General features: G+C 40.3%; 7 protein-coding genes and 1 pseudogene across 10 annotated transcripts; 3 read left to right on the top strand and 5 right to left on the bottom strand.

Annotated features, from left to right (window-relative positions):
- The first annotated feature begins 33,480 nt into the window (after positions 1–33,480).
- LOC102217687 (glutamine synthetase-like) lies at positions 33,481–36,204 on the top strand. Its single transcript, XM_005805944.3, has 7 exons — positions 33,481–33,587; positions 34,213–34,396; positions 34,480–34,641; positions 34,727–34,873; positions 34,949–35,076; positions 35,157–35,356; positions 35,440–36,204. Exons 2-7 carry the CDS (start codon positions 34,231–34,233, stop codon positions 35,756–35,758), a joined length of 1,122 nt encoding a protein of 373 aa, XP_005806001.1. The 5' UTR covers positions 33,481–33,587; positions 34,213–34,230; the 3' UTR covers positions 35,759–36,204.
- Positions 36,205–51,298: 15,094 nt separating this feature from the next.
- Positions 51,299–54,539, top strand: LOC102219833 (zinc finger protein 648). Its single transcript, XM_023339275.1, has 2 exons — positions 51,299–51,353; positions 51,576–54,539. Exon 2 carries the CDS (start codon positions 51,576–51,578, stop codon positions 53,025–53,027), a length of 1,452 nt encoding a protein of 483 aa, XP_023195043.1. The 5' UTR covers positions 51,299–51,353; the 3' UTR covers positions 53,028–54,539.
- A 1,214-nt stretch (positions 54,540–55,753) lies between these two features.
- Positions 55,754–72,893, bottom strand: sec16b (SEC16 homolog B, endoplasmic reticulum export factor). Of its 3 annotated transcripts, none has more exons than XM_023340061.1 (26): positions 72,621–72,893; positions 72,192–72,361; positions 71,814–72,092; positions 71,521–71,612; positions 69,189–69,291; positions 68,214–68,428; positions 67,597–67,748; positions 67,440–67,501; positions 67,192–67,330; positions 66,874–67,104; positions 65,570–65,667; positions 64,425–64,506; positions 64,215–64,332; positions 64,023–64,134; positions 63,141–63,246; positions 62,905–63,042; positions 62,648–62,761; positions 60,821–60,905; positions 59,877–60,030; positions 59,621–59,775; positions 59,489–59,517; positions 59,299–59,391; positions 58,413–58,502; positions 58,225–58,333; positions 56,908–56,949; positions 55,754–56,832 (listed from the first exon to the last, which is right to left on the bottom strand). In XM_023340061.1, the coding sequence occupies exons 3-25, from the start codon at positions 72,068–72,070 to the stop codon at positions 56,933–56,935; spliced, it is 2,751 nt and encodes a 916-aa protein (XP_023195829.1). In that variant the 5' UTR covers positions 72,071–72,092; positions 72,192–72,361; positions 72,621–72,893; the 3' UTR covers positions 55,754–56,832; positions 56,908–56,932. The 3 variants fall into 3 exon arrangements, with proteins under 3 accessions (XP_023195829.1, XP_023195830.1, XP_023195831.1); XM_023340062.1 differs by having other exon boundaries at positions 72,192–72,281; XM_023340063.1 differs by having other exon boundaries at positions 55,754–56,827; positions 72,192–72,893.
- Positions 72,894–74,066: 1,173 nt separating this feature from the next.
- LOC102217941 lies at positions 74,067–77,555 on the top strand (annotated as a pseudogene).
- Positions 77,556–82,220: 4,665 nt separating this feature from the next.
- LOC102218202 (guanine nucleotide-binding protein G(I)/G(S)/G(O) subunit gamma-12-like) lies at positions 82,221–119,755 on the bottom strand. 2 transcript variants are annotated; one of them, XM_023339984.1, is made up of 5 exons: positions 119,565–119,755; positions 111,615–111,772; positions 110,684–110,749; positions 84,955–85,078; positions 82,221–84,679 (listed from the first exon to the last, which is right to left on the bottom strand). In XM_023339984.1, the coding sequence occupies exons 4-5, from the start codon at positions 85,045–85,047 to the stop codon at positions 84,554–84,556; spliced, it is 219 nt and encodes a 72-aa protein (XP_023195752.1). In that variant the 5' UTR covers positions 85,048–85,078; positions 110,684–110,749; positions 111,615–111,772; positions 119,565–119,755; the 3' UTR covers positions 82,221–84,553. The 2 variants fall into 2 exon arrangements, with proteins under 2 accessions (XP_023195752.1, XP_005806003.1); XM_005805946.2 differs by lacking the exon at positions 111,615–111,772.
- Positions 119,756–120,886: 1,131 nt separating this feature from the next.
- dr1 (down-regulator of transcription 1) lies at positions 120,887–124,775 on the bottom strand. The gene is made up of 3 exons (XM_005805947.2): positions 123,915–124,775; positions 123,634–123,797; positions 120,887–121,550 (listed from the first exon to the last, which is right to left on the bottom strand). The coding sequence occupies exons 1-3, from the start codon at positions 124,132–124,134 to the stop codon at positions 121,404–121,406; spliced, it is 531 nt and encodes a 176-aa protein (XP_005806004.1). The 5' UTR covers positions 124,135–124,775; the 3' UTR covers positions 120,887–121,403.
- Positions 124,776–126,972: 2,197 nt separating this feature from the next.
- LOC102218710 (retinol dehydrogenase 8-like) lies at positions 126,973–133,805 on the bottom strand. The gene is made up of 6 exons (XM_005805948.2): positions 132,997–133,805; positions 131,272–131,433; positions 129,611–129,790; positions 129,431–129,524; positions 129,003–129,186; positions 126,973–127,377 (listed from the first exon to the last, which is right to left on the bottom strand). The coding sequence occupies exons 1-6, from the start codon at positions 133,091–133,093 to the stop codon at positions 127,141–127,143; spliced, it is 954 nt and encodes a 317-aa protein (XP_005806005.1). The 5' UTR covers positions 133,094–133,805; the 3' UTR covers positions 126,973–127,140.
- A 261-nt stretch (positions 133,806–134,066) lies between these two features.
- Positions 134,067–142,335, bottom strand: LOC102218977 (gelsolin-like). The gene is made up of 17 exons (XM_014471364.2): positions 142,230–142,335; positions 141,256–141,445; positions 141,033–141,187; positions 139,153–139,314; positions 138,896–139,045; positions 138,706–138,792; positions 137,754–137,886; positions 137,494–137,582; positions 137,199–137,405; positions 136,954–137,087; positions 136,578–136,668; positions 135,513–135,683; positions 135,252–135,426; positions 135,047–135,162; positions 134,497–134,574; positions 134,349–134,409; positions 134,067–134,263 (listed from the first exon to the last, which is right to left on the bottom strand). Exons 2-17 carry the CDS (start codon positions 141,431–141,433, stop codon positions 134,136–134,138), a joined length of 2,115 nt encoding a protein of 704 aa, XP_014326850.1. The 5' UTR covers positions 141,434–141,445; positions 142,230–142,335; the 3' UTR covers positions 134,067–134,135.
- Positions 142,336–144,179: the final 1,844 nt, after the last annotated feature.

The raw sequence follows: 144,179 nt of genomic DNA, 5'->3' as shown, positions 1-144,179 counted from the left end.
GAGCCAGCACCATGTTCTATGCTTTGCTTCGTCCAGTGGGGCTGGACTCCTAGCTGGTGAGAAATGACGGCTTCCTGGAGGCGTGGCCTGTGTTGAGGTTTTAAACTTTACCCAATCACTGAAGTATGTAGCACGGTAGTTTGACTCAGTGAAGATTTCCAGAAATTGCCTGCACTGTGAACAAACGTCCTTCACTGCAAAGAGAGAAGTGTTGAGTCGAGACGGCTGCTGGTGTTAATTCAATATTTGGAAGCGTGGCCAACGTGGCCAACGCAGACTGAACGGCTTCATTCATTTCCTCTGCTGCCATTGCTAAAACTACAGGTAGACTACCATTGTAAAACAGTAGTGTAAAGAAAACTTCAAAGAACAATTTATGCTTCAAAATAGCCTTTATAGATTTCGTCACAAATTCAACAAACTGATTTGTGTAATTTATTTTCATCTCCTCAGACCTTCGAACAGTTCTTTCACAATACATAGTTTGCTGTACAACATTTCCGAGTTGCTATTGATAGAATGGGCTGTGATTGTTGTGTAGCTTAACATACCCTTAGATGTCCATCCAGTTGTTGCTATAGCAATGCAATCTGCCTCTCTTTGCATCTAAACAACTTTTTTTTGTGTCTCCTCTCTTGTCATGGCAGAGTGGGTAGCTGAGTGAAGCTGACACCCCACCCACCTCAAAAAATTCAGCAAATAGTCTGAGTGGTTAGTGCTCCGTTAGTGCAGGTTTGTGCCGTTAAAATTTTCGTTTGTGCAGCTTTCGTTTTCGAGATATTAAAAATTATATTTTAGGTCATCCAGAGTTCACCATCCCCCCATGTTGCTCCAAAACAAACCAAACTAGGCTACTTCGTTAGTGCTCCGTTTGTGCAGGTTTGTGCAGTTAAAACGGACGTTTGTGCAGCTTTGGTTTCTGAAATATTAAAGATTATTTTTTAGGTCATCCGAGTTCACCATCCCCCCATGTTGCTCCGAAACACACCAAACTGGGCTACTTCGTTAGTGCTTCGTTTGTGCAGGTTTGTGCCGTTAAAATTTTCGTTTGTGCAGCTTTCGTTTTCGAGATATTAAAAGTTATAATTTTGGCCGATGACGTCACCATCCCCCCATGTTGCGCCAAAACAAACCAAACTGGGCTACTTCGTTAGTGCTCCGTTAGTGCAGGTTTGTGCAGTTAAAACGGACGTTTGTGCAGCTTTGGTTTCTGAAATATTAAAAGTTATAATTTTGGCCGATGACGTCACCATCCCCCCATGTTGCGCCAAAACACACCAAACTGGGCTACTTCGTTAGTGCTCCGTTAGTGCAGGTTTGTGCCGTAAGCTATCCATGCATACATCCTCTCTGCTTTGCATCGAGTCAACATTTTATATGAAACCTGAACATTAATTTACTTACCTTGTTCAAAAATCAAAATCAGGGTTGGAAAAATTCCAAAGATGACTCTTTCAAAACGATTTCTTTCAAACTGCTAGAATAATTTCAACGAGAGGCTGAAATTACACTTGCTCTTCCGCAAAAACAACACTCGCTACAGTGTGGGTGGAGCCAATCACAGTTGACGTTGTGTGAGAACTTTGTCAAAGTTGGCAAAACATTTTACGTGCTTTTAAAAATCCTTGAAGATCACGCATATACATTTAATGTCAGAAATTGGATGAAATGAAACTCGTTGCATTTAAAATATATTTACTAAATATTAAGTACATTACTTGGATGAACTTTGTTGAACCAATGACCCTGCCATGCACTTCCGGTTTAACTCTGCAAAAACTTTATTTGCTCAAGAAACTAGCATGTTAGCTATGGATTTTTTGTTGTTGTCGTTTTTTACCCTTTTGCTGCATAATCAGCAGAAAGTAAGTCAACAATGTGAATATAATTGTTGAAACCACCTCCGAAACCAAAGCACAGTTGAACAGTCGTACAAATACACACATTATGTTACGGTCACGGCCGCATGTCCTGTCTTGACAGGATTCATTTATTGTGGAGAAAGTTATATTGGTGAGAAAACATTACTATCTAAAAACATTTCTTGAAATGAGACAAATTTCTTCTTGTTCGAAATCTTTATTGAAGTTCAAAACAAAAGAAGGTACACATTGTACAACAGCTGAAAATCTGCAGAATTTAACTTACACAATAACATACAAAATTAATAACTGCTTGCTTTGTGGTTATGTCCAGAGCAGGCCACAGTCATCAATTTAGGTGAAGTCAGTTGGCGTATGAAAAAAAATTATGTAATATCTCATGATGAGCAGTAGCCCAGTTTGTTTTGTTTTGGCGCAACATGGGGGGATGGTGAACTCGGATGACCTAAAAAATAATCTTTAATATTTCAGAAACCAAAGCTGCACAAACGTCCGTTTTAACTGCACAAACCTGCACTAACGAAGCACTAACGAAGTAGCCTAGTTTGGTTCGTTTTGGCGCAACATGGGGGGATGGTGACGTCATCGGCCAAAATTATAACTTTTAATATCTCAAAAACGAAAGCTGCACAAACGAAAATTTTAACGGCACAAACCTGCACAAACGAAGCACTAACGAAGTAGCCCAGTTTGGTGTGTTTCGGAGCAACATGGGGGGATGGTGAACTCGGATGACCTAAAAAATAATCTTTAATATTTCAGAAACCAAAGCTGCACAAACGAAAATTTTAACTGCACAAACCTGCACAAACGGAGCACTAACGAAGTAGCCTAGTTTGGTTTGTTTTGGAGCAACATGGGGGGATGGTGAACTCTGGATGACCTAAAATATAATTTTTAATATCTCGAAAACGAAAGCTGCACAAACGAAAATTTTAACGGCACAAACCTGCACTAACGGAGCACTAACCACTCAGACTATTTGCTGAATTTTTTGAGGTGGGTGGGGTGTCAGCTTCACTCAGCTAGAGTGGCTCGCTTTCTGAAGAGCCTGGCGAATGTACAAGGCTTGTATCTTCTCTGCTTATTTCCACAGTTATCATTCTAACAAGGTAAGTGGTTTCTAAAGATCAGGTCAGGTCAGGATGCAAATGAGGATGAGGATTCAGGGTGAGAAGTGTTCACTTTTGCACATAATTTCAGTTGACGTTAAACCTGAAGCAGCAGATGCTTACTCCTGTCGCGTGGTTCGTAGCTATGCACCGTTAACTGATGTAGGCGGTTTAGCTAAATGTTCTTAAAGAGCTGTAGCATGTTGTCAAAGGTCAAGAGAGGCACGGAATAATCAGCAGCACTTTAACTACAGCTCTGGGAATAAGCTGTCCTCTCCAGACTTTACCAATTTCAGATTCAGCAGTCCAGCCAAAGCCAAGTGCAGTATATACATCATGTCTGGGTCTAAAGCAGAAAGCATCTACGGACGACTTCTGCACAGATCACTTCATAAATCTCCTAAAGCGCACTTAATGAAGGTCCACAATCCAGGCTGCAAAGATTTACATACAAGTTATGACACTGAAAAAGGCTGTGAGTCGATGCTGTTATCTACTTTCATTTGGTTTGAGCTGGCACAGAGGGCACTTACTATCCAAGCCTCCACGTCCCAAGTATATCAATTTCATATTACTCCCAGGAAGACCGCGCCATAAAAACCACTGCACAGATATTTACCTTCATTATAAAGAGTTTTATCTTACCTGCACTCTTTTACAGTCTGCCCACTGTACAGTCAGCTTCAAAAAGTATAACTTCTAAAATTAAATTACAGATTTTGTTTTCTAACTGAAAACAAAAGTACATTGTAAACAACCTGAGAGTACCAACACGCTAGAAAAGCCAGTTTTACTAAAACTTTTCAATGTGAAATATTCTGCACTGCTTTGTAAAATAGAAAATATTAAAGAGGAGAGAGAATAGAAAAATCGCAGCATGGAAGCATTAAGCTAATATTCTTACAGAGAAGGAGCTGACATGACCAGAGCAGAGAGCACTGCCCCTCTCCCACTTATTACTGCACACTGCTAGCTAGATGGCTGAACATTTCCCTTACATAACAGGTTCGATTCAGTTCGGTTTATTTTAGTGCCGTCAATCAATTAAAACATTAAATCATATTAATCACACTCTGATGCTGTAATTAATCCCTACGGCTAACCTTTGGAGCTTGAAATGTAAAAATAACCGAAGCCCCGGTCCTTCTGTCCACATCCTGCACCAGCTGCCGTCCTCCAACTCCCCCCTATCTGGCTTTCATAATCAATATTATTTTAGAAGTAATATTAATAATTGTTGCTTTCCTGGTTAAAATAAAGTCATTTAGATCATGTTGTATCTCGGTGTGAAACCATTAGAAGTGTGTGATACTTTATATTTTGCTATCCAAGTAAATACAGAGCCAGTATCGCCAATTCTGATACCAATTCTGAAGCTGATACTTTTTATTATTTATGCTCGATATATCATCAAACTTCTGACCTTCATGGTGTTTTTGTTGTTTCTCTGTTGAATTATTTTCAACAGTACAGGGTTTGGCAAAAGTTCAAATCTACAAAAATACCTTCATAACAAATGAACAGGATAAACAGAAACAACAGAAAAACAGATTTTTCTTAAATAAATAAAGTGCAAAAAATTATCATTTGAGAGCAAATCAAAATTAAATCTTATTTTAGGTGGAATTGAGAAACTGCAAAGCAAAAATAAAGTCAATTTCAAGAGACTAAAGAGAGACTAGAGAAACTGAGACTAAAGTATCGATGCTACTACGCTAGTATTGATCCAATACTGATAAAATTGATACTTGGTATTGATACATTGATATGTTGGATTGATCCGACCACTTCTACAAAGAACAATGTTTTACACAAGGTTTATATACTATTGTCAAAATGGACAGCCTGCTGAAAGGTAGAAAATAAGATTAAATAAATAAAGGATTTTTTTTTTAGTTGACAACCAGAAAGTAGGGGAGAATATTCAAAGGTAAATCCAGATGGTTAAAACATTTTCACTGGAACAGAATGTTCTTCTCAAGAGGGAAAATCAAACTGCACTCTGGACAATAAAATGTTTCTGACAAAGTTACGCTGTAAATTTCACGTATAAATCACCAATCTACGAAGGAAAAGTAAACGTCAAAAGCGACATTCGAAGGACATAAATTACAGATTGTGGGAGATCCAGATGACTTATGGATGTTTGTCTGCTCAAAAATACAACTTCTCTGCAGATTCCTGAAACAAAGTCCACCTGCTAAACGACTGAATGTCGTAAATTTAAAAGTAAAGCGCTGAAATAAAAACAAATAAAACATCACTGGAAATAGGGATGGTTTTAATGTATGACATTTTGTTTTGTCTTTTGAAAGTTGTCTTCCAGTTAAGTTTTCTGTTGTTACTTTGGGTCAGGATTCCTCCAGCGCAGTTTGAGCAACATGTAAAAACAGGAGCATGCAGGATCTGATTCACGTTGTTTCATCAGGAATGCTTTCCTTAAAAAAAAAAAAAAAAATAGACTCAAAGCTCAAAAATATTTAAACATGTTTTGAAAAGTAACTTTTTTGAAACAACCTTTAAGCAGGTTATTAAACATGCACACATTTCTGTTTTAAAATGTTTTTTTTATTGGTCTGATGTAATAAACTAATATTAAATGTTTTTATTAGCTGTAAGTGGGAAATTATTATATTTAATAAAGGCTTCCAAACAGCCTGTTATTAATCTATATTGGGTTTCACTAAGTGATAAAGTTCCTTTAAAAAAAAGGACTTTTCAACAATTTACTAATTTATTGTCTGGGTGTGTAGACTGCTCTCACCGGGACGGCTAGACATAGACTGGGTTATGTCTTCAGCAGAGTGTTTTTCTCTCTGAATAGAGAAAGTGCAGAGCTTGGCGGAGTCTTCTGTGTGTGTTTGCACGCCGGCTGTCTGTTAACCTCCGCCGCTGCAGCCGCTGCAACGGGAGGGAGGAATCCGTGATCTCCCATCAGGCGCTCAGGAGAGCGGAGACACGCAAGATTGATGACACCCTCCGGAAGAAACAAAAGATCCTCCGCCTGCGAGAACCGGCTTATGAGACCTGATAGACTCGTCTCTTAATAAACATCACTGATATGTCAGCCTTGGCGTGTTTCACCCGCAGCTGCATGGCGGAGGGCGCGGTGAGCCCTCTCTGTCACTGCACTCGCAGTAAAAACGGCAATATGGGTTGCATAAAAACGAGCCTCCGACGGAGCTGCAGCTGTTTCCGCTGGGGAATCCTCTGAGGTCGGGTCGCGTCCTGATGCGTCTGTGGGGAAGTGACGCAGTCAGCAGGGTCAACCGCTTCAATGCCACACATTCGATTAAAGCTCCGGACCCTCAGCTGAAGCCCAGATTTAGGACAATAACTGCGTTTTCATTGACCGTAGAATTACACAATCTGGCATTTCACACATGGCTGAATGCCGATTTTGAATTTTTATTTTTATTTTTTAAAACTCCTGTTTTTGATTAAAAATAAATAAATGTTGGTGCTAGGCCTGGATGTTGTTTATTTTGGCCGTATAGAAATTGGTGAATTTCGCAAAAGACTTTTTCTCATTACATTATCAACAACAGGATGTTGCCACTGGCACAAATCACGAAGAAGAGTACGACAGGAAGTAGACGGATGCTGGTGGCGCTGCCTGTTTTTTAATGAACAAACTAATTCACGTGTGATTTTTAGTTGCATTTCTTATTTGATGGAAACACCGCAATTGCAAAATTGCGGGGCTTTTTTTTACATTAGCGGATCATTAGCTGTGTTTCCATTAACTGTAAAATTGTGTGAATTGGAATTACGACAATAATTTTGCTCAATGGAAACAGCAATTTTGAAAAAAAACTTTTTTTGCTTAACAGTTTTTGCTCTAAGATGATGTGGTTTTTCAGGTTGTATATAAAAAAGAAATCAAAATAATGCAACAGAAACACTTTTTTCACCTCATACAAGTCAAATGATTAACAGCCGAATGTTGCTGCTGGTGGAAACGACAAAGAGGACGACGACAGGAAGTAGTAGGAGGATGATGTTTTGTTGTTATGTTTTTTTTGGACAATGTGCATCTGTCTCCACCAGAGCTCTCACAGCATCACACTTTTCATAAAAAGCTGCTTGTCATTCCAATGTGTTGAATCCAAAACTCTTCTGTAAATCAGCGACTACAATTTCTAAAAAAAACGCTGCATATGTATGTTTTATTTTTTTACATCAGCAGATTATTGATCAAATATTTACATTACATTTGTAAAGAAAACAGCCATTGTGACCTAAACATGACATTGTCTATATTCCTGCCCACTAGAATAAACAAGTTTTTCTAGGAACATGTTGTAGCTAAGCGAGGCATAAATAATGCTCAGCGATCATTAATCTCTTAATCATAACGTTCAAATAAATAAAGCCTAAATAATTGCTGTCACCATAACTCACACTCCCTAAATGAAAAGAGTTTTGACAGCAAACATAATTTTCCGTGAGGACGGGGGGATGAGGGCAAGGGGGCTGAATGACAGCCATACACAGGCTTTCCTCTTCAAACTCTGCCCCGCTCATACACCCTTCTGTTTACAACATTCCGGGTTTCCGCCGTGAAAAATGTTGTATCTGTCACAATTCTATCTCCCAGGCCTTCCCTCAGAGCTGTATAATGCCTTGTTAAAGTCAGCCGTGTGTGAAATGGTGTTTTAAAATAAATGAAACCGAGCAGGAAAGTGAGGAGAAGGGGTAATATTGCGATGTCAAGCTGACAGACAGCCGGTGAAAATGTAACAAGAGCTATCATCTTAAAGGAAACCGGATTAAATAAGAACCCCGGACTGTCGCTGCAGCTCCAGCCCTCATATTGACATGTCGCCGGCTTGGACCATTTTTCATTGTCTCATCAAGACAAAGCATTATGGGAGATCAATCTCCCCCCTCTTGCCTCAGATAGGCGCATCCTGTTTAAAGTGCTGGTGTTGCTTTTATTATTCTGCGTAATCCACTGGACATTTTGGACACTTTTGGGCCGAGCGGCGCCGTCACACTCAGGAGTACCAGAGGGGTTGGTGGGATTGTAATCAATAAAACTGCTCCAATCACGTTGCATTTATTTAGTCATCACACTGACCTCTCACTTGTGAAGAACTGAGTCTATTAAGATGATAACAATGAGGATCAAAGCCGCTCATCGATGTCCATCTGCAGTATTTAGCAGTAAATTAAAGATTTGACATTTCTGATCTGTTAGACTTGATGAAGAGAGAAAAAGTGGTGATTGCATAAACTGTAAACTCCAGATGCGGAGCTCATACGTTTCATGCAGTCAACCTGAAGTGAGAAATTTGGACGACCTGCTGGGTCTTTGGTAACAGCAGGTTCACTAAAGTTACACTGAAGTTTCTGGCATCACGTTACCTTTGAAACGGGAACGGCTCAGACAGACATTATGTTTCCGGTTGTCGGGCGAATTTTGAGAAAACTTTAAAAGAAAAAAAGAAAAGGAAAAAGTAAATCAGGTTTGTTTCCATCAACCAGAAAACACAAAGCGTGATTTCACCCGACGTTGATGCCACTCCTGGCTGTAATGACCAAGACGTAGCGGTTTCAAACTATGAAACCGGATCATTGGACTCACTGTGCTTCTTCAGAACTTATTCATCAAACGTCTCCCCTTTAGTGCTTTAGCTCTTTTGAGGAAAAGCTACAAACTACCTCAAGTGAGCGTAAAAACTTTTTCATGAAATGGAGAAAGTTATATAGGATTTTGCAATTTTTGTCAACCATTTCTCAATGTGATGTACTTCAATATGTTCGTGAGAAACGTTGATGGAAACACGGCTACTGAAGAAAAAAGCCAAAGTGTCATTTCATAAGTTTTGCCCTTTCAGCACATCCCTCCATGATTTTACCACAGAACACCAGCTGGCCCCCCTCCACTCCACAGCTTCATGCACACAGACCTGGAGGAGCCGCTGTGTCATCTTTTAAACTGTAAAACAAAATATATAACGTGATTGAATGTCACAGTCAAATTTGCTGGATCTAAAACTCTGTATCAAATTTTAGGCACTTATCATTCAGCATTTATGCACCACAAATCTGGAACAAACTCCCGGAAAACTGCAAAACAGCCGAAACACTGAGCTCCTTTAAATCAAGGCTAGAGACCGACCCGTTTAGAGTTGCGCCATTTGACATTTCGAAAATAAATTTGCTGAATGGAATAATTCAAATTTTTGAAAAACTCTTGTTTTTTGATTCCAAGTTTTGCCACTAGGAAGAGATTTTGTGTTTGTTTGTTTTTTTAGGTTCATCTCATGAAACTGCAATGGGAAACATTTTTTTCACATCATGCGAATCACATGATCAACAACTGAATGTTACTGTTGCTAACCATGAAGAAGAAGAAGACAGGAAGTAGTCAGAAGATCTTTGCGTGGCGTTTTATTGTGATGTTTTTTAATGACTCATCATGGAAATAAAGTTATTCACATGTGATTTTCATTTCTTATTTAATGGAAACACTGCCACTGTGAAATTTTGTTTTCTTTTTCAACATCAGCGGAAAACCAACAAAAATCTGAGCATGTTTGTAGTGGAAACGCAGCTACTGTGACTCTCAGCTCTTAGCTGAAAGAAGACTTGGCGACGGCTGCATTGTTTCATAATTACACCAAAAGTGAGTTCCTATTCCACACAGTCAGCGGTCCGGTGAAGTCACAAGGAAGCAGCACATGTATATATAATCAGAGAGCCCGATATGTCGTATCCTAGCAGCAGACATTTTAATAAAGTCAGATTTGTTGTTTTATGGAGAGAGAGCCGGAAGATTTCTGCAATTGTTTGGTGTTTTTCATGACAAGCCGTGCGGTGGCTGTTAATAACTAAAAACATCTGTTTGCTCATTGTTTGTAGCAACAATTAAATTATTTCCCGCTATGAGCCTCAAGCAATCAAGTGTATGATTACAATATTTGAGCTATGGCTTTTTGGAGGAATAATAAGGAGCACGACTGAAAGGAAAACAAAATCTGGGCTTGTTTTACACCCCAGTGAGGTGTAGCTTTACCTCCAGGGCCTCCAGCGAGGGGGGGGGGACAGGAGAAAACCTGGCTCTGCCTGCTGATTGCACTTTGACCGATCATTTCCTTGAAATGCTCCAGAATGTCACACAGAAAAACCTTTCTTCATCCGTGAACCCGGTGTCGACTGCGATCAAAGAGACAGGACCATCAGTCCTGACTGTTTAGACTCCTCTGTCTGCTGCTATATTTGGCTGCGTCGAAGCAAAACTCACCAGGACTCTTAAAAACCAGGCTTCACTGTGAGGAGAGACGGACTCGGGTATGCTTCATGTTTGAACTGAACGGTGGGCGATGTGAGGAGCTCTGCAGCGGACAGCAGGGAGAGAGAGTCGTGAGTCGGCAGCGATGTTTGTGCCGATGAAGATGTTTGACGACTGCAGCCCTGTGACAGAGGAGAGCATCCTGTCCACAAATAAACATCAGCCTCAGCAGGGGCCTTGGTGGGGCTCTCAGCAGGGCCCTCAGCGGGGCCCCGTGCTCCGGCCCCTGCATGGTCAGCAACAGGAGTGCATCAATCACAGCTGGAGTGGGGGCTCCCCAAGGCGGGCGCGCAGAAAAAAGCCCTCGACCAGCTGCTGCCCCGACCCTTCACTCACACAGTCACACTTATTATACACAAACACCCTGTATAAATATATATATACACACAACACACACACACACGCCAGCGCACACACAGTCTTCACCGCCTACAGAATCCAACTCTGACAGCCCCCCCTCCACCTCCTCTACTGGGATGAAACCCACATGATTCAGGGGATAAACAAAGGAAACACACCAACATGGAGCGGGAAAAACAATATATGTGATGTCAAATATCATAACATCAGCTATAAGCTTGTTCACTTGTTAGTGTTTTAACTGATTTATTTTATTAGCCATTTATTTATTAATGCAAACCTAGCATTCTATTGTATAGATTACATTTGAAACAAAATTGATTTATATTTTGTCATAAAATGGACAGAATAATTTTTTCATGCTGGTAAAAAAGAAAAATCTCATAAATACTACTACTGACATTAATTAACAATAGATAAAACACAACAACAACAATGATATATTATTAATAATAGCAATATTAATAATAATAACAAACATGTTAGTTCTTTAAAAGCTATTTTAATGCTTAAAGAATTTCCACTGGACTGTATCTGCTTAAGGTGGAGCTTTCATTTATTTACATAGTGCAGTCATTTTATTCACACACACACACACACACACACGCACACGCACGCACACACACACACACACACACACACACACACACACACACACATATATATATATATATATATGTATATACAGTGTATATATATATATATATGTGTGTGATTATACTGTATATATATATATATACAGCGTATATATATATATATATATATATATATATATATATATATATATATATATATATATATACGCTGTGTATATATATATATATATATGTATATACAGTGTATATATATATATATATATGTGTGTGAATATACTGTATATATATATTCTATTTGAAATTATATTTAATTTTTTTTAATCTTTTGCATAAAATGCATACATGTGTGATTTTTATATAAAAAACTTAAACAGACGAGCAAAAATGATAGATAGATAGATAGATAGATAGATAGATAGATAGATAGATAGATAGATAGATAGATAGATAGATAGATAGATAGATAGATAGATAGATAGATAGATAGATAGATAGATAGATAGATAGATAGATAGATAGATAGATAGATAGATAGATAGATAGATAGATAGATAGATAGATAGATAGATAGATAGATAGATAGATAGATAGATAGATAGATAGATAGATAGATAGATAGATAGATAGATAGATAGATAGATAGATAGATAGATAGATAGATAGATGCTCTGGACCTGTTTCATCTCCTCCATCTGCAGCTTATTATCTTCTTCACTACTCCTTTGTGAAGTGACACTTTCACAACACTTACTGAGGTGAAGAGACATTATGCAGCGACAACAATCCACTCATCCTGTGTAAGGGGGAGAATTCATGCGGTTTGTGGTGTAAAACAGTGTGATTGTGTCAAACAGCAGGATTTCATGTTAGAGGATGTGCCACCAAACGTGCAACATTGTTCATCTGCTGTGAGAATTGGATGTTTTTACTTAAATGTTGATAACTGACATTCTAGCAGCAGGTGGACATCTTCAGTGGCTGGGAAGTTTGGAAAGTGAACAGGTGGCTGCAGAATTTTGAATCCGGGAAATATGACATGTTCATGGTCATATCGAAAAGAAATAATAGATAACATTGCTCCTCTAGAGGGGTTACAGGCATAAAGAATGTGGTTTTACATCGCTGCTTTATTTTTCTGTGACTTCCTAGGAGTAAAAGCGTCTGCCTGTTCTTGCTGCCTGGGTAATACTGCCCCCTGCTGGACAGGATCCGCTGCTGGCATCTTTCGGCTCTCAAGTTTGTTCCTTTAGTTTCCAGCTGAAAACAAATCAACTACTGACTTTAATCAGTCTAATGTTACACATCAGAGATGTTCATAGTGTTATATTTAACATGTACAAATGAAGAGCTGATTGGTGTCGTAGAGAAAAACATTATAAAGTTACAAGTTCTTATGTAAATATTCATGATTACAATTTGTGTTTTTTTAGTATTTACATTTTTAATGTTTATTTTAGGGCTGTCAGTCAATTAAAATATTTAATTGCAATTATTTGCATGAGTCTAGAAAGTAAATCATGATTGACTGAATTTTTTTATTAATGGATTCTTGTTTTCTGAGTAGTGTTGGGGAAGACAAATATACTTCTTTTATAAAAATATTTGTTTCTCATAACTGCAAAAATATCAAACATGACAAATAATAACAAGACTATTCTACTGAAAACTATAAAGTTCTTGTGCTTAGAAATTGGCTAGAAGTATTTCTGTGCATAAACATGACAACTGTTTTACCTTCACGGTGGAAAATGAACAAATGTGAATCTGGATTACAAGGAAACAAAGAAAATAGAGTAAATGAAATGGAACAGTGTGAAGCGTAAAACAGAACAGGGACTCACTGTATAAAAATCAACTAGATATAATTAGTTACATTACTCTTATATAAGGATAGTTACACTACTGTTACTTATTAAATACTTGTCATGGTAACCAGTGATATTTTCTATCAACTGTTTCTTTTACAATCCTATTCAATAAATTCGAGCGTCCCACTGAGTCCCACTTGTCAGATTTAGAAAATAACCATTAAGCAGGTAATAAACATAGTTTTTATTAAACCCAAATTAATGTTTATAATTTTTTTTTGTCTGATGTAATATAATTTTAAATGTGATGCTTTCATTATCTGTAAGTGAAAAATCATCCAAATTAACCAAAGTAAAGGCTTTCAAACATCCATCTGTATGTAATGAATGTGTTTCACTTTGTGATAAAGTTCCTGAAATAAATAAATATTGTAATAATGTTCTTAATGATTAATGGGTTTGTTTAATTTCTTCAAATGAAGTTTGTATTTTGAGAGGAAAAGAAGTAAAAACTTGTCCTTAAAAATGACAAAAGACTTTCAAATGACAAGAAAAAACAAATGATTTAATTATTATTACTCACCATGGCCTTGAATACTATATATTACTATATAACAAGGCAGAAATTATATAATAGGCATTTCTGGGTGTAACATTTAGACAGATATATAATGGTTAAAGTGTTTTAGTAAAAACAGTTGAAAATAAATATTGAGCATAAAGAAATCATCAAGGCTGAAATATTCAGTCTTGTCAGGAAGTAAATCTGAGCAGTCCTGGTAAAATGACTCCCTAACTTGAGTTTTTATTCAGTTTTATCAGAATATGCTTAATGATCTGGTCTCAACCAGGTTCTAAACTTCATTTAAGTCTAACTTCAAGTGTAGAAACACATAAAGCAGATTCCACACTTCCCCAGGTCAGGTTTCATCAGACCAGAACTGAAAATCCCACAAGGTTTTACTTGGAGCTCCATCCCTGCCTGGATGTTTTCTTTGGAGAAAAAGCTTTTATTATGCAACTGTACTCCTTACTGGAGACATGTGGAGGAACGAGGAGATTTTTGAAGGATATAAAACACAACTAATGAAAGAACTATTTGCAGTTTTTTTGAGTGTATTATACTTGGCCTCCCTCACCAGATTCTTTTTTTTCTTCCTTTTTTTCCTCAATGTTTTAGGAGAAACACGCAGTTTTGATTATTGTCTATAATACATTAATATATAATGTTTAGAATAATGCTAGCAGTGTTAATAGTCTGATGGTTTTCAAAGATGTAAAACGTTTCTCAGACTGGTGTGACCAGTTTTGCCTCTGCTAAGACACACAGGAGCCAAGTCAAAGACTGACTCTAGGATTTCCTCCTTCAGTTTCTGCTCACTGTTACCCTTCTCTCTATTAAAGTACTCAAGCTGAAAACATAAATACAAATATTAGTGACAGACTTCAATAAACGTGCAAAGTAAGCATTTCAGTATTTTTTGTCTATGTTGTAGTGACAAGAAAATAGTCAGAAATAGTTAGAAAACAAATGTTTGTATGCGCTCTATGAAAATACACATTAACGTTTGTCACTTTGTCTGACATTATCAGAGGCTGTTGTAGCTCAATTACCCAAATTATTTCTCTTTGCTAAATATCAGAATACTGAGAGAAATTATTTAATTTAATTCTCTATTCAAAGTCAAATTGACTTATATGAAAATAACGCTCAACGCAACTACAGCTAAACCTTTATAGTTGCACATTTAGAGGGTTGTCTTCAGGGTCCGCTACCCAAGAAAGTAGAGTAGCTGTAATACCCAACCTAACATTGCTCCTCTATTAAGCCTTTAACAGCGTTTTTACCTCAGCTCAGCAGATGAGTAGCTCCAACATGTGTTAGCTAATTGCTGCTGGCTAGTCTGAAGGAGCTGAGTGGGGAATCTTGTGAGGTGGAAGCTCAGAAGCTTGGAAACTGGAGTACCAAGGAGGAGCTGTGCATTGAAGGCGGAGCTAGGTCCAACCTCTCGTTTTGTGCAGCTGCAGTTGCCATGCATGAAAGAATCAAAGCAACACTCCAGATATGATTTTGATGAGGGAATAACATAATGACATGATGTCAATCTCAAAAAGTTGATTTTTCATAATACTGCCCCTGCAAACAGTGGAAAGATTTACATATTAAATGATAACTAATAATTTAAAAGAGAAGGAACCTGTTAAGTAAACATGACTAAAAACCAAACACTATATCTAATCTCTAATTTCTACTTTATTTAGTAAATTTCAGAGAATTATCTGATAAATTTTAGTCTCTTTTTTTAGCACATTTCTGTAATACCAGAATATATCCTAGCTTAATAATGTAAAGTTATACTTTTGATCAGGGAAAATTGTAATGTGTTTTTTTTTGTTGTTTTTTTTTTTTTCCAAATTTACAACTTTTCTACATCAGAGAACATCTCAGTACTTCCTCGTAAACATGTGAACTTACTACATGTTGGTGCAGGAACAAACTGGCTGCCAGTCTTGGTTGTGGAGTGGTTGCCGTTTGCTCTTGACGTATTTTGTACTGAACTTTTTGCTTTAGTGGTGTCAGAGAACAGCCTGGTGCGCGGCGCTGGGAGAGACCCAGAAAGACTTCCCAGGAGTTCTGCACGAGTTCCTATGAAGTATGAAATGCCAAGGCTAGATGGAACTCTGTTCTTCCACGCCGAGTGAGAGAGAACAAATTTCTCTGTCCTTGCAGAGTAGACAGAGTAAACCTTTATCCTCTCTGCTTGCATCACATTAAGTCCTGAAAATAATCAGAGCTGCTGAGAAGCAGCGGTGCACGCTGCCCAAGATGGAAATCCCCTGGAAAAGCAGCTCTGAATGTCTGTGTTCTTGCCCTCAGCACACGTATTGCTCTAATAAATATGCTGAGGAAAATAAAAAAGCAACATTGCCAGCAAATTAATACCTGCGGTGTGCGTAAACGGCAAAGCTCTGTCATCAGAGTGCTGAGTATCCATTTCCCCACGGTGCGCTGTGGCTGAATTAAACAGGCCGACTCGTCTGCTGGGTTGACTGATGCCTGTCACGCCTGCAGAAGCAGCCAGAGGGAGCAGAGATTCACCTGGTTGTGGTTCAACATCAAAAACTACTCACCACAAAAACAAAACATGGTTTTCCCAAATCCATTTGAAAGACACAACCTTTCCCAAATTAAATGTCACACGGAACAAAAGACTGAGATCTCTGACCTACATGTGGTTGGGGTTGTAACAGGAAGCTGCTTAGGGATGCGTTAATTAGTCCAGGGCCGTCATTATGACCGCAGCTTTCACAGAGCTCCCTCTGTAATTAATACTCTGAACAAAGATCATAAAATCTACCTGAATCAAATGGGAAACTTGCTAATTGGCCGACTTCTCCCATTTCACCGTCCGTTATAAGAATCACATTATGTTCCTTTTTCGTGTGAAGGTAATTGAATTTCTAATGGAACGTTTAGTTTTTCAAATGACCTTTTTCAATTAAAGCCCTTTAATTGAATCTATATCTTTTTCAATCACTGAATGTTGTTTAATTAAATTTGATCAACGATATATAGGACACTCTGGTTGAACTCTGGTTTTCAAAAAGCTTTTTTGACTTTTAACTCTCTTTTGACATTTTTACTGTTTAAAGTAACATGCATGTTAAATCCACTGCAGAGAAGGTTTTATAAGTTTTACAGATATCTCAGGATATTATCTACCTTCATGTCATCTGACAGGATGTCAGCAAATCATCTCAGGGTTGTCAACAAACATCACAAGTTCTTCCTGTAATAAACTAATTGCTGATCCCGTCTATTTTAGCCAGCTGCTTAGGAATACTAACCCTGGTGGCTTTCACTCATCTACTTTATACTTTAAAATGATAAAAGAGATGAGACTCTAGAAGGCTCCACATCTAGTGGACCCGTCTTTTTAATAAAAGAATGAGAGACTTTTATACTTCTTTAAAATCAAGAAGTATTTTAATGAATGTTTCTCGATTCTTCCTGCTACCAGGAAGATACTGCTATCAGTTTTCATGTAGCGAACAAAACGGTTGACTGGCAGCATTAAGGCCCTCCTCCTGGCTCTGATTGGTTGTTGCTAGTTAGCACTGGGAGAAGGCAGAGGATCTCAGGTCTTTCACAAATTATCTGTCTCATACTACGCTGTAACTGCATAGTGACAGTTTAAACAAATATGTAAAACATATTTTTTTAAAAAGTTAAATGCTTTAACTTTAAGTGGGATTTCTCAGGCCGTATGGTTTTATTCTGGTTCTGCTTATATCTACATTTGATTTTTTTGTGGACAAGATTCGAACGTGTGGTTCTACTTTTTCCAAATCTTTTTCAGAACTATTTATTGACCCAGACATGAAAACACATGGCTCATATGATGTCATGTGATATGTGCCCCCCTCCCCTTGTGCCTGTTCTCCATCTCACTGGAGAACAGCGCAGTCAGTATGTGTGACATTGAGCAAAGACACAAAACTCTGGTAACTGCAGCTCAGTTCATGTTATTCATACTAAAGAGCCAACTGAATAAAGTTGGTTTATTGGTAATAGTCACTGTTTCTGCATCAGCCATTTCTACCAAAAAGTCAGCAATTAAATGAAAAACCCGTTGAAGTCAAAACTGTGTCTGGGAAAGTTCAACATGCCTCCCTGATAATAATCATTTCAAATCTTTTTTATCTTTGCTATAATAAGCTGTACTTCTTACAGTTTGTATGTCAGTAGATCAGTTTCACACTTTGCACTTTAGAAGCAGAGCTGGAATGTACAAATACGGCAAAATAACTATCTGCTTTAGTTAAGTATTGGTTTGGCGTATCCGTCGGTTACAGTAGGTCCAACTATGAGACGAACGGCTCAATGCTGCCTTTAAGCTGGAAGGGGACCTGTGTTTGTCTTTTCACCCTGCAGCATGGCGGCATCTTGGGGACCCTGAATTGCCATAATGACCAAACGACACATTTAAACTGTTCTGTATGTCAATTTGAATATGTGGATGTGAAAAAGCTTTTCCCCGTCTTACCATGGCAAGCAGATAGTGTGAGGTTTGTTAAACTCTGCCGATTCGCACTTCAGCATTCACAGATTTTTTCCATGGAACGTAGCCAAAAATTCACCAATTTGAAGATTTTTTTCTAAAATACTCTAATAAAATGCATCTTGGGAAGCTAAAATACTGAGGCCCAATTCTACTTGACACTATTGGCTAGCATTTGCAACACAGTCCACTCATTATTCTTGGTGCTGATTGGCTGAACACCCAAGAGATAAGGAAGTTTGTAGATTTGAGCTTCTGTGGCAGCATCAGTGCATGTAAATGAAGGTATACTTGGAGTTTGAACTATTAAAATAGACACGTTTTTTGAGGCGGTCTCAATTATTGCATGTGGTAAGGTAAGGTAATGTTGTTTCTACAGCACATTTTCAACAACAAGGCAATTCAAAGTGCTTTACATGAGAGAAACAAAAGAAAAGCAAAAGAAAAAATTACAGTTTACTAAAGGTAAAAGTATAGAACTGCATATTGGTCCCCCATGTTTAGTAAGAATACATTTCTAAACTAGTGGGGGTTTCTCTGGATTCTTGATCTGATTAAACTAGATGTTTGTTCTCCATGTATAATGACACCAGTGAGGAACAGAACTAAATGTTGTTCTCCATGTTTGATTCTGTAAAGTAGATGGTAAATGATGATCTGAGGTAGTGAGAAGATGAGTTTCTCTGGATCCCAGAGAAACTCATCTCTCTGGAGATTCTTGTTTGCTCTAATTCCTTTTCTGGGTTGAGTGAAGTATATAAACTAAATGTTCCTGTTCTGACCTAAGATTAGGTCTGTAACAGCTGTGAATACTGGGGGCTCACTGTATTGAGTTGTGATTATATTTTTGTACACAACTAATAATAAAGATCATTATTCCTTGACACCAGACTTAAAATATTAATTTTGGGAGAAATCTGATTTAAAAAGACGAAAAAGAGAGAAGCGTGTTGTATGACACAGTGAACACCTTGCCCTGTGCTGTTTTTGCCCTACAACTGTGTGTGTGTGTTTGCGTGCTTGTGTGTGTGTTTCTGTCACCTTTTGGCATTACTGTCGACTCTTTTTTTGTGTGCAGCAGCTGCTGTTGCAGTTCAAACTTGTTTTCCTCTCTCTCTCTCTCCCTCTCTCTCTCTCCCTTCTTTCCCAACCCAGCCCCCTCAACATCACCTTTTCTCTCCAAATCAAATCCAACATCTGGAGGAGGAAGAGCTGCTTGGATCGCCTTTTGTTCTGCGCGTCAGAACAAATCTCAGACACAGGCCCTGTTGCGATGATTACAACCAAATATCAGAATGTTAGCAACAGGAGCTCCTGACAGTTTTACGGCATTAGGATGCCGTCAGACGTAGACCTGAACACAGCCCAGTGTTGCTCCTGACCTCCTGTACTTCCCGTCCCGCTGATCTCGTTAAAACATTTTCCTCCCTCCTCCTCTGACATGCAGAGAAGAAAAGAAAAAAAAAGAAGAAGATCCGACTGCAGAGAATCTTGTGATTGTGGAGTAAATCTGATGGTAGCCCACATTCTCCATCTGTGAGGGGAGCGATAATAGGCTCCACGCTGGTTTATGTCAACTCCGGGCCAAAACTCAGCTACAGGCGGTGCAGATCTGTGACAGAATCTGACCAAAAGGGACTAATAAGTAGGAGAGAGAAGCAAACATCGGGGCCGACTGTTTGTTCTCAGCGTGTATCAGCCCTCAGAACGCTGGATGTTCCTACATGCAATGTGACAAGACCTCCTCTATTCTTAACCTCTGCTGCTGTGGCTGCTGTGGGGAGCAGAGCGGAGGGGTGGGGGTGATGGGGGTGATAGGGGTGATGGGGGTGTGGGCTCCTGGCTGTGGAACGTCTGACACAGCCTCAGCCTCTCGGCTCCACGCCGCCATCTGCTGCCCCCCCTCCACCACCACCACCACCTCCTCACTCCAAAGCCAGCACTCACACCCGGATGCTGCCATCACCGCTGACAACACAACAAGCTAATTAGGAGACTTACTGCGCTAATTACACATGCTGCAGAAGTGTTGCCGGAGATTTCTATTCGGGGGGCCTCAGCTCCACACACCGTTTCCCCTCCATTAAAGGCAAATGTAGCATGTAAAACCGAGCGAGATCCTGCTTTACACCCCTCCCCTCTGTCACCCCCAACACCCCCCGCTTGACGCTGATGCGCGGCGACACCCGACAGACAGCTGGGATGGCTGAGGGCCACCTGACTTTCTGAGAGGCCGAAACAAAGAGATGAGATCCCCGGGCCCCGCAACCAAAGGGAGGAAGTGAGCCGAGGGGACGCTAGACTGAAGATAACACCCACAATCTAGAACATCGTGCTCTACTTTCTCCTAACAATTAAGAAGCGAGCAGGAGGAGGACGGGGCAGGACAAGCCCAGAGAGAACCAGTCCAACACAAAACAGCTGCTTCCTTTGATGCAAAAGTCAGCCTGACTGGAGCTCTTTGAAAGTTACTCAAAGGCCCAAAGGAGAAGAAAAAAACATGCCAGCATATAAACTGACAAGCAACCGAGACAGTAGCAGTGTTGATTTAGGAGCTTACATGTCTGGATTAAAGTAAATGCAGTCAAATACAGTCATAGTCAAAGGACAGGGCGCCATATTTCTTTTCAGCAAAATGTAAAATGAACGTTTTGGAGTTTTTCATCATGTTCTGCTGTTATTCTCTCATTGCTTTGATTCTTTCAAGCATGCTTGAGGAGACCTTCAATCTCCATGGCAACCACTGAGCTGTGCAAAACGCCTGGATGGATCTAGCACCGTCCTGGAGGACGAAGCTCCTCCTTTGAGCTGCAGTTTTAAAGTCTCCCACTGCTCCCGACAGACAGCTGTGATGGCTGAGGGCCACCTGACTGACAGAGGAGCCCTGCTGAGCTCATTGTACGAGCTTGTCAGTGAAACGCTGGTAAAAATGTTGTTAATTATAAGGTTAATAGAGGAGCCATGTTGTGGTGACTTCCTGAAGGCGGAGTTTTAGAAAGAGCAGGAGTTTTTAAAGAGACAGAGGCCCAATTTCAATTTACAAAGTCAGTTTTCTTTCAAGTCCTTTTTGACATATAAAGCATTTTCATAACAAGTGAATATGACATAGTTAATGGTGCTCCAAAATTGTACTATAAGAAAAATACAATGATAAAAATGACTGAATTGAGCCCTGAGTTCATCTTTACAATAATGTAATTGTAAGCATTTCAACCTCTAACCAGTTATAATGGTTTACACTCTTCCTACAAAAAATGCTTTAATCAAAACAGCACTCGTATAATTGTTTATTTTTAATGAAAAAAGAATTGGCTCACGTGTAATTTTGAGATGACAATTTTGGTTCATTTGACAAAACATGTGGACAACACTGATATAGTAGAGACTCAAAACTACTGTTGACTAATAATGTTTTTATAATGGCAAAAAGAAGAAAAAAAAGACTCAGGAGACAATCAGCTTTTGGCTCAACAGCAACTTGCTTATTAGCAGATCTTACAAATCATTGAACAAACTGTTGAGCATATCAGTATTTAATCTCATGCTCAGTACAGTCCCTCAGTAATTTCTAGGAATCTGCAGGAATCTTTGTGCAAATCCAGGTTCAACAGCCCAGGAATGAATCTGAGGTCTCTCTCTATTTTTTGTTTTTTCTTTTCATCAAAATGTAGCCAGTAACTTCCATGTCCATGATTGTGAGAAGGGAGTGTGAAGTCACACACACATACATTAAAGCAAACTTGCAAAATGGAGGGAGAGTTGAGGAGGGAAGAGCAACAGAGAACAAGAGAAATATGATGCTGCATAGTTTTTTATGACGACATGCAGCACAGACCCTCAGACGTTTCTAAGAGACGATGTTGGGAAACATTTCATTCTCTCATAACTAGAACGGGTCACGTGCTTCATTTTTCAAGAATCAAATTCAGAAGTGGTCCATGTGGACGTAGGGCTTCTTTTAATGTACACAGAAACATTCAGCAGGTGTTTTGAAAGGTTCCCACTCTGGACTAGAAATAAATGATCATTTCTAGCTCCGCCTCACCTCCTCTGGCAGAATAATGAGCTCAGTCAGGAGAATCCAGAGAACATCTCCTTTTGGTGTACCGTTGTTTTATTTATTTATTTATTTATTTTTGACTCAAACCAAAGCTAAGTGAAGAGCTATCTAAACTCTGCACTGCCAGCACTGTTGCCTGCACCGTTCCACCTTATTACTGGCAAAAACAAAAACTGTCGAGGCACCAGCAGAGTCTTTAAATATTAATGAAGCTCTTCCTAGCATGGGAATAATAGAGGCATCTCCTATTCCCTTTCTCTCCTTTATTGTGCTCGTTTGTTTAATTAAAAGAGGATGTTTTAGGGAAATTGGTTTTAGTCATAGGCCTCCGGCAGGCGGGCCGCTGCCTGCTGGAGAAGGTTTGAAAACAATTTATCAAGCTTTGAACATTGTTATAGAGTGACGACCAATCCATCGCTCTGAAAATAGTTAACTGTTTTCAGCCTAAAATAAGAGGGCGGCCAAGTAGAGCATTAGCTAGAGACGTAGCCATGGTTACTCTGGAGGAGCAGCAGAGATCCACAACTCAAATGGCTCAACATTTGATAGGACAACCTCTAGTCATGCACTCAACAGATCTGGCCTTTATTAGAACAATGACATGAAGAAAGTCTTTGGTCAGAGCCTCTTACAGTTTACCAAAGGTCCAGCCTGGACATCGCTTTCCTGCGCAATTCTGCTCGATTCTCATCTCCCAGCACTGCTCCGCCTGGGATTTCTCCCACTGAGCTAGATTTCACTGAGCCAGAAAAATCTATGCAGTCACCCAACAAGACCTGTAGACAATAAATGACCTCTTAATCTGATGAAATCTGGAGTTCCCGCAGGTGGACTAGTCAAGTCGATAAGGGGAATGCTGATAGTCATGCAAGACAAGACAGCATTTTCAGTTGACTATGTAATTTGTTGCAATAAAGACGAGAAAAGTTTGACATGACTGATTAGGGCAAGAGGAGGGTGAACACTTTAAATAAAATCAACTATTATCAGAAACAAACCTGGAGTGTTGCTTTGATTCTTTCATTCATGTTTGAGGAATTATTTAATCTCCCATGGCAACCATTCAGCTGTGCAAAACGCCTGGGTTGACCTAGCTCCGCCTTCGAGGACAAAGCTCCTCCTCGGGGTTGCAGCTGACATGCTTCCACCGCACAGAGCAGCCCTCCCACAGAACCACACTCAGTCAGTTCCTTCAGACTAGCCAGCAGGAATTAGCAAAAACCTGATGAGTATTTTCTGAGCTCATTATCGGAGCTACTTCTCACAGCAACGAAAGACATTAAAGAGTTAACAGAGGAGCCATGTTGTGATGACTTCCTGAAGGTGGAGATTCAGAAAGAGCAGGAGTTTTTAAAGAGACAGAGGCCCAATTTCAAAGTGTTAAATTACAAAGTCAAATTTCTTTTAAGTCATAGTTTTATAACAAACTGAAGTCAACATAGTTACTCGGTTATGCTGCATGCCTGGAAAATACATAATACTGCCCCTTTAAGGATCCACTGTGATTAGTCTGTAAATGTACCATATCTAGTTTATGTGTAATGAAATGTGTTGGATTAATTACATGTCCAGACGATGTGATGCCTAATAAAAATACTTCCTATAGAATGTTTCACGTTTTGGGAAGAAACCTAAAGATGAGCTGCATTGGAAAAGTCATGTTGTTTCTGAAACATGGCAGCGTTTGGTTTCAAGCTGCACAGTCCAGGGTCATCAACCAGTGTGAGGTATCAGAGAGGCTCATCTCTTCCATAGCAACAACTGGAGTAAACAGAACCTCCATGACAGGAACGACCCGCTGCTCCCGCTACAGCTTCAGCTCTGTCCTTTCAGAGGCCTGGTCGCTCCAACACACCACCACATTAATGAGTTTGAGCTGCAGCTTGAACAGACAGCACACACACAGAGGCTTTTTTTATTTCCCTAATTTCCAGAATATAACAGTGACAAGTTGGAGAACACCACCACACTCCAATCCCTGTTTTAATTGCTTTTCAGCAGCGCTAACAAAGGAGTCATTTAGACCAAATACAATGGCATTCTCAGCTGGCCTGCCCCACTTCCAGTATGAAACTTTTAATTCAAAGTGCCGTGTAGATTCATTTTCTGATATGTTAAACATTGTTCTGCATGCTAATTGACACAGTTTTTTTTCTTTTTTTATTGTGCAAAGTGAACACTTTTCACGGAGACGTAATTAAAAATTGGTGAGGCTTTTATGGAACACATCAGAGTCCATTCTGGGTTCTGTTTGAGCTGTGGAATGGCCGTCACTGCACCTGTTATTTGCTGCCGTTTCATGACTTCTAATTACCCACCAAAGTATCCAGCTGCCCAAAGCAAAGAGGTTCAAATCCCTTGTCAGGAAATGTGCTGGATAAGTTTGGGTTGATGGTTTTGGAGACTGAAAGAATCGACAGCCATAAGGATTTACGATCTGTAGGGAAAAATTTTAATTAACAAAAAAACTACGAGATTTTATTTGACCACAGTTACGGTATTAGGGACTACTTTCAGAATCTAATGTTTGATCCTAGACATATGACAATTAATACCTGCTAAACTGAGTGACACTGCCACCTAGTGGAAGGATTAAATACGACAAGAAAAGAATGAGGATGGCTCAGTGAAATCAGAAATATTCTCATATTGAACGTCTTACTGTGTGTCCACGCCGAGTAGAGGAACAATAGTAGTACGAACAATGGCTACTCTGGAGTTGACATGTTGAAATTTCAACTTCTCAAAATATGTAAACTGGAACATCATTTGCTCGGTGTGATGTCATTCTCATTGCAACACAAGAATGTATTTTCTGTTTACTGAGAAGTAATGTACTAATGAAGTAATGTATCAGAGCATCAGGGTAATTTAAAGCTGTTCAGTCAGTTTCAGTAGTAAATTATTACCGTCCTGTCAATTCTCTTACTAAGGTCGATAGAATAACAGTTCACTCTGCCACAATATTGTTTCAAATGATTTGGAAAACAAGTTAGAAATGGATTACTAGTAAATGACATCAGCGACCACCTGCCTGTGTTCATACTGTATAATTGTTACAGCAGGAACAAAAACAACATGAAAATAAACCGTTTCATGTAAGAGTTAAGACTGATGAATGTACAGAGACACTTTTTAAAGCAAGAGTGGCAATTAATATGCAAAGAAGATGATGCTGATGAGGAGTTTTTGAGAGTATTTATGATTCTCTATGATAAAAATTGTGTAAAATTACACTGTTAAAAACATTGTAATTTTTTGGTGCTAAACCAAGTTTCATTCAAATGTCTACGTATTGATACTGACACTGTGTTGGAATTGGAAAATTTTCAATATTGGATCAAATGTTAGTTTTTGTAAAAAAAAAAAAAAAAAAAGAAACAAGATTAATTGCGATTAATTACAGATTTTATTTATTTCATCCCACCACTGATAAGTGATTAACATTATTTGTATTCTTTCCCCACTGAACAGATTAAATGATTTAAAATATAAAATATGAGACTGATTTGTCCAATAAATAGCAGGTGATTTTAAAATAATTCTAAAATATACCAAACAGATGAACACTGTGATTCTTAATAGAAGAAACTCTTTCTCTCATACATGTTACAGACATGTTGGCTCGGTTACAAACAGTTAAATATGCCAAAAAAAAGCTGCCAGATTTTGACAAGTGTCCTACATATCTGTGTTACAGTTTAATTAAATAACATTCAGTGATTGAACAAGATACAGTTTCAATTAAAGAGATTTAATTGAAAAAGGTCACTTCAAAAACTAAATGTTCCATTAAAAATTTAATTACCTCCTCATGAAAAGAAACTAATAATTTTCATAATGGACTGAAATGAAATAAGTTGGCCAATTAACAATATTTCTCATTTGATTTAGGCAGATTTTTATGATCTTTGTTCACATCATCAGGTACAGAAGGAGCTCTGTGAACTCTACACTAATAATGACGACCAATGGCAGACAAGAGGAGGACCCGGATAATTAACGCATCCATAAGCAGCTTCCACTTAGAACACAAATCAAGCTGTAACACACATACAGGTCAGAATCTCAGTCTTTGTCCCATATGACATTTTACTTGGTTTGTCTTTCAAACATCAGAGTCAGATTTGGGAAAGCATAAAAAGTTCTGATAAGAACTGTAACAAACGACATCTAGTTTTTGTCAGTGATGAACTTTTTTTTTTTTGATGCGTTTAAGTCAAGTCAAGTTTATTTGTGCAGCACATTTCACCAGCAAGGCAGCAAGACGAAATAATTGTCAATATCAGAATCGGATCAGTACCAGTGTTGTGAGATCAATGCTTTAGTTTCCTCTTGAAATATTATTCGATTTTGTATTTCAGTTTCTCAACTCTATCTCAAAGATTTTATTTTGGTTTTGGTCTCAAATGATGTATTTTCCCAATTTGTTCATTTAGGGAAAATGCACACACATTTGATTTGTTGTTAATCGTGTTAATGTGTAAATCAAATATTTTGTAAACACTTAGAAACTTTGTCCACATTCTATCCGAGGGTTTAACAAAATAATTCATGCATATGCATAAATGCTAAGCATTATTGGTATTTATTAGTACATCACCAACGCTGAAATCCTGCACTCAGTACACAGCAGCCTCAGAGAACAGCAGCCTGGTGCAGCAGAGAGCTGGAAGCAACGGCCAGGAGGAAAAGATAAGCTAAAGGCTAGAAGGCCACTGATTTTAGCCTCACACAATAATGTAATACACACGCAAAATATTATGGGATAACACCAGTCGAATACAAATAGTACATTTTCTCAGTTTTTGTCATATGCAGATGAAAATGAATTTTCATTCTCATTTCATTTCCAGCCTTCCGTATAGTTATCAGTGCTGTCAAGTCCGCTTAGTATAAACGACTTTGGCCTTGTTTTTTTCTAAAGTCGCTTGTCAATTTATTGAGTCAGAGAACCCAGAGGAGAATATTTCCTGCTCACCTTTCAGTCACCTTTGCCCCTTTTGGGTCATAAACTCAACCCGCTGAACACAAGACAGGAAATTCAGTCAGATGAAACTCAATGAGAAGGACATCGTTGAAGAGCTGATGGAGAAGGTTTGCTGCTACTCATCCAGCAAGACTTGCCTGTATGAAGAGTTGTAAGGACAAAAGTGTCCACATCACAGGCAGATACAACAACTTAAGCACATCCTTTACCCAAACGGTCACAGAAGAGAAGGAGACAGACAAAGAGGGAGGAAAGGCCACAGTCAAGGTGACAATCAAGAAATCTGTAGAGAACACATAAGAGGACCTAAACAAACACTTCCATGGCTATGTGAAGGATTTTAGCTTTAACATCAAGCAGCTTAAGCCTTCTGCCTTGAGCTGAAGAGTTTAGGTGAGGAGGCTGTGATTCACATTGATTTCTCAGATTGATTACAGCTGTAAATACAGTTTCTACGTTCAGGCAGTCCATGGTTGTATGTTAGCGGACACCCAGAGCCTGTGTGCTTTAACACAGTCTCTGCCAGTAAACAGCATCTAAATCCTGTGCTGGATTTCCTTCAGGCACAACATTCACAAGAGTCTGTGCTGCACTTTTTAAGCGATGGACCGCGTACACAATACAAACAACAAGGCAACTTCCTCCTTTTCGCCACGGAACTGGACAGAAGAAGATTCGAGGCTGGTTCGGGAAATTTTTTCAAGGCCAGTAATGGAAAAGGAGCACCTGATGGTGATAGGGGAGCCTTAAGAAGAACGGCTGACATGATGGTGGCAAAGGGCCGTGACATCCCAGACGCAGAGCAGGTATTCAGGGGCTTGATTGAGACAAACACAACTGTTCTTTGTGAAAAGTGAAGATGTTGAGGAAACAAAGGAGAAAATGCCAAAGCTAACAGCGGCTGTTTCTGGAAGCACAGGAATTCACCAGGTCATTACTGTGGCTTTAGGAGAAATGACATTTTGTGACCCAAGCTGCCTGTGCACAACATGGAAGCAGATTGCCTGCAAGTGCTTCAAGAAGAAGGGCAGATAGAACAATACCCAAAATGCATTTGTAAATTCAAGCCAACAGAAAATCCAAAGAGGAGTTTCACAGTTTAAGTGAATTCAACTGCATATATCAGGATTTGAAGCTGCGGTTGAGTCATAACTGTGTAATTATGTTTATGTCACAACTGCATAGTTTTCTATTTCTACTGTTGCTTATTTCTACCATATGCTGTCATTTGTCTTTCACTATACTTCTAATACTTCTACAGTCTGGGACAAACTAGTGTTTTGTTCCCATCTGAGTTTGTGTGTGACAAACAATACCTGTTAAATAGAAGGATGCTTCCACCTAGTGGCAGAAGTTAATACGACAAGAAAAGAAAGAGTACGCCTCGTCTTCATTTTTGTGGTGCGTTTAAAACCTAACACTCTGTGGCAAGGTGGATTTTTTTTTGTTTGAGTTGATTGCATGTCTTGTTATTTGTTGTGTGTGTTTTGGATTTAGGTAGATGTGGGATTTTCTTTGTTTTTTGTTTGTTTTGGATTCATTTGGGTTGTTTTTCTGACTTTTTTGTGTATATTTGCCTTTAAGGCTGACGTTACAACCCACAGCACGGCCGGAGACGCCCTCTTCGACCTGCACAGGTGTTCTCTAAGCCAGAAAATGGGGGAAATTAAAAGAACAGATCAGTGGTTGAACGAGAGGAAGGCGAGACAGAAGCGACTAGGACATCGCTGGAAGCTAAACAGGAACCAGTGACATGAAGCCAGAGGTTGAGCAGCAGCGGAAGGGATGTGAAGTTGAGGGCCGCCGCCGCGACATAAGAGAGGCGAGAACACCTCAGGGGCCCCGCATCGTCAAGGCTGTGGTGGGGCCACAGAGAGGCGCACCTGAGCTGAAACCTGTAGCTTGACGCTGCTACGCACATTGGCCGGATGGAGAAGAGGATCCCTCCAGGCCGGGAGAGAGGGCAGGATCGGGATGGAAGGAGACTCTGGGCAGACGCTGGGCCCCGCTGGGCCCCGCTGGGCCCCGCCGGGACAGGTGCGGAGCGGCCGAGGAGAAGCGAGCGCTGGCGAGAGAACCACACTCCCCCCTTCCCTAGCTAAGACTCTGTTTTCAGCTTTTCCAAAGACTTTTATTGACTGTGCTGCTTTTATATTTGCCACTGCATTTTTTTATTGACTTTATTGAAATAAATTACCTTCATCTGACTTGTTTTTTAAAGCACTGCTCACTCCTGCAGTTACCTGCAGTTACCTTCGGGTCTTATTCCTAACTAGGTGGCGCTGCTGATTGTCCCATTTCCCGTTCATTTAAAACATCAGGAATGTGAACCAGAAATGACAAATTGTCACTTTTAGTTTGTGTTGTTGATTCACCAATGTCTCAGTAGTTTGACAGTAGACTTTGTGAAGAAAGTTCACAGTGTACGGTACAACTTTTGTATTTAGCTAATTGGGAAAAACGGCTTTATTGACTGAAGACAAAGTTTCACTGCATCTTTGTAAGCACATACAGATATGTGAAAAAAGTGTGTCAGATTTCCTTACAGAATCCACATTTCTCACCAGTTACTCCAGAAGCGCTTGTGGACTGATCCAGGATGACATCTAAAGCACTGCAGGCCTCAGTTAAGACTAAAAATGACTAAGACTCAGCAAAAATGGCATCCATAGGAAAATGCCAAAGCCAACACTACTGGTGACTGAAAATACCTACTCTAAGGTAGTGTGTGTGCGTGCATGCGTGTGTGTGGGCATGTGTTTGTGAGAGAAAACGAACACAACATTTTAGAAAAAGAACAAGTCAAACATGCTGGATGTAGTGTCATGGTCTGAGGATTTTTCTGCAACTTCAGGCCCAGAGCATTTCAACATCTTTCACAGCAATGTGAACGACTCATTATCAGTCATTAACGCCATAAGAGAGTAATTACTGTTTCACATGTAATTGAGATGTTTCACAAGGTTGAGATGTTTTTGTAATGTTTGTGTAACTTTATTGCAATGTTTTGAGTGTGTGAACCCCAGAAGTAATAGTCTACAGACTAATGGGGATAATTAAATAAATTAAACCATACCTCTCTGTGACCATGAACATAAGTTTACTGGACCAACTTAATCTACTTATGGACCTAAATTCTGATTTTGTTTGCTGTCTGCATCACAGAACAGAACTGAAAACACAGAACAACATGACTTCTCACCTGAATGTCAAAGCTGTTCCTGATTGTTTAATGATTCAAATATGAAAATAGCAAATCTCTTACAACTGTTGGTTTTCTTCTGCTGTATTTTGGTGCTATTCCTTGGCATGGAATACTTCAGACTATCAGAAATTTTCTAGAGAAAAACAAATTCTACTTTCCGAGTGAGGAGTTTGACTTTGACCTTTGAAACTGAGATTAATCTAAAAATGTATGAGCTTTTTCTCACAAATGTTCCCCTTTCTTTTAAATCTAAAATGGCCCAAAGACACCATTGTAGTTTTGAGTTTCTTAGCTGTGATAGATTAAAAAGTGTTTTATGTTCTGAGCTTGTGTCCACCGCAGTCTGGATGTCCTGCTAGAGCTCCACAGCGCCCCCTGGAGGCTCACAGTCAACATCTGTCTCTTATTGGGAGCTTTTTCAATTGAGCAACATTCCTCATGATATAATTTTATTCTCAATGCCTTAATCAAGCCTCACGTGTTTCTAATTGGAACTATGAAGTGCAAACACCAGAGTCCTGTTGAAGCTGAACACATATTTACATTTTTCCCCACCATTCTACTTGACAACTTTGTGGGTATAAAAACTCAAGCTTTCCAGAATCAAAGTGGAAATGCTGCTCTGGCACTTTTATTTTTACATCTCCGTCTGCCAACACAGAGGAAGCTGGCGGGGGAACTGGGTCACGATTTCTGCTCGACAGGCAGAACATGTACTACTGCTCTGGATTTGTATTTTTATTCTTGGTTGGCTCTTCAGGAGTCATCATCAGTGAAATCCTACTGACCCGTTACTATGCAACAAAAGCCAAGGCTCATTTTGGTATCCAAGAACTTTTAAAAACAGTGTGCTGCTCAAAGTAAACGATTTATGTAGCTCTCAAAAAGAAAGAAATGCAGTGTGGTTTACATTTCAGCAAAGGTGTTCATATTTTAAAGTCTTCACTTAAAAGTATTCAATAATTGCTTCCATCTTTTATGTGTCTTCCTCCAGTATCTGAAAAGTATTCATACTCTTCCTTTTTCACGTTTTGTCTTGTAGCCACAAACTGGCAACAATGTGTAGTCACGGGTTTCATTCATCTAATCCAAATAAAATACCACAAGGTTTTGCAGTAATGTAACGAATTGCGGAAAACTTATGAAGGTATTGGGATGGACTTGAATACGTGTGAAACGCTATGAACCATCTTGTCTTGCCTGCAGTAAACTGAATAGAAGCATGTTTTGCACCAGCCCCTCTCCCCGTGGTTCAGCCAGCTAACGAGTGAAAACCAACCTGGAGCATAAACCGACGGTTCTGACTGTTGCTATGCAGATCTCAGACTGTCAGAGTCAACGCTGTTTACTTTCCAAACATCCTTACGATTCCCAGTTCACAAGGTCACCGATGTTGCAACTCTATATGAGCGGATCTGTTTTATGTTTTCTGGAACCAAACCATGACCTCATCCATCTTTCTTCTCCAGTTACTCTTTATCATCTAATCCTGTATTTTAAAAACAAGTATGGCTGACCCAGGACTTCCCCACCAGGGCGCAATAAACCCTATTTATTCTATTTCTGTTCAACTTAATGGTTTTATTTTATAAATCTGATTTTATTTGCAAAGGTTAAGGACTGAAATGGCTCTGAGTGTTTTAGGAATAATCCAGTTTGACTATATCAAGTTTTAATGTAAGTGTTTATGTAATACTGTGCAGACCCATTTCAATAAATTAGAATATTATTGAAAAGCCCATATATTTCAGGAACGTTATCACTAAGTGGAACACATTGTAGAGATTAATTACACACAGAGGCTTGAAATTCTTGTTCATTCCGATGATTTTCCACTTACAGTTAATGAAGGCATGACATTTAAAATTTTAATATTACATCACACCAATAAAAAACGACTTTTAAAAGCAGAAATGTGGACGTTAAAAAACTTCGTAAAGGTTGTTCAACCTGTGTGTGTGTGTGTGGGTGAAGCTCTGCACGTTCCTCCTATCATGCAAACAGACATTTAAGGTTAATTTCTCTCACTGAATTGCTCATAGGTGTGCATTATTTCTGCACTGTGTCTCTAATATGGCCCCTTGATGGACCGGATGACCTGGCTGACCCCTCTGCCCCTTTCCTAAAGAGTAATATAATAGGCAGGTATACAAAATGAATGTGGATATAATTTTTTACAAATAGCCTCAAAATGTGAAAGTTGGATATTTAAAAATACTTTAATAATTTCTCATCCAAATTTGCCATAAAAACTGAAAAACAACAAAAATAGTAACAATTTGAGAATTGTAAAAAAAAAATCAAGAACCTATTTTAAAAAGTAGTATTGTTGAAATTTTACATATTAAATAAAAACTTTAATTAAAGCATGTATTTATTTAGACATTTTATGTTTCTCTTTTATTGAATAAAGGGTAAGATGTTTTTTTTTAATAAAGACAATGTAAATAAGAAATGTATTTGATCATTGTATTGAGTAAGATGGTGCCATTTATATTTTGTTTACGTCTTTTAGGTTTTTTTTTTTAATTTCAGTAAGATATCCACACTTTTTATTACCACATTTCAAGTAATATTTATTGAATTATTTTTGCAAAATTAAGTATGAAATGTATCAAATTATTGTGCATCCCTATTTTTAAATAAGGCAATGTTTCATAGTTTGAATATCAAAGTTTTTTTATTTACTGTTTAAATTTTAAGTAAGACATTTAAAAAAAATTATTTACATTTTCATTACTTCACGCAAGAAAAACATTTGAACAGGCAGGTATCGGACACTAGAGGGCACACTTTTTACTGTTCACCACTCGGTTTGTTGAGATTCCCACTCCAACCAGGACTTTTTCTACAGTTTGCGTCTCATTTCAGATCCAGTTTATCGGGTCTTCTTAGTGTCCGGGTCTTCGTTCATACTTTTTGTGACTCTTTGGGGGCTGAAAGTCTTTTTTTTTAATGAAATGTGCAGGGTGGAGGGTATTTGCTTTGTTCGCCGCTGAAGTGTCAGAGCGCGTGCCTCCTCCATCCCTTCACGGACTGGTGACGTTTCGCTTCGGACCAATGGGAGGCGGCGGAGACGCTAGGCAGGGATATAAATGCAAAGGAGCAGCGGCGGGGTCAGCAGGAATGAACAACAATAAAAAGAGACACTTCGAGCACAGAGCAAGATACTCTTTTGATCTTTCGATATTTTTCTACACTTAACATCAGGTATGTGAGTTTTTGTCGTCAACAATCGCGCTGTTCTGAGTTGTTGCCATCATTTGCTTCGTCTGTGGCAAACTTTCTCCTTACCTACGTAGGCTCTAAGTCCGCAGCTGGATCGGAACAAAGGATAGCTTTGTAATGTTTGTCAGTGATGCTGCCATTTTAATCAGAGATGTACAACAGTTAGCCGTTACTACAGCTTATTTGACATCAAACTAACCTTTTATATCTACAATGCTGCCCATAAAGTTGGCATCAGATTTAAATTTCTTCACCTTCCTAAAATAATAAGTCATATTGTCGCCACCTTTTTTTTTTCTTTTTTTTTTTTTTTTTTTTTTTGCCAAAACGTAAACTAGGCACACACAAAAAAAAAATCACATTTGGAAAAAAAAAAAAAAAAAGATTTAGGCCATGATTTTAGGAAGATGGCCATTTTTAATCTTTTTTTAAAGGAAATTATAGTAAGGTGATATTGACAGATAATGGTTTTTTGGGGTTTTTTTAAGATTGATGACTCTCCTTTGAACATTACACTCTGTTCACTGAGCGGTTGTATAAACAGGAATGTTTATTAAAACAAAATGATTCCAACGGAGAAGCCCATCCTGTTTTGTCCTCTCTGTAGGTCCCAGGGTCAGGAAAGATGGCCACCTCAGCAAGTTCAAAACTGAGCAAAGCTGTTAAGCAGCAGTACATGGAGCTCCCTCAGGGAGGAAAGGTCCAAGCCATGTACATATGGATAGATGGAACAGGAGAGGGACTGCGATGCAAGACCAGAACTCTAGATTGTGAACCGAAAACCATCGAAGGTACGATCGACATCTGTGAAAGTGAGGTTGAACTGTCAGATGCTTGTCGCAGGTTTTTGATTATCTCCCCTTTCCTCTTTCAGATCTTCCCGAGTGGAACTTCGACGGCTCTAGCACGTATCAGTCAGAGGGTTCTAACAGCGACATGTACCTCGTCCCTGCGGTCATGTTCAGGGACCCGTTCAGAAAGGACCCCAATAAGCTGGTGCTCTGTGAGGTGCTGAAGTACAACCACAAGCCAGCAGGTGAGCGGATGGAAAAACAAGCCAAAGAAGATCTTTTTGTTGTTGTTGTTTGTATTCTAACTTCTTTCTTTTGCTTCCCAAAAAGAGACCAACTTGCGTGCGAGCTGTAAACAGATCATGGGGATGGTGGAGCAGCACCACCCATGGTTTGGCATGGAGCAGGAGTACACCATCCTGGGTACAGACGGACATCCCTTCGGCTGGCCCTCCAACGGATTCCCGGGTCCACAAGGTGAGATCTTTAGTTGCTACGTAAATTTTGAAGAGCCACCTCAACCGCTAACCTTAACATATTTTCATCATTTAGGGCCTTATTATTGTGGAGTTGGAGCAGATAAGGCATATGGCCGGGACATTGTGGAGTCCCACTACCGAGCCTGTTTGTACGCTGGGGTTGAGATTTGTGGAACAAACGCTGAAGTCATGCCAGCACAGGTACTTTTCCCTCAACAAATCACAGAAAACACTGTTTACATACATGGTAATTGACATAGATGTTGCTGCTGCCGTTTCAGTGGGAGTTCCAGGTCGGAACCTGTGAAGGAATCAACATGGGGGACCATCTTTGGATGGCTCGCTTCATCCTTCACAGAGTCTGTGAGGATTTTGGCGTGGTGGTGTCATTCGACCCCAAACCCATCTCGGGGAACTGGAACGGCGCTGGCTGCCACACCAACTTCAGCACCAAGGAGATGCGTGAGGCAGAAGGACTCAAGTAAGGACCCAACCAATCCATCGAGTTCTGTCCGATAAGTTCATGACTCAACGTTTCCTAATCCTAAACGTCTCTTCCCTCAGAGTCATTGAGGAGTCCATTGAGAGGCTGGCGAAGAGACACATGTATCACATCCGGGCGTACGACCCTAAAGGTGGGCTCGACAACGCCAGGCGCCTGACCGGTCATCACGAAACCTCAAACATTGACGAGTTCTCGGCTGGCGTGGCCAACCGCGGGGCCAGCATCCGCATCCCCCGTACGGTGGGACAAGAGAAGAGGGGCTACTTCGAGGACCGCCGTCCGTCCGCCAACTGTGACCCTTACATTGTGACGGAGGCGCTGGTGCGCACCTGTTTGCTCAAAGAAGAAGATGACGAGCCCACAGACTACAACAAATAGTGTCACTATTTAAGCTTTGTTTAGTCACTCGTCTATTTTAAAACTCAATAGAGAGACTTTACTTGTTTTACTTTGTTGTTTGACAAATGAAACAATTAAAGTATCTCTGCATTTAGTTATGTGCATCAACTGTTGCAAATGCTGCCTTTTATTTACGGTGGGTTTTGTTCGTTTCAGATGATAATTTCTGTAGGTGTGCACCATTGTCTGTTTAGCTTTTACTAATATAAGCTGTTAAAGTGCCTCAACTTGTTGCTGTAGTCAGATATTCAGCCAAAGGATCCTAAAGGCATTTGAATGTTTTTTTACAAACATTGACCTCTGTCCCAGTTTGTCACGTTTTGCTAAGTGTATGCCAGTTTTTTCTTTTATATGCTTGTAAATAATGCATGTTTGCCTTGCCTTTTTACATGAGTTATTAACTCAATAAATTGCTTCTGTTTTTACTTTTTCTTTTTTTTTGTCTGCATGTTCCATTCTGACACAAACCAGCTTGTCACGAGCAGAATGTCAGCTGAATCTCTGAAATGTGACTGCTGTTAAAGGAAATGTGCCGTAATGTTTAGCAAACAGTGCTTCATTTAGAGGACCTGGGCACACATCATCTCCGTTAAGCAGGACCAAACGGGCTGAAGTTACAAAGGATACAAGTAAATCTTGGAATGTGTCCAACATTGTCATAAAAGACTGACTTCAGAAGAGCTAACTGACTGAAACAAGTCCTGATAACGTTTAAAGGACAAGATGGGGACGACATAAGGGTTGTTCAGAATTAAGGGACAAACTGGCAAATTCTGTTTGGAAATCTCCTCTAAACAGTTAATACCATGCTGTGCATTATACAGTTTAACTGCAGAGCAGTAAGTTTGGGCAGCATTTACAACCCTAACCTTGTATGGTGATATAAGTCATGTAAGTCTGTCAAACCCACTGTACAGGTTATATTACCAAGATTACAGAAAACAAGTTATTTTTTTTTTCTTATTAGATACCTTGTATGGTTCTATATCAAGTCCAGAGGACTTTACACTACATTCAGCCATTCAAACACTGATCTTGACAAGCTAATGAATTATAGTCTTTCAATTTCAGTGCTCAAAATATGTAATTTTAGTCGTATTTGGTTAGATTTTTTTTTTCTTTTGCTTTCTTCATGTCCTTCTGTGACCCCTGTGATGCGAAAAAACTGTTTCCATTGCAGTTTTGTGACTTAAATCTATTTGGCTACAACTGAGAAACCATCTCATAGAACAAAAGTTTTTCATCCAAAACTGAGAGTTTTTCAGTGTGTTTCTGTTTAGCAAATTTATGTTCGCAATTTCATTTTGCTAAATTTTTTGACTAATGGAAACACAGCTACTGACCGTGGTGCAGGACATTTTCTCTGTGCCTTTGTAAAGGTTCTGCTGTGTCATGTCGAGGAGGGTCCTTTTGGAGCTCGCGTGACAGCCCTTACATAAGTTGGAGTCAGAGTGTGTGTTGTGGTATTCGCTTGCGGCGATGCATTTGACAGGCGTTGAGACCAAACCAAATTCAATTTGGCTCAGAGCTAACTGCCAACGGGGGGAAAAAAGCCCAAATTATACTGCACTGGTCTGCTTTAATCAAGTCCAGCAGTCAGGAAATGCTCCTCCAGTCGCAATAAGTCACTCAGGACAAACTCCGTGGTGCAGCTGATGCTTCAGATAAGCAGGAAATTGTGTCCACAAAAGTGAAGAAACTTAAAAAATGAATAAAAAAATAAATAGTCAAGAACCACACATGAGGTGCTTTGATTAATGCTTTCAGCTAATCCTGTTTCAAGCTGGCAGATGTGCAATCAAGTGTTTTGTTGAGTTTTTTTTCTCATGAGTGCATTGTTACTGCAAAAGCTCCATTGCACAACCTTCGCATATTGTATTGCCTGTTGTTTGACCGTAAAGTATTGTCTCTACACAGGTGTGTTGGAGTCAAATTATTTTTATAATACTGTCATGACATACTGACAGTATTTTAGTATTTTAACAAATGTGTAAAAAAAAAACAGCATATTTTTGTAAACATTTCATACTGCTGCTATATTCAAAAGTTAATTCACATCTTACCTCTAAATCTAACTATTAGAACTTTAGATTGAGGTTTAAAGACCTCCCTTCGCTGGCAAACCCTGTGAAAGTGACATTTTACCACTTTCACAAGTACACACACACACACACACACACACGCATTCAAAACCATTGTTGTGAAGCCTTATCACATAGCATGTCTGAAGGCTAAATAATCTCACTTCTCTCTTCAACAAACCCGAGTCACAGCAAATAAAGACATGAAAACATCATTCTGATCAGTGTGGAGTGAATCAGATGGGTTGAGTTCAAAAAGCAAATGAAGCTTCATCCTAATCTCATCACATGCAGGCTATCTCCTGTGCTTCAGAGGCCTTTTATCACTACTTCTACTGATGACAGCGCTCTGACTGTGTATGATTCCCACCTTCCCTTTCCCACTGGAACCCCCCCCCCACACACACACACACACACCCACGCACACCCACGCACACACACGCACCCCCACACACACACACACACACTTTTCACTTGCTTCTGGTTTTTGGGTCATTGAGAAAAAAAAGCTGTTGCTATGTTCCTGGTCTGACAGTCGGAAAATCGTACAGCTGTACAAGCAGAGATGCGGTGTGAGAAAGAAAAGATTCAAAAAGCTAAACATGGACGGAGATCAGACCACCAGCAGTTCTGTGGACAGTATCTGCGATACGGAGCAAGAACATTTCAGTAGCACGATGAGAGCAGACCTTATGGTCACCTCTGACCTGAAAGGGTCGATCGTTTCCACGACCTCAGAGACATTTTTAATTTTTGTGGTATGGTTCACTACCCAGGAGACAATTTAAGAAGGAGGGTGGCATTGAGACCTCTACAAAACCAACCAATTCCTCTGTTGTTGTTCTGCAGACGTTTCCTTCTGTTGCTTTTTTTCACGCCCTGTCTGTGTTGAAGTTCACCAAGTTCGTGTGTGATTCACAGAGCTCCACTGGGCTTTAAAAATAATTGTTTTACTCTTTTTCGAAGAATTTGGACCGAATTTGATGACCCTGGGCTCAAAATTTGTAATGCACAAACATGAACTGGTAGTCTGCTTTAATCCAACTGTAGTTTGTTGGCCTGTAGAGTCCGGTTCGTTTGGGGAGGTGTGAATGTGTAATCAAACTCCGGTCTGCCTACAGACCTAGATGTTGGATTGGTTGAAGTGAACTCTGGTGCAGCTTGATTGCATATGTGAACGGCAAGTGGACCGGAGGAAATTTAAAAATCAGGAAACTGACGACAACGCTGTGTATTCTGGGTAAATACACCAAAACAAACACGTGTCTAACGCTAGCGGGAGAAACGGCAACAGGTCTTTTGTCAAAAACAAAACAGAAATTCTACAACCACTCTTGTTTACATATTGTGAAGAAGAAAGTTTTGATCACTGTCTTCTTCAGAGGTTTTTGTGTTGTTTCCGTCAGTGGTTCTTGGTGCAGCACCCCCCACAGGTGAGGAGGGGAACAGGTTGCTCAAGGGTTTGGCCTGTTTGACTCAGTGCAGTGTGACATCTCTGTCACTACCCTGACAGCAGCTGAAAATGCAACAAATTTATAACTTTGGTCCTAAAATCAAACTGATTTTACCAGATTGTCAGGAGTGGAAACGCCCTAACAGTTACACCCTTTCTAGTTTCTTTGCATAAAACAAGCCTTTTTTTAAACTTACCATTTATTTTTCCTTTTGCATAAGAACCAGTAAGACAAGCACAAAACCACTTTATAAAATCACACTAAAGAACTATTCATGCTAAAAATTGCCCCTAAATTTACACAGCTAATGTGTCCTATTACCAATATTTTTGGTAATAGGACACAGCCAGGTTGAGTTTAAGTTATATCGTAACTGTCATGTTGGAACAAAGCGGTTCTTTGTGCTGCATGTGCCCCGCAGCTGACCGACTGATAAGGAACATGAGAGAGCAGGAAAATGATGACCGGTCCTCTACTCAGCTCCATGTCCAGCTGCATGTAGAAGTGAAAATCACACAGGAATTATTTCAGATTATCCTATTTGGAAAGAAAAAAAAAAACAACAACAAAAAAACAACTACTGATAAAGTTTGTATTTCGTCTCATTCACCATGTGTCCAGGATTAGGAGCCTCTGGCCTGACTTTACCAGAGAACTGGAGAGTTGCTGCAAATCTGGTCAAAGTTGTTTAGAGTGATTTATGATGACTTTGAAGAGTCTGAGGAAGACCTGAACCAAATCATTGAATCATTGGATGTCTTTCCAATGGTTGCATCGACAAAAATTCACACAAACTCATTAATCATGCTGTCTAGTGTTTTCACAAGGAGCGTCGCTGATTGTCAGCGGTTGCTCCGGTTACTGCCTGATACAAGATGTGATGCAAGATGGCTTTTGAACCGTAATAAATGGAAGACTGACCAACATGTTTGATGTGTATTGATGCTGCTAACGACTCGTGACAAAATGTAACAATTCTTATTGGCTTTCACAACTCTTCACTATCTGATGTGTTTTTATGTTTTCACAAAAGCACTTTCAACTGCCATGTTGCACAAATATGCTATTCAAATAAAACTGATTGATTGATTGATTGATGATTGATTGATTGATTGATTGATTGATTGATTGATTGATTGATTGATTGATTGATTGATTGATTGATTGATTGATTGATTGATTGATTGATTGATTGATTGATTGATTGATTGATTGAAGGTGTGTGGTCTCTAATTCATGATAATGTCTGTGCTTTTCATTCCTGTTGTTTTTTAATGCACCTCTATCCTCCAAATATATTTTAGGTCTAATATAGACCTAAAATATTCTATTTTTCCTTCGCTTTTGGTTAGTGATTTATGTATTAATTTGGAGATGTATGTTTCTAATGCGTGAGTCATTTTGTGGGAGCTGCTTGATTAAACTTTGTAAACGGCCTTAAATGTTTTTCCTTCGTTGCCAATCTATCACTACTGCATCTCTAAGTGGGTTTTTTTTTATTGGGTGGAGAACTGACTTCATGCTTTAATTTGAAGTCAGTATCCTTACCTACACCAATAAAAGTTCAGTGCGCTGCCAGCTCCAGACACCGCTGATGTCCTAATTTGTGATTTATGTAATTAGTCCCATGAAAATCTTAGTTTTGTGACGGGTTGTTGCAAGTTAAAGAAAAGTAAGAAGTTAACAGCAGGAAGGGAGAATGTTAACTTGTTGGCAGAATCATGTCAGCTCCAGGAAGGAATCGCAGCCAAACAGAAACCCAGACCAGGTGCAGCTAACAACTGAATTTAAAGCAAATCATGCAAATTGGAAAGAAGGAAAAGAAGTGAGGAAAAGTGGTGAGGGCGATGCGGTGACTGCATGGTTTGATAATTATGTGAACAAATGTACTTTTTCTGTAAAGTGTGAGATGCATCGCAAACTGGTTTTATGTACAGAATTGAATTTAATTGAGTTGAAATTCAGTTTGTTGTTCAAAATGGTAAAAAAAGAATTTCTAAGAAAACCCACCAATTACATCCACTCTCTGTCTTGCAGCATGCTAACACTAAGCATCCAGGCGGTGACAGAGAAGAGGAAAAATTCAACAAGAATAAACCTCCAGCAGAACCAAAACCAGAACCAGAACTGGGCCCAGTCCCAGTGGCCATCTGGCACGACAGACTGGAGGTTTGAGAAAACAGAGCAGAGACACAGAAAAACAGAAGCACTCATTCAGAACTTTTTAGGTTGAAGAAAAGTAGAAAGTTAGTTTTTAACTATTAAAGCTGCTTGATACAAAAATCTGTTGCCATGGTTGCTTACAAAACATGGACTCAAACTCCCCACTAAACTACATTAAGATAGATTGTTTGATCAATGATGGAAGCTTTTTAGTCACTTTATGCAGTTTTGTTTTTATTTTTTACTGTCTTTCTGTTTCTAAAACAGGAGTTTCACTGCAACAGACACAGGTAGTATGAAACTTGTGTTTGTCTGCAAGTTGATGCAGCACATTACTAGGAAGGCCCAGCCCCTATCAAACTGATTTACTGTATATTACAGACACCCAGCTGTGTTGCAACATGTTCAAAACAGACTCAGAAGTTGTTCCTCCTCATGTCTATCAAATTTAGTTTTGTTTCCAAAGGTTGTGTGGCGGAAAGGGAGAGTTAAACAGAACCAACTGAGATGTAAACTAAAATGTAACGATTATTGAACTGATTTATTTTTAACTTTCTAGTTTAAAAGACTGTTGATTTCAACAACACTTTTTTCCAGTGTTTCACTGAGAACTAGCTCCTATCAGCAGATGCACACTTCCACCAGGTGTTTGATAATTGCTGCTGGCTAGTCTGAAGGAGCTTAATGGGGGAGACGTAGGGGAGAGCTGCTCAGTGAGGCTGAAGTTTGGAAGCTTAGAAACTGCAGCTCTGAGGAGGAGCTGCGTCTCGAAGGCGGGGCTAGGTCCACCCAGGCATGTAATGCAGCCGAATTGACGCCACAGGACATTCAACGAATTCTATAACATGCATGAAAGAATCAAAACAACACTACAGATATGTTTTTGATGGGGGAACAACGTAACATGATGCAAAGCTCGCACTGTAGGACATCAATGTCAGGTTGACAAGGTCAGACCGTTACAGGAGATCCTGCCCACCCACAGCCATCACCATCTACAAGAACACTTTCAAAACCTGGACTAATGTGAGTTACAATATTTAATTTCCCTTTGTGATCAATAAAGTATATCTGAATTTGAATTAGATACCATTTATCTTTAACTTGTTACTGGCATCTGAATTTCCTCACAGAGAGACAATAAATAATATTTCTATTCTAAATAACTTGTCTCTCATAAGATTTTCTCTGTGATATAATGATTAATTTCTTCAGGTGATCATTCTTATCTACATATCAGGGAAGAGTTTGTATGTGGCTTAGCACTAGTACAACATGAGATAGTTTGTTAGTCATGCTGCTTTGTTAAAGTCCTAACAGAAGAGAAAACGTGTATTGCTTCCAGAACAGAGGACAGTCAGGCTGACTGACAGAACTGTGAGCCACATTTGGCTCCAACTTCACTCTGTTTTTCTGTGTTCAGTAACAAAACCAGGCTGAACGATGTTTTCCTCAAAGGTTCTTCACCTCCCTCATCCTCTTTCACTGTAATCACTGGTGTCAAGTTACGAATGCACAACTCGGACATGATGTTCTATTTTCTTTGTATTCTTGTGTTGGGATTTTTCGTGATACGCGTTTCTTTTTTCCTTTAAGGGGGTAAAAAAAGAAAAGAAAATCCTCCCTAGTTCAGAAAAAAACTGATTCTCACAGCTCTTGTAAAGAATTCCTATAAAATTTTACCCTGCAATATCAGAGTAACTGTTTACCCTGATTAACATTTTTTTTTTTTTTTTACCTTTTAAGCTTTCCTGATTATTGCTAAACAGTCCATGAAGAACACACAGGCTTGATAAGGTTTCCTGTAAACTAAGCAAAGTTTCTTGTTTTTTAGTCAGCTTGTTTACTTGCTGTCTGGACTCCCTGCTCTTCGCTGCACATTTTCTCCTCCCCCTCTGTGTAAAAGCCCCTCTACCATTTACAATGCCCTATTTCGAGACCCTCAGGAACCGTAACGTCAGCACTGCCACCCCTCGCCCCCACTTCAGTGTTAAAGAAAGTGGAAATTTACAATGGTCACACAAGCGTTTTTAGGGGGTTACAGAAACAAGTGAGCCACACGCTATGTGGGGAAAATTCCCGCTTTAGTTATAATCCGAAAAACAACGTTTGTGCCATCTGGCAACGTCTTAAAACTGGTTTGACCAGGTTTATGGTCGTGACGCCAGGAGATTCACTAACTGCTGACAGTAATTAATGCCTCGAAGGAGTTTATCGGAAATCACCCCGTCTATGGCTGATCTCGTTCCTTCACTTCTTTTCCACTTGCAGACTTTTACCTGACTTTGAACAAATTCTGTTTTCACGCAGACCATAATGGTTTTCTAAAGCTTCAGTACAGACCAAAAGTTTGGACACACCTTCTAATTAAAATGGGTTTTCTTTATTTTCATGACTATTTATAAGGCAAGAAATCCCACTTATTAACCTGACAGGGCAGGTTGACCTATGAATGAAAACCATTTCAGGTGACGACCTCTTGAAGCTCATCAAGAAAATGCAGAGTGTGTGCAAAGCAGTAATCACAGCAAAAGGTTGCTACTTTGAAGAAACTAGAATATAAGGGCTATTTTCAGTTGTTTTACACTTTTTTGTTTAGTGCATATTTCCACATGTGTTATTCATAGTTTTGATGCCTTCAGTGTGAATCTACAATGTCAATAGTCATGAAAATAAAGGAAACTCATTGAATTAAAAGGTGTGTCCAAACATTTGGTCTGTACTGTATATGCCGACAGCAATTTGTTTACACCAGTAGTGACGATGAAGTCTCTGCCCCAGTGGAGAAGGTTGAGATGCCGCTCAGTCATGTAGCTTTTCCAAACCAGGTTCTGCAGACTTTATGGTTGGTTTCAGGAGTGCTAGCAAAGATCCTCAATCACTCTCCGTCAAGTAGGACTGTCTGATGAAACTGAAAAATAATGAGAAGACTTTCTTCTCTTTCTTCATTCCGCCTGTTTAAAATAGAGGTAACTGGATTCTTCACCTCTAATGTGCTTTAGTTCTTTTTTTTAGTCACACAATGTTGTTGAAAAGAGCACATTGAGTTTATCACGTTTATCATGACTTCATAGCAATCCCTCCTCCAGAATAAACATGTGACGACAGTAGAAAGGAACTTTTACTCAAACCTGGGTAGAGTAGCCAAACTATGTACTGAAGTATCAACTGCACTGTAGAAGAAGACAGAGCAGACAAGGGGAAAAAAAGACAAAAACAATGGTTCAGGTCCAGAAGTCCTTTAAAAACCGCAAATATGGTCAATGGCAACAGAGGCTCTTCTAGTGATTTCACTTAACAGAAAAATCTAGCTAAATAGACAAACCTGTGAGCAAGAGGTAAAATAAATGGAATGAACAAACAGAATGTATTTAATTTAAACTCAAAGACAGGAAAAAATCAATATCCTCTGTAGAAGCCTAACATCAATCAGGACAGAAAATGGGGGCTGAATTGTGGAATTTAAAATATGAGAAAGTGGAATATCATTTGGTAATTTGTGCTTTTGATAAATCAGATTTCTACTGATCAAAGTGTTTTAGAGGTGCAGCTTTACACTGAAGTTCCCTGGAGGAGCATCGACAGAGAGCTGGTGTCGGTCGCTGCTCCCTCAACCTTTCTGCTGTGTGACCCATTCAGCTGAAGCATAACTCTGTTCATTCATATCTACAACTTGCAGAGCAATGTTCTTCATTCAGGAAACAAGGAAGAGCACTTTTGGTAAGTTTTGTCTGCACAAAATTTATTGGAACTATGAGGAGAACATGTTCTGAACAAAAGTAGCAACCAGAGCCTGTGACCGTAAACAGGAAACAAGCTAGCATTAGCCAACCGTTTCTGCAAACTCCTCCATCAACAGAGATCCTTAGTGAAGCATGATGTGCTTTTTACTGACTCTTCTGGTGAGTCAGGTCTTCATTTTGAAATAAATGCTAAAGCTATGTATGTTTTAAGTGACGTGTTGTTCAAACTTTATAGTTGCTTTGTAAAACCAACCCAGCGCTGTTGGAAGCAGAGAAGCAAAACTCAATGTCAGCCACTAAACGTCAATATCTACAAAACTATCACTCACTACATTTAACTGAAAGTCTGACATTTATGTTTAAGTCTGAAGAGCTTTTAGCTTTTATTTTAAAAATGGAGAGTAGTAGGAGAAAGTAGCAAAGGGAGGAAAAGTGGTCAGCCTAAAAAAAAGTGTTACAATCAAATTCAAAAATACTGTATTAATCCTAAACGGGAATTAAATGTTCATTCAGATTTTTCAGAGTTATTGTAAATGGTGATGGCTGTTGGCAGGAAGATCTCTTGTAGCAGTCTGTATTACAACAAATCTGAAGAAGCCTCTGACTGAAGATGCTTTCTCAAGACAGTCTTATGAAGAGGATGTCTGTAACTTTCTTGATTTTATGAAGAAATAATTTTAAGCCTAGAGTTAAAGACAAACATTCTATCTGCAATCCTGCAACATGTGGAACAATTTAATGTCTATGTGATGGAGTTTGATTAGGAAGAATTTTATAGGCACACAGCTGACAGGTTTGGGAGAAAACTTCTAGAATTATACAAAAATATCCCTGACTCATAACGGATTAAACAGTAAAGATTTTTATTTGTTAAAAATAATAATAATAATAATAATAACATACAGTTTTCCTTCGACCTCAGAGCTATGCACTACCTTGTTTTGATCTTGTATGAAAAATTCCCATAAAATCTGTTGAAAATTGTGTCAGTTAAGTGACTAAATGTATGAATACTTTTGGAAGGTACAGTATTATGCTGTGAAACTCACCTGTCAGCTGCAGTAAATCTCAAAGAGGCCTGGAAAAGTTTCATGTGGTTGAGTGGAGATTACGTTCAAGAGCACAGCAAATACAGTTAACAAAGCATTCCCTGTGCCAACAAGAAACAGCTGTTAAGCCTTTGGTGATTCTAATGCCGCCCATATGAAATGCTGTCATCTTCACATATTGTTAAATCAAATTGTCAGGTGGCAAACCAAGCCGAAAATAAAGCTGAAGAAGATTTGATAAAGATTAGATCTTGCTGCTGTCATACAGAAACACACCTTGTGAAGGAGGAGACACTGCAGGACCAGCTCTAAACACACAACTGGGTTTATTTTGAATGACAAAGAGAAGAAAAAGGCAGAGAAGCTTTGCACACACTGTCAATATATACCAAACCACATTAGAAACTTGTTTTTGTGCAATACGCACCAAAATCTTTCTGCTAAAGATGCAACGACTTCCACAAACCTGGCTAACGTGGCAGCCTTTAAAGCAAATGAAAAACTAATTTGATTCTGTTTATATCCAAAATAATAACTATCAAAAATCTGCTTCAGAAAAAAACAAAAAGTCATGTTGGGAAGTTTTTTGGCATCTGTCACAGCATGAATAGCGTGGTTAGATGCCCTTAGGGGTATAAGTTGAGCAAGCGAAGCGGGCGAAAGCAAAGCCAATCCAAGGATTTTCTGGGGAAAAGGGAGCGGAAGCCTGTGGAAAATTCCCAGATCCGGTATGTTCTCAATTAAAGCCGTCTACTCCTTCGTGAAATCGAAGAAACCGAGGAGTGACTCAGCACTTTCTCTGCTTAAGCTGGTCACCAGTGATGAAAAGGAATACTCATTCACATCCAACTTTAGGAGTGCTGGGATTTTTACTTAAATCATAGTGACTGGATAGAAATAGACTTTGGATTTTGTTTTTTATCTTGTTCCTCTTCTCTGCTATAATTGAAAAAGATTCCTTACTGATATCCTGGGAGAAATCTAATGAAATCTTTGTCCCAACAGGGACTTCCTGGGTCATGTTCCTTAAGCCAGTTGTTGTTTCAGCTTCGGCACCTAGGTTCAACGTTTAATGTCATTCTGAGGCACTTAAGTAACATCCAGCTTTGTTGTGGCAACTTCCAGTTGAGCCACCGAAAAGAAAACTATCTCTCCGACTGTGTTTACCTCTCTTCTGCCATGAAGCATTATTCACTTCTTTTGATGGGGAGGCCGAACACAAGAAAAGTCTGAGTTTCATTCAAGACTTTTATTGAGCTCAAAGTTCAGGTCAGAACCCACATCATGGAAATCTTTTAAATTTTTCCCGAAGCAATAGAAGCTTTCCTGTTATTTGTGACTGATTCTTCAAATGTTCCGAACTCAGCTGCAGAGGAACATTGATATTTCTAGTAGGTGACCTGAGAACGTTGACTAGCACGGTTGAAGGCAGATCATTTAGCTACACTGGCGGCCATTGTCTTTCAACAGACCTGGGTCAAATAATTAGGTAGTTAGCAGGATACTAAAAAGGTAATTCAGACATGTTGTTCAAGTGTGTTGGATGAAGGACACTTCTACAAGTTGGAGGACTCAGGTCCTTGAGGACTGGACTTGAAGACTCCTAAGATACACAGTTAAAAAAGCAGTGTAGCTGTTTTTCTTACAGTGAAATCTGACCAAATTTTTCCTATTTTACACCTGATAGAATTAGCAAATTAATTCTGTCAAAAAAAATGAGAGAAAGATTATTTTAGAGAATTTATCAAACTATCTTTTAGCTCAAGAACAAAGATCTAAATAGTTGGAGACATGTCCTGTGGTCTAATACATACATTTTCTCACCATTTGGTAGGACAACCTTTTAAATTTCTGGGTTTCCTTCCACAATGTTTTTGCAGTGGTTTGCTGGAATTCTGGCTCATTCCCTTTGACAGAACTGCAGTAATCGCTCACACAGACCAAGCACAAATTTTCTCTGCCGTTGTTCTTAAACCACTTTATAAGTATTTTGGCAGTATCCTTGGTTACTGTCCATTCGGCAGACCGATTTGTGTCTCAGCTGTAACCTCCAGACTTGAGATGATATGTCAATGTTTTTACAGTTTCTTCATGACACCAGTTTACCTTTGCGACAAAACACGGGAGCGCCATGATGCAGCCACCCCCAATGGGCCGAACAACAGGCCATCCTCGGTCAGTTTAGATCTTTGTCCTTGAGTGTATTTGCAAACTATAACAAGTTTTTCTGTTGTCGCGTTTGGAGTAATGACTTCTTTCTTTCTAAGTGGTCTTTCAGTCCATGATGGTCCATAAACCAGTTCACTCATTATGACACTTTTGTAGTTTCAGCCAATATCTTAGTAAAGTCTTGTTCTTTTTGGAATCTGTACCTTGGAATCTGTTTTCTTCCTGAATGGTATGGTGCTCATTTTGGTGTATACATATTTCCATCAGATTTGAGAAATCCACCACTGTTTTCCTGTATCTTGGCTGATTTCTATTGATTTTCCATAAATTCGCAAATGCAAGCAGCAAGTTTGAGTCTTTGGCTTATAATACAATCATATGCAATAATTTCAGAATTATTCTGGGATTCAACATAAATAATTTCGCTGATCCTAAATGATTTCAAACAGAAACGGTTTAGTCAGAGTTCATGTCAGAAAGTGAGAACAATTGGTTTTCACCAACAATTGGTTTTCACCAATTGCGTCTTATTTTTTTGCAGCATATTTACATATCTGGTTTCAGCTTAGATGTCATGTTGACGTGTGAAAAACTGCAGAAAGGTAGATTTGCACAGAGATCAGAATTTGACACCCAGGATCGAACAATACACGGATAAGTCTCAGTCTTAAAGGGATTTGTTAGGAGTTTAGTCCAGACTGCTCACCTGGGAAACTCCTCCCTGCAGAAGGCAGGGAACATCCCTGACAACTTAATTGCAGAAAACTCTGCACATTTAATCATTTATGTAAGACCTGCAGGAAGACAGGATGCCAGAGTAAAAGTGATTTTGTTGTCCAGTGTGTGACTGTTAGGGTCAAAATTGAACACTCATCAGTTTTGATAACTTACATTATGCATGCTACGAAAATCGATATTGGAATGGGATTTAACATGCGCCTATCATGGACGAAAAAAGAAGTTACCTGCAGCTCACGCTTTCATGTTTTAGCCAGATGAAGTGTTTTCCATAACAAAACCAACATATGTGCCAGAGTTGGAATTTTTAAGTTTTCCTTATAAACGACAGAGAACGTTCTGTTCTTAAACAGCACAAATTCCAACTATGAGGAGGATTTCTGACAGATTTGTAACATTTCACTTTTGTTTTTTCCTGTTCAACCAGTGATTTTCCGCCCTTTGTTTCTGATGGGCTCTGAAAAAGAAAGAGTAAGTGGTGCCATCTAGTGGCCATTGTCCAAACATACGGGTCATCTCAAAATATAGTTGTGATTTTCACAGCTCTGCTGTGATGCAGTTCTGGATCTTATGGCGTTAACAGCTGTATGCTCACAACAATCTGGTTCCTCTAACAAAATGTAATATTATTATTTATAATAGCAATAGTACAGTATATTCAGTTAAACAATAACTATAATAATAATAGTCATCATCATTGTCTGCCTGGCCAAATAAAACAACAGAACCATTATATTTAAAAACCCAAAGTACCCAAAGTGTTTAGTTCAATAAAAACTGAACTAAACATTCAGTGGCAGTTAAAGCAGTTGTTAAGTAACCTTGTTAGTTCTTGGTCTACAAAGTGTTGTTTATCTTGATAGTTAGTCTTGTCATTAATTATAGAAATAATTGCTCAAATCTTATGTATAATTTAACCTATTAAATGTTATTTTGAGGAGAAGTTGTAATATGTCTGCATTAGTGTTCTTTTTCATTTCGACCTGTTAACTCTAATAAAATGTGAACGGATCGAGACCGATGATCAGACTTAGCTCCGAGCGACTCCCTGCTGGGACTCAACAGCCCCCATAAGTTAAATTTCGTTTAAAAAGTATCATCTAGACCTGTGAAAATCGGTACCTGTGTTTACTTTGTCAGGAATAATAAAGGCAAAAACTGAATGTGTGCTGTAAATTTACAAGCATGAGCAGTAAGGGATCAAAACCACCATCTTTACATTTGTTACACAATCTCCCTTTCTCAAAGTCGTCTCAGTACTTAAATTAGGTTAGAGAATCAAAGTTGTCACTGTTTGTGAATTTTTGTCCAGGGATTCCACATTGCCAGGCCTCCGTTTTGGACTTCTTGCCATGAAAGACAAATGTGTGAAATTTGCTGATGTCAGATTCACACCAAACTTCCAGAATACATTAGATATGGTCCTTAGCAATACTATATATATCTTTATATTCTGACATCTTCACATTTCTGCTATATGCACTTTATTGTCCATATGGTTCTCTACTGAATTTTGGCATATGGACTTGATGCGGTTTTGTAGTGTCTTCCGTCTTATCTGTGGAAAATGCAACCAGCTAAGTTGACCCTTACAACAGGTCAACTTACCAGTTGTAAGGTGGTCCAATTTACTGAACTTTTTTTTAACTGATGGAAACTGACCTGTGTGGCCACCATGGTGGGGAAAGGTAAAATATGTAGGCAAGAATGCAACAAACTAAAGTAATGCATTTTCACAATGTGATTTCACAATAATTATCACTTTATACTTGCGTTAGTTGTGAAATTATTTGTTTACAAGAACAAACTTAACAGCTAAAAGTCAACACTTTCAGTAACGGCCCTAAACTCCAGAAAGCAACAGCATAAACAGAATTCTGCCTCTGAGTCTAACGGCCAGCCTTGCTATATGTTCACCCTCTCTGAGTTTGACCGTGTGTGTAACTTACTTCACACCCCTTGCAAACAGCTGGTAAACTAAGTCAGTGGGAGGTAAGGGGAGCTTGGCTGCGAAGATATCCCCATTCCTGCTGACTTGCAGGATAGATGCTGACCTACAGACGACTCCTGCCAAACTCCGCCTGTAAGAACATCTTTCCCTGAGTTATTCAAGACCAGGAGCCAGTATATCACTGTGGCATCTCCTGGACCTGGCCTGCTTGGAGTGAAAACGCAGTGTAAGGCATGCTTCAGTCTTTAAATTGATATAAATATGTATATAAATAAATCTGCATTTATATTTTATAGAAATAACCACAATTTTACATGCTAAGGTTCTGGTACTTAGTTCAAATTCCCAGTGATACATGTGCTGCTGGATGCTTCCAAGACACTCTTGCATGTTCAAAACTGGTGAGCAAGGCATCAGTGGCAAAACTAAATCTCCACTGATCTTACAGATGTCTGAAAGAACAGCTGCTGTGAAAAGGAGCAGAAGAAAACGTCAAGTGAGACTTTGTGTAACTCGTAGTCCGTCTGATGGAAGCACTGTAAGTAACCCTGACAATGTGAAGATGTACTCTTCACTTCACGGTGTGTGTGCTGGTGAAGATTTGCTTGCTGACAGCAAAGACAATGGAGTTCTTTATCTAAATCCTCAAACACCAAACTGGAGTCTTGTAGAGAGGTTTGCTGAACTTTCACCAGCAGAAGAGGTAAAGATGCCTGTGAAGCAAGTCCACAGGGGGGCCATGGCACCACGTTCCAAACACGCTGAGACCAAAAACAAACATAATGGATTGGTAGATGCTTTAAAGGAGAAGGAAATAAACTCTGTCCAACACTTAACAAAACAAAACAAGGGCTCAGACCAACTGAGGACAGCTAATCTGAAAGAGCTAGATGCTGAGGAATACTCTCCTAGTGAGGATGGAAAAGGGACCAAAAAGAGACTCAGAAAAAACCCTTCGGCAAATAAGTCACCTAACAAATGCAAAGACGATAAAGCTCCACGACTTTTGGCTGTAATGAAAAGACGAAGTGCAGTGGACACTGAGGACCGACCTTTCAAATGCACACACTGCCACTGGGCTTTCAAGAAACTCTGCAACCTCCAGAGCCACTTGCAAACACACTCTGGCCTCAAGCCACATGTGTGTGACATATGTGGCAAGGCTTACTCACATCAGGGCACTCTGCAGCAGCACAAGCGTCTGCACACTGGGGAAAGGCCGTATCTCTGTCCCTTCTGTGACAAAACATACATCTGGTCCTCAGATTACCGCAAGCACATCCGCACACACACCGGCGAGAAGCCCTACATCTGTGAAACATGCGGCAAGGATTTTATCCGCTCCTCCGACCTGAGGAAGCATGAGCGGAACATGCACACCAACAACAAGCCTTTCCCATGTACGCACTGTGGCAAGACCTTCAACAAACCTCTCTCCCTGAAGCGCCACGAGCGCAAGCACCTTGGAGAAAGGCCCTTCTCCTGTCCGGACTGTGGCAAAGCATTCGCTCTAGCCAGCCGCATGGCCGAGCACCAGAAGGTCCACATGGGAGTGCGGCCGTTTGTTTGCTCCGTGTGCTCCAAGTGCTTCACAAAATCCTCCAATCTAACGGAGCACAAAGCCATTCACAGTGGAGTGCGGCCTCACAAGTGTGGAGAGTGCGGTGTGGCGTTCGCCATGGCTTCCCGCCTGGTTCGTCACCAGTTCATTCACAACAACCAGAAGCCGTACGGCTGCACGGGTTGTGGCAAGAACTTCAGCCACCTCACGCAGCTGAAGCTCCACCAGGAGCAAACCTGCGCCGGCAGGATCTTTGTCTGTGTAGAGTGTGACAAATCTTTCCAGTGTGCCACAAAGCTTGCACAGCATGTGGCGGAGCACAAGGAGAAAACAATGTGACCCCAATAAACAGGGTATGATGTTTAACCCATATGTCAGAAATCTTCATTCAGTACAGAAGAGCATCGTAAGATTAAATGTATTTAATAATTTAGTGAAATGTAGATAACGGTCCTGCATGAGGGTAGGTTGCACAAAATGATGTCTGACAGAGCCATGAAACTTTCAGGTTTCCTCTGTTTTTACTTTTGTTTTCCAAAATCAGATCAGGAAATATAGAAAGCATTTCTCAAATAATAATTCCATTTATGAATGGGAGAAACGGCCAAGGCCACCTGGCCCTATAAGAAAATGTAATGAGCCCGAAATCTAAATCTGGCAATGAGTTTTAAAATTGCTGTGGTGGAATTTTGGCGCAACTTTCTTTTCGAAATTGTTTTTGTTGGTGTACTTTGGATCATTGTACAAGTATGCTTGAATTTAAGATCAAGCATACTTGCTGGATGTTCTCTTACAGTATTTTTAGGTCGAGGGTCTTATTCCAGGTTCAGTCAAATAGAGCATGTTGTCCAGGACCTGAAGCAGCGAAGCAGAACTTTATACATTCCAAAAAGTTCCACTTTTGCCTTTTACAGCTCATACAATATTTTATTAAAAGTCTTGGGGCTTATGAAAATGTCTTATGGTAAATGTCAGGCCCGTGTTTTGTTTAGGTCAGCCATGGTGTTAATCCTGAAACTCTTCTATGGTTGTCAGACAAGTGAGGCCAGCAATATTTTAATGTTGTTCTGTTTTGATTTTTTTGTGACCCTTGGATGATTTACAGAAACACTGTTAGAGTAATCGTGGAAGGCCAGCCACTCCTGCGCTGGGTTGTGTAACTCCTTCTACAATGATAGATGCCACTGACTTTGTTTCTCTTAACCAAAACCAATTCAATGGACTTGGTAGAATTAGCAGCAAAGGAAGACTCTGTTGAGCTTGACATACTTTTTGATATCTTTGATTTGTTTTCTTGTTGTCAGACAGATTATACTTAAGAGATTTCTAGATTCTTCAAGTCTGGCAGAAATAAAGATAGAGGAATTGAAATAAATTAAATCACCATTTAACAAAGAATATTACCTTTTCACACTGGGCCAGGTGGATTTGGGTTACTCTTCCCCCTAATAATTGAAATCATTTGAAAACTGCTTTTTGTATTTACTATTGTATTACATTTTTTATTTTTTTTTGATGATCTGAAACATTCAAGTTGGACAAAAATAGAGAGTACTTTGAAAGAAGGTAAGGACAAATACTTTTTCACAGTACTGCATGTAATTAGATTACATTTATAATTACAAATAGATAAAAATTAAAACCTTACACACTTCTACCCCGGTGGGGGTGGGTTCGCATCAGGGCTAAAAATTTCCACCAACCCAGCTCTGATATTGGAGCTGGCAGTGATGTGAAACCGCTTACGGTGTTAGGCTGTTATTAATGTGAGAATCCACGTGTAACTGATAATACGCACAACTTTTTCTCTTTGCATATTGGCTCACAAATAAAGTAGCGCCAACTGACAAAGACTTGGCTTTGAATAATTTGTTCTGACTTGAGTGTGGCGTCATTTCTCTCTCTTGTATCTAAACATACACAGAAATCAAACTGTCCTTTTCTGAACAGCATAACTCATCTAAACAAAACTCAGACATATGGCAGCTGTTGTAAGGTGCGGGACATTCTTCACTCTAGGGTAAAAAAAAAAACATTTTGTTTTTTTAACCAGAAAGCTACTCACACTAACTGGGAAGTGTGGGGTGTGCAGTGATTGGACTGTTCCTGCTGGTAGAGTAATGCAACTTACCAAAAACTCTACGTAAGCAACTTTTTCATAAGCCGAGACCTTACATAGTGTTAGCTCTAGCTGTTTCTTTTCCACCATTAGCGTATTTATCAGCACATTCACGATGTTGATTGTCAGCGCTAAGACCCTCCTCCTGGCTCTGATTGGTTGTTTTCGGTCGGGAGTGGTGCATTTCTTTAGTCGAAGATGGGAATTCTCAAAGACAACCGTTAGTCATGTTTGGAACGGGAGGTGGGGGAGTTGGGTTGTCACGTGAAGTATTGGTTAGGTTTTGCAAAATGTTGTGTCAATGCTACCTTTATCTGTCGCTTACAAGGCCATTCATTTTACAAGCAGAAGTAAAAATATAATTTATTCTATTTTGTCTAAATCTCAGTGTTATAATTCAGCCATACTGTTTCAAATGCAGCGTAATAAAAATATACTGTTCACACTTTATCACCTGGTAAATTTTGCCTTCTATCATTTTGTGTCTTCATTTTACTTAAGCAATCAGAATGTAATAAAAAAAAATCAAAGAAGAGTTTGTGATGTTCCTGAAACTAAACCCGATTCGCTATTTATTTACAGAACTTTATTAATTATGTTAGGGAAAATGCATTAATCCTTAGTGGCCTAATTATAATTCTTTGACACTCCACAGGCTGCTTGAAAAGCTATTCCATAAATCCATTCCATGTTCTAAGTTGCTTACGCTGTGACACATTACAGGCAGATGGTGACATGTCTGCTGTGTGTGTGTGTTGCATTCCCTGACCAATCACACATGGCTTCTGCAGACGAACAGGAAAAAGGAGCCGGCACCTGCCGTGTTGTCACCAGGCCTGTGCAAAGTGAGAGGCCCGCTTGGCATTATTGTTATTTCTGAGCTCAGACCCGTCTGTTATTTATTCACCATGGCTGTGTGACAGGAAATAGAACATGCAGGCTGAGAATTTGTTAATGTTTTAATGTTTTAGTGTCATTGAAAGAGAAACAGACAATTGTCATGTAACTGAAATATAGAAGGCATTGATATACTTTAAAAAAACAAAACCTCACTGCTTAACTTAAAACATCTTAAATATATACAGACATGTTTACAATATGACAAAGAAACAAAACAGGTGATCCTCAAAGTAAATGTACTTCTACAGACATTTAGTAGATAACTAAGATAAACCTTCCTCACATGAACATTTCATAAACAGTTCGGCTCTATAAATATTTTTTGGGGGTGGGAGGGTATGAGCAGAAGCATTACTGATTGATAGCCTGGAAGAGGTCTCCCTTTACATAGAACCCTCCCACATCCACACACACACACACACACACACACACACACACACACACACACACACACACACACCACGTATTATGAGACGACATGAGGAAGCGCAGTTTGTGCATTTTGCAATTACAATAACAAAGCATTTACATAAAATCCTTAAGAGAGTCAGAATGGCTAAAGATTACCTCAAGTAGAGAAAAGCTATACTGATGAAAGTGTTTCATTTGTGTGTTTTAAAGCTGTGGCTCTTACCCAGATTACAAATAACACAGCGGATCTGTTAGACTTACCACTTTCTTCTACATTCAAATGACTGATAATCAGCACAAAATGATCGCTACGCACAACTTAAATCATCAGCTAGTGGGCACAGGTTCTTTGAGTTGGCTTTAACTTTATGTGTCATGTGAAAACTCGCATCTTTGCTGCTGATAAAACTGATTCCAGTCACTTCTAGGCTGTAGTCACTGGGGTCAGAGATGCTGTCCTGCCCTCCCCCCCGGCCCCTGGTGATTTCCCAACAGTCAGCTCTCAGGAAGCATACCTTGGCTGTCACAGCCGCTGCTATTTGAGTTGCGAGTATTTCTGTTCCATGCACGGAACATGATGGTGAGTCCGCTGCAAGGGTCTGAAACGGAACCCCAAAGAAAGAATCATCTGTGCAAGCAAGCAGTATACAGTTCTTCCTGGTGGTGGTATATGTGCACAAAGTCCTCACTTCGATTTAAGGGTAATCAACTGTTCTGCAAACATAAAGACATGTAATCAAAACTGACTCTTTTTGATGATTTGTAGATCAAAATGTGTTAATGCTTTACCTTTGATGGAGTTATGCAGCTTTTACTACCTTGGCTGCAGGCCTGTGAGGAAAATACGAAGGTTTACAAAAATCACATTTACAACCGTAAATAAGGGTTAAATGATGTTAAAAAGAGCTAAACTTCTGCAGGTTTAAATTTTGGAGCTAAAGAACTGAAAGGTGCATGACATGAGAGGGATCAGACACTTTGGACCGCCTCTGTCAAAAGGCTTCAAACATGACTGAAGATATGAACAGTGTTTAAGCTAACAGCATACGACTGGTAGAGGTAAAACCCACTGCTTTACATAACAAGCCACAACCACCAACCTCAGTGCATTTCATTGGGATGTCATGTAATGGGTAAAGAGCAGTGAAAGCATGAAGTAGGAGAAAAAAGAACATGGCATGCAGCTTTTTTACCAACACAAATCTGGAAAATGCGGCGTCCATTTTTACTTGGCACCTGCCACCTTTTGCTGCAGCCGCAGCTGCAAGCCTTCTATATGTGTTTCCACACCTGATATTTTGGTAGAATCATTTTAATTAGGGACCAAAATTGGAACATTTGTTGAATTTTCAGCTGCTGCGGTTTGTAAAACCTGTTCCACCACTTGCCTGTGGTGGCGCTGCACCCAGAACCACTGAAGGAGACAACACGAAAACCTCAGAAGAAGACTATGAGCGCAACTTCATCCTTTGAAAAATGTGAACAAAAATAGAGTGGCGTGAGATTTTAGCAGTTGCAGAATTTCTATTTTGTCTTTGGTAAAAGACAACAAGACATTTCTCCCGCTAGCGCTAGATATTTTGTTTGTTTCGGTTTGTTTTCTTTGTATTTGCCCAGAATGCCCTACGCTGTAGTCCACTTCCTGCTTTTGAAGCAGTCTCCGGGCGGCTTGCATCCACGTTTAGTCAAAATGCACCAGAGGTTATTTCAACTGAACTGAGAAGAAGGTTTGTTGGCAGACCAAATCAAAGCTTTTTTTGCTTTGATTAGGAAATGTTCCCACCTCCCCCCCAAAAAAAGACTTTCTAGACAAACAAACTAGAGTTTGATTAAAGCAGGCTAAGCTGGGCTGGTGTGAATGCACTTTATAGGTGTTGGGAATTCCTTGCCTGTTCTCCTTACCACAGATCTTTTTCTTGTTGGTCTATCTATAAATGGTCTGGAAATTTTGTGATAGATAAATTTCACAAAAGAAACTTTAAATACATAAAAATTTGTGGTTTTAATTTGATGAGAGCTTTAGCAGAAAACTGTACGTCCTAATACAGACAGCTGGTCAACACGGTCACACAGGAAAACAATTTTTTTATTTGTCTCATGACTCACCTGCTCTCCTTGAGAAAGGATTCATCCCAGCTGGGGATGCTGGACAGGTGGCAGCAGGGAGAGCAGCAGGTGGAGGAGGAGGGTGTTGGCCAGCAGCTGGGCGCTGGTCCTACAGATCAACATATTAATATAAACAATTTTAACAAACTGATGAAATCAATCATGTTTTCCATCTGTTGACATCTCACCGTCTGAGCTGGGATGTCTTTCTCTGTATTTTCCTGGACCTCTTTTGGTTTGGATTTGAACCAGCCACTGAACCACCCAGCCTTGGTGCTCTGTGTGCACAGAACAAAGACTGAATCCATTCATGTCTCCTCCTGTCAGCCGGCAGGAGCTGCACTTCCATTAACCATAAAAATGTGCAATTTGAAATTACAAAAATAATTTTTGCCAAATGGAAACACTGCAATTTCCAAAAAAACCTGTTTTTTCATAAAAAGGTTTTTGCAGTACAACAAAGTTTTACGGCCATATCAAATTAATTGTATTTTGCAAAATAACAATGGAAACACTTTTTTTGCATCACACAAGTCACACGACCAATAACCGGATGTTACTACTTTTCTTTGTGGCAAAAACCACAAAGACGACAGGAACTAGTAGGAGCATGATGGTTTGCTTTTGTTTTTTTCAGACAATGTACAGCTCTGACCCCACCAGAGCTCTCACAGCATCACACTTCATAAAAAGTTTGGTGTTGTTGATACATGTTGAATATTTTAACTCTTCTATAAAATCACCAACTACAATTTCCCCAAAAAACAGCATATGTAGTCACTCCCGAGTAGGCGGGGCTTGTTGCTCCAAGGCCTGAATAAGACGCTGACATTTCCTCTGATTGGCTGATAGATGATGAGCGCTAGCTCCATGGCTGAATTATGAATATATTTCATGTTACTGTTTACATCTGTTACTGTAATGATTTATCACATGAACAATGTGTGATTTTAATTTCATTTTTCATTTAGTGAAAACATAGCAATTGCATCTCATATAGTCCAGAATAAAGACAAACATTTGGGCACTTTAGTAAAGGAAACACAGCTGGTATAGCAGCTCTAAACTCCCTACCTGTTTAGGAACCTCTTTGGGCCCCTCAGGCTCCTCCACAGCGCCAGTGACGACCCGCTGGTCTGGATTATGACCGAAGCTAACCTCAAGCATCTGATTATTCATTTCCAATAGAAAACAAAGAGTTGATTTCTGAAATACAATTTCTCCGCTGTCTTGGACAGATAATGACTACAAAGAAACCTCTCACCGTCCCGGTCCTGGAAGACGAGTCTGCCTCTGCGGATGAAAACAAAGTAGTTGAGCAGAGAGCCAACGGCTCACGGGATGTGAATGTCTGAACAGAGACAGGAATGAATGACATTTGGCAGGGGATCCTCACCATCAGCTGCCAGAGAAACATTACTCAGAGGACAATGTGGCATGGAACTCCTGACTTCAACACCATCCGTGTAATGATGACTGAAGTTTTGGCCGGCGGGAGCAGAGGGAGCATGAACTGCTATTGTTGGCATGGAGGGAGCATCGGCATGAGGCCTTGACAGAGTAACAGGCAGAGAATAGCAGAGCTGGTCAGAACTGAGCCGCCATGTATGAACCAACCTGAGTGATTTACAGTGCTACTAACAGTTCTCTACCTTTGCTGGGTTTCTGTGTCAGTGTTTGACATCACTTCCTGCGTTTCCTCTCCACTCCCATGAATGAGGCTCTCCTGATGCTCAGAACTTTGAAAATAGAGAAACTCAGGCTCCGGATTCTGGTAGTGACAACTTAAATCATCCAGATCAGATTCTGTACAGAGAGATAGATAAATGGATATTTGTACTAAATATGTAAGAAATACATTTCAAACTAGATGTTTTCATATCCGTTATACAAAGTTTGTAGGTCACTTTGGATTTCCAAGAGAAGTTTGCTTAATGACAGAATAACTAAAGAAATATATACATATATATTTTTTCACTTTCTTCAAGTTAGGAAATCTGAATATAGTGAGAGTACTGTTTCGTCAAATAATTTGGGAAACTTTAAATCAAGCATTTGAAACCTTTACAACCCAAAAATCAATTTTTGCCCTCAACCTCGTTAAATAAAACTTATTTGGAGCTGCATAACCCTTTGAAAGTTATAAGTATCTAATACAGAAAATCTGTTGTAGTTTTTAAAGAACAACCATTTTTTTTGATGATTTCATGTTTATAAATTTAATGGCAGTTAGATAATACATGGCCTGTGGTCTGATAAAACTAAAATCATCAGTTTGACTATTATTTTCATTTTCATTTCTGAAAAAAAGAGGGGAAACGTATACCTCACACTTCCCAACTGTGAAGTATTGGAGTGGCAGCATCATGCTGTGTGGTTGCTGCAGTTAAAACAACAATTCTACCAAATACTAATGCATATATTGGTGAATTTATAGAAATTCTGAATTTACACTGTAGAAATAATTCTGGCTAAAACAGAAAACATTCAGTCTGATTCAGTGCCAGACAGTGAGAACAAATGATCTAGTTTTTCAAGTGTATAAAACTGCTCAGTAGTAGGAAACCTCACAGGCAACATTTGAAGAAAATCTTACCCGGGTCCAGTTGGCTGTTCTCGTAGGCCAGGGCATGGTTTGCAGGAGCTGCTTGATTTATATCAGTACCGTCATAAATCCCCATCTGAGGACAATAAATGTTATCATCAAACTATTTGCACATCTTAAAGGTTTAACAGGGAGTAAACCTTTAATACAGCTATCTTAGCTGCTCTTTAAAGCTGTACTATGAAGAATTTCAGCCTGGTAACAAATCCTAAAAATGATACTAAACATTATTTAACTTATTAAGTGAAGGTCATATGTGAGACGTTAATGGAAACGTGACTGGTGTTTCAGGCATTTGATCATAACACTGTGAGTGGTCAGATCGTAAATTTGATCAGATGCTAAATAAAACCCCATTGGTCCATCATTCATCCCAACCTGATGTGCGGAGAATCTCAGAGCAAAATTCCTTGGCAACCCATTCAATATGTGGAGACAACTAATTTAGAAGGCTTATTTGTTAACATAAAGCATATAGAAACCATGTATGTCTACACCAAATGTTATGGTTAAGGACAGCAGACCAAGCAAAAACTATACTGTTGAGCTATATCAAAACGGAAAGTAACAACAACACAAAACATATTACATAAATATTTACAGGCAGAAAAGGCAACATCATAGTCTTTTCACTATGTGAAAAACACCTTTTCATGATAGCTAGTTGGACAAATAGCTAACTAGCTAGGTAGCCAGATAGATAGATAGGTAGCTAAGTGGATAGCTTGATAGACAGCTAGCTAGCTAGACAGATGGGTGACTCCACTTTTTATTCTTTGTCTCCTCCCAAAAAAAATCCTTGTAAAAGTTACAAATCTGTTATCTTAAGCCATACTGTATCTATTCTGGGTTTTTAACTATATCAATAGAAAACTGTTCATGGAAAAAAACTTAGCCTAGTCAAGCTTGAGATTTTGATGATGGCATTTGACAAAATGCTAAGTTTACTGGTTTGTTTTATAATTGGTTACTGTTTCACTGGAGTAATGTACCTTGAACCAAGGTTAGTATAGTTACTAATATTAAAAAATAATTTCCATTATCTGGAATAAATAAAAACAGTAATTAATGGGGCAAAATTATAACTAACTGGAACTATATAGTGCATTTATAAAACTAACAAAAACATACTGAAATTATAGATAAAATATCCTTCATTTTTGTGTTTATGAATTTAGACTCCAGCCTTCCTGTCACTCAGTTCTGTTAGCCTTTCAGTCCTAAAGGCTAATAAATAGTCTTCCTCTCCCCATTTCCCAATAAAGGTTTACATGATGACATCACAATAATTTGACATTTGTGAATTCTCTACCTAAAAATTTACACTTAAACTGCCACTATAGCTAATAAAAAGTAAACTATAAACAAAATAATATTTAACTAATAATAACGAATAACAAGTAGTAAACACACTCTAAAAACTAACTAAACTGAATTAGACAAATAATTCAAAAAACTAACTGAATTAGACAAATAAAAAGTCACAAGGACATAAATCTAAAGTATAATGAACAACCCATAACTATCACAACCCTGCTTTGAACTGCCTTGTTGTTGAAATGGGCCACATAAATAAACAACTTGACTTAACTTGACATTAAAGAATAAAGCATCTTTACTGGACATTAATAAGTCCAAAATCACTCTTAGAAACATCAGCAATCCATCTACTCCTGATTACAAATTGGACTTAAAACTCATAATAAATTTGCCTTCCTTACAATGTCTGAATTCTGTGACGTTTAGAATTAAGGCCAGATGTCTTTCTTCACAGACCTACCCTTGGTCAGCATGATGTGAAATGAACGGACTGATCACCTGCAAACGTTGGTGTCGTGTCCGAAGGTGTTTGAGCCACTCTGGTTCCTGTTCTGCTGCAGTAAACCCAGCTTCACTGTACTGACCCTCGGAGAACCTCAGTCTGTCTGACAGCTGCAGGGGAAAACACACACACACGCACACACACACACACACACACACACCCACACACACACAGCATATGCAGAATCTACTAGATGCAAAACGTTGATAGGATGGATTAGACATGTAAACCATATTGCATGAAGTGTGCATACCTTAATAAGCTCCTCCATCAGCACACAGTGAGGCTCCTGCTGCCTGAGCACGGCCTGCCCTACCACCTCACAGTAATGGAAGGCCTGAGACGAAAGTCCACAGTCCAACAGCCGACTGGCATACAGGAACTTATACACCTGATCACAGAGCATCAGACATAGCAGAATAACCCTGAGATGACTTTAAATGTATTCTTGTTAAAGTTCTAGCTAAAGGCGCAGTAGGTGTGAGCTACCTGAAATGATGGGATTGAAAATGACTTTCCTCCGAGCGTCTGACAGTACTCATAAAGCTCAGTACACTGGATGGCAGAATTTGACGCAAAGTTTCCAAAAGGCTGCCTGAAAGAGAGGACAGAAGTGTGTGAATGAAATATATCAGTTTACAAAAAAGAGGTCTCTTTACCCTTGAAAACATCAAACATCATCAGACAAAAGGGGAGGCCCACCAAAGGCCTACGGACATTCAAGATCTGGTGAGATCATTTAATTTTGCTTCAACGTTCCGGTGCCCCTTACTGAGCATATGTTTTATTCTCCCTTTAAAAGGGCAGTATGATGTAAAATCAACTTGTTATAATGTTATTCCCTCATCAAAAACATACCTGGAGTGTTGCCTTGATTTTTTTCATTCATGTTTGAGAAATCCTATAATCTCCCATGGTAACCATTCAGCTGTGCAAATAAACTGGGTGATCCTTGCTCCGCCTTTGAGGCAAAGCTCTTCCTCAGAGCCTCAGTCTCTTAGAGCAACCCTCCTCTGTGACTCCCCCACTTAGCTCCTTCAGACTAGCCAGCAGCAACTAGCAAACAACTGGTAGAACTGCTCATCTATTATTCTATTACAGGAGCTACTTCGCAATGGTGGTAAAAATATTGTTAAAGGGTTAATAGAGAAGCCATGTTGTGATGACTTCCTGAAGGCAGAGTCTCAGAAAGAACAAGAGTTTTTAAAGAGACAGAGGCCCAATTTCAAGGTGTTAAATCATTTTGTAAAATTTCTTTTAAGTCATATTTGATCTGTGCAGCATTTTTATAGCAACTAAAGATAATAGTTATTTGATTTGATTATGCTGTAAAATCCCACTATGTGCCTGGAAGTTTGAAGCACAGCTCACCTGTGGCTGCTGCCTAGAAGCACGAGTCTCTCTGCCTTCTGTGGAAACAGGCCAAAGGAAGCAGCGGCCGTCAGGTAACACACATGGGCCGCATGCGTCAGGCCCCTGGAGGCTGCAGGGGGAACAGCAACCCCACACATCAGTGTGTGTGTTTGTGTAGAGCCACCTGTCAGTGAGTCGGTGTTTCTATACCGAGCGAGTCCCCCATGGTGAGGATGGCCTTCTGCTGTACGGCGCCACTTCCTGTCTCGTTGGAGAGCATCACGGCCAGATGGGGCCGCCAGTCGCCCCACTTTTCATTCCCACAGCACTGGATAAGGAGCACCATCATTAATGCCATTGCTGGGGCTTCATAAAGTATTCATGAGTGGGACATGTGATCATTTTATTGCAACATTTTACCGCAGATGCAGCTGGGATTCTCCCAGACAGAAGCTGGAAGAGAGTCTGGAGGGGATCATTTGCTACTAGCTGGCTTGTAAACCTGCCAACACAGCATTTTTGTGTCATTTCACATCATAACCCAGACCAGCAGCAGCACTTGGTGTCAGTTTTCAAAGTCTGAATCAGGAACTAACCTACTTAAACAGCATCCCTCCTGCCTGACTTTGGAGGGTTTACACAGTTCACCCCGACAGCTCAGACTCTGGCCTTCTGTCACTTACAGATCTTAATCATCCTGGTCATCTGACGGCCCTCTCCTCACAGATTCCTCCTCTGGCTAACCAACACATGCTGCTGTGTAATATGTTTCTGATTTTAAAAATAGTCTGAAAAAAGCGGACTAGATTACATTAAATCTGTCATGGTCCAGGGAGGGCCGTGGGTGGCGAACACGTGGTTTGTTTCTTGAACGAACGTCCAACTTGATTGTTTGAAATACATATTTCTAGCAAAAACGTACAGACAAAACAATAACTAAAAACTGCTTGCAACCTAGATGAATCTTACAAGTTCAAAAAGTGGTTCAATAAATTAGTGTAAAATATTTGACAAATTTAAAAAAAAATCTCAACCACAGCCTCCCATCCCCGGATGTGTTCTTAATCTCTGAATTTAATTGAAAGTGTCTAAAAGTTGCCAAAGTAACCTTAACAAATCTCAACACAAAAATCAATTAAAGATGTTGGTTCTAAACTGACAGAAGTATATTCTAACAGCCTGAAAAATGAATAGAAATTTCGATTCAACATAAATGGCCATAGCAAAATGAATGCACACCTGTGGATTAAAACATTTTTTAATTTTTAAAAGGTTTTGTTAATAAAAATGTGCCTTTTTCTAATTGGACGACACCAGTCTGGCTGCTGTGCTGGGCAGAAACTATGAGACTTTCTGCATTCAGTTTTCCTGCAGTGTTTTAAGCTACATTAAAGTTTGGACCAGGACCGAGTCCTGATAAAAATACACACCAGTTACTGTTGTGTTAAGGCGGACACAGTAAAGCCGAGGCACAGGAAGACTTTTTGAACAAATTATCACTTCTGCACTTAAATGTAATCAGATTTCAAGAGCTGTGCCGTTTCAAAGGTCTTGGCATTTCTCACCTGTTCAGTACTGTGGTATATGATCTGCTGCCCATCTTGCTGGCCAGAAAAAGTGCATGCCCCCACAGACCGCTGGACATGGCAGACTCCAAGGCCTCCTGCTGACCACATGGGGAAAGTGAGAGAAACACAAAGAGCCAAGAATAATTACAGTTCTGTGTTATAAAACACACTTTAAAGGCTCAATATTATGTATTTTCCAGGCACGTTGTGCTGTAAAATGGCACAGACAGTTGTTATAAAAACGATAGATATATTAAATATAACTCAAAAGAAATGTCAAAGTCAACTTTGTAATTGACTTTGAAATTGGGCCTCTGTCTCTTTAAAAACTCCTGCTCTTCCTGAAACTCCACCTTCAGGAATTCATCACAACATGGCTTCTCTATTCAACCTTAAACAACAGATTTACCAGCGTTTCACTGAGAAGTAGCTTGTAAAATGAGCTCAGCAGATGTGAGCTTGGGATGAACAGAATGTATTAGCCTTTCATTTCCACAGCATTGGTGGACATGATGCTGTAGGAAAATAAAATAACACTCCCAATAATCACGTCCCCACCTACTTGGAGCACAAGTCATCCTGAAACACAACTAACATGTTGAAAAACTGTTCCTCAGGAGGCCGCCATGCACAGCGCACACATGCAGCGCTGCTGCAAAACCAGTGGAACTACAAAAATCTCACATGATGCTATCCAGATGCTGCACTCACTTCAGGATGCCTGATGTTGGAAACTGAAAGTGAAACTTAGAATTTAATAGCTGATTCAGTCAAGCTACTAATCTCAGGACTTGGTCGGGAGGGGGGGGGGTCCAAAGAGCACTGAGACAGCCACTGAATCATGACAGAACCCCCCAGAAAAGTACAGTACTTGTACTTGACGCAGCAGAACACTGTGCAGACACATGATTCAGAACATACATCAAAATAGTTCAGAGATCTCATTCCTTTTCTTTATGTTAGACCCAGGTATTTTTCAAATGCATGCATGGCGACTCAGGATAAACAAGGGCATTGTGGCACAAAGAAGCTACGTTTCAACATGATTTTAGGACATGATGTAAGAGGTTTGCTCCAAGCATCATTAATGACACCAATGGAGCAGATGCAACCCTGGTTTCCTCGATAATTTAAAATAACTTTGCTTTGCACAGCAAGCTGTCCAGATTTATTTACCATTGAAAATGACAGGCAAGATCACGAAAATGATAAGCACTCTGTTCTCTACAGTCAAACGTGTAAATAAATATAAAAGTAAAAACTTTGACGTCAGACTACAACTGGTAAGTAAATGACTGAACCTTCTTCCTTCCAGCCAGCAGCAGCTGAGTGTAGCTCTGCAGCGCCCTCTCTGGTCTCTCTGCACCAGAGCTGCTGGGATCTCCTGTGAGCAGATCATCTCCGCCGGCAGGCGGCGCTTCGGCGGCTGGATGCTCGTCGAAGTCGATGAGTGTGGGGACATCTGGCTTCCAGCTTCCATCTGAATGGGAATCCTGCATCAGGAGCTCAGCGATATCTGAGCCAACTATTTGCTGGAAATATCAGAATATATATTCACATGTGAGGTGGTGTGGAAATTGTAATATCAGCTTTGACTGTTTTATGAAACGCACACTTACTCCATTCTGTCTGCAGAGAAGTATCAGAAGGTTCCACAAGAGGGCAGCAGAGCTCCTATCTGCCAGCTGGCCGTCCCTCATGCAGACTCCTGCCTTTTGATGAGCAAAGTCTATTGCATCCACTTTATGCAAATCTTCCCTAGTAAAATATGCAGAGACATTTTTCAAAGCAAATCATTTTTCAGATTCATTTTTGATGTCATGTTCTGCAGTAGGCAGCATCTTGCGTGCAAGTAACAAGGCGGTACCGAGTTAAAGGCCCTGGGAAGTTTCTCAACTCCTGCTGTTCCTGCGTCTCACTCAGTATGAGCTGTGCAGATGGAGAGATGATGTTCTTCAGTATCCCACGTTAGAAATCCAAACTAAAATATCCTGCATTTCAACACTGATTCATTTTGTACTTACTTCCAAACTGTGGATTTCCAGCCGACTGGATTTCTCCTGCGCTGACAGGGCTGGAGTGACCCGTATGAGCTGGCCCACGGGCCCGAAGCTCACCACTGCATGAGGGACTGAATACTTCAGAGGAGCCGCGGTCTGACGCACTGCTGGGTGCTCTAAGCAGGTAGGAAGCAGAACATGGCACTCAAGACTCAAAAATTAAATACATATTAAAATTAAGTACAAAATAAGATTTAAAATGCAACCAAATGGCGTAGGTTACTTGAAACAGATAAGTTTTGAGTTTGGATTTGAAGTGTGGCAAAAGAGTCTATGTTACGGAGATCAGGTGGGAGTGAGTTCCAGAGTTTGGGAGCAGAACTGCTGAATGCCATAGTAACAAGACAGGCTGTTACTATGGCATTCAGTGAGATGACTAGGAGAAGAGGATCTGAGGGTACAGACGGGTGTAGCAATGTGAAGGAGGTCCAAAAAATATGGAGGGGAGAGGTTGTGGACACCTTTGAAAGTAAGAAAGAGTATTTTATAGCTGATGCGATATGGGATGGGAAGCCAACGGAGCTGTTGTAGAATCGGTGTGACGTGATGGATTGAAGGGGTGTGATGATACGAGCACTCACCTCCGTCAGAGCTGAGGACAGGCTGCATGTCTGAATCAAGGACATCAGATCCGTTCATGTACTGACTCAGCTCATAGCTGCTGGAAGACAGGCCTGAGGTTTTGGAACTCTCTAGAGTCCCGGGGTGATAAGAGGAAATCTCCTCATTGTCTCTGGAAGGGTTAGCTTCATAATCGCTGAGGTAACGCTGGGAGATGTCCCTCCTCTGGTCATATCTGAAAGAAGGAAAATCTGACTTTAATCCATTATCATTTTACTAGAATAACAATGCAGCTAGCACATCTCTTCTCATCTGGACCACAAGAAACCCTAATGTGGTATCAGAGGGGATGTACGGCAACCAGTTATCCCATTATGGTCACTTTCCAAACATCAACCTCTCCACTTTGCCATCAAGGCAGCAATTAGGCAGATCTAAGGTATCGGACACCATGAATGGAAGATTCTTTAAGTTCTAGGACATGCAAACTCAGGCGAGGTCAAACTACCCATGGTTGTTTGGCTTGTATTGCTTATGTTGGTCTGATGATGGTTTAAATGTCCCTAACCTTTCACTCTCACACTGCTGGTATAATCTCACATGGGTTTCTCTTGGGTCCACCAAGCAGAAAACATGTCCCAACCAGCACACTGTTTAGGACGTGGCTTCTTGTTGTGCATCACCATGATGCACAACATTGGACAATAAATGTCCAACACTACTTGGTCACTAAAAAAGCAAAGTGGATGCTTGGTAGCTGATTGGCTCTAAGGAGTTATCTGTTCTGTTCCCTTTCTATATTTCAGGTAATTAAATTCTCTATAACTGATGACAGGTTTGCATAGTTTTCAGTTGAGCTCAGGATCTGTGTCATATCAAAAGTATGAAGAATTTGGAAATGATTTATTGATTTATTGCAAAAAACTGAACAGAGCCATTGTACAATAAAAAACCCTGTTGATGCAGTTAAATGAAAAATTGGTTCTGTGACTCACCTGTGCTCCTCTGAATTGAGGCTTGCTCCATGTCCCTGCATATGGGTCCTGTCAGGGTACTGATTGGTTTGCCATGATTCTTGGGGACCCCACTGTACACCATCTAAATAAGTAGAACAACATGTCATTTATATCTAACCAGATGTCTTAGAAATAGGTCGAGCTAATCCAATTCCAAGTATAGTCCTGATCGAGGCATTTCCAAACAGAGTCTCTACTGTATACTCAACTCAGAGTATAATGTGTATTATCTGTTCATCTAAGCTAGAACTTTGTTGATCAATGTTTAAAATTCACAGCTTGTTAGCATCTACACTACTTGCAAAACTGTAATAGAGGTTGTTAATCTAACAAATCTGGGTTTTTGCTAACTTTGGCTGTAAGCCTGTACTTGCTGTTTAGGTTTACCATATACTGTATGTGTCATGTGCTAAGACAGCTGTCCTTGTTAGAAAGAGCAATGCAGAAAGTAAAGTCCTAGCCAAAACATTAAGCACATGAAGCAGAATTTTCTAAAATGGTTCCGTCTGTACCTGATCACTGGAATCACACTGGAAGAGTTTACAAATCATATTATCAAAAAGTCCTGCTAGAAGAAAGTAATCTTTCTAATGTTAGCCTACCATTTCAGCTAAGTGCTTTGCATAGACATCAGTAGGATCGAGATGTTTTCATTATTTACTGTAGCTGCATGCGGCATGTTTAGTATGTCTTCAGAAACATGAGAGGCTGACCTGCAGAAACTGCTACGAAAAAATTTAAATGTTAGAAAACAGAGACTGCCGCCTTCCAAACATCAACAGGAAGTGAGGTATCCGGGACAAAATCATAATACAAATGTAGACTATGTCATAATAAAAATGTGTTTTCCCCCAGTGATATGAATTTACTAAACTTTCAAACTGATACAATGCCTTAACCAATTCAGGTCATCAAACACATGTTAGAAGGATAAAGGGAAAACCTGGGTAAATACAAAATCACTTGCCACACTCAGGTTCAATTGCTTTCTGGCATGTATAACCAACAAATGACTTCAACACAGCCTGTCTAACGACTAAATATTTCAAAAAGTGGCCCATCTCAGCCCAATATAAAGAGAGAAAGTTAGTATGGAAAGTGTTACACAGCCTTGAAAAGTCATTGTTCATAATTCAGCAATAATAAAGAGACAAAAATGGCATCCAGAGGGTAGTCGTAAAAACTGCTGCCAACCACAAAGAACGCCAAAGATGTTTACTAAAAACATCTTGATTCCCATGACTTTTAAGAAAATATTCTGTGGACTGATATAAAAAGTGCAACTTTCTGAAACCTGCGTCTGAAGAGAGAATAACACAGCACTTTAGAAAAGGATCTCATCTCTTGTCAAACATGGTGGGGGTATTGTGATGGTCTAGGGTTGATTTGGTACTGCTCCACCTGGACGGCTGGTCCTAAGTGATGAAACCATGACTGCAGCTCTCTAGCAGAAAGTCCTGAAGGATAATGTCCAGCCATGGATTTGCTATCTTTAGCACTTGTGCAGCAGGATAGTGATTCAAAAAACATCAGCATCTAAATGGCTCAAACAACAAAATGAAGGGTTTGAAATGGCATAGTCAAAGTTTGCATTTAAATTTAATTGTAACCTGCTTTAAACTCATCTAACATAGCTGGATTAAAACAATTCTGGAAATAATAGTGTTTCAAAAAGTGACAAAAAAAGACCTATTACCAGTTATTGCAAGACCTTGATGGTAGTGTAGCTGCCAAATATGGAACAACCAGATGTTAACTTAATAATTCCATCAGAACATTTTTTTAAAGTTACAAAAATTTGGAGATACACAAGCAGGCGTCATAATTTGGAAATAATGTGTGTGGCCAAAAGGCAGGTGCAGGGACAGCACAAATGATGTACACTCCCTCACGCCCAGTTCATTGAGTCAACTACAAAGCTCAATCTATGTTTACTGTCACTGTTACTGGTGTATAAAAAAACTGTTTAAAATAAACAAACATGGTGGGGGGCAAGTAAAGCCTGGTGGCCCGCCAGGCTTATAATACACTCTGGGACATTACCACTTCACATACAGTGGAGTAAGGTAATGTGAAACCACATTGTGTCCAGGTTATCATTGCCTAATATTAAAATTAGTTTGATGATCTGAAACACTTGAAGTGCTGCAAAAAAAGGCAAAACAGCAGAAATCTGAAAGGGGGGAAACACTTTATCACGTACATGGTATTATTGTTAACGAAGAAGCAGGTCAGGTTTGGTGTCTGTCATGAAAAGTACTGCTTGGCCCTCCCTACTTTAAATATCTTGAGTTGCTTTGCGTCAAGATACCTTGCTGTGCATGGTGGCCTCTGTAGTAGTCATAATAGCCATAGCCGTCTCGGTAATCCCAGTGGTGTTGAGAGGAGTAGTCATAGCCGTGCCTACAAAAAGAAATTGTGTAATGTTAGGTCTTACAGAACCGAACAATGCTGCTATTGGCATAAAGAGGAAACAGTCATTTGCTTAGCACGCTGCACCTTCTACTGTTGCTGAATGTCAAGATACAAAGAGTTCACTGCAATAACCAAAACTTTCAGTATATTTGTAATGTTTGCCTGCAGTAACTTATATGGAGAACTGACCTGGACTGAGGTCTGTGATGCTCCTGCCACCCATATCCATATGCATATTCCTGGGAGTTGTATGGAAGCAGCTGAGGTCTGGCAGGTGGGCTGGTGAAGTGGCTCATGTAGCGTGCATCAGGACGATCCCAGTGTTGGTCCGGCATAGGATAGTTCAGATCCCGCTCCTGCTGAGCAGACCTGGAGTAATGCTCCTTGTCTTTCTTTCTGTGGGAACGGCGGCCAGAATCAGGCACCTGGTGGCCTCTCTGGTACATCTCTAAGACTAGACTCTAACACCTTGTAAGTAGAACAAAGTGAGTTTTAGAAAGCTGGACTTATTTTAAAAAATACCATTCACAAAAAAGAATTGGGGTGAAGTGTTGCTGCAGTACTCACAGCTCAGACATTTCACAGGAAGGCAAAGTACACCCACAGCTGCCACATCATTCAGCAGAAACACACAACATGGGCTGATAACTAGTCAGTCTGATAACGAGAGGAGAAAGTTCACACACTGTGACCCAAAACAGGAATTTGCGTGGGCAACTCGCGGTGGCAGAAACAGTCTGAATGAGAATAAAAGAGGATCAAAACTCAAGAAAAAAGTTTTCATTTTGAAAAATATTATTTTGTTTTAAAGATTAGAGATTATCAAAGAAGCGTGTGGTAGATCGACGGTGGTTGCCCTAACGATGAAAATCCCTTCATCCTTTGCGTCCAATGAGTGTTCTCAGGGAGTTTTAGGTAAACAGTGGAACACGCCCTGACTGCTGTTCCTGCTGAGATCCATCCTCTGGTTGATTACAGAAGAAAAAAAACACTCACATTCTCCGTGATGTACAGGACAAACCGGGTCCTCCATAGTGGCTTCATGTTGTTGGGTTGGGGGAAAAGGGGCAACTTGCATACTCTGACTGTTGCCACGTTGTCGGTAGGAAGGTTGTGTAGGGGACGGTCACAATGAGGGCTGGTCTCAGGTCAGCCAAAGTAAACGTTGCAGGGAATGGGAGAAACGGAAACTGACTTCAAAACAGATCTGAAAGCGTTAGAACTGCACGGCTTTGAGTCCATTTAACTTTTCTCCACTAGAGGGCGGAAGAGTATAAATTAAAGCGACCAGCTGGAATATTTCAATGTGAGGATTCCATATATGACTAGATCCTGTTGCTCTAAACTTTGCAGGAGAGAGTGGTGATAGTTAGGCTGCCTCTAGGGACAGTGAGAAATATTGATTTGAACAAACGTTCTTCTTCTCGCCTACTGCCAGTAGATGAGCTTTAGGCACACCTATAGAAGAAAAGAAGTGTGGAGCAGTTCGGCCAACAGAAACTGAAGCAAACCAACTCAAATGCTGGTTGATGTTTATGCTGAATTTTGAACCGAACCGGATTCAGTTTCTAAATGTAAACGCCAGACTTAAAGACTAAAAAGGACAAAAATGAATAAATAAATCGTTATTTAACCATGAAAGAAATAAATGTTTAATTCAATCTTAATTTAATTGGCAATTAATGTATTACAAATGTCATTACATGATAAAAATGCAAACTTATAGCATATGGATATTATATTAGTTTGTATTATAAGTTTGCAAACTTATTTTAGGCTATACAGATATTATAAGTTTGCATTATAATATCGTGCAAACACCTTCAGGTGATACTAATGACTCCTGTACCTACAGCATCGCTTAGAAATAATTGCATCTGTTCCATTAACATCGAGGGGCGGGGCTATGGGCGGGGCTTACTCTGACCTGTTGGACTTCATAAAGACCGGCACCTCAACTTTGATGGACATATATAACAAAAATTATCTTCTACAGTAACTTTTCATTTTAGGAATTTAATGACATATAAATTAATTGTGTATCATGCAAATGATTAAACTTTTAACTAAACTTTGAATTATTTCTCACTACATATAATTAATTTAATTATGTATTTATTAAATTTGTTTTTTTTATAAGCCTCCTCATATATAAAACTGTTAGCAAATACAAGCAAAGGTTTTTGTACATTTTGCACTTTTGATCAATGCAGAAACATGTTCACTAAATACTAAATGTAAAGCAAATATTGCAGTGTGTAGAATGGATAGTGACAGTCAGAATAAACGAATCCATATTCAATAATATAATGTAAATGAACAGTTTTAACTGCAACTGCCATTACATTTTAGCAGCAAGGCAGCCATTTTTAGATTTTAAGTTGAGGTTGGTGATTAACCAAAACTTCTGACTCCTGCGGATCTTTTCTGTGAAGAAACTGAATGTCAAAGTCTGACAATCACAGGTCTAAAGGCCACGAGTTGATCACATGTTGTTGAATTGCACCCACGGGGGGGCGCTGTTTCTACACAGGTCTCGGGTTGAACGGGTTGAAACCTGGCCGTGTATTTTGCATGTTGCCGGACCAACAGCCAATGGGAGGCCTCCATGTAAATGAGTTGTGGGCTCACAGGCTGTCTCACTACAGGGAACACTCAGTTCACCGGGCAAACAGCGAGCATCGCACCGCCGTCAGCCGCAGCTCTCCATCCACTCTGGACTGTGTAGGACACCGAACCGCCTGGATGTGCAATATGACTTTTGAAGAAACCGGAGGAGAAAACTCTGTAGAAAGGTCAGCTCCTTTTACTACACGTCGAACATTTTTGCATTTCTTGTCCTTTGAGTTTCTAAATAGTTTCTTTTATGTCGAAGTTTCTCACTTTTAAACATTGTGACGTTGCACCAACTGTTTTGCTACGGCTTCAGTTTGGCTAGTTAGCATTAGCTTCAAAGTAGCTCTGGAAGCACAGCTGGAACAGCCTGGCCGCGGGTTCTGTTCGCGTGTCTCTCCTTCCATAAGCAGTTCCACCCTGCATGCAGCGTCACGTCACGGACTGACATCAGCCGCACATTAAAATGAACAAACAAATTTCAGCAGCCACTAAGAAGTTAACCGTGCGCCTGCTGGCAGCATTGAACCCGGTTTCCCCGTTTCCCCCCAGGATGGAATCGGTGGGCCAAGCCCTGGAGGAGGTCCTGAGCTCCGCGTTGCCTCAGGGCTGCATCACTGTCGGGGTGTACGAGGCTGCAAAGTCCCTCAATGTGTAAGTGTATCGCGTCCTGATGTGTGAGTGTGTGTGCGCACTCTTTTTAAAGATCTATAATGGAAGGTGATCTCTCACTCCTTCATTCATTTTTTTGTGGTTTTCCTGCCTGCAGGGATCCAGACAACGTGGTGCTCTGCCTGCTGGCTACGGATGACGAAGAGGACGTGGCTCTGCAGATCCACTTCACCTTGATCCAGGCGTTCTGCTGCGAGAACGACATCAACATCCTGCGAGTGGGCAACATGAGGCGTCTGGCCGAGATCCTAGGGGGGGTGAAGCCCGGAGGGGAACCCATGGATGTGCACTGCGTCCTGGTTACGGTAAGCATGATTCCTCACCCCAAACTGTGAGCAAGTCTGTTGAATCGTGTGTTCAAAAGAAACAAACCCCAGCATGCATCTAACTGCTTTGCTCCTACTTGCAGAACCCGCAGTCGGCCCTGTGGAAGGACCCGGCGCTGAGCAAGGTGAACCGATTCTGCAGGGACTGCCGCTGCCTGGATCAGTGGGTGCCGGTCATCAACCTGCCGGACCGATGAAACCGCTTGGAATATTGTCAAGAATCGTTTGCGTCCGGGGACGAAAAAATATCAAAACAACACCCGCCTGCGTTAATTGGAAAGCCTTTCTCCTCCTTCCTCTTCCTCCTTCTGCTGCTGCCACCCCCCCTCACACACCACCCAGCGGAGGAAATCAACGGGGGGGCAAAAATTGTAAAGAGCAACGGGAAACGTGAATGTTTCGTCAGGGTGAACTCCAGGGTCAAGGAAGAGTGACTCAGCAGTCCTCTCTCTCTGTCTGCCGAGAAAGGAGCAGTGTTTTTACGAGGAAGCGGCAGCATCATGTGAGCAGAGTGAGCGCACGGCGTGGGGGAGCACGTGTCTGAAGGGAGCGGGATGGGGGGGGAAGAGCTGGCACCACTCCAGGAACCGGACCGCGCCGAGAGTCGGCACCGTTCCTGTGACAGTTCGACCAAACAGAAACTGTTTCTTCAGCTTTTATTTAACGCTATTTAAAGTATTGTCACTTTGTTAACTTAAAACCAAAAAAAGAAAGAAAAAGGGAAACTTTTCTCCTCCTGTTGTTATCTTAAGGACGGCGTGTTCCGAGTTGTCCGTGTTTTCTTCTTCTTTTTTTTTTCTTTTTTTTTATATATGTTGTTAATTTAATGAAATTTTTTTATTTATTGTGCATAGTTTGGCTGCAGTCTGCCATGTGAAACTGAATGAAATAAACAGAGAAGATTCTCAGGGTTGTTCTGCCTCACTGATTTCCAGTAAAACGCGGCGCTGGGAGGAAGCAGGGCATGTTTTTATGACGCCTTGTTTTGAGGCCGTTGCCTCAGAGCGCTTGGCGCTTTACCAGGTATCTGACTATCCCTGCAGCATGCAGACTAATGCACACAGCATAAATATCCGTTTAAATGTGGAGACGCTGCACTGTAGTACATAAACCAGAACTGTAGCATAGAAGCTAACAGATGCATTGGTTTTATTTGCAAAAACATGCATCCGTTGTTTGCATATTAAAAGTAAAGTGCATCAGTCTGTACCAGGGGCCTGCAGCCTGTGGCTCCTTTGATATTTGGCAAAAACTGATAAAGAATGAAGACTATAGACGATATAAGGTGTTAGTTAAGCAGTTATTTTCCTTATTGCATTTCTACAACAAGATGTCTGAACTGTATCTGTGACGTTTTCAGATCTATTTTTTCCTTCTCGGTATGTTGGAAACTGATACTTAAAAAAAAAGTCAAAGTTTTTTCTCTTCCAAAAGCTAGAAATAGAATAAAACGCTGCAACACATTTCCAGCTGTAGATGCTCATCGGAAAGTACAGGTCGTCTTTTTCTGAAAGGTCGTGTAACGTTTGTGACCCCAAATGAGTTTTATGTAGCTGAACTGGGCAGAATGTTAAGGTCTGTAAAAAGTTGCAGATCCTTTGACTAGACCTTGCAGAACATTTTGCTGCAGCTACATTTGGATGTTTCCTAGTTCATGTCAGTTAGATTACAAATTTTGCCTGTTCTTTTCTGCAACAAGCTTTATCTAGGAAACTGCTGGATCATCATTAGTCTCTTGATGATCATGTTAGTCTCTTGAGCTTCTCTTTAATTAACCTAAATACCTAAAATGACAAATAGAAAGCAGGTAGAACGCAGAAAAAGAGCAACAAGTTGACCAATAACCTGGCTGCTGATCCTGCCTCCCTGTTCTCTTCCCTGGCCCTTCTACAGTAAAGCATCCCCACAGCATGATACTGCCACCACCATGTTGTTTTTCATTTTGATCTTGTGGGACCAGAGGAACCACCTTCTTCCTCATATTCGCTGTCGCCTGCATACTGCAACTCGTGGCAAACTGCAGATGGGACTTTCTGAAGGCTTTGGTTTGACTCTGTGATCTCCTCCAGACTGACGGTCATCCTGTCAGCAGGTCAACTCACCTGCCTTCACAAACCAAACACAGACTTCGCTCTCAGGCCAGCCAGAAAAATACTTCGTCCACAAACGTCACAAGACTTTCTTTTTTTTTTGTTGTTGAAAAAATACGTCTTATAATTTTAAATAGATATCTACTTTAGGAAATTTGTTGTAATCTATAAAGAACAACCATCTTATCTGTACTTTTGGAATTTAAAATAAAGATAAACATACAATTTTGCAAAAAGCGGATGGATAGTTTCTTTTTCTGTGTGATGAAAAATGATGTAAAATAATAATAATAATAATAATAAACAAAACTGATTCCAACCGAAAACCTAAGAAAATGTCATTAGGTTGTCATATTACTGGGTCTTTCAGGTTCATTCTCTTTTGGAAATTCAATGCAAATATTGCAGGAAAATAATTTAAAACTGTTAAAACCTGCATTTGCCACCACATCAATATTTAATACGGTAGCTGGTTCTTTTTGTTTTTTAGCTAAAGGTCTTTGTAAAAGGTTAAAAAAGCCAGATGTGGCTCCAGAAGACTAGGGTCTTCACAGAACAGCTGGAATTAGATTAAACACAAATAGACCATTTTTAAGGATTAGGGGAGTTCTGAGGGCAGAACACGGCAGAATCTTCGGAGTTTTATTTGTAAAAAAAATTCAAGCAAAGTACATTAAAAGGTTGTAGCTGCAACAAAAAAAGGCTTGGAATACTTTTGTAAGGCAAAGCAGAGGGAGCAAAAATAACTAATGTTGGTAAATCTGTGTAGGATCAGAGCGATTGTTGTGGCAACATGTTCTTTTCAGCCGTCGACTTTAATGCAATCCAAGCTAAATTTACTGCTGACTGGATAAAAATAGCAAAGAGGGAAGGAAAAAAAACAGCTGAAGCTGAAGACCCTCTGAGGCTGTAAAAAGAGAGAACCAGAACTTATTAGTGCCTGTAGCTCAGAGGGGAGGGACAAAGCTTTTACAGACACACACACACACGCAGCCTACACACACACACACAGGGTCACGAGACAATGGCCGCATGAGTCAGGCCTATTCAGGTCCCTCATTGCTAGAGCTGTACAGTAGTTTAGCTTTGAGGCTAAAAATAAGCCCAGTGAATAGAGGCATTCCCCTCTGACCGCTGACACGCTGGCAACGAGGGGCAGAGGGTGGGGGTGTGGGGGGCCTGGGGGCCGCAGAGACGTCAGTCAGCAGAAGACAGGGGGCCTTTGTTGGAGGAACCGGGTCAGAACGCAGGGAGCCACCGAGGAATGTGGGTGAAGACCGTAGGCTGCAGATTCTGGTTGCAGGAAGCATTTGCTACAGTTTAATAAGATGTGCAAAGTTCAAAATGCAGAAAAGTGATGGGAGGTATAAAACTTTGCATAAGCACCATTTTGTTTATTAAATACTTTCTCAACGTTTCTGTGGAAGCTGCCTCTCTGCAGAGTTCAGATGGTTTCGGTATGAAGGCCACGAGTTGAGACTTCTAGAGAAATACGACAGTCGTTCCAGAAATACCAGCATTTGTTGACAGAGAGGACATACGGAAGCTGACAAGAGAAAAACACACACACACACACACCGACACACACACACAGAATGCCTTCCTGTTAGTCAGAGGAGTGGCCACAGAGGAAGAAGTAGGTGACATGCTGGAGACGGTGGATTATTAGCTTACCACAGCATGCATACACAACAATGCATGAAATCCAGTTCACACACACACAACCTCAGCATCTGATTGGAGGAGGGATTGCATTGATGTGGGGCACAGAATACAGCTTGACCTGGTTGTAAGTGTAACCTCACACCTGAGGAGCCAGTGAGGGGAGGAGGGAAGAGGGGGGAGGATTGCATAACAAGCAGCGCATGGCTCAGGGCACATAAACACTCGGGATGGGAAATTAGAGCAAACATGTTTGTCCACCTGACCTTGTCGGCTCTCCCACCTGTTTGAACACAGGGATCTGTGGCTGATCGCCGCCTCACCACCATTTTAATCAAGCATCAGGCCGGAAACGTTTCTGCCCTGATGAACTGAGCTCAAGGTCAGGTCAGTCGGGTTGGATGGAGGTCGTGACTGAACAGTCATTTCAGATCCTACCGCAGATTCTCCATTGAGTTCAGTTCTAGGCTTGGACTAGACCGTCTCATTGCAGCTCTCTCTGTACATTTAGGATAGGTGAGCCTCCGCTTTAGTCTTTTGCTGCTTCTAACAGTTTGTTTCTTATTTTTTGATCTTTTTATTTGTATTTTTTATGCTAACAACAAGCATCTCCAGAGCATGCTGCCGCCTCCACCGTGTTTCACTATGAAAACACACAGATAAACCTCACATGCCCTTTTCCCTCTGGACTGGAAAGTGCCCTTCTGAAATCTATTTGCCCAAGTAGATCATGGCTATTGATTTGAAAAAAGGTATATATACATAATGTTCAAGAAGTAAAGTACAATAAACACTGTGTGGTTCATGTGCTGCACAAGCATTTGCACCCCAAAATATCTGCCACTTGTTGGAATTGTATATTTAGGGTAATGTGCAGTGCTAGCTTTCTACCTCATATCACTTTTGAATTTAATTTAATTCTTCAAATGATTTTTTATTCAATTATAATACATTCAATTCAACAATAAAAGCAGGAAGTTTATCATTCCAACTAAGTTCTATTTGAATCATTAAGTTTTTTAGAGAATGAAACTATAAGTTTTGGGTTTTTTTGGTGAAAGGAAGACTTTATGACAATAAGTTCAGAAATGTAGGACGCTCCAGAAATCAGTGGAAAGCAAGATAACTAGGCAGCAATTTTCGACCAAAGCATTTAAAAGTGTGTAGTAGTTTCCAGAGGTGGGCAGAGAACCCAACAATGGTACTCAAGTAAGAGTAGAACTACCTCAACATGTTTTTACTCAAGTAAAAAATTAGTCTTCCAAGAAATGACTCAAGTGACTGTATAAAGGCTGGAAAGGCGACTCAAGTACTGAGCCACTGATCAAAACATCAATTATCAAACCAAAATATAAATTTATGTAAAGTTATATGGAAATGTAGATATTTTAAAGACCAAGATCAAGACATAAATATATAAAAATCAGGTAAAAGAAAAAAAAAATCTAAATCTGTTTCTTTCAACATAAAACTGATGAAACTTTAACAAGTGTCTGTGCAAAGTGAATGTTTGGTTAAAGCAAGCTTGGTCTTCATTCAGTGACGTTAGCCACAGTGGCAGAGAACCCAGAGATTTGACTCAAGTGAGAGCAGCAATACTTCATAAAAATTTTACTCAAGCAAAAGTCAAAAGCACAGCCCAGCAAAAGTTCTCCCAAAGTTCATGTTTTTCACCTAAAACGTTACTCGAGTAAATGTAACGGAGTAAATGTAGCGTGTTACTTTACAACTCCAGTAGTTTCATATTAGCAAATCATCAAGTTTTTTAAAGGCCAGTTAGACTCAGTATCTTTTCTCCTTTATCTTGTGTGATTTGCTCCTGCATGCTGCATATCAGCGTCTCATTTAAATCCCATGTGATGATGACTTATTCATATCTTATTATTGCCTGAAGTTGCACTATGTGCCAACTTCGGCTTTTGGAGAACTTCCAATAAGATGCACTTCTCGAGAAGATCTGGGGAGCTTCCTGATCACAGGTCCCCTCTTCAACCGTTGAGCCATTTTTATCCCTGAAGCCTTGTGTCCATCATCCTGGAAAACTGACCGGATTGTACCTGGACTGTTGAAAGCAGTTGGACACGTTGTGCTGCTAAAACAGAAATATTTAGAAGGTTTTTGTGTCTCTCCAAAAACTTTGGCTAGGATTTTACTGCTGTGTTGTTTTCAGACAATCCAGTTCAACAAAAATGTCTTCCACTGGGATTTTATTAAAAAAAGAAAAAAAAGCCAACACAGCTCATACATTTGTCTCAAACACTAAAGAAGAATTATGCTCATCAAAAAAATAAATGAAGACACATGACTAGATGAAATTAACTGGGTTATTTAAAAAATCCTAAAATAACTGAATCAGTCAGTACAGTCCAGTAAAGTAGATGATGGAGAACCAAGAGAGCATGTGCAACAGTACATGGACACATGTACTCTGCAGACAGAGAAAGATAGAAGACAAGGTATTTATGGTCTACAGTGCCAAGAAAAGGTTTTGGTCCACATAGTTCCTTTCTTTTCCTTTTTTGTCTAACTTGAATAGTTCATATTCTAAAAAATATTTGAGCATAAGACAAACATATCATAAAAAGTCTAAATGTGTTTTTAGAAGCTTTAGAGTGTCACGCTGGGCAGCAATAACTGCCATCAGTATTTACAAAATCTACCAACGGGTCTTTTACGTTCCTGTGGTGAAAGTCTGATCAGCTGTTTGTTACAAGATTCTTTTAATTCAATCACTTTTTCTAATGGCCTCATTAGAGTCATTCCACAGTATCTCCACTGAACTATTGTCCTTACTTTGGCTAGACTCCTAAAAAATCGAATCTTTTTTCAAAGCTATTTAGAGGTAGTCTTGCTGTGGTGATGATTAACTTGCCACGTAGCCATGGCAACTTCAGCAACTTGAGCTTAGGATCATGAATAGATGAGCAGATTTTCTTTTTCTCCAAAAAAACTTCCACAAAGTTCAACTCTCAGAATCACAGTTGTTGCTCTCTCAGACCTTTCAGCCAACTTCAGCTTTTCAAACAAGTTTAAGTCAAAAATTTACCAGTTGATTTTTCCAATAGGGCCAGGTTGTTTTAAATAGATTTTACCCTTAATAACTAAAATCATCTTTTGACAACAAATTTACGTGTTCTCCCACATTATTTTAGTCTGATTTTAAAACTTGACGACATGAATCGTTTAAGCATGACAAAAAAAAAAAAAAAAAATTTAAAAACAGGAGAAATCCGTAATGGGGCAAATACTTCTTCTCAGCACTGTTTATTGACACAAATAAGCAATAATCCATTACACAGTGAAAAGCAAACTACTCACTTAAAGCCTTCATTATTCACAGTATTAGCCTAAAGCACTTATGTGACTAAAACAAATGTAGCTCTCAGAGTTGAAGCTGTCTGGCTTCGGGAATAAGACTCTGGCAAAAGTAAAACTGTAGCAGCAAACAAATTAAAGATTAATTGAAACAGGTAAGGAGATTAAGAGCACAGAATGTCTCTAAGTATAACGGTCAACTTAAATCCAGCTTTCACAGTCCAGTAACCCACCAGTGTCTCACAAAGGAGATTGAAAATGTATAAAAGAAAAGAGCCAAAATAATGGCAGGAAAACTCCCATAAATAGGAATATGCTGCTGGAAACAAAAATCAGAACCACAATTTTTATTCAAATTACCCAGGAGGGTTGTGTTTTACTTTAGGACATAACGGATAGTAACAAAAGAAAAAACTAAAAATAAAAAAAGGATTTTTTTCTGGTTGCCCTGTTTCTCTCGGAGTTCATGTTAAAACTGAGCTGAACTGATAATGAGTCTGTTCAGCATCAGTGAGATGTTTGAAATACTGTCAAAGAAAAGTCCAGCTGTATTTCCTAAAGACATTTTCAGTAAATGTGAATATTTTTCCAGATGCGTCTCGTTTGTCAGATTAAAAGTAGCTTTTGAAAATAAGCAGGTACTAAACCTACATTTCCTCGCTGTTTTTGCAAATATATTTTTGATCTGTCTGGTGTAATATTTTAATTTTAAATGTCTCGCTTTCATTAGCTGTGAGTGGAAAATCATCGTAATTAACAAACATTTGTCTGAGTGTAGTTAATCTATATAATGTTTCACTTAAAGATAAAGTTTATGAAATAAATGGGCTTTTATTCAAATTGTTTGCAGTATTTCTGTATTCAGCGGTATATTGATATGTGGCTGTGCTTCTTTTAGGCTGCAACACGGCAAGACTTTCAACAGAAAAGCAGAAGGCTGAGCGTATTCCAGGAAATCTGCTCTCTTTTATCCTTGTGACGATTCAACATCTGCCCGTCGTACAACATGTTGTTTTTGTTTTTTCTTTTACAAATCTATAAACTAAGGAATGAATCCACGTTCTCTATGGAACACACATGGACACTGCTGTTTGGAGCGACCTATAAATGGACACCAAGCATGATCTCTACTTGCGATTGTTAGTCCATGGCTGCCTGAGGCAACAGCTGGCCATCACCAGCAACAGAGCTTCACCGTCTCCATTTGTCATGCAGTAATGGGCAGCAGCCTGCTGGCCCACTGACAGGACGTCATTATCTTGAATGGTCCTTATCAGTAGAGCACAAACTCCCTCCTTCCTCAAGCTGGCATGATGAAATTAAGAGGTAAAGGCTTTTCTATCAGATTGACCCAACGAGTTAAGGGTCTTGTTTTGGTAAGATGTGGTAATTATTCATCAGGCGTTTGCTGCCACAGAGGAAATGTGAAGCCACCACTGGGCTAACATGCAGATTATACCTAGACGTAAAAGTTTCTGACTTCTCCCTGTTCTTTGGTTTTACTTTTATTTAAAGAGTACCATATTTTCCGGACTGCAAGTTGCCTCGTAGTATAAGGTTGACCTCATCCATGTTGATGAAAAGTTCCAGTTGTTTTTTAACAAACTCACGGAACCGGTGGACTTTAGCCTGGTAGTCTGCTGGCAGTTTCTGACGCACCGACGTTCGTGCCGTAAATCAGGTGGTCAGAAACGACTCTGCCAATGTTCTGACAATTCGTGCCACCTCGTCAGATTATCCTGCCATAGGCGGTGAAGTGCGCAGCGGAGCGGAGACGCCTGGAGACAGGCAGTTGCGTTCAATGAAGCTGTTGCACCAAGAAGACCTGCCTGCAAAGTCACATGTTCATCTCCTTGGCAACATTCAGGGCATAGAGATGTAACTACACCATTCACAGGAACAAGTTGTTGAGGCAACACACTCGTTCCTCCAGGTCTGGTCACCTTCCCTTCCTCACAGCTGCAAGCCTAGCCTTGGTTCATGACCGTCAGTATGAATTAACATTTGACGCATCAGTCAAAAAATACAAGAAGAGAAATAAAAGAGAAAAAAATCATACACAAGTCACACTGGGCTATAAGATGCAGAATCAGACAAACTATAAAAAAAACCCCTGCAATTTATAATCTGGAAAAAAAATGGTAAATGTGAAAAAAAGTCAACCACCACCGAGGCTTTTAGGCAAGTTTGTTCAAACTACTAACAGCCATGTTACATAAGAGTGTAGAAAAGCAACAGTTTGGGTATTCAGCTACAAAACAGTGCAAGGTTTCTTTTCTTTGAAGGGATTCTCTGAGGTTGGGATGCCCATAAGGAGAGGGTCGTTCTTGGCATGCTCTCCACAGTAGCGCATCAGGTCTGATGAAGCCTTGGACACCTGCACAAACACACCAATCAATCCACACCGCCTTAAAAAAACATTCACACTGAGCCTTTTCACATTTTGTTACATTCCAACTCCAAAGTTGCTCTTTGGGACTTTATTGGACCGACCCAATGCAAAGTGGAGCACAATTGTGAAGTAGGGAGAAGAGGACACAGAATACAAACAAATCCTAAACATTTCTGATTATGTGTAGGAAAAAACAAAGGCACCTTGTGTCCTAAGTGGATAGAGCAGATATGTGTGACTAATTCTCAATATGGACTCACTTTTATCCTGTCGATGCGAGCTTCCCTCCTCAGCTGCTGCACCGTCCGCCTGGCCTGCGCGACGCTACTGGAGCTCGGCGTTTTGGAAGACATCTCCGCTTTCAGACGATGACTCTGCGCGGACCTGTAGTACAGAGAGATATACTTGTTAACTGGACATTAATTAGACAAGGCATACAGATGATATTTACACGGGGTAAGCCAACAAAGCCACGGCGGAATTAGGCTGTTTAAACATTGACTGACAACATGATGTTCCTGGGAGGATTAAAGAAACAACAAAAGGTCAAACTGCTGAAGGAAAAAAAAAAGCCATGGCTCCAGGTGCTTTATTAGATAGACAATAAAAGCAGCAACTAGGCCAGCAAAGTATGATTTGATACGATAATCAGCGTTATCGTCTAGCAAACAACCTCATTTAGAAACCAAGGTCGTCTTCTTTGCATTGCTCGACAGCCATTTGCCATTCGTCCCATGTGCAGCTAAGGTCACAATATCAGTCTCTGGTGTCAACAAGAGCATCTTGTAAGAAACAACAGTAGACATGATGCTGAGAGCAGGAGACTGGTTTTGGTGAACAGATTTATATAAAACAAGTGAAAAGAAGTTGATTAGAAACAAAAAGTATACTGCAGGTTTATTCTTCCGCAATAAAATAAGTGCTCAAAGAGAGAAACAGGCAATTAATACATATAATAGTAAAATACTACATGGTCAGTACTTGTACAGTAGTTTGTCAAGTCCAGATGACCCCAAATTCATTCACACACTGATGAATAAAGAGTCAGTGCCATGAATATGAGACGTAAAGCTGCTCATTTGTTGAAGCGGAATGGACCTTTTATGTCACTGCCTGTGCAACTTCTGAGAAAAGACTGTTGACTTAATGTTGAGTTGACTCAATATGCGTAGAAGCTCTGACCCAACCTACCAGGCTCCTGTTTCACAATTTCCACTTCCAGGATGCAATGGTGTGTTTTTACCGGCTCATTACGTCACTGCCTGAACTGCTAGCAGAAGAGGCTGCACAGTTCCTGGATTCAACACGTCATTCCGGCCAACTGCAGAGCAGAACTCAGAGCGGAACCAGAGTTTGAGCAAAAGTCTGATGTCTCCAGTCTGGAGGGCCTTAACTACCGGAGGCCGAGACAAGCAAGGCCCAGGAAGCATGTTCCAACTGCTTCCTGGAACATGTAAGACAATGCAAAGTTGTTCCTTTGCATTAGCCTCTAAGGCAACAACTTTGAAGGCTAATGCAAGAGGAACAGAACAAAGTGTTTTTATTGTTACAGTGGGACATGGTGCACATTTAAGCAATGGATTAGAAACCCAGAGTGGCTCAGTTCTGATCACTTGAAGCTCATGTTCTTGGAACAAATGAAGAAAACTGTGCGACGCAGCATGGTGACATGTGGTGCTTGCCTTGTGCTCTGATGCCGGATGTCATGGAGGAGTGGGGGGTGGTGGGGTGAGGGGGCGACCGGCTGAAATGCAAATCAGATGAAACATGGGAAACTGCAGGACCAACTACAGAGAGGAGACGAGACCACGCATCCCTCTAATCCCAACTCCTCTCCCCTCACCCACTGCCCTTCCGCTTCCTCCACAGGAAACTGGATCGCCAGTCACCCTGCAAAAGCATAAATGATTAAATATGGGGTGGTGGGTTTAAAAATAGAAGCTTCCCACAGAGGAGTTACCAGGGAAACAGAGAAATGAGTTCTGCTGCAGCTATCAATAGCGGGTAGTAGTTTTAAAGCACACGCCTTTAGGTCGAGCCTCCCAGCATTTGAAAATCACAGGCAACATTACACTTGTTCAATGTGCAAACACTCGCTCAGTCTGTTGTTGTACGTTTTGCTTTCTTGACCTTTGGACTCTTTGTTCCATGGCGTGCCTCTCGTGTCAACACAGCTGTAGGGTTTAAACACACAACAGCAGCAGCAGCAGCTAGGAGTGAGCGGCTGTGAGAGGGCGAGCTGCGTCAGAGCTGGGCCGCGCATCCACACTGCATGACGCCGGCTGCTGACACACACACACACACGCGCACACACACCAGAAAGTTCCACGACTAACCCCAGCACTGTGGGATCACCACTGACACTAATCCTTTTTTTTTCACAAGATGATGTGTGCAAACAAATGTGCTCTGGAAAATTAAGTCAGTGGCTCCCAAACTGTGGGGTGGCACAGTTACACTAAAGTATTTCACTGTAAAGATGGTTTGTAGTGTGTTTTGTTGCAACCTGAAGTGTGAAATAAACTTTAGTGGAGTTTGAAAACAAGATATGTGTCTAGGTTTATGTCTAAGGGACATAAACTGGGGAACTGGCACACGGTGTGTGTGCCCAGCTGATTCTTTTTTCTTTTTTGGGGGGGATTTTATTATAATCCATAGGGGGGCCCAGAAAATCTTTGGGAACCACTGGATTAAGTCATATGTGTGTCTATGCTCTCTATGTTTAGAAGGTAGAATAGCAAAGGATATTGATAAATATAGCAGCAGCAGCAGCAGCAGCAATGTTTTCCAGATGTTGTACTTTTGGAAACACCATCCGGCCTCGTTGAGACTTTTCCTCATTCCAACAGGTTTCATTCAGAGAAACAAATCAGCAACATCCTGTTACAAAGTTCAGCAGAAAGTGCAAAAATCCACTATAGTCTGCAAACCAGCTAGCTGGAAAGCCAGCTAGCTTAATTCGCCGCAACAGGTCTACAGCTAATTAGGCTGGCTGTTGTAGAATGGGAGCATATGTGCTGAACCACAGAAGTTACTTCCAAAGGAAATCTGGCAGCAATTGTCACATTGCATCAAATCTGTCCGCATGTGTGATGAAATTGTTGCTAAAAATATCCCATCTGGGAGATCAGTTTTATGGATTTTCCTGAACCGAGAAGGTAATTGTTGAGCATCAATGAAAAAGACTTCTGAATGTCCAAAAAAGGCCAGAGTTGGTGCAGAGCCCACCCAACTCTGGCAGCAGATAATGGGAATGCATCTTCATATCCATCCATCCATCCAACTGTCCATTAATCCATCCATCCGTCCGTCCGACTGTCCATCTATATCCATACCTGCTTCTCCTTGCTGAGTTGTGGGTTGGTGGCTATCTCCAGGAGGTTATTGTGAGAGAGGCGTTGTTTACACCGTGGACTGGTCAAGAGTCCCCCACACAGGCCAATAAACCATGAAAACTTATAATTGAGGACAATCCAGAGTAACCAATTAACCTAACAGTCATGTTTTTGGACTGTACACAAGAAGAACAATGAAAACTCCATGCAGAAAGACCCCAGACTGGGATTAGAACCCAGGACTTTCTTGCTGCCAGGCAGCAGCAAAACCAACTGTGGGACCCTACAGTCTGACTGCATGTAAGGGAAAATATATGACTCAAGACTATGTGACATCAAGGGCAGCAAAGGAGTTACTTTGGATCAAAAAGAGATGGAGGAATGAAGAAATGACATATTTTGTGGGAAGTACGAGACGAGAACAAGCCTCACTTGCTTTAAATACAGAGCAGCAAAGACGTGTTTATGTTCCCACGAGAGTCCTGAGGATCTTTGAATGTCCTGAAAAATAAAATTGAATGCATCTACATTACATGCATCTATATGCATTATCACATTGACAATGACATCATAAAGTTGATTTTTACAGTAACCTGCTGCAATTCTTTGAAACCAAAAGTTTGTACAGTTGCAGTACACCAGGTCACATTGGACCCATCTGAAGGTGGAAGGAACTCCAGCTTCCCTCCAGCCTAATCTAAAGAATTTCCTGCTTGCCTTGCATTTGATTGACCAAATTAAACAGATTTTCTTTTATCAAAGACTTTCCTTTAATGTCTGGTATGTTTCTTGAACGGCACAATCTTTTTGAACTGCGATATATAGATAAGTATGAGTCAGTCAGAACTGACAGCAATGCAGAAACCGCTTTTATGACAACACATACATGACATGTAAAGTCAACAAGTCCTTTTTATTAATTAATAATTCCTAATTATTTATTAATAATTCCTTATTATTGCTGAAAAAGTTCCACTGACTTATTTCACTTATAACATGGGACAAATGTCTTGTTCTAAGTGAAATAACGTCCCAGTGGAACCAGAACTTTTTAAATCAGTATAAAGAAATTATTGACTTAAAACGAGCTCCTGTATCTTGCTGAAAAAGTTACCTGTAAGTTAGTTTGGTCTGATTTCAAGTCTAGTAAAATATTTGCATGTGAAACTAGACAAACAATACCTGGAAAGTTTTGTGTTTTTGCAGCAAAACATGCCTGAATGTGTGATGGTAACGATGTAAGTTTGATCGAAACAATAACTTTATTTCTGAATTAGCTCTTCCTCTGAGTTTAGGATCAATATCATCTCTGGAACAATAGTGTTTGGTGCAAATATGTAACAAAACAAAAAAAAAGACACAAGTTCACTGATAATTTCCCTCTTTGAGTTATGAGCCACAGCAGAGGTCTGTAAGGTACTAAATGTTCTTTTCTGGGCCGCAGCAGGAGGAAGGGACCTTTGTAGGCTAATTACATTGACAGTGATCACTCCTCCCCTCAGGCCAGACATTGTCTACACTTAGTGAAAAGGTGAACAGGGTTTGCACACAGCAGGACTGGTTGGTATATCACATGTAGCTAGCTAGTGAGGCCTTCTGGCACCACAGTGCTGTTCAGTCATACTGAAACCCTGCAGGTTTCTAACACACACACAGGAACACACACACACCATCTTGATGCATTGCATTGTCCTGACTGTCGTCCCCATACATGATGCATAATATCTGTTTTGGGAATTAAAGAAAACACCTCAAATAATTCTGCATAAAAACAAACAAAATAAAAAAACCCAAACAAGAAAGAACAGAAGGTCCTGACTTTATGAGTGTTCAGGAGCTGAGCTGGCTGTTTCCTGCACATTCAATGCTAAGCTACACTGTCTCTATGGTTTCTATTTAACACCGTGTTTCTTAAAAAAAAAAAAAAGACGCCAAAGGTTTTGAATTGTTTTGACTGAAAGTGGTCCCTCCCCTAACCCTTTGCTTGCCTGTGTTGCTGGGAGCCTCAGCCTGCACTGAAGCTGGACGTTGTGTCTCTGTTGTCTTAGTGCTACTTGCAGGTCCACTAATGTTTCTGTCTCACAGAAAGTCTCCCTGACAGACGGGGAACATGGTTTTGTAGCTTTTCTCACACAGGCGTTTAACAGGAAGAGGAACATCTGCAGCGCTCCAGACTTAAGGACTTGTTGCCTTTGTTTCTGCAACTTTCTGACACACAAGCCCAAGACGTAATGTCTGTGGTCCAAAATAATTCCAGATGAATAACATGGAGATTTTTGAGTCACAGGTTTTCACAGAGCCCTGTGAACGTATTTGTATTTGTTGGAGTTCTCCACCTTTTGTTACCTTAAAACCACAAACCTGAATATGTTTTATTGGTGTTTAGCAACATACTGACAAAAAGTACCATCTAAAAATAAAGACAGCATTTTTTTTACTCTTACTTTAAGGACAGAAATTTGAAAAGTGGTGTGTGTGCTTTTGCATTGAGCCCCAATGAGTCAGTACCATTTAGAACCATGTTCTGCACGTCTTAAGGAATATTTATTTTCCATCTTTATTTGCCTGTTTCCTTTGAAACAGTTCAAAGTCAATCCTTTTGGATGGAGAGCATCAGCAAATATCAACATTCAAATCTTCCCACAGACTCTTAGTTTTTCTACCTAACATTTTGCCTTTTAAAAGATTAATGATTGTTTCAGCAGACATCTGGCACCATAAAATTACATACAGTAGTGATGCTCTGATTCCAGTGTTCTGGCTGATCACCGACCTTTATAAAGCTTGACCTGCCGATTCTGATTTTGGTCGACACCAATTGTTTTTTGTCGGAAAAGTCCTTAAATATAGCAGCAAAGTTGCTAAGTTAGTAACAGTGAGTTGACTGTTGTTAACTGGGACGTGAGCTGGTGGACAGGTTCACTCCATTAGCATGACCTGCCTGAGCTGAAAAGGTATTCAGCTTCTATGCACCACAAATCTGGAACAAACTCCTAGAAAACTGCAAAAACTGCTGAAACACTGAGTAGCTTTTGATTAACAATTGGAATATTGATCAATATACTTGATGTATTTTTGCTTGTTGGTTTTAATGATGGCATTTGAAAAGATGTCACGTTTGTTGCTTGTTCCATAATTGGTTACTGCATCATGTTTTATGGTGTGAAGCACTTGAACCACCTGGTTGCTGAAATGCGCTACACAAATAAACTTGACTTGTTCATTATTTAGTAAAATCTGGAGGCAGTAGGATTTTATGTAGGGGTATCAGAGCAACATGCATACAACACCTTTTCAGGTTTTTGTGTGCAAAACATTTTGAAACATTCTCCTTATAAATCAAGTCAAATCCAAAATATTTGCACCTGTAAAAACATGTGAAGGAGTTTAAGGGTTATGAAGACTTTTACAAGCCACTTTATGCAGAAAATAAAGGAATTAAGATTCTTGGTGAAATTCACCAAAGTGACAACACATACAAGATTGACGGAGCAAATGTTTGAAAAATAATGAATCTTAAAAAGTGTATGAACACTAAAACACTAAAAGCATAAAGCTGTTGAGTGCAATGACTTCCTTTATTCTGCACAATGTCTGCTAGGAAGTAGATTCTAAAAGCCAAAAGAAAAAATCATTCAGTTTATTTAAAGAGAGCCAAATTACAGATGAAAGGTAAGTTATAATCAAAATCCTCTTCAGTGTAAGAAAACAGCAGCGTCAGATCTTTATTCTTTATTCTTGCTTGTGCAATTTTGCTTTCTGTAACAATTAAAGGTGATGTAGAAAATCCTCTTACATGCACATTCAGAAACATGCATGTCAAAAGAGCCATTCTACACATAAGCACGATAAAACAGCCAGCTTCTGCCGCAGCCGGGCGTGTTCTTCACACGCAGGCCGAGACTTCAGAATCCTACAAGCCAAAGGAATGTCTGCAATGCTGTCAGCTGTGGTGACTCTGTCTGCATCTAGCGTGAATTCTCGTGTGTAGTACATGTAAACACGAGACGCGCTGACAGCACTGATAAAAAAAAAAAAAAAAAAAAGAAAGTCTTTGATCAGGGATGTTCCTTTCATGCAGCTTCAGGACTTTGTGCAGATGGTCTGTCTGCGTGCCAGCACACAGAGTCCTGAAGAGTTCAGGACAGCAGCTTTAATCCTGTGGTTTGTAACTCAGCACAGAGCTAAGTTCTGCTGCCTGAACAAATACTCTGTGACTCCACTCTATTAAAATCATCCTGAGAAAATCCACTCAGCCTGTCTTGCAAATGTAGCACAAAAACATCAATTCATGCACAAATCAGCCACAGTTTCTTGTTGTTGTTGTTGTTTTACCGTCTGAACTGTGGACTGAGGCTACAGTTGCATGACCCGTACAGTATGAGCTGAAAGCTAAATGTTCTGATTGAGATGTTTGGCGCCGCAGAGGTACGAAGTGTCTGTCAGGTTTTTGGACTAATCCCACTAGCATGCAGCAGCTGATAGGAAACCGGTGCGTGAACTAAAACCCTGCAGCTGGTCCAAACGCTGCAGCGGTTTCAAGCTCGGGAAGGAGAACTCAGAGTTTTGCTGGTTCCGATCACAGAGCGTACCGAATATGGATTTGTTCCGAACATCTTGTGGGATCACAATAAACGGAAACTTTTAAAACATCAGCCTAAATAACTGGAGAAAATGTCAGAATCTCGCATCTCTGTAAAGATAAAGCTCTGCAGCAGTAAAGTCATGAGATATTTCCCGTATCTCGGCACATCAAGGACGCTAAGTTATATAACTGTAATCAGAAAAAAAAGAAAAAAAACTGGGACAGCATGAAACAAACTTCTTTTAAATTGATTAAATTTGCACACATTCATCGTTTTGACCTGAAATCCAAAGGAAGTTGGGATGATAGAGATTGGTATTTTGTAGGGTTAATTCCACTTTCAGAATGCTCAGCAAGAAGAAGAAGGAGGTACTTACTTTTTAACCTTCAGTGGAGCTATGGAGATGAAACTAAAGTTTGCAAACACTGACCTCTAAAAAGGCCACTTTAGTCTCGTTTAGACCGATTTAGATGAGCTTTTAATGCTTCATGACCAACAGAAAGGTTCCCACATGGACCTGGGGGCTGAAGTTGACCCACCCATATCTTGTCTACGATCCCCTTATGGAGGTATTCAGGGACTTGTAACAATTAGGAGAGGAAGACAGGGCTGACAGACGAGTGTTCTGAAAAACACAAAGCAAAGCCTGCAGCAGCAGCAGCAGCAGCAGCAGCAGCAGCAGCAGCAGCAGCGTGTTCCGGTGCAGAGAGAGATCAGATGATTCTCCACAGCCTTTCTGACGTGAGGAATGTGATGGCAAGCAGAGTCGGATGCCAATAGTAACATATTAATGTTACACAATGACTTTTCAAGTGTTTAAAGTGTAAATAAACCCCAAATAAACAGTTTTTGGTTTGCAGACAAATCATAAATAAATCCTTAAAGCTGCAGTTTGTAACATTTATAAAAATATATATATATTTTTTCCATATTTGTTAAAACTGTCATCGTGTCAGGAGACAGATAAACGGTGAGAAAATGGCGCTCCACTGCTTTCTGTTAGTGCTAACTTGAAACAACCAATCAGACCTTGGATCTTGGCGCTGTCAATCATGATTATGTACATGTTTTTCAGCTATATTGTTAATTTAAAACCAACTTTTTGCTAACTAAATAAAATGTATCAGATGACGTAACCAGACAATGCAAAGAAACACAGAGCGTTTTGTCTTCGCTTTCCAAGTTGTGACTCAGAATCTTACAAAGGAGAAAGGTGTCTTTGTACGGCAAACAGGAATCCTCTCCTGTCTGGTTTGAAGAAAAACCAGACAACAAGACACGGAGTTTGCCTGTTATCTACCAGCTACACAACTAAACTGCTTGGTAACAACACCCCCCCTCCCCCCCTCACACACACACACACACACACACCTACACATGCACACAAGCCACTCTGGGGACAGCGATCATTCTGCAGTGACCTCCACAAAGGACTCTGAGGCTTTGGCACATTTGAGAGGCACAGTGACAATGCAGACAGCCTATCAGCATTGTGTCACACTCACAACGGTTATTTGTGCATTGAATGGAACCGAGACAACTGGAATGGGAGTCCAGAGCTTTTACAAGTTTAGCTGTGCCCTCATGAGCTCTAATCTGAACTCGCCTGATGCTATCTGGGAGTCAGACTGCCCAGTGAGGCGTGCAGCGCGCTGAGACACGGGGCTCCCAAAGAGAAACAAACACACTCTATTCTGAGTTGCGGAGGAGACAAGCTGTATGACTAACACAGCAGCTTTCTAGTCTGTGCACAAACTTCATGGATTGCGAGCTCTGATGGTGACAGATTGGTGAAGGCATCCTGGGTGCTGTGGCAGACCCAATAGTGTGAAGTCAGCCGACATGAAGAGCAACACAGGAGGTGTGTGCGTTTGAGCTGCAGACTAAACCAGGAGACGCGTATTCCTAAACCCTGAGTCACAAACTGAGACTTTCTCTCAGGGCCCCATGCTTGAGCGCGCGTCTTTCTCTCGTAGAAAGACGCCCTGTAGAGGCACGCAGCATCCCGACTGAAGATGAGGTCACGTACAGGACAGCCGAGTCTTCCTGGGCCGCCTTCCCACCTGGGCCCCACGTGCAGCAGAACAGGTTCCTTTGAGTGTGTGTACTTGGTCACAGTCATTCTTTAGTTCAAAGCTCTGGGTAATGTGCTTCTGATTCCCACAGAAAGACCTTCATCTGAGACCATTAACACTCCCCGCAGAGATGCATACTGAACAATGTCCAGGGATTAGGGATTTCTTTGAAGTTTGTGCAACTTTTTTTCATTCATGCACTTGGAATTCGGTCAAAGCAAAGCGGCTGGAAAACCCCAAACCAGGTGGCCCCAGACTTTATGTACACATGGTAGATTTTCAGGCTTGCACTGCATCATGAGAGACATGCAAGTTCACCCAAAGAAACTGGCTTTAAACCTGGGTTTAAAGCCAACAAGATGTACCACAGGCTGACTCTATACATGCACAGATGTATGTGGGTGGGGGCAGCGCAAAAAGACACCAAGTGATGAAGAGTATATATAAAAGAATGTTATCCAATCAAAGTGCAACTTTATTCCTAACTTAAAGGAAAGAGATTCAAAGAACAATTCACCAAAATCAGTCATTGGTACCTTTGTCTTATTTGGAGGCAAAGGCACCAATTTCTAGGTACCAGCTAGGTTCTGTGAAATCTAATGTAATCATTTCTACTTTTTAGGTGAATGCACCATACCTACCTCATTCACCCTCTTCCGTTTTTCATGTTTTCTCAACACAGACCCCTATACGCCACATTAAGTATTTCCCTCATTATTTCAGTTTACATCCACAGATCTGGTCTGATGACACTTCACTACAATCCAGGTGGGGATGTGTTTCAGCACCACACAGTTGCTGGTTTTGTTAGTAGCTTGTCCTCCGGGCCCTAAGCACAGACAGCAACACTCTTTAGTGTGAAAGTTGCTTCAGCTACCAGTGAGGCGTCCAAAGTTAAGTCAATGGAAGCTAAAAGGCTTTAGAGACTTCTGAGAAGGAAACAGTATGCTGTCTGTTCCTCCAGGCTACTACTTTACACAGGAGGTCAGAGTTCAGAGGATAACAATTATCTGAACTTATTGCATTGAAATTCCTCTGATTTATTATGTTGTGGGGTATTCAATCATTGAGCATGTTGCTTGGCTGGAAATTTCACAGTTAAGATAAGGCTCTAACAATAACTCTCAGAGAAAGTGATGTTTAAATTTAGTAATGCTAAACATGCTAATTGTGTCAAGGCTAAAACAAGTGTGATAAAAGTTTAAATGTGAGATGAACAGGAGTTTTTTTTCCCTTGTTTTCTATAAAATTGCATACTGCAGTGTGACTACCAGGTTTGTTTAGTTGGCAACGTAACATCGGTTCACATCTCTGCTACTGTTCTTTCATAAAACACATGGAGACGGCAAAGAGTCCTTCATCTGACCTTCAGTTGTTTTGTGAAAGGGTCTCAGGACTTATGTCGCTTTTCCCATATTATGGAGGATTTAACAGCATAAGTAGAGTTTGAATGACACAATGAAACAACTCTGTAACTTTGGGATATTTCTGACAGATTTTGTTACAATTTATTGTTAAGGCAACCAATCAGCATGGGCAGATCAAACAATGGAAAAATTATTAGAAATCTGGCAACAACATTTCTGATCGGTGCCTCTGTAAAAGGAAGGGTTATTTATTCATCAAGAAAACGTGACAAAATGTATCGAAAATTGCTTTGCTTATTTTAAGGACATGTCCATATAAGGAGCAACATTCAAGTCGGGAGAATTTTGCAGGAACTAATTTGGGAGAGGCATCTGCAGGTTTATCTCTGTCTTTTCCCAGACTCTGTTATCTTCACTTTGGCTTTGGAAACCCTTGCTGTCAACACCAAAGCTCCTCAGAAAACAATGAAGTCGTCTCAGCTCTGGTGGAATGGCACACATGGAAGAGCCCTCAGGGAACGGCTGAGTGTAGCAGTTAATGAACCCTTAGTCAGCCCCGTCTGCGCGGCGATCTGACGCTCTGCGAGCCGTCACGCTGGCTTTCCTTCACTTTGTCTTGGCGCAAACAATTACGCCGAGACAACGGAGCAGCGAAAAGTGGCTCCACAAGGAGGGAGCAGAAAATCAGCTTTTATGTCTTGGCGTCACAAGGTAAAGTGAGTGATACTGCACAGGAGCTTGTGTGTTTAGGCGTGTGTGTGTGTGTGTGTGGCAGTGATTGTGAATGCGCACCAGGCAAGATGAGACATCCTATTTCCTGAGTGGGAGACATGAAAGCAAGAACTTTTTTTTTTTACACAGTTGATATCAACACACAAATACACCATGCTGTCTCCACCCTAACATGGGAGAAAAACTCCAACCACAAAAAAACCACACACTCCAAGCAGCAGGCTGCATGCGCTCACATTCCCAACGGAGGGAAAAGTGAGCAGGATGGAAGGAGAAAAAAAAAAAGCAGGGCCGCTCTCTCCAACAAACGTCTACTTCCTGGAGCCTGGTGCAGTCCTAGATGTGACAACCGAGCTTTGTCTAGACAGAAACAAATGCTTTGCTCACCAGACAGGAATTCAGTGAGACCACAGCCCCTCCATTTCACACCACCTTTAGGCTGCTGCCCTCACATGGCTCACAACAAGCAAGTTACACTCACCATTGTCTAAATGATCCAGCATTTATAATCCCAGCCATCTGCACCTCCCTGTTATTCAGCAACACAACAGATAACAGTGAGCCTAATTAAACAGGATGCACTATTTTTGCCTTACCTCGTGCCTGTCAGCGAGGAAAAACCTTCAGGTTTGCTTTCTTAACTGTTATTACAAATATGACACAGCTAACATATTTGGAATATTTTTAAAAACAGGAAGGGCTCTAATCTTGTCTCCACTTTCCTCTTTTGTTCACACCTCCAGACGAACACATCTTAAAAGTTGATTGTCTACAAGCCTGGAGGCAAGCCAAAAGTGGGGACGACAATTTATAGACTTGCTGGTAAACCTTTCCTCTCCAACCCTGGTTCCAGACAGGTTTCAGATCTGAATCAAATGAATCGTTACCAGGCCTTTTCACCCTTGATGGCATGCTGAAGAAGTTACTCAATCATTTGATTCAGTTGTGTTGGGGCAGGGATGGATCTAAAGCCTGCAGGATGGTAGGTTTACAGGACCAGGGTTGGAAACTTCTGCTCCATAATGTTGGAAGAGAAGTTCTGCCTAACAGTCAAACCAAAGTCAGAAGAAACAGAGTGCACATACTAACAATGCGGGGGGGTTTCACCGCTCATAGTCCGGTTGGGGACCAAACCTGCAACATGTGTTACATTCTCAGTTGTGTGGTTCTCTTTCACACTGCACTGAGTCAAATCAACCAAACCGTTCTAACAACCTGTTCCCCGCCTTCGCATGAAGATGGCGCTGCACCAACAACCACTTAAAGAAACAACACAAACCTCTGAAGAAGTCACTGAGCGGAACCGTCAGATTTCTAGCTGCTGTAGGATTTCTCTTCCTCTTTGGCAAAAAAACATTTCTCCCACCAGCTCTAGACTCACGCGTTTGTTATGGTTGTATTTACCCAGAGTGCCCTGCGCTGTAGTCCGCTTCCTGCTTTTGGATTCACATAAGCATTCAAACTGCATCAGAGTTCACTTTAGTCAAACAGAGATGTAGGTCTGTAGGGTCATCAGGGTTTGGCACATTAACTGGACTTTCTAGGCAAACGAAAGAAAGCTGAATTAAAGCAGACTGAACAGAACTGGTGTGAATGCACTGCATGTAGTAGTTTATTGTTTTTTCAGTTCATAAAATATGTTCTATTTCTGGTTCTCTTTCACACTACACTTTTGGTTTGTCTCTTGCCACAATCCAAAAAAACTGACGTATATCTGTTTCTTGTTCATGGATAAAGACGGAGCAGGTGATGGAAGCTGGATTGGAGACATGAATTGGTGTAAAATACTTGCAAAATGGGAAGCTTTCAAGACTGCCTATGTTCCAACTTCCACCCAACTTTAGATCCTGTTCTTTCAGGAAGTAGCTTCAGCCACTAAGTCTCATTTCATAATGAACAAACAGCACCATGGAGACAAAGGAATATTACAGACAGGTCAGACATAAAGCTGAGGAGACGTTTCAACAGGGTTAGGTTCTAAAACGTAACCCTGGTTTTAAGAAGGATGGAGCTAAATGCAGGAAGGAATCCTGTTGACTCAGGCTAAACTTCCAGCTGACCACAAACTCCAGAGCTACAACAGGGTTGGGACCGAGCCACTTTTTTCACTTTTAATATTTCCCGGTACTGATCCAATACAGAGAAACAGCTGGATTGACTTTAAACGTAGACATAAATGTACTTAATTACAAATTTATCTTATAACTCTGCTCCAGTACAACTCACTTGAACACATCAATAGCTTCTCGAGCTTGGTCAAACATGTAAAAACAACTTTAATTTGTTCAGTCAAAGCGTAGTGAGTAGAACAGCCAATGTAGAATAAATAGTAAAGAAACTGAAACTGACAAAAATTATAGGTTGACTATCTTGGTCAAACATGAAAAATAACCAGCAAAAAAATCCCTTCTCTCAAATGGTTCACAAAGTGCATTTAGGAATTGCAAAGACAATGTAAAATAAATAATAAAGAATAACGTCGCTCAGAGCAAAAAGCATAGAATTAGACTGAATAGATCTTATGGAGTATGGAATTATACTCGATCTAGAACGTTTTTCAACATCAGGACAGATACAGATGTTAATATCAGATCAGTGCATCTCTAAGCTACAATGGACTGGATTAGATTTGTCATTCCCGGTCCAGTCAAAGTCCATCCCACCTGGGCTGTCTTGCAAAGAAGAATGTGCACAAATGTCAGTGTGTAGATGTGCAAAGCTGATAGAGATGTGCCCAGAAGATTAGCTGCTCCAACGGCAGTGAGAGGTGTTCCTAACAAAGCATTCACTCAGGAGGCTTGAGCAGAAATGGACCTCACACCTGCATCACACTTGGGAAATGCAAAGAAACCGCTGCAAGTGCAGCATGAAAAGAAAGATTCTGACTCATTTGATTCAGCATAGCAGAAGAATGAGATCACCCTCGTGTTTCTGCTGTTGGCGGGAGAGAAGTGGATCTAATCAGAACCCGGCAGGTCCGACATGAAGACGGTGGCTGCAGATAGACACGCTTGTTACTGCTGCCTTCTGATGGCTTATCATGATGAACGGGACACAAACGTACGGGGAAGAATGAAGTTGGGGGGCGGGAGGGAAAAGAGGCTTCTGACCTCAGTGACACCACCTCCACCTCCAACTCCAACTCCACCTCCACCTCCACCTCCCATTCTCCTTGATGTGAACTTTGGAGCACCCTCCAGCTGAGTGAGCACTAAAGTCTGCATAATGAAGCAGGGAGAGGCAGAGGCGCAATAGAGACCCCCACTACTGATTACAGCTTTTGCAAAGTCACCTCGTTGCCTTGGAGCCACCTGATCACTGGCACATGCTGGCGCCCTTTGGACGGCCATGTTAGAACCATAAAGCATGCATACAATAAAGCAGATAATATTAATCAAAAAAGAATCCCAAACATCCAACACACCTACAACACACGGTGACAGCTCCTTTAGTCACCACATGCAGACAGGGAGGATTCCTAAATGTCTCAGTGAATGCAGGTTTAAAGGGATTAATTGTATTCACAGCTACAGCCAGCAACTTTTAATGACAACGCCGTTGCATGTACAATACACAGATCAATGTGGAAAAACGAGATCTGCTGCCCTGATTCATTTTAATCTCGCTGGTGTTTACATGTGCACAAAAATAAACAGTAGTCAGCCAATGTTCCCAGTAAGGTTACATTCCCATATAAATACAGCAAATATGAGATTAGTAATGACAAACTTCACCTTTTTTGGTGGAATGTAAACCTCGAAACATTTGAATATTATTAAAAACTTACTTTTGTAAGTCATTTCATACTATAAAGAATCGCTACATAAAGTGACTTGGCCAAGCAATAAATCAATTAATCGCATTATAAATTAAAACTCAGTCATTTCCATTTTCATTTTTCTCTTTTCTACTAAAAACTGGATGAAAAGTTTTCAGTCTGGTCCTTTTTTTTTTTTGAAGGAGAATTTTAGAAACTCCATAATTCACTTTTACTTGTTGTTTTGTTGATTTATTTTTGGACATTTAAAATGTCTCCCAGTTCCAGTGTTAAAATTTATTGACCGTTCAGAATGTGTTCTTGCATTGTTTTGCCATTCACCGTTATATGACTTGCAAATGGTCTAAAAACAACAACGTTATCGCAATAACGTTATCGTTATCGCAATAACGTTATTGTTATTGGTCATCGCAAAAACTTCTGGGACAATTTATCGACCTACAAAACTTGTGAGCGTGACAAATATTACAAGCATTTCTTTCTTGTGATTTTGATGGCTATAGACTGTACTAATAATCCATAATTTGGTACTTTTGGAAAAACAGATTATAAACTAAGATCAATAAATGAAAAGTACATTGAGTTCAGCGGGTTTGGTTGACGCTTCTTCTGCATGAGTTTTTGCATTAGTGCGGCGTAGCATGGCTGCCTGTGATTCTTACTGAGGTGTGATGGAAACCCAGGTTGCTTTGATAGTGGCCTTTGTAATCCTCTCAAGGGTGTGATTTTTTTCCCTTTTTCCTTCCACTCAACTTTCTATGAATATACCCTTTTCAATTTTTTTAAGTTTTTAAGACACTGAATTTGGTGGCTTTCAGCATCTGTAAACCCTAACCATCAAAGTTAGCAAAAAAAAAAAACTCTCTGAAATCAATCAGAGCTGCACAATGGCACAGTTTGTAGCACTGTTGCCATGCAACAAGAAGGTCCTGGGTTCAAATCCTGGCCTAGGGTCCTGTTGCATGGAGTTTGCATGTTATCCTGATGAACTCTTTAGTGCAGTGTGCTTCAGTGTCAACAGGCTTTGACTCCTGTACTGCAAAAACAAAACCTCTGTTCTGTGGCAGTGCAGTTATTCATGTACTGAGCCTGTTTACAGAATCCACAGCAGCAATGAGAGACACTGAGAGATACAGAGTGTTATGTTCCTGTCCTGACAGTTAGACTGTAAATAAGGGGTGGGGAGGAAAGCAGATAAGTGTGCATGCAAACTAAAATGCTCCATAAAATTCCCCTTTGTGAGCAACTTTTCAGAGAGGAGATCTGAGTGACCTGACCTGCTGTGTCACCATCGCTGAATATGAAAGTCCATCCGAGCGCTCCGGAATGCATTTTACAACAAACCGGTAGATCATTTATACGAGTGAGAATCTCCTTCCCGGCAACGGGTCACTGGGACCCGAACAGGTCCGCTCACTCTCAGCAGTGGGGAGATATGCGGTTTAATTGCGATGCGAGCTATTAGCTGAAACTCTAATGACAGTCGAAATGAAGATGACAAGATACGATACTTAGCCACAGTCTGGTGCAGAGCTCACACAGAGGCCGACGTTTCCAGCCATGCATTCTGGAAGCGCTTCATTCAAAGCAGCGACCAGGATCTCACAGGGAAAGTATGTGCGGGCCGGTTGGAGCGGTTTGTTTTCAGAACGGCGTTAACTCCAATGGAACGCGGCTGCAGACCCGAGCAGCATACCACCCTGCTTCTCCCCTAATGAACATCAGTCAAAAGCACATTTTCACAGACCACTGAATGTATGCTTCCAAGGCAAAGCAATTAACTTATTTCTGGACTGGAAAATATTTCCTTTTCCACTGTCTTGTGAGGCAGGGAGGGCGGGAATTTTAGGACGGGGGGGAAAAAAAAAAGAAAAAGAAAGAAACATTGAAGTGGAGAAGAGCAGCTTGTACAGGAATGCCAGGCATGTAACCAGTGGCTGGGCTACCTCTGGGCAGGGTGACATCCCGGCAGCTCCTCGCTCTTCCTCTCTTAGCTGCCAGACCGTAATGTTTGTTTAACTGGGACCAACGATTCCCTGAACGGCCGAAAACGGAGAGGATCGGCGCGGCTGGAATTCCTGCCCGGCTGACACGTGGCAAAGGAGAATCCTGAACTGGGACACGGCACATCGGCCAGCTGGATGGACTGGATACTGTCAAAGCCCAGCAGGCGTGACAGAGTGCACTTCCTGTTGCTTTGCAGAGAGGCATGCTGCATTTTCACTACAAATGTGAGCAAAGCGTTGCGGTTATTCCGCTAATGTCAAAAAGCACAATTTGGCAAATGCAGTGTTGCAGTGTTTCCATTAAATAAGAAACGCAATTAGAATCACAAATGTTTTTTAAAAAGTCATTAAAAAACACGCGGCGCCATCATCCTCCTACCATTTCCTGTCGTCTTCACACATGAACAAATTTATTCATGTGTGGTTTTTATTGCATTTCTTATTTAATGAAAACGTTGCAAAACTGTATTTTTTTTAAATTAGCGGAATAATAAATTTTTGTCCACATTTGTAATGGAAACAGAGCTGGTGACAGCAGTGCAGTAAAATCAGTCTGTTCCTACAGTAAAAGAGTGATTCACTCCAAAACAAAATGTCTGCAGCTTTACATGAACAAAAAGCAGAAACTGCTATAAAATATGCTCTGGTTTCCATTTGGAGGATATGCAATTCTATTATTATTCTTTTTTAAAAATTGTCCTGCATTTGGCCTATTGACTCTTTAATCTTGTCCTTTTGGAGGCAAAACATAACTACTGCTTGAGTAGCTGTAGAGTACCCTTTGGACTTGGACGTACTGTTTGCTGAGAAGCAGTCAATGCAGACGATGACTGATTACTGTGTTCTGTCAGAGGAGCAGAGGACGGACAAAGAAAAACAGTCTCTCTTACTTCCTGTGTTTATACAGAGCTAGCCACCCTCAGAGGCTACATTAGAACTACATTATTGCTTCTCCAGGAGCCATCCTTGAAATGTAACCAACTCCTACACAAGAACATGTTCTGTACAAGTGGATAACTCTCCCAATCTGGGACGGACAGGATGCTGCTTTTGCTTTCGGTTCTTCAACCATCAGAATGGAGCAAAGTTCTATTCTATCCGTTCATTTTCCAGAATTTCATGAGCTCCTGTTTCATGGAACTTCTTTAGAAATGGATTGTGGACTCTGACATTAGCCTTGTGCTGCTGTGCTGCTGCTACATGTTTAGCATTAAGATGCTATTTCAGGCCAGAATAGCTTCACTGACAGCCCATAACTTGAACACAGCAATAATGTTTTTTCCAGCGTCCCATCAGATCTTTTTATGAAGCAAAGATAAACCCTCTGTGAACCGTCAGAGAAACAGCGTTATCGTCCATCACTGTTTGTTTGCCTATATAGTTGGTGCGTCAGATTTACGGGACGTAGTAGAAACACAAAGCAAAGATTCCTGCTTGGGACTGTAAAAAAAAAAAAAAAATGCAATAAGCATTTTAATGCCTTAAAATCCATGTAATTAATTCATTGAAATTAAAATGTTAACCATCATCCACGACTCTTTGAAAATGTTGAAATTAATGTTATGACATTTAATTTCCCTCTCCGAAGTGTATATTACTAAGTCATGTTAATAGCAGTAAAATATTGCAGGCCTGTGAAAACATTAGACCATGTAATCCATTGTTATTTAAAATGTTGGCGTTGAAACCACAATACCAAGCAACCAGTATTATACATTCTCATATTGTGAGGATCTCATACAAGTTTGTGCAAACTGCCAAATGTTATGTGGATTTGTCAAGGCCTGGAACAAAGTTCAGCACAACACCTGCCAAGAGAAAAAAAACTCCAATAAATGCTTCTTCCATTGTAGTTTTGTTTGGAAAAGACTGTTAAGCAGGAACTATTACAACAGGTGAGTTATGACTACTCCCTAAAACACACCCACTTTAATCCAGCAAACTGGTGAGCCATGAAGGAATTTGCATGAGTTTCTGCAGCAATACTTGGGGTAAATAGGTCAAGAATGTCAAAGAAATGAACATTTAAAATCTTGGGTTTTCGTTCATGTTGACAAATCAAATTTCTGTTTCAAAACTGCAAATTAACATGATGTCAGGACAGCAGGAGGTACAGTATGTTCTTTAAGTTCACATTTTAAACTTTCTTCAGCATCTTCTGTCAGTGATAAGAGCGGTTGCTACTAGAATAATACATGCAGCAGTCCTGGTGTGCAGTGGGGAATGCAGACACTTGCCTAAATGTGGAACTTCCAAAACTTTGTGAAAGAATCCACACTCGTTTTGTAACATAGTTATCGGAAGCTAAAGGGAAAGAAAAACAGAGCAACGCTGCTGTAATACCTTCCGTCTTCTTGCTAACATGGTTAGCATACCTCACATTCCTAAAAAGCAATGTCTACTGTACTTTAGAGGATGCAGATCTGCAACTTAACTTTGAGCTGGAAAGGCAACAAATACTAAAATCCAGCTTTTCTCCCCAGAGATTAAATTCCAAACAGAATAAATCAGGAACTTTGTTGCACTCTATGTTGCCTGCCTAAAGTTTCGCTCTCCCTCGCCCTGCCGCAGCATAAATGAGCCACGTTTTGACATGCCATAGAAAATACTTTCATTTTAAAAAGGCTCTTACATCTCTGTGCTTCCTCTGAATTAATTTCACTGATACAGAAAATGTTTCACTCGACAACAGCGTCCACACTGAAGAGCATATAAAAGGAAGTAATTTAGAGTCTATGCATCAGTCAGCGTAAGCCAACCAGTCTGATAGTCATCAACTGATTTTTCAGGGCATCTCCAGTACATATTGTGTGTTGTGTGCATGTTGCCGGGGCTGGTGGGTGGTAATGTGCAATCAAGTTATTTTACTTAAATTGTTTATCTCTGTGCAGATATTTTCATGTAAATTTGAATTGATATGCAAATATCTACACTTTTCTAATAAGAACTAATAAACTTTCTGTTTGCCAGATCATTTGAAAATTCTGAGCTCGGCAGGGAACGAACCTCTTAGAGTTAGTAATGCACTGACAAATTAGCCAAAATTACTTTCATTTTGGGAGATCAGTAATCGGCCAATACTTAAATGTGAAACCGATTTTATATATGCCAGCAAAAATTAGCAACTGTTCCCTTTTGCTATGCCATGAGAGCGGGAGAACCGACAGACCCCGCCCACCAGGTTACATCTGCATATCTGCGTTTAGCAATAATCACCTCACTGTACCCAACTTAGCAACTTTGTTGCTATATTAAGCAACTTTTCAGACAAATGAAATCGTAATCTACAGGTCTGGCTTTTTAAAGATCATTGGTCGGCCAGAAAACTGCAATCAGTGCCCACCCACCCATTAATACATCTCTAAAGCCATGTCCAAAATCTATCTAAAGTTAAAAATCACACATACAACTCATGCCTGTAATTCCATTCACCCCTCAGAAGTGAAGTTAGTGTCTTTCCAGGCACTTGTTTGAAAAGCTGCTCCATAGTAACAGGATCTGCAGTGACCTAGTTGTGGAAGGAGCTGATAATATATCATAAGAACAACAGGGAGGGTGAGATTACACATCTGAATCCCCGATCCAGTAGTTTCATGTTGCACATGTAGTGCTGCTCAACAGAAATGCATTTATAGAAGATATCTTCCGGTTCCGTTTAGACACCTTATTATTTTGTAATATTCTATGATGCTACTCTTCGTTGAACATTTAGCAGCTGCTGAAAGCCTCCAACGATTCTGATGCAGAAGCTTGATGCAACTCTCTGCCCTACTTCAAATCCAACCAGTATTTGCGTTACAGCCACGCAGACAGGAGTGCTGATCTGAGGGGCCTGGCCGGAGCCCACCCAGAGAAACCCCAGCTCAACCCCAACAACTGGCGATCCACCAGTAACCTCGGGAACATGAATCTCTGTTAGGAGAGTGAATTATTTTTGGAAGCAACATGTTCTTGTTCCTGGGAACAGGGCAGTTCTGAAAAAGGGCAGAGCATGTGGGAACAAAAGGTCCCCCGATTCAATCACTGCTGTCTTCCAAGAATGGAAACAAAAATAGATTTCTTTTAAAGATTTTGTGTTCCCACCCTTTCAGGATGAAGTGGAATGCATCGTGCATTGTCTGCAGGCAATAAAGAGCCCACATGTAGACATAAATTACTGTAAACACTGCAAACACGTGGTTCCGAAACGCAACGGGCAGAATGAGAGCCGTCCCGCTGGCCGTGGAAGCGAGCCATGGAGTGAGTATTAACCACATGAGTTCCTGCTTAGGGGGAAAGCCACTCCCAGAACTGAATCCAGTGAGTAGGAGTTTGAGATTGCACATGTATGTGTGTGTGTGCGTGTGAGAAAAGTTGAGGCATTTTTTGTGGAAGGGTGTGTGTGTGGGGGTGGAAGGGGGCGGGGGGTTGTTCAGGAAGCAGACATGGTGCAAGCAAGCAAGAGGAAAGAGGACGTCCATATATGTCCAGATGCCTACGAAACGGGAAAGAGTCATCTATTCCAGCACTGGGATCTCCCTGGGGTGTAACAAGGGGGGTAATATTCAAACATCCTCCTGAGTGAGCAAACACACACATATACACACACCCTGCTGCTCAGAATCCTACCAAACCCCGAACCTGACATAATTCTGACACGAACCCTTCTGGCTTTCATCAGACGCGTCACCCGAAACCCCTTCAGCAGCTGTGGGAAATTCAGAAGTTATGGTCAAATTAATGATTTCCCTCGGAGGCCGACTGACCAGCCGGCCGACGACTTTCTGTTTCTGCCAGGTTTGCACAATAAATAGCAGCCCAGCAACCAGCTAGCAACACACCTGGACAAAAGCAAAAAAAAGGGCCTTTGTTCAACACCTGCACCAGTGTCACTGATTTACTCTCAGCCATTTAAACGCTGGGTGCTCACGGTAAAACACGTCTTTGTTGCTGGTGGTATTTATTTAGCTCTTTTGAGATGAATTTGAGCCCTGACCTTTCTGCGCTATCTGGATGTGAAAACGTACTAGTCGCTAGAATAACTGTAAGGTCACTCCAACACCACACATAAGAGCTATTTGCACTTGAAAACACCAACAGCACTAGAAAATAACTGCACACGTACATCCAGATACTGGTGACCAGGTGACTCCCAAACTATGAATCTCTGAAAGGCGTTCACAATACTGGCCCTCAAAGTGAGGCCCAGTTACAAACTAATAGACTGACCAATACTGACACCATGTGGTGACTTTTTAAAATGAACTGTGAGTTTATTAACAGTAGACTTTTTTTTTTCTTCATTTTTCTCTTTCTTGGGCAGGGGTGCCCAAAGTGGAGCCCGGGGGCCATTTGCAGCCCCTGGACTGATTTTGTGTGGCATCTGAAATTCAAGAATGATACAAACTAATCTCCCTCATGAACAGGCTGTTGATGCAAATAGAGACTTTTTTTATTTTTAATTTAGGCAAAATTATTCTTAAAGTATTTAAATTGTCATATAATGGAAATTGTTAGGTACAAGACAAAGTCTGTTTTTTTCATGCTCTTTAAATTTTATAGTAGATAAAACCACATCTAACCAATGACTTTTACTCTGATTGCAGAGAATAAAGTACATTTTTCAAAAGAATTTGCCAATCCAACGCTTTTATCTTGATGAGAAACCTTTTCAGTTATGTGCAAAAGCTAGAAAGGACTTTACACTTTACATCAATCAGTAGGTTATCAGACATTATGTGTATGGCACCATTTGACAGAGGAAGAGCTGGAATTGGACCAATAACTACTGTACCCAACAGGCTTTGGATCCACACTGAGCTACATGAAATCAGGGAGAATGAAGGAATCCAGGAATTACAAAGTGGGGGGAGGAAAATAAGGCCATTCACCAATCTTTGAAAAGCCTGACCTGCCTATTCTGATTTTTTTCTGATTTACATTTGAAAACTTGTTATGTTGGCAACAGTTGGGTGACTATAATTAACCATGTGTAAGACCTTCTAAAATCAAGAAAATCTGTGCTAATTTATGCCCTCCTCGTTTTTACTATGCAGATGATCTCTTGGTTGTACCAAACCCTGACACATCCCTGCCTCACTTGATGGATACTATTGAGTCACATTTTAAACGTATCAGGCTGCAGGCACCTAAAGACATGAAGTATTTGGAGGAAATTGCTAATCCTGTATTTTAAAAATGAAACAAAAGTGGGACAAAATACAATTTACTCTATTAGGGGAGATTAATATTATTAAAATGATAGTGGCACCTAAATGTAACTATTTGTTGATCATTCTACCAATTATAATCACCCCCACAATCTTTAAACAACATTTTATATAACTGTTTTTTGGCAAGGGGGGAAAAAAGCAAAAATCAAACTGAGTAAACTTTGGTCCACTAAGAAAAAATGAGAACTCAGCTCATCAGATCCGAGGTGGTGTAGATTATCTTCTGCAATCACTAAGCTGGATAAATAGTGGAAATGTTCCAATAAAGGATCAGAATTGCTGGATATTGACAGTGAGTTATGTTTACCAGTTAGTTCAAAGGAGAAATTGTTTGAAAGGGATGACACCACCAGTCCAGCCCTCATGCACTGTGTTTGGACCAAAGTACATAAAATTATCACACCATCCAGAGAAGTACGCCCCCCGGTGGTTGCTCTCTGCCATTTGCACTGGAAAAAGACCAGTATATTGGAAGAATGGAAATCAAGTGGTTCATCTACCACAGGACCATTTAAATCATATGAAGAAAAAAGGAGTGAATAGAAATAGGAGGGTAAACAACACTTCTGGAAATATTTACAAATCAGAAAGTGTGAAATCTTAGCCTTATATTAGCTCAGAAAACCCTGTCTCAGACCACTTGAAGCTACCACAAGAACAAAGCATGACTTCCTGTTTTTAGAAATTAACCAAACTGCCAACTAGTGGCAAATTCACAAGTGTTCAGCTGTCGTGGCAAACAGACCTGGGAATCAGTACAGGACAGGAACATGTGGAAAGTATGTTACAATGAGTAACACTTCCCTTTGCTACAATCAGTCTGACTATTTTTTATGTTGAATGGTTCAAACATAGTGAATGCTTAGTTCATTTCTGTATTTTTTGTCCTGCGGCTATTTTGATTTGACAATTTCAGTGGTCACTCAGCTGAAGGCTTGGTATGGTTATTAAAGTTAGTCAATGTTAACTAGCAGTGATCATCTCATTGTTTTGGCGTTGACCTCTTGTACTCACAACAAAATTTGGTGTTTCAGTTCAGCAGCACATCTTATGTTGTGAGACACAAATTAAAATTAGAGAATTAAAGATGGCTGACAATTTATATTTAGTTAGGTTATTCTTATCTTTTGCTTATCAGAGATTGGGTTGCCGAGGTAATACGTCCAAGAGGGAAATCTGGACATCCTGCTCCCCCAGTTTCAAACTCCACCTCCTTCTTGGGGATCTCACAGTACTCCAGGACCTGAAGGGATGTATACAAAAATTGGGATCTGCCCTGGAGTTCCCTGCTACCCCAAAACCTCCAAAGGGAAATGCCCTGATCAGAAACACCAACCAACCACATCAGCAGACTCCAAACTCCCAAAAGATTCTGCAACTCTAGTAAATAATAACTTGTATTCTCTTGTTGAAAACTGAACATCTCTGTGAATGTAGCCGAAGTATTACTAAACTTTAGTGAAAGAGTACAACCATTCAGGCTTTGAGAGCAGGTAGAGAGAAGAGCATTGCGTTTTTACTCTTTCAGAGAGTAAATTGTATTTTATTTAGTACAGAATTAGTAATATCCTCCAAATTTTGGCTAAGTTGGATTCCCAAATACTTCATGTCTTTACCAAAATTGCGTGGCACACTGATGTCACTGGCTGCAGATTTGTTCCAGCTGATTCTGTAGCCTGAGACTTTTAAAATAGGACTGTAAATTTCACCGCGCTCTCAAGAGGGCAGCAGATTACAGACGGTCTTCAAAGTCTGACCTGGAATATGAAATACTGGTGGGGACAGGGCCTGCTTAATTATAGATAAAGTGCGTTTGCAACCGGAGCAGCCTCACAAATATACAAAAAGCCCAGGATGCCTGGCTTCCCCAGAGCCTGCAGGCAAAGACACCTACTTACCTTTAAGGAAGTAGTTTGGATGGAGAATGTACCAAAAGTGTTCCTGAGCGTTTGGTCAGCAAACATCTGGGGGAAAAAAAAAATAAAGAAAAAGTTAATAACCTCATCCTGCTAGGTAAATTGTGAGACAAGAGAAGCAGAGAACAGAAGCAAACAGTCCAGCAGAGAGTAAACAAGGCCGTCAGTACATGAGGTGACACTATTTACTTCATCGCCATCTGTCAACCACTGAAAACTGCAGTGGGTGGGAAAAAACCTGCTCTGTGCTCCACTTGCTTCTATTTCTCCATTCCAGCAAAACCAGTTGGGTGACCAGTCAGTCCTGTGGTCAGACTGTGGTCTGTGTGCTGAGTGGAGGCAGCTAACATGTGAACTAAAAGGTCTAACCCTAAGCCTAAAATTTAACTGACACCATTATAAAAAAAAACAACTTCTAACATATAGTCCTATATCTAAACCTTTAATGTGAAATACAAAGAGTAAATACATTTTAAAAAACTTTCTAATGACCCTATTATCTTTTCTTCATCTGCATAAGATTAGCTTTAAAGAAACAACCCTAAGCAATAGACTAGTCTGAGAGTTTATCACAGGATCAAGTTGTTTCTCAGCTTCTCACATTACGTCCCATTATCTGACTCAAGCAATGTTTACAAAGCTTCCCGCAGGGAAATATCAAGGTACAATTGCAAAATGTAATTTGTAATCAATTTAATCAAAGTCGCTTAACACGGAATTTATTTATTTTGTGTTTACATTTTTGTTGGTTTATTGTTATTTAATGCACATGCACAGCAGCAGAACGTTACTCCATGTATATTTAAAACTTAAAGTTGCCATTCACATGCCATATGCCTTCTATATAATCACAAAGAACACATAGAACATTTAATAAGGTTTAGAATTGTGTCAATGGTTTACGCTGTATTACCTGCTGCCTCTTGTCCTTGCTAAGCGACAGCTCCTTTCCTCCTCTGGTTTAATATTTACCTCAGTAACAACACAAGGGGCCGTGAGAGTTGAGCGTTTATGGCCGTGTGCAGCACATTTAACGCCACACAGCCACCATTTATCTCCAGCTAACACTCCCTGGGGAAATCCAGATAACACCATTTCAGTTTCTGTACATAAAACAAACATATTTTTCACATCTCAACGCCCTTTACAAGACACATTGGATTCATATTCACATGGTTTGATTCAAGTTCAGTCGCTGTCACATAATGTTTTCAAATTCACCTTAGAATGGCAACTGGAAGAAAGAAGTCTATCAAAGAAATAATGGCAGCAATTATTCGCCCTGAGCTAGCATGGGGGCACAGTGGAAAGGAACAACTCCAGTCTTTCATCAAGGAGAGAAACAGATAAACAAGTAATACAAACTCTGGGACGAAGAAGGAGAGTATAAACATAGTAGCAGTAGTAGGTTCATCAACAGCAGCAGAAGTGCTGCAACATGCTGAGATCTGGATGAACTGAACGTCACATTGTGTGGGAATAAAGCAGCTGCTACAGGTCTGATGGTTATAGTTGTTGACATAGTTGCAATTAAAGCAGCAACGGTTTAAGACTCGAAAGCAGCCTGCATAAACAGAAGAGGAATGTTGATGTCACACAGCAGCGCTATGGTTACAGAGGTAAAAATAGACGCCGCCATCTAAGGAATTATTTAAACACTAATAAGAGCCAACAGCATCGTCCTAATATTAAGTTGAAGGAAGCAAAAAATAAATAAATAAATAACACAAGTAATAATCTGCAGAGCATTAACTGCAACGTCTGTAGAGAAGTCTATTTGGACACACAGCTGGAAGCAGGAATGGTGGGGTTGCAATGTGTAATTATAACAGTTATTATTTTCAGCCGCTGTTTATGACCAGATTTACTGCATCTGGCTTCTGTTGGTGCAGAAATGTTACACATGTCTCATATTAATGACGTAAAAGTCAGATTAAATGCAACATTCAGACTGCAGGCGCTTTGAAAACTATCAGACATGTATCCAGTTTAGTGCAACATATGGAAGTGATACAGAGCTGATTTTCTTTCTAGGCTTTTGAGAGGTTAAAATTTAAATTGGGACATTTCTTGAAATTCCCCATCCTATTTCTTGAAAAAATAGGATGGGGCATTTGAAGCCGTAGTCTATCCGACTCTGAACCAAGCACAACTAAACTGTTTTAAACACAAGTCGTTAAAAAAGACTATTCCTGTTCCTCTGCATGCAATAACATTAAGTCGTCCATTTTTATTTTTTTGAAGCTGACAAAACACACTTAGCTTAATAACAACCCACAGAGCAGCTAAATGGAAGATCTCTGAGCCATGGACTATGTCAAAGAAAGGACATGTGAAGATAATTCAATTTACAGTAACAGCTTTACCAAGAGATGTTCCACAGATGCACACGGCTATAAATATCCTGCAGATGCTACTGTATGTGACAACTCCCACAATGCCACTGAGCACAGACAGATTATGAGTCAAACGGCGACCCGGCTACTGTCACAAACTATCAGCGTCTCATACTAAAAATTAAACATAGCAATAATATCAATGGTATCTAAAAGGTAATACCCAATTTGTCCCACATTCATTGTGAATGTAAATTATTTGTCATGATATATATATATATTTTAAATGCCTGTAAGGCATGAGAAGATGGGAGTGTGTGTGAGACTGTTAACCAAGTAACAAACATTAAGAGACCTACTTTCATCTATGGTCCTTCTATGACGCCATGGCAACACTCATATAAGAGTGAAAGGATGTTTTAATCATCATCCATCATCATCAAAAAAAAAAAAAATCTTAAGTATGAGAGAAAAGAGGCACCCAGCTGCTACTTCTGCATCTGTGCTCAGAGCTCCTTCAGGACACACCATGCAGGGTTTGGCTATTGAGAGCCTGTGAATGTGACAACCATCCTTTGAATTTAAAGTGATTTCAAACCTGTTTTGGACTATAAATACTGTACAAAAAAAATCGTAATAATAAGCTGTGGCTCGTCCTCGTCTCTTCTGCTGTGTTTCCAAAGTGAATCGCCTGAAGACGTGTGACTGCGTGCATCACTGACGTTTGTCTTAAAGTCTGTTACAGTTACATTACATTATTTAATCCATAAGGTATAACCACAGTAACAAAGTTATTGGTTATAGTTGTATTGCTGATAATCCAAGTCTGTTGTCTTTTGATGTTTCCTTTTAAGGGGACATATCATTCAAACACTTTTTTAGCCTCTAAATACATTTGTTGTGTAGAAGTCTCTAGGAGTGCAGAAAAGTTGAATTTAGTCTCTTCCGTTGCCTTGTAAATGTTTAAATTCTGTTTGGGACACATTTTTCCATCTGTTCAGTTTTCTCTATTCTCTTTTACGCTTTTTGAAATATAATGTCACTAGACAAAGTCAATAGCATTCAGCTAACCAATTTTACGAATCCACTCGTGTTATTTTTCACAGTAGGTTTGTAGTCCAAGTTCAAGGATGTGGAAGCTACAATTGGATAAGTAAAAATCCTCGGCTGTTGGATGTATTAAACCACATAGTTCATTACAAAGTTCTCCAGAATCAGAACCTCTTTGAAGTGCCTGTATACATGTTATTTCCAGTGGGGTCAGTCCAATTTGTTTCTTTAAAGCACTTTAAAGATGAATGCTTTAGCAACCTCCACCAGTATCAAGAGGGATTTGCCAAAAGACTTTGTCTGACTGAGGCGTCAGCTCCTTCTGACTAAGGAAACGACGGACACAGTAAAGCAGTAAGCTGCTAATAACGCTGCTAAAATGACAACAAACTTTATTTTAGACATAAATGTGCTGACATGACGTCTTGACTATTGTTTTGCTAGGTCCCTTTTGCTTGTGTTAGCACTGTGCGCTAGCTATTAGCTCCTTGAAGACGTAACCATACTTCGTATTTTGAATAGTATTATTACATAAAAAGTTTGCTTTGTTTTTGCTGGTTTTGTCATGGGGAGAGCACATGATCCAAATGCACTCAGTGACATTCTTAGCTTTAGCGTGAGCTAACTCGTCAACTGTGTTGAGGCCTTGTTTACAACATGTCTTCATTCATATTATATATAATATTATGTTCATTTTTCTGGCTTGTAGATGTAAAAAGTCTTAAGTTGTTGACGTCTTTTAATCAATTTTACGAATACAATCTTTCTGCACTGCTAGTTATCAAACTACAAATATGGCTTAAGGTGGAGTGGAACCCTCTGCAACCCGGAGTTGAATTTAAAGAGACGGCACCAAAACGAGTTGCTCTCAGATGCAGAACAGAGGTAAAAGTCGGGCCTGTGGGGCCACAAATATGAAGAATTCAGACCAAAGCATTGCAGTTCCACTTCACACAGACCACAGAGGAATGGTTTAGATGTGAAAAGGCAGGATTTCACAGCGTGATATGTTCACTTTAAAATGCATATCAAGTACAAAGAAAGTTTTCAGTGGCTTTCCTTAAAGTTGTTAAATTGTAATCACTGAAAAGAACTGGGATCAAAGGCAGCATTTGTCTGATTTCACAGCTTTTTGAATCGCATTCTGGATTCTGTTGCTGCGGGCGCTTTTTGCTCAACACGGATTGGTGGAGCTGCAGGAATGAAAGTTGCATTGGCAAAAAATTAAATAATAAAAAAAAAAGACCAGAAATATCATGATATAAAAACCTGCATTTCACTTTCTAGTTTTATCATGTTTCAAGCGCAGTGATACTTGTACAACATCAGCCATTCATTTACATGAACAGCCTGGATTAGGAGCCCACAGTAGAAACACACACAGCTAATAGCTGCAGTAAAAAAGAACTTTCTGGAAAATAAATTTTTAAGGGAAAAACATTCTGGAACGAAAAAGATGAGACACACCAAAAACCTTGTGAATTACTGCGTCAAGGCTGGAAAGGCCTTTGTTTAAGACAGTAGTGTCCAAACCAAGAGAGTTAGAATGGTGCAATCTCCTGGGGCCTGGAACAATTGCTCTTGTCAAATAAAAATTTACAAATAACTACGTTGTGCCTTTTTCAATTTTTAGATTTTATTTTTCAAAAAACTAAGCACACAGGATTTTGTTAAGAATTTTTACATTTTTTTAATGGATCTTTAACTCAATGTAGACCCCAAACATAAAAAGGTCTGGCGTGACTGAGTTATTATAACACAGGTCTACAGTCTTTTAAAATGTTAAAAGTGACTGTTGTCCTTTTTGGGGCAGAATGTTTTTATTTTAGCCTCAAGCTAAGGGGGTTTGTGGGTCAAGCCTGAGTAATAGTTGTTGGATGTTTGTGGTTCCTTATAATACAAATTTCAGATGAATGCAATAAATGAGAAAAAATTTGAGTTGTACATAATATTATTTTATTTTAATGTTGATTTGCTCCAATCTAAAATTGCAATCAGAAGGCCACAGAAAATCATTCAGTGGACCACAAATGGTCCCTAAGCCGCACTTTAGACACCACTGATTTAAGAAGATCTTACACTTGGAAAAAAAACGTCAGTTCGGGATTTTTTCAGAATACTTAAATAATTAAAATTTATATGTTTTACTTGGCTGAAATCTAATAAACAAAAAGATTGACACCATAGTTGCATGGTACACAACAGAGTTTCAGTTGAAATATTAAAGGATCAGTGAAGGGAAGAGAACAGAGCCCACTGTGAACGCTCCCCTCGCTGGTTGCTAAGCAGTTAATGTGTTCTGCACTCAACAGCCTTCTCACATATGACACATTCTCTTCACAGAGAGGTTGCAACACCTTCATCCCTGCCATATGAGTTATGTGAGGAGATTCACACGTGCATCAAGGCAAGGGGAGGGGAGCGGTTTCTTTGTTGCTTTTTTTTTTTTTAAATAATACTCCGTACCTGCAGAGGTGGAGAGGCTAACTAGAAACATTTTCCGAAGGTCTTTGTGACCAGAGCAGTGACGCACGGAGGAGCTCCCCAGAGGCCGAGTGAGGAATTTGAGTCGAGGGACAGACAGAAGGAGGGGGCCTGGTGGCTGAGTTAAACCATGCTACGGTCTGCACCAGTGGTAACCCAGGCAACATGGATGAATCCACTTCAACACCAACAGCCCAGTCGCACCAGACTGCCAGAAAACAGATCCCTGGTGAAAAACATCAGACCCAAACTTAAGCGAGTTCTCAGTCACAGTCACACGCGCACACACACGCACGCACACACACGCCTGCCCGTTTACAGAAAACACACCCACCGAGTAATCCTGCTGACCAACAGCCCCTCCCACATAACTCGGTCTCAGTGTGTCTAAACAACCCTCCCTTTTGTTGTTTGCAGTAAACATCAGAGCTGCTTGTTGGGGGGAAAACAGGATTACACTCTGACCCGATGCTGTGGGAACGGCTGCTCTCCGCTCTGTAAGCTGATCCTGGAGATTCTGCTGGGAAACAAACTGATAACGTAATACCTGTGGAGTCTGGCAGTCAACAACCAGGCCTATGCGCCGCAAAGTTTGCTCATGATGACCGCACATTCTTGGGCCATGTTTGTGTTTCTGGGACGGCAGTCAGGGTTGTGCGACATGGACTTGGAGTTTTATCACAATATTTTGGGGTAAAAACAATAAAAGGGATGATAAAAACTTTTTTTTTCTTTTTCGGGTAACTTTGACTGCATCATGGCCCCTCAAACACAAATAGTGCTTGTGGAAAACCTTCCCATTTGTAACAAGCTTCTTTAGAATTGATTTTGGGGCGTGCCGTGGTGGCGTAGGGGACAGCGCCACCCATATTTGGAGGCCTAGGTTCCTCGACGCGGCCGGCGCAAGTTCGACTCCCGGACCCTGCGACATTTGCCACATGTCTTCCTTCCCCCTTCCTGTCAGCCTACTTGTGTATAAAGGGACACTGGAGCCCACAAAAAAAAGAATTGATTTTGAACCATAACAAAGAAAACATGGATTAATATTGTGATATGTAACGATGGCACTTGACAAAATGTAATGTTTCAATTGTTCACTGTGTTTCTGACTTTGCATTTTTATGTTTTTACAATGTAAAGCACTTTGAACTGCCTTGTGTGCTATACAAATAAACTTGATTGATTAATTGATTGTGTGATTTGCACAACAGTAGCTGCTCTGAATCATATTTTCAAATGTACTGATATTTGATACTCTCATTGAATAAACGGTGGCGAAAGTAGGAAAACTAATAATCCCGACAATATGGAGGTTTATTATTTTTGGGACGATTTTAAACATTCATTGGAATTTAGAGTAAAGGTGATAAATTAAAAATCGTTCTCATGATGAGCAATTTATCACGATAAATGACAGACGATATGGAAACTCCACAAACCTAAATGGCAGCACTCCTCCGTTCACTCCTCCCTGTGTAGAATAATAAAATTAGAACTATAATACATTTGGACAAATCAAGTAATAGCTGTTGCAGTTTTTCTCAATTGCTTTGGGGCATTTCTCAAGTCACACTCAACATTTGCATTTCTCAAAGCAATTTGTACAAACAGCAAAACATCAGCACTGTTTACCTGCAAAAAGCCAGTCTCTTTCCCAAAGTTCTTAGTTCATCTCGCAAAGTCAACGTTTCATTTTGTACGGAAAAGACAGTCGAACCGATTAGTCACGTTGTCAATACCGCGGTGTACTTTGAAGGAGTGTTCTGACGTAAACTATGGATGGAGTTATGGTGGATGACAAGTGTTGTAAATTGTAATTATAGGAGTTCAATGGCAAGAGACTGGACAAGATTCACATTCACATTTTTACTGCAAATTGTTGACAGTGTATGTCATTGTGATTCAGTAAGGAAAAGATAGAACTGCAGAGTACAAAGAAAGAAACAGTAGAAATGGGAACATAAGACCTCCTCTCTGAAGAACGCTCTGCATGCAGCCTTCCAAAGCAAGACTAGAAAAACATCCCAAACGTCGACCAAGGGGTCAAACTGGGGGCTTTGGAAGTAGCATTTACCGTGAAATTGTGATATGTGAATAAACTGATTTGAACTGAATTATGGAACACTTGTAATCACTTTTATCATTCTCTAAATGTTTCATTTTACTCAGTTACTTTTATTTCCAAATGTGTCAGGGAGAAGAATCGTCTCCTGTTTATAGAGAAAGGCCATTCTAATGGGATGTTTTCCCTTCTGATCTTCTTCAATCAATTCACTGAATCTGTGTTTAGTAGAAGAGAAGAGACACAAAAATTGGTGCAAAATCCTCCCATCTGCTGGACTTTACAACCCTGGATGAGCCTGCATGCATTTAATGGTATCTGCTTTGTGAATCTGGTGCGAAAACAAGGAAAGCAGCTACAGTTGCAAAAAAAAAAAAAGAAAGAAAAAAAACGAGGTTCACTACAGGACTGTATTCACTACAGTTATGATGATGTCATATTTCCTGAAGTTTCTAGATTTGTCTTGTCATTTGAGCACAGAGCCACTGATAGAGTCCAAAGTGAATGTCACTCTGAGTAGTGAAGGCAAAACATTCAGGAGGAATATTTCGGTCAATATTTCGGAGTCTTTGCACCAAGATACTCTGAACTGAACAACAACAGTCACCGTACTGCATTTATTCTTAAATATCTTATTGGTATTTGGAGCAACAGCACAAAACACGCCTCTGGCTCTAACCTCCCAGTTATTACATAGCTTTTGTAAATATGCTTAAGGTTTGATACCGTTGTCCACCCTAACCAGCTGTAAAGCTACTGACTTCTAATCAAACACATCTACATAATATTTTAATAGTTCGCTTGTTAATCCATAAAAAAAAAAACTTTAACTCCCAAGGCACCGTTCTGCCTCTTATTAACAGAATGTCTGCCATCGCTGGGTTAGGAAAAAAAACAAAATATTATTATTCTTTGTGCTGCTGATACTCACCTGTGGTCTGTTTTGATGCGAAGTTTAGGGATTTTTAAACTCCAACCATGAAATATTCCGAGCTGGTCTCCTTCCCGTCCGCCTGAAAACTTTCCCGGTGATTAAAACACGTTCAGTTGGTGTCGGAGCGAAGCAGACAGACGGTGGGCGCAGACGGGCTTCAGCCGCTGGCCGCTGCTGCTGAGCTGTGGGCTGGGCTGCACGCTGTCCGGAGCGTACAACACTGCCCCCTGCTGGTAGCTCCGTCCGACTGAGAAGGAACCAAACAGGATCAAAGCGTCTAATCCGTCCATCCATTTTCTTACATCCTTGTCCCTAGTGGGCCGGGAAGTGCTGGTTCCTATCTCCAGCTAACGTTCCGGAAGTTACCATGGGCCTCTGGACTGCCTCTCTGGTGAATATTTTGTTCCTTGATCTTCAAGATACTTTCAAATTTTTGTTCAAAGAAATCTTTATTATCTTTACTATGCATAAATTACAATTGTGCTTCACTTCCTTTTATGAAGTTTGCTATGATAATGTAGACTTCTGGGAAACAAACAAAAAAAACTGTATTCTGAGAAAGAAGTATTTTTTTCTGAATGTACGGAAAAGGATTAGGGCCAATGAAAAAGTTTGATTTTCATTGGCCCTAATCCTTTTCCGTACATTCAGAGTGGGAACAACAACCACAGCAGGAACAAAACACACATTTTAACAACCTGCTTAAATGAAAGGCTCGTCTTTTTACTTGGGGGCTGGGAGAACATTGTCTCCCATTTCTTGGTTCTAGTATCAGATTCGCCACATCTGTCATTAAAGGAAAGAGAGAAAAGAGGTGAGTAAAAAAAACGATGCCTTTATTGCTGAAAGAATACAACTTTGTAATAAACTCAAGTGAATGTGTATCACAACATTGTTTTCTTGTCTTTACAGTTAGAATTGACCAAAGTCACAATGCTAGATACTGCACCCAAAGAGAAGTAACAAAATTCAGCCTGGATATGAAAGCATCTTGCAAAGTTAGACGTTAATATTCCTCAACATCGTTTACACTGATCTGGAGTCAGCACAGGGAATCCCAGTCGCGCCTGCACCTTTAAAAACAAACTCTGGGCTTCTTAGACTTTGGTTCTAGGTGACAAAAATATTCTCTCTCAAAGGTGTAGCTAATTAGCAATACTGTGGTGGTTCAAGGAAGAACAAAAATGACACAAAGTTTTCAAGAGAAAAAAGGAGCTAAAAATTAAACAAAACTTCCATTTATTTCTTTACATAACAGAATAAATTTATATTCACAACCCCTCAAACAATCCTCTGTTGAACAAATATACCAAAGAGGGGGGGGGGGGGGGGGGATTCCTGGTTGGAAAAAAATTACCATCAAATATTTAATAAAGAGGAAGAAGATGCTGGAATCATTCACAAGTAGTTTCCCTAAACCACCAAATGTCACTGAGTCACAAGTCATCTGGCGCAGCACCAGAGGGCGTCAAACTAACCATGGAGAGACCCTCAGCAGTGTGTGTATTCAGCGTGTTCAGAACACATCCACAAACCTACAAAACAAGAAAATTAAAGATCGTTTAAACCGAAGCAACTAAAACCGGGAGGGGTGGGTTTAAAGTCATTTTCATAAACATTAACAGTTCTTTCTATTGGTTTTCAGGTACTGGTGTCTGGAGAGGGGGTCTGTCTTTAAATCCCCCCTTTCATCTGTTCCTGTTCATTCCCAATGTGAGTTTTCCAGTGCTCAAAGAAGTCCTGCGTCTCTGTTGACGAGTGCTCTGGGAGCCGTGTGTGTCCTCCACGCCGTCCCGGGACAGAACCTGGACAGGTCGAAAAGCCTGTGACCTGGGATCACATGTCGTCCTCGTCGTCTTCATCCTGGGACGAGCTGGCCTGCTGCGCCACGCTGGCAGACGCCGCGGCCATCTGCGCCTGCTGAGCGGCCTGCTGCATCTGCAGCCACTCCTGCTGGGCCAGCTCCGCCTGCTGCTGCCGAGCCTGCAGGGGGCGACATGGGGACAGAGTTCATCTGAAGGCAGAAAAACCACTTGATAATTTAGTTAAAAAATTTATTTATCCCAAAGTGGAAATTAAATGTTGTCATAACTCATATCATCTAAGCTTCTTCAAAAGGTCGCTGTGGATGTCGATGGTGTGAGCAGGAAGGATCACCAGTAGCAGTCAGTCTCACAACGAATCCAAAGAGGCCTCTGACTGAAGACTGCTGCTGTATTTCTCCTGACTGTCATGACATGCTAACCGATCCATTTCTGAGTGATATTACATAGTAGGACTGTTGTAGACAATTATTTTTGGTAATATATTGACTATTCTTATCAGTAATTGAATAGCTACATAAGCTAATAAAATAAACATATGAAAGAGAAAATGCTTGTAAAAGACAACTTGGATCTTTTTTTCCCCCTTCTTTCCGTTCCTCAATCGTCTCCTCCATAGCTGCTACTAGCGCTTAGCATTTGGTCAACAGCTCATTGGCTGAAGTGAGAGCGTTGCTAAACACAGAATAGCCATTCAGCCGGAACACAACGCGCTGAATAGTAAAACAGTTTATTGGAGCCTCGAGGAAGAAAATTTATCTCGTGAAATTTTAATAATTGATCTCCTCAGATCATTCCATGACTTTTTACAGCCTGATTCCATAGCAACATATCCAGAATATTCCTTGTTCAGCAGATCACATTTGGATTTTGTTTTCTGTTCATATTAATAAATAGAGAAATGTATGTTTTAACAAAGTAGGAAATTCTGCCATTTTTGCCATGTCAACAGAAACAGCAACAAAACATGTTCAGTGAAGATTAGAGTTGTGCTTTGTTGCATAAAAGCAGACAACTTTGTAATTCCTTCATTTTCTTTAGGATTCAAAATCTCAAATAACCTGCATCACACTTTTTCTTTAAGGTCTTGCAGACCTTTAAGGACAAAACAAAACATCCGACTTGATCAAAACTGAAAGTGGTAGAAGAGACGGTAAGAAAACCAGAAAGACACTGCAGCAGAGGAGGCACGCTGCTAAAGGAAGGCTACGTTCACACAGCAGGTCTTTAAGCTCAAATATGAATTGTTGCGTGTCTGTTCATACAAATAATTAAATATGACCAAAATCACACCCTTGTGTGAACAGTTTATGACATCAAAGCGAGCCCCATGCAGAAAAAAGAAACGTAGCCGTCACACAGCAGTGCTGTTTTTATGGAAGCAAAAACGGACGCCACCATCCATTTAAAGCTATTCAGCAACAGGAGACGACAATATTGTCAAAAATTGGAACATGAAGGAAGCTGATGAAAAGAAAGCACAGCTAATAGCGATGGCCTTGACTGCAGCTTCAGTAGAGAAATCTGTGTGGGTGTGTGGTCAGAAATAAGAATGGTGGGATTCAGATGTGATGCACTTCACTGACAGACGTCTTTTGTAATTTCAGAACTATAATTTTGAGCCACTGATTGCCTCTGGATTTACGGCAGGTGGTTTCTACTGGTGCAGAAGTATGATGACGTGTCTCATGTAAATGTCGTAAAAACCTGATTAAAAGCACCACGACCTCTCACACTATGAAAACCATCACATACGTATCCCAATTAATACCACTCAGGGAAGTGGCATAAAGAATTTGTTTGAAAGGTGAAAAGATCAGAATTGGGCCGTTCAGACTGCTGTGATAAAGCTGGATACGATATGATACGAATGATCAAAATTGTTTTTTTATAAGTATGATTTGTGCCGCATTCGCTTGCTGTGTGAATAAGTATGTTTCTGAGCAAATCTGACTAAGTTTATGTCTGTCTTTTGGAGCGCGTGTGTTTTGATCAGAACATGGATGTGTGAGGATAAACAGAAGGGAACAGGAAGCATCTTCAAAATAAAAAAGGCTGTCACAGGATTTAAACATAATATCAACATGCTCTAAGAATAACATCACTTCCTGGCTGTGATGCAAACTCAGGTAGACTTCTCCACTAGACTTCATTGTTAAACAGGGCGATCATCCTGCTTTCCACAACAGGAACTTATGCAAATAACCCACACAACCAGGGGTATGAAACGCTTTGTTTTTTACCTTTGCAAATAACTCCTGCTGCTGCCTAAGCAGCTCTTCCTCGGGGATGCCCAGGTTCTCCAATCGGGAGCTAGCCTTCCTCCTTTTCAGAGCCACAGTTTTGCACTCCTGCAGAACGTCTTTTACCTCCGTTATGTACGATGCGAAACCGAGGCTCTCTAGCGCTGCGGTGCGAAAACGAGAGGAGAAAGTGCAGCGATTACTTTCAGTGGTTTAAACCTCGGATCCACGCCCCCTCACAGACGCTAATCCGTAATGCGTGAATCTAGGAGAGCTCTCACCGTTGATGACATGTTCTGGAGAGATGGTCTTCTTGTCTGACTTGTTGCATATTTCGTTGGCTTCGGAGGAGATGAGGTGGATGAACTCCGTGCAGCAGTTCACCACCAGCTCGCGAGCGTCGTTGGCCACTCTTACGTTAGGAAGAGTCTCTTTGATCATCTTGTTGATTGCCGCTCTGGGGATTGTGAGGTCGTCGTCGTTGCCAGAGGAGGAAGCCATCGTGGCCCTGATATTTGTTTTCCTCCCAAATATGAAATAAAAAAAAATTGCAAAAACAAACTCCTCTTCTTGACAGCGCGGGCTAGATTTTGCCCAACTAATTTCCCTCTTGAGTCAAATGAACCCCTGCAGGTTGACTGTACGTCAGTAAGAACACACACGTCATGAAGAGGCGAGACGTTTCCTCTAAGTTAGCTATCCAAACACACGTCCCCCGCCTGGTTTGAGCGCTTTAAAACAGTGGACCGGCTCTGTTAACTTGCATAAAATAAAACAAGGGTATATTAAGCGACACCCCCCGACATACACAACGAAACGACAGCACTACAGGAAAAAAGCTTAACTAGCCAGCTACTAGGCTAGCTAGCAGCGGTGGTCCCAACGCGGAACAGAAATGAAAGCGGCACAGAGCATGGCTACAACTAGGCTAACAATGAGCTCCGAGCGGAGGCGGCTTTGTAAGCAGCCCTTACGAGAATGACGGCAGGAACAAATTCCTCACAGCACAGCAAGTTGCTTTGCATCGTCAAAATAACCGAGCAATATAAATAGGATTAAAGGTTCTAAACATTTATTTAGGATAGTGTATTCTGGGTAACATAAGACTAATTTTGTCCGGATACAACGTCAAATACAGTACCGGAAGTACAGCGTTCCTGTCATGGTTTTTGAAGTAGGACAGCTGTTGCATACTGCCACCTTCCGGACATATGGAAGATAACATATTTTTTTTATTGACTACTTTAATGAATGATGGAGAAGCTCCAATATAACATGACAGGAATTAATTTCAATATTATGTATGACGGTTATGCATGCAGTGACATTTTGCAAAAGAAATTTAATATAAATGCCTATTCTTGTGCGTTTTGTGACTCAGATATAACATATTTTTCATAAATGTCAGGAATGTTTTTGGGGGGTTTTTTGCAAGGATTTCCAAGACTGGATGTAATAAAATATGACTATATTTAAGTTTAATCAACTGAAACATGGTGTTAAATTAATTCAATTTCCGTTGTGCTTTCTTATACAATGTCAATAACGAAATTCTAATTATAAACCTGAATTGTTGCAAAATATAATAAGTTTTATATGACCTAAATTAACAATAATCAGGTTTTTAAGCAGAATTTAAGCGACACTTGAATATATAGAAGTAAAGTCTATAGTCCTGTTTAAACTTGAAATCTACTCTCAGGAAACTGCTTTTCAGAATACAGTGAACCCTCGCTATATCGCGGTTCACCTTTCGCGGTCTCGCTGCTTCGCGGATTTGCATCGTGCATTGTGTTCTGCATTCTGATTGGCTAAACAGTCTTTCCGCTTCTTTTCTACCTGTGTGTCAATAACGTTGCGGGTAATATGTACACGTACGTAAAACAGCTTGCCAAATTTAACATAATCGATGGTGGCATGTCGGTCTATAAGAATTATTTTGCCCCAGAAGAAAAAAGAGCGACAACAGCTACCGATAACTATGTTCTTCTCTCGAAAAAAACACACCTGCACCGCGGGCTTTAGAAGACAAAAACGCGACAGAGCGGAGTCAGGAGGAGCAGTGAAATACAGGTGAATCACTATTTGTCCAACTGCACTTTGTGTTTTCTTTCATAACCATTTTTTCCCGTTCTAATCCAATGACTCGGGTCGCGGTGGGGCGGTGCTGATCTCCGCAATTTGAAGCCTTCATTTCGTATTGATGATTAAAATTATTATTTTTCAGTATAGTAGTTATTTATAAAAAAAAAAAGAAGAAAAAAAAAAAGAAAAACGTTTATATAGTACTTTTATTTGTTAAAAATGCTTGGCCCTGTAAAAAAGGTTTTGTTCTTTGTTTTAAATGTATTATGGAGTATTTCATTGTATAGTAATTGTTAAAAAATTAAGGTTCCTACTTCGCGGATTTCGCTTATCACGGGTTCTTTTTGGAACGTAAAACGAGGGATCACTGTACAGTATACTGTACATGATCGTGGTTGAGAAAATTCAGGTGCAGTAACGCTAGGTGGACAGAGGGTGGCAGTGAATGCGAAGAAACGCCATAATCTACCGATGTAGTCGGCGTGCAAAGTACACAATCTACACAAATTATCTCTGTAAATTAGAATTTCATCAAGAAGTGCATTTTTTTTCAATAAGTCATTTGAAAAACTGAAACTTCTGTATTTTAGATCCATTACAGTGCTTGTTTCTGTTCTGATGTTTAAATGTTCTGTTATTTAATGACCTACAAAATTCTTGAGAAGACCAGCAGTCAACATACCTGCCATAGGAAAGTCACAAAAACTCATGGCTAAAGCAGATGGCTACTCACAGACAGCTGTATTCAAGAATATGAATGGAAAGTTCAGTAGAAGTAAAAGCTGCGGTAGAATGTAGGATGCACAAGTAACAGGAATAATCACAGCTGAAGCAAAGATTATTCAAGAATTTGGGGGAGATTCACAAGACATCAGCTGTGATTGGAGTCAGAGCTTCAAGAGCTATTCAGCCATACCTTAATGTTATGAAATTAACTGCATTATTAAAGCCCATCCATTTACTGAAAAAACAGTGGAACAAAAATGTTCTGCTAGATTCATATCAATAAAGATTATCTCTATCAAACACAGTATTTATGTGCAGCAGCTCTGTTTAGACCTTGAAATACTTTCACTCAATGGCATAAAGACTACTGTAAAGCTAACTTAATTTAACATGACTGTGCGTCAAAGGTCGTGTAAACAGTTAGGCCAGCATACTGCTCAGTGATTCTTCTATATTATATTCTGTATATTGTGTTCCATCGTGTAGAAAACTCCAGAGACATACTTTTTCAGAAATTAATTTATTGCTTTAAAAATGTATGATATTTTAGTTGACTGTTCCATTTGAAATGTTGTTTCACTACAGCAGAAATAGAGCTAAACCTGCGGACAGCTTTGGTTGGTTATATTTCTCACACACATATATACGTACACTCGCACACGCAGAAAGAGATCTGACGTGTCGTTACTAATCCTCTCAGGTACTCTTATCTTTTTCCAAGGTAAAACTCTTGCGACTCCTCCAGCGCAGCAGCTTGAGGAAGTTCAGGCTGGCGTTGAAGACTTTGTCGTGTTCAAACACCATTTTGTAAAACGTTTCGATGGGAAGGTCTCCGTTGGGATCGGCATATTTCAGTGTGGTCATGGGTGTGTAAAGAGTGTTTGTCTGATGGCGGAAAGGAGGATCGTCCATGGTGATAATCCTGTGGGTGTGCTGGAAACAAAACACACACAAGGAAGTTCAACCTACAGGCACTAAGAACTTATAATTTGCAGAAGTATTCACTCCTTCAAACTTGTTTACACATTGTCAACCTCAAATGACAAATGTGTTTTTATTGGGCTTTTATGTGGCAAACCAGCACAGAATGGTGCATAGTTGGAAAGTGGAAGGAAAGAATATGTGATTCTGAAAATGCTTTCTAAGTTGGAAATTGAGAGTTTGTGTTAAATATGGGGAGTGAGAGGATGGGTCAAAATGTAAGACTAGAATTGGGACCATTTCCAGCAATTTTGCTATGAAAATGGTCTTTTTATTGGACAGAGAAAACCCCAGAAAATCTACAACGATGAAGGGCACAGGAAGCAAGGACAGAAGAGCATAAACAAACTGATACCAGGAAAATGCGACAAATGTGGAAGAGGAGAGAGGAGCTAAATTACTAAGGGAGTTCTGGAAATGAAGGGCTGCACAGTGGTGCAGTTGGTAGAACTGTTGCCTTACAGCAAGAAGGTCCTGAGTTGATACCCGTGCTTTTCTGCACGGAGTTTGCATGTTCTCCCTGTGCATGGTGGGTTCTCTCTGGGTACTCCAGTTTCCTCCCACAGACCAAAAACATGACTGTTATTTTAATTGGTCTCTCTAAATTCTCCCTAGGTGTGAGTGTGTGTGTGCATGGTTGTTTGTCATGTCTGTCTCTGTGTTGCCCTGCGACAGACTGGCGACCTGTCCAGGGTGAACCCACCTCTCACCCGGAACGTTAGCTGGAGATAGGCACCAGCACCCCTACCAAACTCACTAGGGACAAGGATGTACAGAAAATGGAGGGATGGATGCTGGAAATGACAAGAAGGGCTAGTTACAGGTGAGTGGGTGCAGCTAGGGAAGGGAGAAGGTACAAGAAGACGAGGAAATAATTAACAGCTGGGATGGGAAGGAGAGTGGTAGGTTGAGGAAGAGATGGAAAAACAAATAAAGAGTATAAAGAGGGGAAAGGAAGCCTGAACAATAACCAGAAATACATACTAATCAAATGAAACAAATCCAAAAGAGAATGAGGATAACTGAACTGTACCAAGAAATAGAAGCAAACAATAAAGAAGTGCTCAAAACAGAAAATAACTGAAAAAAGCCCAAAATGAATCATAAGACTTTGAGCTGCAGGTGTTTGAATGTCTTAACCAGAGAATGGCATTTTCCCATCTTTTTTTGCAAAATATCTCGATTTTAGACAGACTAGATAGTATTGCTGAACATTCATTTTTATGTCTCTTGGTAAGTGTGGTGATATAATCTTTCTTTTATGTGTGATGGTTTGAAAAGTGCTCAGTAAATACAAATACACACTATATGTTTGTGTATATATACACAAACACTATATGTAGTGTACATATATACACTACATGTATATATATATATATAATCAAAGTTGGAAGCCTTCCATCATTTTCTCTCTAATTCACAATTATGCAATACTTTCTGTTGGAGTATTACCTCAGATGGTGTAATTTGTAAAATCACAATTAGCTTTTAGAGGAAAGGTGTATAGCCAGAAAACTGCAATCGGTGCATCTATAGAAACAACATCTTCCAGTTGAACCAACATAAAGATCTAGTACCTCTGCTACATCCTCTGCTGTCTGACCAAGGCTTTCAAAGATCTGCTTGTAGTTCTTCAGGTAGATGTTTGTGAACATGTCTGCAGTCACTTTATCAGCTTTGCTGAGGTCCGTCTTCAGGCCCTCTTCGTAAACCTTACGCTCAAACTCTGTGATCACCGGACCTGGTTCTATCAGGCTGATGCTGGCAAAGAAGTTGAACAAAAGTAGAGTGAAAAAGGTGATATGAAGAAATACTTAACTCGTCACTACCAGTAATCTAATCACGCATTGAGAAACGGATTGGCTCTGTTAGAACCTGCCATGACATAGCGCAGCTCTCATAATTCTGTCTTTGGTTGTTGTGCAGCATGTCTGCACACACGCTCCATTCAAACCTCAGTATTGTTTGCAAGTCTCATCATGTTGACGATGTACTTTGAACTTACTTCAGATTGAACCTCAGGGCTTGAACTGCCAAGCTTTCACAAAAGCCTTCCACTGCAAACTTAGACGCTGCATAGACATCGTTGAACAATATTCCTAAAACAGAGACAAAGAGAGAAACTGTAAGGGAAATGTTTCAAACAACATTGGGACTGAAGATGAGCAGGTCAGTCCCTCCTCACCTTGAATACCCATGACGCTGCTGATGACCACGATATGACCTTTCTTCCTCTTTTTCATATCAGGCAGGATCTCCTTCAGCAGTCGCACAAGCCCGAAGAAGTTGGTGTCCATGACCGTCTTCATCTCATCGATAGACTGGCACTCGATGGGTCCAATCAGTCCCATCCCTGCATTACTGACTGAGACAAGTGGGCAGTAATATTAACCTTTATATTACTGTCTGCATTGTCACACCGTTTTTAGCAATGTTGCCAAGAAGGTCCTTGGTTCAATTTGTGGCCTTTAGTCTTTCTACAGGGAGTTTTCATGACCTCCATGTGTATGAGTGTGTTTTCTCCAGGTACTCTGGCTTCCTCTGACAGTCCAAAAACACGACTGCTAGGCTAACACGTCACTAAACTGCTATTCTGTTGTGTTTGATTGTCTGAATTCAGGGATGTGTGTCTCTTTGTTCCCAAATTGATCAGTCCAGGATGAAGGTGAAGACAGAAGATTTGACGGACGGATGAAATACAATAACCTCAATTAGGATTTCTTGTGTGTTTTCAGTGAACTTTAGGGTTGAATTCACTAGACTGAAACAGACTCTTTCTGAACTTCTAAATGTCTTATATTTTATTTTCTTTCTAGTTTCTGCCCCGTCATGTGGATTCTTCACTTTTTCCACACCCTTAGCCACCTCAACATCCTATTAGATGTAGCTGTGCCTACATCTAATATATGCCAGCCAGGCAGAATATAGTCATTGGTAATAAACTAAATGTCAGCCAGTATCAAATGGCTTCTCTGATTGACATACAGGCACAGTGCAGTTTCCTCCCAACTGCATTGTGCAACTTTCAAATACCATATCTATATAAGGACTGGCAAGATATTTGCAATGTGCTTTGTGTCTCTGGCTGACCACTAATTGCGTAGGGTTGTGTAAGTTTCCTAAACTTCCATTGAGTTCCCAGTAGATGGCAGTGTATGCAGCAGAACTGCAGAGTCCAGAGAAGAAGCCAATGTGCAAATAGATATTAATTGCACATATTGATTTGGTATTGATCCGATAACAATACTGATACCGATACTTTTTATTATTTAAGTTTGACATAAAAAAAAACTTTAGACTTTTAGGTGTTTGTTTTTCTTTTGAATTATTTTGTCAAAACCTGGGAAAAAACGTGGACAAAGTTTATAGGTGTCTAAAAAATACATGATAAACAGAAACAATAGGAAAGCAGAACAAATTTCTGTGCATTTTTTCTAATGTAAAGTACAAAAAAGCCATCATTTGAATGCACATCAAAGCTTTGAGCTAGAGTTGAGAAACTACAATAGAAAAATGAAATAAATTTCAAGAGGAAATCTGAAACTACAGTATTGATCCAATACTGAGGCCCACTTGGAATCAATATTATTGATATTTTTTTATTGATACACCCCCCCTCTGGCATGTACACCATAATCACCTTTACACATGCAGAACAAGAAAACTGTATTGCCTCACTGTGGGACGCACTATTCAAAATCTTGGCACGCATTGTGCAAGAACTGTGTTTTAGTGTTTCTACAGTAAAAAATGTGTGCACAAAATGAGCTTTGAACTTCAAAGCTTCACACCCAGTGTGGGTGTCTTTTGCAGCTGGTGTGTGTTCAGGTGTGTGTGCAGGCTTACTGAGGATGTCCACCCTGCGTTCTGGCAGGCTGTCCACGCAGGCTTTGATGGATTCCTCGCTGCACACATCCAGCTGCTTGAGCTCCAGGGTCCTGCCCAGAGTCCGGTCAGCCGCCTCAACCAGCGGCTCTGCGTTACCCAGGTTTCTCATGGTGGCATAGACTACAGCACACAAAGAAATAGTCCTCTGACAGCAGATCACAGCTGCGTTTCATGCAGGTCTACGTGATATGTAGGATAACATCCTGTTGCATATTTATGATCAGACATACTATGAGTTTATTTTCTAATCAGGCTCCTACTTTGCTGACCAGCAATAATTCAAATGGATAAACTGTGTGATCAACGCAGTGGAAAATTGGCAGCTGTTCAGATCAACTTCATCTGCCTTGTTCTGGATCATGCGATGAGACATTATTCATCCCATTTACTCAGGATAATCCCCAGACCTCAGTGACTTTTCTTCAAAGAGAATACTGTATGAAAACTGTTCACTGGGATATTATGGTAAACAACACAATTAATAAACGCAGGCCTCCACGATCTTGATTATTTAGAATCATAAAATGTTTTTCACCACTGAGTTTTTTTGTGCTCTCTCATTTATTTCTTGCATTAAACAAGGAACCAAATTCCTGAAACTGGAAGGTATGTAAGCCTGTCACAATAATCAAATAATCAATTAATGGCACGATGAATTAAAATGAGCTCAACCATTTCCATTCTGATGATTCACAGTTGTGGTTGTACATGCTGTTTTTCTTCTGTATTATTTATTGTTTGTGTTTGAAGTGTTTTATTTTGGGTATTTAACACATCTTCCATTTCCACTTTTACGTTTTATTCATAAAATTAAAGTTTATTAGTTTTGTGAGAGGGCAAACTTGCATTGCTATGCACTTAATATCTTACCAGAGAATGGTCTCGATGCAACAAGATTGTCATTTATCTCAATAATTACTGGGAATATTTGTTATCCAATTAAATTTGTCACTGCGAACGACCAAGAGGAATGAAATTGACGAAAATATGAATTCATCTTCTAGTTTCTATGCACATTTCAACTGTCTGTTTTGTTATTTATGCTATATAGAAGTTAGAGGGAATTGACTGGAGCACCCAGTCAGCTAAACGAACAGACCCAACACTGCACAAACACAAAATCTTAACAAGTATTTTTGGTCTAGTTTCTAGTGCAAATGTCTTAGTACATTTGAAATAAGACAAAACTAACTAACAAGTGACTAAGCAAGAAACAGGAGCTTGATTTAAGTAAATAAATCCTTAATATTGATGAGAAAGTATTAGTTCCATTGATCACTTATAAGACATTTTTCCCAGGTCATATGAGTGACATAATCTGCCAATGAAACTAATACTTTTTTCACCAATATTGAAGAAGTATTACCTTTAAAAAAGCTGAAAAGTTACGTTTGTTTTGTCTTATTTCAAGCGTTCTAACCTATTTGCACTAGAAACTAGGCCAAAAATACTCGGTTATAATGTGTGTTTTTGCAGTGAACGGCTCAAGACAAAGTTGAAAGAGAAATAATAGAAATAATCTCCTAAATTCCCTTTAAACTAATGAACTGCAATATTTTTCCTTCTCTGTGTTCTTTCTTTTTTTAGGTGCGACCTAAAAACCCCTAAAACACACCTGACCATTTTCAAATTTAACCCAACACATCCAAGCTTTGAGGAGAAGCAGCGAATCGAAACATTTACCCATGAACCTCTTCTTCTCGTCTTTGGCGATCCGGGCCGCCAGAGCCAGGCCGATCCCCGAGGAGCAGCCCGTGATGAGTACCACCTTCTGGTTCATTGTGCCCGCTTTGTTCGCGTTTGTCTCGCAGAATGGAGAACAAAAGGAGCGAGGTGATGTTTGGGGCGCTCTTAAAGCCCACTCCTTAATCCACAGGCCTGCAACTCAGCAGAAGCCTTGTGCGCAGGGCCCGAAGATTACCAACAAGCGTGGCCAGCACATGGTGCAGCTGCACAGGAGGATTTAGGTTAATGATAACACGGCTATTGTCACAGGGAAACCCAGGTGTGGGACAAATCAAAGGCTTGCCAGATGGAACATGGGGTGAGAAAAGAGTTTTATTTTTTTTATTCAATTTTAGGTTAAACATTTATCTTTACAATCTGGGCCAAAATATGCAAAATGTAACGTCCAATTCAAAACTCTACACTGCAAAAACACAAAATTGTACCAAGTATTTCTAACCTTTTTTATAGTGCAAATATCTTAGTGCACTTAAAATATGACAAAACTTACAAGTAACTTGTCAGCAGGATACAGGAGCTTGTTTTAAGTAAATAATTCCTTAATATTAACAAAAAAGTACTACTTCCATTTTAGATTAATTCACTTGTAACAAGGGAAACGTGTCTCGTTACAAGTGAAATAATCTGAGAATGGAATTACTAGATTTTCATCAATATCAAGGAATTGTTCATTTAAAACTATCTGTTATAGCTTGTTGAAAAGTTTCTTGTAAGTTAGTTGTCATATTTCAAGTGTACTAAAATATTTGCACTATAAAGAAGATTAGAAATACTTGGTACAGTTTTGTGTTTTTGCAGTGTAGATTTATCTTTTTTTCATTTTTTTTTATCTCAGTTTTTGAGGCCATAAAGCTCGGAAAACAAGACTGCATTGTGTTGTCTTTTTTCTTATTGAGTTGCAAAAACCAGCTGGTTTACTGGTGAAAGCAAATGAATAACAGCAAAGGAAAAAGGCAGGAGGTTTTGTCGAACATATTTCAAACACTGGGTTGCATAGCCTTAAAGTATTTGTTTTCCCCACTAAAGTTTTTTTTTTTTTTTTTTTTTCTGACGGAAACTATGGGTTCCAAAGGTTCTTAGTTCCACATCTTGGGATCCCAACCATGGAACCAGCCGGTGAAGGAGGGCGGCTCCTGCCCCTGCTTGATGGTGGTGATGGGGATGCCGCGGCGACCAGAGGGGTCTGAATTCACGTAGTCCTGGGCTGAAAGGAAAATAAGGAGAATTTAAAAACCTCAAAGTGTGTTCTGGAAGCATTCTTAACAGTTGAGGAGCAGGCCGATTTGTACCGATTTGAGGCGCTCCAGTCGTTTCTGTGTCATTCGCTTCTTTTCCAATCCAAACGAAGACCTGAGAGCAGAAAAGTCTCAGTGAGCTTAAACTCAGGAAATCACAAGAAAACACATTTACCACAGAACCATGTCAACGTTAGCGGACCTGATCCCACGTGTCCAGAACCATGACGTCATCGGTTGCCAAATCAATCTGTGAGAAGTCGCCTGGCACCTCTTCTGCCTGCACGTCGTCAAACACATGCTTATGTAAATATGTGGTGCTGCGCAGAAGGTATTTTCGTCCTTTAAACTTTTAAACATTATATCCACAAACTTGGGATTTATGTGACAGAGCAAGACAGAATAGCAAATAATAGGGAACTGGAAGGAAAATTATAACATTTCTTCACTGGTAAAAATCTGAAAAGTGTGGTGTGCATTTGTGTCCCCCTTGAAATCAAACGCCTAAATAAAACCCAGTTTCGATTAGGGATGCACAGATTCACAAAGACCAGCCCTAAATTTGATTGAACAATTTGATACAATGGAAGACTGGTCTTCACAGATTCTCTCCTTCTTATCCAATTGAGTCATTTAGCTATTTATTCTTTTTCCTCCATTTTCTAATTATTTGCTACTTTGTGTTGGTCTATCACATAAACAACCTATTTGTAGTGGTAAACAAGACAAAATGTGAAACTTGGAACACTCACAATGAGCCGACCGGTCTTATTGGAACAGCCAAACAGTCTTGGTGGTCTGACTACATTCTGGAGGGTCTTGGAGGTCTGGTAATCTTTCTTCCCTCCCAGTGCTGTCCAGAAACCAGCTGCCAAAAGGATAATATCTGATTAACACAACAAAGCACCCATTGCATTGCCATGTTGCAGTGATTATGCGTCTACTTTTGCCCGTCACCTGGTTCCTTGGATTCCTCCACCTCTGTGGCAGTTCCACCCAGCAGGCTGGCAACGTACTTGGCGGCAGTCATCTCATCCGGACTTGCTCCCTTCCCCTTCCACACGAACAGGGAATTTGCCGATTTGAGCACAAACACGTCGTTGGTGTTCAGGCTGGAGGCCGTGGCTTCCACCTGGGTAAAAGAGATTAAAGATTTCCACAGTTCAGCACAAAAAAGCATCACTTCCACATAAACTTTTCTCAAGAACCAAGGCCAACCTCAACAGCCCGCAATGCTTTGGTGGAGCTCTGGCGGATATGGAAGAGACGAGTGCTGGCGGGTTTGCTGTCTCCACCCTTGCGGGACGTCCCACCCAGGTAGATGATTAAAGGCTTGTTCTTGAACAGGCTCACCAGGTGAGGAGGCTCTCGGTTCTGAGTGACCCGGACCTGTAGAGACACAGATGATGTATAGTATGAAGATGTAGAGAAAGCACGCAAGCTCAGCATTCTAACTGAAAGGTGGGTCCTCTCACAGTTGGTCTATCTGAAATCTACTGGAGTGGAGTTTCTTCTTGTTCCTTATCAAAAACACTAATCTGAACAACATGATTCCATAAGGTCAACTGATTACACTTTGGTTTGCTACCAATGAGCAATTTTCTTTAGTCCTGGGTAATCACAGTGGTAGTGCTGCTTGGAGATGTTCAGACACTTTAGAGCAGGGGTCTCAAACTCCAGGCCTTGAGGGCCGCAGTCCTGCAGTTTTTAGATGTGCCACAGGTACAAAACACTGGAATGAAATGACTTAATTACCTCCAACTTGTGTAGATCAGTTTTCCAGAGCTTTAATGACCTAATTATTCTATTCAGGTGGTGCAGCAGAGGCACATCTAAAGGTTGCAGGACTGCGGCCCTCGAGGACTGGAGTTTGAGACCCCTGCTTTAGAGCTTCTTGGTTTACTTTTGGTAAGAAAGTCCTTGGTTGGAGATCTCTGTTGGAACCAGGGAGGCTGTGTAGAGTCTAATAAGCTCTTGGCTTAAAAATGAAAGAATTACAGCGAAACACAGAAAGTGGTGCTGACATGATAATGAAACAGACAAGTCAGAGTACCCGGAGAGAACCCGTTTATGCATTGGGAGAAGATGCAGAGGAACCGAACCTGGGATTCAAACACAGGACCACAGTGCTACCAACTGTCATTATGTGATCCACTATGCTTGAGAACATAACAATTTTGTTGCCTGTCACTATAACCAATAAAACTTGAACTGATGTTTTATCTGTAAAATTGAATGGATGTTTGTTGTACTCAGTAAAAATACAAGATGGAGATAACACACCTGGGTGGCCACTCCTCCCATCGAATCGTCCAGTTTGACTGTGAGGAAAGCTGAAGCAGCCAGTTCATCCTGACTGCACTTCTGGCCTTGCCTGCAGCAAAACAACACCAGGTTCAGTGCTAAGAATGCTTGTTTCAGCTTTGAGCAAAAGAAGCAGGAAAGAAATTTGCTGCATTCAGTCCATTAGCTAATATGCATCATTTGTTTAAAGGATAGATACATAGGATGCTAAATCTCTGTTAATGTTGTGAACAACAGGAAATTTGGTCATTTCAACTTCTGCAGATAGTTCAACTCGTTAGAAGAGATGTACAGAACACAGACAGGGACCAGCTTGTCTGTGGCCATCTTACAGATGGTGCAAAGCTACACCCACCAGGTGTAGATGATGTGCTTCTGCCTGCCTCCATCGTTGTATGAATACAGCACCAGATAACAGTCTCCTCCATAGAAATGCCCATAGCTGGACGGGTCCACAGGGGCCTTGTCACGTCCTTCCACACGCCAGATCTACAAACAACCAATAGTGTCATATGTAAACACTACTACTACTACTATTAGTAATAATAATAATAATAAATGATACATGCTTCGTTATTGTGGCAGAGCCCGTAACCTCACCTGGACTTTCCCAGAGCCGTCATCCACCATGCCGTGCTGGGCGGCCATGGCGTTGTTGCCATGGAGTTTTGAGGCATCGAAGGGAATCTTCTCCACTTTAGCGATGCGACCCACAGTGTAGGTCTGACCTGTGGCCGCTCCCTCCAGCCATTTGAAAAAGAACTGCTTGAACAGAGTGGTCTCACTCCCCGCAGGAATGACCTGGACCTTTTATTGGGAGAAACAGACCAAGCAATGAATGTGTTTTCATCACACCGTCTAATGGAGACCCCGTGACGGACACTGACTGCATTACCTTTGTTCTTGGAGAGTAATTCTTTTCTTTGATGAACTTTTGGGCAATGGTCCATGCTTCTTTGCGCTCAGTTGTGTTTGCCTTTGGTCCTGCAGTGTGGGATGTGGTACAAAGGTCAGAGTTGAACAAATTTAGTCTGTTCTTCAATGGAGAAGTAGCAGAATACTAGCAGGTGCTATAAACACAAACTGTTCATCAACAAATGTACAAAATACAGAAAAGTTTTGAGGAAAAATAAACAGAAATCAAAAGCCTGATACCTTTCCAAACAAATATGTTCCCGTCGTCTCCATTATCCAGGACGTAGCATTCACTGGGAGAGAGCATGTCTTGTTTGAATGGGTTTGAACCGGCCACCAGAGTTGTTGACATGTCTCCAGAAGCATCAGAAACCTACCAATAAAAGATCCGACTCAGACTTTTCAATGTATCACTCAAATCTATTAGATACCAGCAACAGATTAAAGATTAAACAAAATCTTTTTTGAGGCAGAGTTGAGAAACTATAATACAAAATTCAAATGAATGTGCAAGAGGCAATCTGAAAGTAAATGATTGATTTTACCACGCTTGTATTGATCAGATCCTGAAACCGACTTGGTATCAGTTTTATCCATATTTTGGATCAATCCACTCACCTCTAATTCAAACGCAACAGTAAGTACAAACGCTTTTGCTCCACAAAACGGAAGTACTCCAGACCACTAGGGGGAGTCAACCTCAAACCATATAAGACCAGACCCTCAGTAAAGATGGGATGTCCAGTAGTAAGTTGGAGTCTTGTTCAAAAACACAGTCTTTTACAATGACATAGAACAACAGCATATTTACAGAGGTAATACCTACACTAACCATAGTGGTCTGGAGCATTTTTGTTTTGTGGTGAGAGCTTGCAGTGGTTTGTACTTCCTGATGTTTTTTGTTATTTGTGACATTTCCCCTTTTTTGGCCAGTACAACATTTAATCACCAGGGAGACCAAACACAAAGAAGAGACACTGCTGACAAAGGAGTCATCCAGAAGAATGCATTACTTCCCCAGACTAGATACAAAAACCATTTTTGTTTGACTTTATTTTTTAATCTGTATTAAATGAAAGTGACACTGAAGAAGAATTCAGTGACATTCAAACCTCTTTGAGGTTTCTGTAAACGTTTGAGATAAAATGTTACAAACATTTCATTGAGGTATGTTCACCAGTGGTATATCTACCTGATACAGAGATGCCTTATTCTTCTTGGGCGTCTCATAAGCCACATCACAGTCTCCTGAAGGGAGATTCGGCTTTGGACCAAGTTCCTGTTAACGAGTAGAGATTATTGTTCATAGACCTCATGAAAACACAACCAGCGACAAATATTTTGTGTGCTTTGGTGAAGAGTCAAAGAAGAAAACAGCTCACCTTGATGACAGCCTCGGGTTCACCGCCCTCATCAATCATGTTCACCTCAGCACGGCCATGTCTCTCATTGTCACGGATATCTTTGGCCATCTGAGTGGCCTTGAGACGCTCATAGCGATTGCTCTCACTGCCAGACCACTGGTAGATCACCTGTTGTTGCACCGAGCGAAAGAGAAGGAATCAAAGGGAGGAGTCTTAGTTACTGCAACATTTTTCTAATTAAGCATTGGTTTTCTTTAGCTCAGACTTTGTCTTGCCTTTCCCAGGTCGATGATGAAGCAGTCTCCCTTGTTGAAGCTGTCCCAGGACAAGGCCACCTCGGTGGCTCTGACTGTACGCCGGCCTTTGAGGTGCAGCAGGCGCTTCACATTCATGTCATTGGTCACGACATGCTTGAAGCCTGAGTTTACGCCACCTTTCTGTGGATAACAAGCCATTTATACCTCTGTTGTCCCATCCAGAACAGATCCGCAGTGATGAAAACAATGAACATGTTAGACGTCATCATCCTGCTATGAACTTTGTTCTTTTCATTCTGAAAGGACAGAGACATGCTTCTTTCTAAAGCACACACCGCCCTGTTTGTTCAGCTCTCAACAACCAAAACGAAGACAAATGAACACCTAAAGCATGATCCCTTTGTGGTCTGTCCGTCCACTCTTTCTTGGAACAAGTGAATTTTGACAGGCTTACAGGTAGCAAGCTGCAGTACCAGGAATTACACTCCCATCAGCCACAAACGCTTTTAAAGCCTCAACTATTTATGCTTTCAGTCTGTCTAACACCTTATTATGTCTACACTTAACAAATTACAGCCTTCTTAGTCGGATCAAATTTATTTTGGTCCATTGAACTGAAGAATAAGTTTTGTTGTGCTTCCAACTGGAAATTCTGAAAATCTGAGTACAAAGAAAAAGCTCCATTACAGTCCAGCGATTTTCATTAAGAAAATAAGAAATGATCTTGCTAAAAAAAAGAAATGATCTTGCTAAAATAAGAAATGATCTTGCTTTTGTCCATGCTATGGACAAAAGCAAAAGTGTTGGTCGATAAAAAATGTTCACGTTGCGATTGTGGTCTTGGTTCATTTATTTACAAGTAACGCCAGGGATTCACTAAGAGGTATTTTCCAGTGTTAATTCATGGATCAGAAGCTTAGAGGTTTGGCATATTATCATGTAAATAAATCTTAAGATTAGTTTGATTGCAGTCACAATGAATCCAGTGGATTCTCCAGGCGTTCTGAGGCAGGAAATCTGAAACGGACCATCTTCAGGACGGGGTGAAATGGAAGCAAGTCTGTGCGAAAGTTTCAGCCAACAAAACAGTTGGAATGTGGTGACTCATGGCATCATGGAGCAGAATCTCAGAGGAATGTTTCCAAAAACGAGATCCTGTCTGATACTCCTGTTTTTTGTTTTTTGGGGGTTTTTCTTTCAGAATCTTTCAGATTCAAGAAAAGAATAATATTTGAGTGTAGAAGTTAATGGCATCTGTAGCAGTCTGGTATTTTGGCATTGTCAGAGCATGTCTCTTTTTGGCAGCTCAAACTCTCCATGGAAACCCTCTATGGAAACCAGGAGGAGCAGGCTACCACACAGCCCAAAAATAACCCCACAAATTTAACTGCTCTGCTTAAAAAGTTCCATTACTTTTATACACGAAGAAAAAAATCACATAAAACAAAAGATATCTAGGTAACATTTATGTGAAGGGGTGTTCATAGGACTGACAGAAAACCTGTTCTAAACATGAAGGAGTCTTCATGAATGTCTATGACTGTTGTCCTGAAGTGTCATTCAGTAAATAATGACACTTGTCAATACAAACAATGCAAAGTTGAACTAAAAGTTGCATTAAAAGCTCATTAAAGTGTCAACTTTAAATTACTGGGAAAATAACATTTTTAATGCAAAGTTGCATTAAAACTTGCAATAAAATTTTAAATGTCATTAACTTTGCATTAAATGCGTCATTGCTTATGAGACTTCATGACAACAGTCATAAACATTCATGAAGACTCTTTCTGTTCATAACAGGAGTTATGTCATGTTTAGGACAGTTTCATATCAGTCTTATGCTCACCTCTTCAGCTAAAGTGTTACTGATATGTAAAATGAGAACAGGAGTATTTCACCTTGTACTTGATGCCAGACTTGAAGTAACCCTGAAAAGTGAGCGACTCTTCGTTTTGGAACTCGTTGAATTGGACCGGACCGCCACCAAGGTGATCGTCCAGCTGAGTGATCAGAATAGCAGCAGCTCCAGCCTCGTCTTTGGTGGCTTCCTCACCTGCAAACGGGACAGGAGTTCAAAAAGTGGCAGGAAAAACAGGACAGGGGTTTGTAGGTCAGACATACCAATCCATGAGTGCACGTTGTAAGAAGGAGCTGCAGTGGTGTGGAGGATGACGTAGGCGTCCCCGGTGAAGAAGTCTCCGTAGAGCTGCTTTGGAACCGGAGCCAGATCCATCTTCTCCACCCGCCATATCTCCAGGCCGGGCTTCTTCCCCGCTGTCTGGAACGCCTGCTGTGCCATGGTGCTGAAGGCCTTAGAGGAGACATGTTTTCATTAATGACTTGGCCGTGCTGCAGAAAACTACCTGATGAGTTTCTTGCATGGAAGAAGCTTATCATCTTCAGTAATGTAGCCCTTTGAGCTTTCTGACTTTTTTTTTTTGCTTTGCCTTCTTCCCTTGACTCAAACATGTACCCACAGCTATGCTCCGAGACAGATTCAAAACCACCACTAGCTTTTAGGATTAAAGTGTCATTCATGAACTCAAACATTGAACCACATCACCATCTGCACATTAGAGTTCTTTGTTTTGTTTCCAATAAACTCCTGCAGGGTTCCAGGAACATTTCACTGCAGAACCTGTAATACAGGCACTTTTATTTATTAACTCAGCTGCTCTTGAAGCAGAATGTATTGGACACAGCAGGGTGTGTCCGGCCAGCCTTCTACTGAGCTACACTGCAAGTCGTCTGTGGGGCGTTTTAAAAAAACGAGCAACCATTCGCTGAGAAAATGCATCTAGTTAATTGTTGAAAGTATAATTATGCTGGGTGTGGACAAACCGGTCCACACCCAAATATCCAACATACAATCATGTTAAAAAATACTTTGTTTCCATAACCCCAGGTCATAATGTGCATTATTTAGTCATACTTGGCTTTACTGGCATGCAGCTTGTGTTAAAAGTTTGTTTCAGTAGATGCATAATGCAGACAGAGTTCATGCAGAATCGTGATCAGTCTTGCAGGAACTGTTGCTATTGCATAAACAGTGACACGACAGGAAAGATTTTCAGATCCAAGACGTTTTCCTTTACCTGGGTGAGGAGAGAATCAGATGCTGGTTGTGGAGAAGCTGCACTGCTGCTCTTCCAATCGTCCGCGGAGCCAGTTTGAGCTGCCGGGCGCTATATAAGCAGACAGGACATCCGCCCTCAGATGGAGAGGCGTGTTCAGCCACATCCAGGCCCGGCCCAGGCTGCAGAACCAAACACACACAACCGCACGCACACACAATACACGCACCTCCTGATTCCCAGTCTTACATAACTTCAATTTTAATTGTGGGGATTTTAATTGTGTCCCATTTAATTTACTGCGGATCATCTATATTTGAACGTGTACAGAAAAAAAACAGGAAGTGAAATCTGAATGAGACGTAAGCAGCTTTAACGTTTACTCTGCACGGGATGTTTTTACTCCTTTATAAGGACAGAGTTCAACAGAAACACAAATGTAACACCTGCACAACTTTCAGCTAGAATATTTTTCCATTAAGCTAGTGCTTAGCTTAACGTTCAAAAGTATTTATAATAATCTAGAGGTTTATATGTCTGGGCTCCTCAGAAACCCCATTAAGGAGAAATCTGAACCTCCTAAAGCTCACATGATTCTGAGCCTTTATCCTCGCCGACTCCTGCAGCTTCACAGGGAAGTGCATGAACACCCCTATGACTGCAACCATGAAAGAGTTTTTGCTTCTTTTTAAAAAAATATATTTTCTATTAGCTTTTCCATAGGAGTTTGATCTGGGACTGATGGAAGCAGAGTGGAGCATATTGATCTGATGGAATCCATCAGAAGTTTTATTTAAATTTCCAGACATTTCAAATATTTTATGAAGCTTTGCATTCTAACAACGTCCCACAGCATTACAGACCCTCCACTGTACTTTTTTTTCTACATATTAATCTTTTGCTAAAGTTACAGTAGCATTTAGAAAGCTGGCATTTCTAGGTGTTTAGAACAGAAAAAAACATTTTCCCAGCCTTGTCTAAACTTACATCCTCATCCACTTATTATTGATCTGACTGCAGACATCAGCAAATTTGAGTAAGTGGATTTTTTTTATAGATTCCTAAATAATTGTCTCTTGAGATTCTACTGTACACAAACTGAAGGTTAGATTTAAACAAGAGCAGTGAATCAATGTTAATTTAACTCAGTAAATGATTCATTTAATACATCATATGTCATAATTCCCGTGAGTGTGTTTGTGTTTCTGAGTTAAAACGTCAACTTCGCAATAGCATTACATAAATATGTTCTCTACCAGGTAGATTCTGTTTTACCTGTGTTTTGGCTCGTTGTTAGGTGACCTCTGTTTTTCTGTGTTTACATCTGAAACAAGAAGCCAGATCTAGTGGTATGAGATGTATTAGAATGTGTTTTGTTTGTTGCTACCTGTCTGCTTCCTATTTTCAAGTAGAAAACAGGAAGTAGACTTGCCAGTTGCAGACATTTCCTGCCCCGTGAACTGTAAGCGCATCCGTTACTCAAGTTTCAGTTTTGTCAGGGTGGTAATGCAACCTCTGGTGAACATGGACAGTTTTCCAGTTTTCAGTCTGTTTGTTTTGTCTCTGTTTTTTTTTATCGATTTGTAAAGCAGGACGCCTCACTGAAATGAAATATGGTGGTCTAAGTACTTCTTCCCTTACAGCGTAATGCATTCAGTCTGTCTGTGCAGGCACTTTACATGGCAGCCAGGGAATTTTAGCTGCACCATTCAATTCAGAGGTGAATAGAGTTGAAGCATTGATGAAGGAACTTCCAAAATGAAGATGAATTCAAAAACCAGACAGTTAAACTGCTCTACGTACACATTTTATGAGCATGTCTAACACAAAATTATGACTCATAATTTCTCTCCGGCAGAAAAACAGCTCCAAATATAGAACGTTGACTCATCTGTTTCCTGAGCTTCTTGCAGCAGCTCTAACAGGCTGGTTCGAAGTTGTGATAAACGCCCCTCTGTGCTGCCACCACAG

The sequence above is a fragment of the Xiphophorus maculatus genome, chromosome 9, assembly GCF_002775205.1.
Source record: "Xiphophorus maculatus strain JP 163 A chromosome 9, X_maculatus-5.0-male, whole genome shotgun sequence".
Lineage (NCBI taxonomy): Eukaryota > Metazoa > Chordata > Actinopteri > Cyprinodontiformes > Poeciliidae > Xiphophorus > Xiphophorus maculatus.
This window is presented reverse-complemented; position numbering and strand designations above follow the sequence as displayed.

Coding starts and splice junctions, on each gene's coding strand:
- LOC102217687 (XM_005805944.3), top strand. CDS start 34,231: ATGGCCACCTCAGCAAGTTCAAAACTGAGCAAAGCTGTTAAGCAGCAG. Junction 34,397..34,479: donor TGAACCGAAAACCATCGAAG/GTACGATCGACA, acceptor TTCCTCTTTCAG/ATCTTCCCGAGTGGAACTTC. Junction 35,077..35,156: donor CTGAAGTCATGCCAGCACAG/GTACTTTTCCCT, acceptor CTGCCGTTTCAG/TGGGAGTTCCAGGTCGGAAC.
- LOC102219833 (XM_023339275.1), top strand. CDS start 51,576: ATGTCTGAAAGAACAGCTGCTGTGAAAAGGAGCAGAAGAAAACGTCAA.
- sec16b (XM_023340063.1), bottom strand. CDS start 72,070: ATGTACCAGAGAGGCCACCAGGTGCCTGATTCTGGCCGCCGTTCCCAC. Junction 67,105..67,191: donor TTCTCTGCAGACAGAATGGA/GTAAGTGTGCGT, acceptor TGATATTTCCAG/CAAATAGTTGGCTCAGATAT. Junction 58,503..59,298: donor CCAAAGAGGTTCCTAAACAG/GTAGGGAGTTTA, acceptor CTGTGCACACAG/AGCACCAAGGCTGGGTGGTT.
- LOC102218202 (XM_023339984.1), bottom strand. CDS start 85,047: ATGTCTTCCAAAACGCCGAGCTCCAGTAGCGTCGCGCAGGCCAGGCGG. Junction 84,680..84,954: donor CTCGCATCGACAGGATAAAA/GTGAGTCCATAT, acceptor GTGTTTGTGCAG/GTGTCCAAGGCTTCATCAGA.
- dr1 (XM_005805947.2), bottom strand. CDS start 124,134: ATGGCTTCCTCCTCTGGCAACGACGACGACCTCACAATCCCCAGAGCG. Junction 123,798..123,914: donor TCCAGAACATGTCATCAACG/GTGAGAGCTCTC, acceptor TTCGCACCGCAG/CGCTAGAGAGCCTCGGTTTC. Junction 121,551..123,633: donor AGCAGGAGTTATTTGCAAAG/GTAAAAAACAAA, acceptor CGCCCCCTGCAG/GCTCGGCAGCAGCAGGCGGA.
- LOC102218710 (XM_005805948.2), bottom strand. CDS start 133,093: ATGAACCAGAAGGTGGTACTCATCACGGGCTGCTCCTCGGGGATCGGC. Junction 129,187..129,430: donor GCCCTGAGGTTCAATCTGAA/GTAAGTTCAAAG, acceptor CTTCTTTGCCAG/CATCAGCCTGATAGAACCAG. Junction 127,378..129,002: donor CAGCAGAGGATGTAGCAGAG/GTACTAGATCTT, acceptor TTTTGTTTCCAG/CACACCCACAGGATTATCAC.
- LOC102218977 (XM_014471364.2), bottom strand. CDS start 141,433: ATGGCACAGCAGGCGTTCCAGACAGCGGGGAAGAAGCCCGGCCTGGAG. Junction 137,583..137,753: donor GAACATATTTGTTTGGAAAG/GTATCAGGCTTT, acceptor CCCACACTGCAG/GACCAAAGGCAAACACAACT. Junction 135,427..135,512: donor AAGCATTGCGGGCTGTTGAG/GTTGGCCTTGGT, acceptor TCTTTTACCCAG/GTGGAAGCCACGGCCTCCAG.